The sequence below is a fragment of the Pinus tabuliformis genome, chromosome 3_2 (genome assembly GCF_031772625.1).
Source record: "Pinus tabuliformis cultivar Carrire ecotype Pingquan chromosome 3_2, CPIR1, whole genome shotgun sequence".
NCBI lineage: Eukaryota > Viridiplantae > Streptophyta > Pinopsida > Pinales > Pinaceae > Pinus > Pinus tabuliformis.
Genome location: NC_142302.1, coordinates 1236473107 through 1236617285, shown reverse-complemented (window position 1 = coordinate 1236617285; position 144179 = coordinate 1236473107). Strand labels below are relative to the sequence as shown.

General features: G+C 38.7%; 1 protein-coding gene across 5 annotated transcripts; it reads right to left on the bottom strand.

Annotated features, from left to right (window-relative positions):
• Window positions 1-24263: 24263 nt before the first annotated feature.
• On the bottom strand, window positions 24264-139914 carry LOC149185215 (uncharacterized). Of its 5 annotated transcripts, none has more exons than XM_089417821.1 (14): window positions 139574-139914; window positions 139355-139464; window positions 73368-73430; window positions 72964-73192; window positions 72668-72772; window positions 72439-72569; window positions 71664-72240; window positions 42832-42897; window positions 42324-42410; window positions 32308-32549; window positions 30857-31205; window positions 30559-30711; window positions 24906-25466; window positions 24264-24747 (listed from the first exon to the last, which is right to left on the bottom strand). In XM_089417821.1, the coding sequence occupies exons 1-14, from the start codon at window positions 139784-139786 to the stop codon at window positions 24559-24561; spliced, it is 3075 nt and encodes a 1024-aa protein (XP_089273947.1). In that variant the 5' UTR covers window positions 139787-139914; the 3' UTR covers window positions 24264-24558. The 5 variants fall into 5 exon arrangements, with proteins under 5 accessions (XP_089273947.1, XP_089273945.1, XP_089273946.1 ...); XM_089417819.1 differs by having other exon boundaries at window positions 32308-32592; window positions 42324-42400; XM_089417820.1 differs by having other exon boundaries at window positions 32308-32592; window positions 42851-42897.
• Window positions 139915-144179: the final 4265 nt, after the last annotated feature.

The window sequence follows — 144179 nt, the reverse complement described above, 5'->3', positions numbered from 1 at the left end:
TGCATATTTGGTAAACAACATAACAGTAGGTCAAGAATTGCAGGGATTGTTTGGGACCTCCTAAGAAAGCTAGAGCATAGGAAGCTCAGACCAACACTTATTTAAGGAGCAGTTGATCTACAAACCTGATGTTGCGATACCATGTCAGACCCACATGGGATGTGAACAATGATGAATGAAAGAACATTTATTTTCCTTTACTATTAACATAGATGTACATCTATAATACATTCTTGTGACTATTGGATTCATCTTCCAATGTCTCTTGGACTCCTTTAACCGTTCAACTCCCACACCTTAACCCTTGGCGGATTAGGTGTCCAACATAATGACTTACCAAGATAAAAATTGTGCCCAATTCGTTGTCCTAGCTTCTTCGTTGTCACAGGAAGACTAAAAATTAATTCTTCAAAGGGACAAAAATCTCAGAGCAAGAGCATATGTGGTGAAATGTTATGTGGTGGAGAGATGTTTTAGATCCTTTTTATAGACTTCTCATGGATAGACAAGGGATTCCATATGATAGCCATTAAAGAATCTTTAGGAAGGTAAATGTATTTCATTTTCTTTTTTTTATTTGTTAAAGTAAACCCACAACCCTTTTTGTATTAGATTATAGTTTCCTAGAAGCCAAGACCTTTTGAAAGAAATGTAAACTGATCTTTAAGGCCCTTCAAGAGATAAGTTAGTCCTTAAATTTAGGGAAGGCCCAACACCATAAATATAATTTTTTTTTATCATAATCATATCATTTTAATAAAAATAATAACTAACCCTTATTGATTATTTAAAATTTGTCTAGAAATATTTTTAATTCTACTAGAATTTGAAATCAATGATTGGCTTAGTGCATTTGGTCCTACCTGGTTGTGAAGTCAATGATTGGTTTATTGTCTTTGGTTCTTGAAGTTATTCAACTTATACATAATGATATTGCGGTGATAATCGTTATCATATATTGACAACTGTAGGTGAATAAGGTGTCATGTTACTACACCCTAGGGTTTTAGCGCACAAAACTGGGTCTCCAACTTCAAACTCAATTTTCTCTCAAACCAAGAGGAGCCATGGGGCGTACCACATATCAACAAAAACATATCTTCAAGGAGAATCTGATGACATATATTTCCAATCCAAACTCAATGGTTTGATCTTTCAAAAACCCTTAACAATGTTGGGGTAAATGCTTAGTCTATGGAACCTAAACGATAGGACTTGGGTTTTCAACCATCAAATAGTGAGCTACCAACTTGATGTAATTTGGAAATTACTAGGAGGTGTTCATTAACCATTTGACATCAATGGCTGGTGTTTTTAGTCAAAGTCAAACGCAATCAACTCCATGGGTTGACATCAATGACAACACCATCCAACAAATCATTGATAAAATAATTATGTTCATTACAAAGTTATCAATTATGTATCTATGAGTGTGGAGCATACTCAAAAAGGATAAATCTAACAAGATCCTTAGAAATGTAAGTGGGAAGGCTTCATGGTCAGGGTTTCTACTTTCATTTTCATATATTAAAATATTTCACTTGTCCATATCTTATCATTCATCAATTTTACTTTATTTTATTAACGTAAATGATGGACAACTTCAATGGAAGCTAGCATTTAATACTTTATATAATTTGAGACTTTTAGACATAGATTCACTTGCCTTTGTTAGAAAATGTAACTAGGTTCGATCTCCATAACGATCTTTGTACTTATGTCATTGTATATTTTATGTAAAAACAAAAAGAAGAGAAAGGAAACTTATTTTTCAAGCATGGGTTTCATGCTCAAGTCAAATTATTATTTTATTGAAGCATGTTCTTCATGCTCATTATTATTTGTATTGGTCAAAGTCAAAAGGCTTATTTATAGCTGAGAAAAGGAAAATTTTAAAGTTGTAATTTGAGTCAAAAACCCCGTGAGATGCCAAGTCGGTCATATCCCAAAGGACATGTCTATGTGAAACCCTCTGGACAATATAAATAGAGGGTGATTTGAGCTCATTTTGACTCATACAATTCGCATGAATTGCTCCAAAATTTCGTAGAAGAAAGGAGGGTTGAAGTGTGAAGTTGACAAGAAAAATAAGGGCTTGGATTTGTGGAAGTTTTGCCTTGACGTGTCTCTTATTGAAGGATTATTTATGATGTTTTACATGTTGTTGGTCTCTTGTTATTGATGGAATTTCTATACAGAAGGAGGGTTTGACTTAGCATCTAGAGGATTGGAGTTTTTATGTGGTTATGGGTCTTGAATATCTCACTTTGATCTGATTCTATAAGAAGATAAGTTTTTGGGGTTTCCCCTTGAAAATGTTTTTCCCTGGATTGGAGCCCATATCTTGTGTTCATTATTTTCTTGTGATCTTCATGTTGACGTTTTGGTAATTGTTTGATGAAAAAATAACATAATAAAGATTAGTAAGAAACCAACTAACCAAGCCCTAAGGGATAGCTCAATTGGTCGAGTTCCCATTGCCAAGTACCTTTCAATTGGGAGGTCACGGGGTCAAATCTCCTCGATGCCCTTGTGGTTAGGCCTGACCAAATAAGTCGACGGGTAGATCCCTTCAGGTGGATCTACCCAAATTATTACTCATGGATGTAGCAACCACTCAGTGACCGTGAATCACAGCTGAACTAGAAACAAACAAACAAAAAACCCTAACTTCACAAGCAACTATCAAAGAAGAGAAATCTACTCTATTCATAAGCCTCCATATTTCTCGTCAGCCTTTGTATGCTCTAGTAAGTGGTATTTCACCTTGTGTAACTCTGACATTTTTTGGTATACCTTCCAATGAATACAAGAGTCCACTATCAAATCACCTCCAAACATGTAGATAATATGTAGACCATTTATGTAAATTGTATATTTATTGAAATTAGTCCACAAACAATAACAAATCAACTTCGTTATTGCTCTAAATCAATTCTCTTAGCTATGTTACAAAAATCTCCAAATGTTAAATGAGAAGAGTGAAGCAAAAGACTTGAAGAGGAAATTTGCAAGAATGTTAAATAAGCCATGCATATAGATAATGTAAAATTAGAAATGCAATCTATAATTGAGGAAGAAAGAAATAAATTGATGGAAAATAGCACCATTCAATGATACAAAGAGAAGGAAGACAAGATTCAAGGAGGTCACCAGAAAATACTTAAAGAAATAGAGCTTCATCTTAAGGATGTGCATGTTAACTATGATGGTATCATCTCAGAGTCTAGAGACCAAGTAGAGAGATTAGAGGGTGCCATTGTCTTTGAAAAGAAGATGGATGACATGGGTGTGTAGAATGAAGGAAAACCATCAAATATGAAACCATATCAATACTCTCATTAGCAAGAAAGGCAAGATCAACAATGACATTATCAAGGAATATGGATTAATAAGCAATATGCATGGAACAAGGCATCACAAAACCACTATCTGACAAGATATCATCAAAGACCACTAACTACAACAAATTACAAAAGCCATAACAACTACTCATGGAATCAAATAAAAGAAAATTATGTGACACCCACCTCTCATTAATGAGGGTTGGATGGATGGATCATCATTAACGGCAACAAGAAAGCATGACTATAAGGAGATCCTATTACTTGTTTTCATCACATATAGTTTTTTAGAGGACACTATGATATGACCCTATGGAGCCTATGTATGGAGCTAAATGTATATGTAATGGCATAATTTCATATGTAGTAGGGATTGGCCTAATAAATGGCCCACATGTGCAATGAGTGAATAGATCTATATAGATGTTATGTAGCCATTATCGAGGGGACATGTGATTTGGATATATGTAAGTATTGGAGTATTTGGAGGAGGTTCTCCTATTCTTTAAGGAGTCATAATGTAACTCGTATCTCTTATCTATCTTGGAGTTGTGCTCCACGCTTACGTTTGGTGCACATAGTGTGTTTGGTTTTTTATGATTCAAGATGTTTGGTGCGTAACATTTATTCATCTTTGAATAGGCTTGGATTGGTGTTTAATAGGGTTGCACTTTTGTGAGTTCTGTTTATAATTTATTTAAATTTTCTTTTCTAGCACCAATAGTTTGGCTTGAGTGTCTAACCAACGAATTGGCATCAAACCAGTGCATGCCTAGAAAATGTCCAAAACAACCTAAACTAGTCATTATGAATTGGAACCAATGGATTTTGACTATTATGTCTACAACCACTATGGTAGTAGAAAAAATTTCCTAATCAAAACAAACACAACGTGATGCATGACAAGCGTCTCACTCCACATTTTGTCGTTTCATTCACTTGTACTTTAAGCATTATGTTGTAACTTATGTTGCTAAAGAAAATCAATATCCAATTGTTAAGCTTATCTTCTATCATTCCCCTGGGCACCATAGTAATAAACATTACATTGACGGCAAAGTGAACAAATCCCTTCGTATTAGGTTTCAATTATCATGTTATTTGTAAGGGAGTGACAATGTCTACACCAACTTTATAATGATCTATGATGAATTCATGTGGGTTTGGGGTCTTGTTATTTACCATAGCATTGGCAATGCCTTCTATTTCTTCATGTGTAGCTTGTTGTTCTAGTAGTGTAATAAGAATTACCTCGTCTTGATTTAATTGTTGAACTTTGGAGAAGATGAGCCAAGAGGCTCATAAATGAATAGCCTTGAGTTGTCCAAAGATCTTATAAACCATGATAATTTCTTCCCAAAAATCTTGATCCTATAACAAATCTATGTTTCTACTTTTTAAGGTAACGATGCATGTATTCTTCCTTTTCTATTCAACAATGCATTGGTAACACTGCATTCTTGTTAAAGTTTTTCTCCCACTTTACTCCAAAGAGTATGACAAGCAGAGTCATACTTGCAGTCATATAGACCACAAAATCATATAAAAATAAACCATATCATCTTGTAATCCAGATAATCTTTTATTGCAGCTTATACCTAATGAATAAATTATTTCCTTGGAAGTTCATTCTAACTCTATCAAGCCATTTGTTGATAAGAACAAAGTTTTACATTCTCCCCAAAACCACTACAAAATGGACATTTAATGCCTACCTTTGATAGGGAAGCAAGCATTTTAATACAGAGAGGGCACTTAACTTTGGTCAAACTATTTCATTAACAGTGAAAGCATTAGCATCAATGCATTGTAAAAGTGGCCACACTAAGACCGCTGCGTGTTTCAGGGTTTTAACCTTGAATCTCCCCAGTGTTGAATGCTTTCACTGCATTGTAAAAGTGATGGTGTGTTTTAAAGTTTTGACCTTGAATCTCCCCAATGTTGAATGATTTCACTGTTATACCACAACCTGCTTGACACTATCTCATGCAATAAGCGAAAATATGTATATAAAGGTTAATAAACTCATTATTACGTAGGCAGACTTATGATTTGGATATATAAATCTAAGTGATTCTTTGGAAATTCTTTCCTTAATATTCATTATGGTCCATTATTGTCACTTTGGACATGAAATTTACGCCTGTATGTAATATAGGTTATATATACGCATAGTTATCATGCTATTTTATATACTACGGTGATACCATTCATCCTATAACCTGCCCAGAGCTTCGAGATAAGAAAGCTTGCACAACTCAAAGTGATGTTCCTTACTCTACAAATTCACCTTTTATTAGACAATATACCTATGGGTATGAAGCGCGTCAAAACCAGTTTGACAATCTCTTATCCACAAACAATTAATTTGCCAAATTCAAAACTGGTAACCTTCTTTTGGAATGATTTCTAAAGGAAATCTAGGAGTTCTTAAAAAGATGTCGATCCATTGAGCCCTGTACGAGGTATCCCTCTTCCTCAAGCTACTACCAAATTTTTTCCTTTTGACTAACCACAAGTTTAAATAAAAATTGAACACAGTGGCATAACATTGACAGTGCACTTAGAATTCTTCACCGATACCATGTTTCGATGTTTAGCAACCCATCTAACTATAAAATGTAAATAAAAAATCAATTAAAATGACATGACATTTGACATTGCATTTAGAATCTTTGACGGATACCATTTTTTTTGATTGATCAGCTTGTAATGTTATAGGATCATACCACTCTTTGATGATCAGCTGGTAAGGTTATAAGATTGGTTTAGATTCACTTTAATTTTAAGTAAGTTTTGCGTTTGCATTCGGAAAAGAGGTTTATATTTTGAAAGAATTTTTTCTTCTCACCGTGTAAACTTCTTTTCTGAGTGCAAAACTTAAAGAAGGGTTTCCCACACATTTGATCCCTTTCTGAGTTTAATAAATCAGGGGTTAAAATGGATTTAGGCTGGCTTAATTATTAATTTTATTTTTTAGTTTTATTTTTATTTTTATATAATTTCACTGAGTCAAAATGTTTTAATTAATAATTTATTTTTTATGTAATTCTTCCAAGTCAAAATGTTTACCTAACATAAATTAACTAGACATTACAACAACTCTTCCTTACTAGAATGGAGAGTGTCCCTTGGCCCAAAAATGTAATAGAATTAAATTAAAAAAATAAATAAATAAATAAATAAATGATTATGAAATGATAATGGATTTTGGGCATGTGGTATTGATGAACCATGGTATGGTATGGTTAATAATATCCATGATAAAGCCCGGTGAGTATCCGTTGTCAAAAGTTTTGTTAATTGTAAAGTATTATTTTGATTGTGAAATGAGAGATGGTTTTTGGGTATGTGGTATTGATGAGTTATTGTATGATATGGTTAATAATATCCATGGTAAAGTGGTGGTGAATATCCATGGTTAAAAATCTTGCTATATTGTAAGTATTAAGTTTTTTTTGTGCTTATTAATGAAATTTAAATATGGTTACAAAATTATTATTTTAATTTATATGGTGAAATAGATCTTAATTTATAGCTCTTATTTATATCTTATATGTTTTCATATAATAGAGGCTTAGATATCTCTCAAAAGTAATTATAATATTTTTCTTTTAAATTTAATAAAAAAATGTTATAAAATTAAATTCAAATAAAATATTTATAAAATATTTTGAGTGTGAAATGAGAAATAGTTTTTGGGCATGTTATATTGATGAACCATGGTATTGGCCCATGGTATTGTAACAAATCTTATTTACAAGTTAATAATATCTATGGCAAAGTGGACGTGAATATCCACGATTAAACATATTGTTATATTGTAAGTTTATGTGTTTATTAATTAAATTTAAATATGGTTACATAATCATTATTCTATTTTATAAGGTAAAAATAATCTTAACTTATTATTGCTACTTATATATTTTAATGTAATATGTATATTATGTTTTTTTAATATAAAAAGGTATTCGTAATTATATCAATAAAAACAAAATTACAATGTAACAAATTTGAATTTTATTATTTTGATCACTTTTAACTATTTACAGACACTACAACATCTCCCTTGGGCTCTATGTTAATTTTAACTGACATGTAAATTTACTTATTATAAATTGGACATATTAATATAAATTCAACATATTAAGCCGACATGTACAAATGATTACAAACTTTCTTACATTACATCCATCACTACAACATCTCCCTTGGGCTCTATATTAATTTTCACTGACATGTAAATTTACTTATTGATGATGATGATGATGATGGTTAACGTCCGCTAAGACCAAACATTGGTCTATCGGACCTAAAGAAACAAATTATTTATTTTGATTTAAGATTTTATTCCTATGTTCAAAAAGCTTGGAGAGAAGCCTCCCAAGCTCACTATAATTTTGACATTGTAAAAGGCTAGGAAGGTCAATATTGTAACAAAGATTATGAAACTGAGATCTAATGTGGTTGTACGCTAGGCACTCTAAGAGGAAGTGGTTTTAATCCTCAATGTTCCTATTCTCACATATATGGCAGATCATTTCCATCCATGGCGTTTTAGGAACTGCCCAACGACCTGTTTCACTATGGAGCTCATGAGAATTCGTTCTAATTTTTGCTATATTAATTTTCTTCTTTGAGCTAGTTAAAATAGAGAGATATTTTTGATCTTCTAAGGTGAGGTTGATGACCTTCTTATAATAACTTAATTTTCTTTTAGTCGCTAAATCTTTCTCACACCACATTTTTTTTTGAACTTAGAAGTAACAATATCTTTAAGGTTATTTATGTTTTGCAATGCATCATTCTCATTGATCTCCCAATAGTTTAACCAGGCCCTTGTGTCTTTATGCCACCCCCAATTGAACCTTAGGTGGTTTTGGCTAGAATTTAAAGCTAGCTTAGGAAGTCTATGATCGTCTATGTTATTGAGTTTGTGCTTGTACAACAGAAATCTAATCATAGCTAGGCTCTCAATAGGGGAAAGACCTGCTTCTATAAGGAGAATAGGATAGGGTGTATTACTTTTAATTTTCAGGTTATAAGTTATAAAACGCTTCTGGATTTGCTCAATCTTTCTCCATTATTCTCTAGAGATGCTGCAACCCCAAACCTCACAGCCATATAAGATAACAGGAATGACTAAAGTTTCAAAGAGGAACTTCTTTTTATCCCACATTACGAGGTTTGTTGTTTTACAATTATTTTCAAGACCAAAATAAGCTTTCCACCCCCATTAATCATTTTCTCAATGCTATGGTTCCAGTTGAGCTTGTGATGAATATCAATTCCTAGGTACTTGTAAGAATACACTTCCTCCAAGTTATTATTGTCATACATAAAATTAACGCAAGTGTCCTTCTTGGATTTGATAATCATAACTTTTGTTTTTTCAGTGTTAACAGTCATACCCATGGTAGAGCAAAAATCCTTAAGAAGCCTGAGTTGCTTATCAAGATCAGATGGGCACCTTGCCAAAAGAACAATATCGTCAGCATAAAGAAGAAGGATGACGACTATCACAGCTAAGATCGTGCCATCACATCCTGCTTCCTCTAAATAGCCTTCAAGCTTATCGATATAAATGCCAAATAGGGTAGGGGAGAGGGGGCAACCTTGTTTAACTCCGATGTTACACTTAATATCTTTCGACCACCCCTCATTGCTCTTTAGCTTGGCAATTACATTCTCGTATAACCTTATAGCGGCAGCTCTCAACTCGAGAGGAACCTTTAGCTCTTCTAATCTATTCCAAAGGTTGTATCTAGGAACCGTATCGAAAGCCTTTCTAAAGTCCACAAAGCAACAAAATAAATTGGATTTATCATTACGACATTCCTCCACAATGATCCTAAGCGTAACGAGGTGCTCTGTTGTTGAGTGATGCCTTCTGAAACCTGCTTGGCCTTTAATCCGCTTACCTTCACTTTCAAGCCATATGCTTAACTTCTTTTCCAAAATACTATCATATAAATTGGCTAAGAGAGGGCTGATCATAATTGTCCGATAATTAGAGGGGTTATTTGTATCCCCACTTTTAAAAATAGGGATAATGAGGCTCTCAATCCAAGGTTTAGGGAACCTTTCATTGACTGCTTGATTGAAAAGCTTGTGGTTGTGGGGGATGAAGACAAGACCTCCAATTTTTAAGATTTCCGCCTGGTAACCTTCAATGTCCTTAGCTTTCCCATTAGCAAGGTGATTAACCCCAAACTTAATGTCTTCTAAAGAGAAAACTTCTTTTGTTGTGAGCAGGGTTTCCAAATTATCCATGACATTTGGAGATTCATAAAGCTTTTTAAGATATGAATTCCAATCGTTAAGAGCAATTGTATTATTATCTCTAGTCTTCCTAGTCAGGATCTGCCTCCAAAATTTCTTAGGAGCTACCTTAGAGAGGTGTAATAGATTCTCCTGTCTTTGACGAATGCACTGCTTCTTTTTCGTTTTAGTTAGGGCTTTGTATATTTTTATCTTGTCCATTTTAAGAGATTCATCAACAACTTCCTTAATTGCTCTCTTCGCACTTTTACAATCTTTGTCATACCATGGATCGGTTTTGCTATTTCTTTTATTATTTGAAACTTCAATTGAGAACTTGTTAATAGAATATGAGAGTGTTGTAGTAAAATTATGATAGAGATCTTCAATGTTGTCTATAATAGATAAAGGAAGCAAATTAGTTTTTAATTCATTTAGAAAGAGATCATTTTTATTTCTATCAAATATTAAGTTCTTTTGGCTGTAAGTATTATTTTCTGTGGGAACTCTATGCACGACAAAAGTGAGAGTTATAAGTAAAGGCCTATGATTAGAGTCAGGTTCGTGGTCTTTTAAGATGTCGAAATTTATTATTTCGTTGTATAATGGGATATCGGAAATAACGTAGTCTACCACGCTGCTACCAAGTCCATGGATGCAGGTCATCTTGCTGGAATTGGGCCACTTCTTTAGACCATTGCAAATTATGAGATCCTGAGCACTACAGAGCTTGACTAGCTCTGACCCAAACAAATTTTCCCCGAGGTCTTCAGAGCTCCTTTTGTACCTACTAACCAGAGTAGGGTCTTCGTCTAACCAAAGAGGATTAGGGTTGGAATGATTGCTTAGAATAATAGCTTGGTTGTTTGAAGTTCGAGCATTAAAGTCACCTATTAAAAGGATATTACCGTCATTCCTTGGGCTAGAAATATCATTCTCTAAACCATTGTAAGGGTTAGTTTTATCTAGATTCTTCTTCTTATAGAAGTTAGAATTGATGGGGGGAAAATAACATATTGCTATGTAGGACTTTTTATTATTAATGTCTCTGATCTCTATCCAACTATATTGGTTGTGAGGATCGTTTTTATAAATCCTAGCATGGGGGGAGTTGTTCTTCTTAATGTAACAAGTTATTCCCCCAAGGCCTCTACGGGAGGATCGCTTGTTCCAGGTAGACCATAGCGTAAAGCCATCTATGTTAGGGACCTTAGATTCTTCGTGCTCTCAAGTTTCAACAAGCAAAATAATATCAACATCATTTGAAATCCAACTTAGCATGGGGCCTTTGTTCCATGGGAAACCCCGATAGTTCCAAGAAAGGATCCGAAGCATGTTTAATTGCTATTGATTACTATCTTTTTGGTTTCTATCTCGAATAAAGGCTTTTCTATTTCTGATTATTGTCCATTTTCCTTCATTTCTAACTTCTTTTACCTTTTGAACCTCCTTTCTTAATTCTGCTTGATCTTCTGGAATGAGATCTTCATTTATGAATAATCTCATTCCTTTTAGACTTGAGGTTTTACTAAGTATGTCGTACTTATGATCAGTGGAGCTCACCTTTATGCGGATTAATCTTCCTTTATTCTCATTAATTTCCCCAACCTTGTTGCTTCTGGAGACACATTGTTTCAATTTGTAATCTATTATGTAATTCTGTCTGGGCTAAGGCTAAAGTATCCTCATCTACTTCCTCTTTTAAACCGAAGATTATAAAGTTCAAGGCCCTTTTGTTACGTTCGTGGTCTAATTCTATTAATTTTTTCATTTCATCTTTAATTGGTTTGATATCTAACTTATCTACCACATTATTTAGGGTCAAGCGGCTATAAACTTTTTCTTCTAGTTCTTTAATCGTGTCTTTCATTTTAAGGCTCTTTAAAGTATCAGCATCTCCTTGCTGGGATGGTTGATTAGTATCTTGGTTTTGTTTTTCTATAACCTGCGATCTAGTCTCCATTGCCTCCATTTTATTCTCCAGTAGTTCTATTTTATTTTCTATTTGTTTTTTGATCATGTCTTCAAGAGATGCAAATTTATTTTCCAGCATGGCTTCTAACTCTTTTTGTAGTTTGGCTTCTCTTTCTTCTCTACGTTTCTCTAAAGACTCTATATACTCATAAAGGCCTTGTAGAGTAACTGTGCTAGGTCTGCCCTTGGTAATCTTTGGAAACTGTGGTGAAATATTCATACTTGAAATTATATGAGCAAATATGTATTAGAAAAAAGAAAAAGATAAGGAATGTGTGCACCTGATATCAACAAACCTGACTGCAGATACCCCGTGCCCACCACAGCCCGCAGATTGAAGAATATATGCGAAGAATATATAGAGTACATTTTTAACTCTTTCATCAAACCTCAAAACTCTTTCATCGAAAAATATATGTGAAAAATATATTATGAATTGGACATATTAATATAAATTCAACATATTAAGGCGACATGTAAAAATGGTTACAAACTTTCTTACATTACATCTATACATTACCCCTATACAAGCCCAAAAACAATATCACTTGCAGCAGTGCATTAATTGTTGTATAGATTGGCATATACATTGTTGGATAGCTACAAAAGTGTATATCCCAATCTATACAACATTTAATCCACTGCTATGGGGTGTATATTAATTTACGTATTACAAATTGGACATAATAATATAAATTCAACATATTAAGCCAACATATAAAAATGGTTACAAACTTTCTTACATTACATCTACACATTACCCCTATACAGGGCCTCTCGGCCCAAAAACAATATCACCTTGCAGCGACACATTAATTGTTGTATAAATTGGCATTTATATTGTTGGATAGCTACAAAAATGTATATCCCAACCTATACAACATTTAATCCACTGCTGCGGGGTGTATATTGTTCACTGAAAGTTATATGCCAGGGAAAATTCAAACTCAAACAATGTAAACTTTGAAACGGGAACTATAAACTCAAAACGGGAACTCTGGCCCAAAAACCCCAAAAAAACATCAAAAACAGTGCTAAAAACGAAAAGTGTGTATACTGGAACGATGTTTTTTTTTTTAGGTGTCAATTTTGAACGTGTTTTAAAAATGGCGGTGACTACGAAATTTACTACGAAATTTTCGTGCAAAATATAGCTTCAAAACGAAAGTGATGCTACTGGAATAACGTTTTTTTTTTTAGGTCAATTTTCAAACTTTTTAAAAATGCTAATAAAACCAATTTTTTATGTCTCAAACAAAGTTAATTTTTAAGGAAAAAACACATTAATGTTTCTGGTAGAATATCATTTTTCTTTCCTAAGTATAAATTTAACATGTTTTCAACCACACCATGCTAGATACAAAAGAAATTGAATTTTTTTCAACTATAAAATTAAAAAACCATGACATTATGAACAAAGTATATCACTCAATGAAATCAAAAGTCTTTATTTGTATACTGAATAAAACATACATTATATCTCTAATTTGATATTGCATTGTAGATATTTAAACAATAAAATTTATCATACTTAAGACATAATCCAACAACATAAAAATGCTTCATAACTTCTCATTTAACAACATATGGAAAACATTAATTTTATTTGAAGATATGATGCATACATCAGTTATATAATCTGTCTTAAACAATTATTCAAAATCACTCATATTTTCTTGCACACCATCACAATTCACATCTTCAGATGAGTGACTGGATGCTGACGAAGATGTTCCATATTCTTCTCTTTCATCAACTAGTGCCCCATCTGAGTCCACATGCATCCCCAACATTCCAGGTTTCAAAAGTCTTCTAGATCTACGACTGGTTTCAGCAGACTCCCATGTCAACACTATTCCTTCTGGTAACAACCTTTTCAGAATCTCTATCGTCTTGAAGCGAAGAGTTCCTCTCTTTGTTAAATTGAAGTCATAAACAAGTATGTCAACATCCTCCAATTGTAATATGTCTGTGCGGCGGCGATTTATATTTGTACCCTTTCTTTTTCTTTTTCCACCATTTTTTTTGTCAACTACCATCTCTGGCTTATACACACCATTGAATGGGTGTGTATTTGTGGCATACCAATGTACTTCAACACTTGTAACATCCTCATTTTCTGTAAAGACCTTTATAACCTTAGCAACCCAAAATGGATAGCCTTTGGGATCTCCATCTGCTAGCACTGCAATCATGCAACCCTCCTTAATATCATGTACTGAACCCCTATAAAGGTCTTCCATGGCTTCACGTTGTGCACGAGACCTTCTGGAACCAATATACATCTCTCTTTCCATTGCCTGTGAAGAATTAATAATACCTTGAGTTTGTTGCTGTTCAACAATGTTTACTTCCTCTTGTTCATTCGACACATTTTGTGGCCAAATAAATGGATTTTTCAAAGGTATATCTTCATTGGTTGTTGTTGAAATGATATCACTTTGATTATTGAAAAATGACTCCCACCAAACTGAATCAGCAATGTCAAAGTACTCATATGTATATCTAATACATTTTTTAATTTCTTCTAGGCAATCAGAATAATTTATATGTCTATTCTGTCTACGTGCATTCTGAACTTCACCAACTGATTGTAATAACAATATTTTTGATGCAAATATTGGACGATCTGGAATGAACTTCAAAAATTGCAAACCTGATGATGGTGCCCATTCTGTAGTAGTTGAAAACTTCTTGCCCCATATTAGTGTTTTCCCATCAAATTTTTTTATACGAAATTGATGTTGGAAGCTAATATCATTAAGTTGTTCAATGCATTTCCCCTCACCATATGATCCTAGAATAAACCTTCGCATGTCAACAGTTTCTTCCAACACTTCAAAAGCAGACTCTGGCATGTATGATTTCTTAATACATTCAATTAGTGATGGCAAGCTCCCAACTTCCTTCCTCCTCAATGTGACTGAAAAACGACTGAACATCTGATCAATATGGTCATGAGTGTGCCCAACAAGAAGGAAACCAACCTTTACCTTTTGAAAAATTCTCAATTCAACAAGCATGTTCAGATACCCAAAAACAACCTGATTTTTGTTTTCACGGCAAGTGTTGTCCAATTGTAGATACAAAACTTCAGGAAGATTACCAGACCAATGAGAAATCACATCATGAATTATGGTTATGGTCAGATTTGCATAATTATGAATATTTGGAGCTGTGAAGTACACCCTTGGCAACATTTTCCCATTGAAGACCATACAACCGACCAAGTGAAACTGAATAAAATTTTCCTCTTGTAGATTTTTGGGTGTGCGAACAAAATGTGGTAAAAGTGTTTTCTTCTGGTCCATACCATCAATTATCAAACCCAAATATTTATTTGGATTATCATAACACTTCTTTCGATGCTTGTACAACTTCTTCCTTTCATTTGTTTGTTGTTCGCGATGCTCCTGAAGTTCTTTGACAATTAAATCTACACAACATAAAAGAAATTCATTAAGAAATATGTTTTCATAGTTGATGACTATACAATTTTGAAAGTAAAAGTTATGAACACTTACCTCTTTCTGAGCCTTCACATTTGTCCCTTTTTTATTTAAGAGAAGCACATGTACTGCAAATCCCCATCCTTGTCTTCTTAGGAATACGAACATTATTGAATTCTTTCTTCCATATCTTCACAAAATATTGATATGTAATAAATTGGCCCTGTCCCTCAGCACTTTCTGCATATTCTTTGTATAAGTTGTAGATTTCTCGTCTTGAAAAATTATCTGGAATATGTATTCTCTCTATTTGGCATACACTCTCCATGCTTTGAAAAGAAATCTTTCATCCATGACATTGCAGTATTTGATAATGGCCCAAACTGTCTTTTATAACGTACTTCTGAATAAAATGTGGGATCATTTTCCAAATTTTCTTGAATTCTCGAGAGACGAAAATTCCCAATTGAATGAAACATTTTGAAAGCTTTTCTACACAATAATAAATTCCTAATATGATAATCATAACCTGACAATGTAGATTGCATGCAGCCAGCTAAATATGAGTTTTGCATGCTTTTATTCATTGACAAATATCTCTTCCTGCTTTCTAATGCAAATGTGAAATCCATATGTTTCAAGCAATTTTTTTGGCAACATTCACTTGAAATGAGAGCACTGATAGAACTTCTTCTCGTCAGATATTCTGCTCTACCCCTTGTATAACTAGAATAGTTTGCATTGATACGAAAAGGTCTGCTCCTACTCCTCGATACAATATTTCTTGGCAACATCTCCATCATTGGATCATCACTGCTGCTCTCATCCTGTTCTTTATCACTGCTGCTCTCATAGTCCTTAGAATCAGGACTAAGAGGAGATTGTGATACTCCAATCTTTTGGAAATCGTCATCCCGCGCTTCATCACTGCTGCTCTCATAGTCCTTAGAATCAAGACTAAGAGGACATTGTGATACTCCAATCTTTTGAAAATCATCATCCCGCGCTTCATCACTGCTGCTCTCATAGTCCTTAGAATCAGGACTAAGAGGACATTGTGATACTCCAATCTTTTGAAAATCATCATCCCGCGCTTCATCACTGCTGCTCTCATAGTCCTTAGAATCAGGACTAAGAGGACATTGTGATACTCCAATCTTTTGAAAATCATCATCCCGCGCTTCATCACTGCTGCTCTCATAGTCCTTAGAATCAGGACTAACTGGACACTTTGACACTCCATTCTTTTGAAAATCATCATCCCGCGCTTCATCATCGCTGCTCTCATAGTCCTTAGAATTAGGACTAACTGGACACTTTGACACTCCATTCTTTTGAAATTCATTATCACACTCATCATCATTGCTGCTCTCATAGTCCTTAGAATCAGAACTAACTGGACACTTTGACACTCCATTTTTTTGAAAATCATCATCCCGCGCTTCATCACCGCTGCTCTCATAGTCCTTAGAATTAGGACTAAGTGGACACCGTGACACTCCATTATTTTGAAATTCGCCATCATGCACGTCAAAACTGCTGCTCTCATAGTGTTCAGAATTAGGACTGAGTGGACACCGTGACCCTCCATTCTTTTGAACTTCACCATCACGCTCTTCAAAACTGCTACTCTCATAGTCCTCAAAATTAGGACTAAGTGGACATCGTGACACTCCATTCTTTTGAACTTCACCATCATGCTCTTCATCACCACTGCTTTCATAGTCCTTAGAATCGGGACTAAGTAGAAGAATTGACTTTCTATTCATAGTGGAAGAATTCCCGCTATATTCATCAATATGAATAGAGTTGTTACGCGATGAAGATGTTGATGGTGTATAAACCGAAACTTCACCATCAGAACAATCCATCCCTTTCAAACAGAAGATGTTGAATGATACAAATGGAGTCTCCTAAGAATATTATATAGCTTAAAGAATGAAATATTCCCTCCAAAATTATTCCCTCCAAAAATTTTCGCGAAAATATTTCCCTCCAAAAAATTTCGCGAAAATATTTCCCTCCAAAAGTTTGTTAGATTTATTTACCTTTATTATTTTATTCTACAATTCATTGAAAAACATAAACTAAATTTTTTTATGAAATCAATCACTGAAATTCAAATTGTAAACTACAACTTCTATATTAATTATTATAATAGTTAAAGTATATAATATTTACTAAACAACTAATTTTTTTTTTAAATTTTTATAATATATTCTAAAACAAATTAATCCCACATTCAATCCATTGTAAAATAACTCTACAATATTCGCTCTATAATAATTTAAAACAAATTATCCCACATTAATCGTACAGAAAAACATCTTCGTAATTTCACTTATATATTAAATTTCGTTATCACTATTACTTACCTCACATCCAGGTTTTCTAAAGTTCGTTGAAAGACGTGAATTTGTGGAGCAGCTATATTGCTATCAACAACATATTCAATGAAGAATTATCGCAATTGAAAGGTAAGTTCAATTTTTTTTTTCAAAATTTTCATATTAAATTAATTTAACGTCGAAGAAGATTTTTTTTTTTAAATTAATAATTTTTCCAAGCCAAAATAACAATTATGTCAATCGTGAGCATGGTGGGCCCAATCAAACTCAATCACCCAATAACCGTGGGTAGGCCGTCGTCGTGCCGCCTTCCCCTAACCCATTACCGATCTTTCCCATTCATCCATGCCTTCTTCCCCCTTCTACCCTACCCATGCGCCAGCCCTTGCCACCCCCAACTCACCCACCCATGCACCCTTTCCCCAACTCTTCTTTCCCTACCCCACACCTCTCTTCCCCATAAGCCCACCCCCTAACTCCCATTCCCCTCCAATCTCGACTCCTCCCCCCCTTCCTTAACGCCGGCCCTATGGGCCCCACCCCCTAACTCCTTCCCCCTGCGCCCTCTCTCTCCACCCCCTTATGCCCCCCCAACCCGCACCCTACCCCCCCTTCTGCCCCTACCCCTACCCCCCCTACACCCTAAAACCCCCCCCACCCCCCCATTCCCCCTGCCCCCCCACCCCCCCCCCATTCCCCCCCCTCCCCCGGCCCCTCCCCGGCCACCTCCGCCCACCCTCCACCTCCCCCGCCCCTCCCCGGCCCCCTTCGCCCACCCCTCCGCCGCTCCCCCCCCCCCCGCCCCCCCGCCCACCCCCCCCCCCTCCCCGACCCCCTCAGCCCGTGTAGGGCCACCCCCGGGCCGCCCCGCCCCGCCCGACTGGCGGCGGGTCGATTACCCCGGGCCGCCCCGCCCCGCCCGACCGGCGGCGGGGCAGCCCGGGGGTGGCGCTATCGACCCGCCGCCGGTCGGGCGGGGCGGCCCGGGGGTGGCCCTGCGCGGGCGGAGGGGGCCGGGGGGAGGGGGCGGAGGGGTGGGGGGAGGGGCGGGGGAGGTGCGGGGGAGGGGGCGGGGGAGGCCGAGGCCGGGGAGGGCGGGGGAGGCCGAGCCGGGGTGGGCGGAGCGGGCCGGGGAGGGGCGGGGGAGGGGAGGGGTGGGCCGGGTAGGGTGTGCGGGGTGGGGAATGGGGATGGGGTGGAGAATGGGGTACGGTAGGGGGCGGGGGGGGGGGAGGGGGGGGGGGGGGGGTTAGGGTAGGGGGGGGGGGTAGGGGTAGGGCAGGGGGTGTGGGGTACGGTAGGGGACGGGGAGGGGGAATGGGGTGGGTGAATAGGGGTAGGGCGCGGGTGGGGAATAGGGGCGATGGGGTAGAGGGGTAAGGGTAGGGCGCGGGTAGGGTGTAGGGGGGGGGGGGATAAGGGTTGGGGGGTCGGGGGGCGGGGTAAGGGGTAGGGGTAGGGGTAGAAGGTGGGGGGGATGGGGAAGGGGGTAGGGCGCGTGGATGGAGGGGGGGAAGCTTAGGGGGTTGTGGGGGGCGCGTGGGTAGGGGCTCGCCCATACTTGCCTAAATGTCTACTTAGCTTCATTATCCCTCAACTGACCTCCCGCTCGCCCATCGACCCGCCTGCTCGTTAGAGGTGGCTGGGAAATTCTGATTATACAAATAAAAAAATTATGGTATATTTTTGTTATTAATTTAAGTTAATATGATTTTTTATTTACTAATTTATGTGTTTTTTTTTAGGAAAATGGCATCAAGGAAAATTTCTGTGAATCTTTCTGGACCAAAGAGTCTTAAAGGTGTATCTTCAAAACACATTGGTGAACGAACTCCACCTGAGCTCATGCCTACAAATATTTCAAGTGCTTCAAGTGATAAGAAGCTAATCTCAGGTTGGAAAAGTTCAAAAGAGGTGAAATTTCCATCAAGAGTCTGGTATGTGAAAGAAAGAGAGAGCAAAACTGTGAATATATATCTATACATTGATATATCCCATAATAATGAAAATTTGGAGGTGATGGGAAGAGTCATAGCAATGTGTTCGGTACCAAACACTGAAGTTGTTTACGTACTTACAAAAGCTCCCAAGTCACATGAAATGATTAAATACCGACTATCATATTCATTATATGACACAAGAGAGGTATCTACAAAGTTGTGTAAACAAATCGTAAATGAGATGACACAAAACATCGTAAGTATTGTTATTTGTATTTTTATTTTGCGTTTTGAAAGTGTCTCGCTATATTTTTTTAACTTTGTTTATATTAACATATGGTATTTTGTTTGGCAGAATTTTGTTGAAAGCTGTTCAATTAGGTTGGGAGGCATTCATTTCATAGAGCATGATATCATGAAAGTTGTCAGCCATTTTTACTCAGTGTCAGAAGAAGATATGGAAAACATGGAAAATGTAGTAATTGATGATGCTACAAAACTACATCCAAAGAATCAGAAAAAAAGGCCTCTGGTGGATAAATCTAGCAAGGGTAAACAAGTTACTTTTGAGGACGATGAAGTTGAAATTGACAATGAAGCATATGTTGCCATTACTGAAGATGACATTGGAACTGAAGAAGGTCGTAAAAGACCAAAAGTAACAATGCCCAAGAATAGATCTCTTGAGAATGTTATGACGAAAAAAAAGTAGAGTTGAAGATCTTGAAGTAGTCATTACCAGCAGTCAAGAACCTAGTGAAACTTCAAAAGAAAGCAGAGAAATCATTACACCAGGAGCTGATTTAGATGATGGCATAATCAAAACAAAACAAAATGCCATTCGACAGAATTTGACAAAGAGAAACTTAATTGATGGTGGTCGTACATTTCAGTTAAATGTCAGACAAACCTATAAGGCAAGTGAAGGACAATGCCAATATCAAATCAGAAAGCCACATCATCTGCATGTTCACAACTTGAAGACATTGATGAGGTACAATCCATATGCTCATGTGGTTAGTTATGTGCTTCTTGTTGATTCACTTCAAGTTCCCAACAAAGAAGCATTTGATAAGTCAAAATGTTTTGAATACAATTATTATGTGCTTGGGGGGAACCATTCTGTTGAAGCTCAAAGACAATTGATGGAGGAATATCCTAATAACCCACGTTTTGAAACAATTAAATATATCATTTATGCTGGTTTAAATGAAACAGAAGCAAAGTTAGTGGCATTGGATCATAATTCAGATAATGAATATAGGATGTCTATGACTTTGATCCAAAAGGTTAGATTTATTCATAGTGAATTCCTAGAAAAATGTGGTGGGGATAGGATAAATATTACTGCAGATTTCCGAAAGGAATGTTGTATGGAAATAGGCTATCAAATTGAAGAGAAAACCAATTCAAAAGGTGGAAAAGACAGCAGATATAGCGATTTATTCAGAGGTGTTGATAACATTTTCCAATTGGCATTTAGAACTAGAGATATTTGGAATTTGATTGATGACATTTTTAGCATGTGGGAAGACATTGGCATTAAAAACCAGAGGGTCAAAAAGTCTAAGCCATTGATATGTAGCAACAATAAATCAGCTCCTGAACTGAAGCAACTTCCAGACGATATGACCATCACGCCTTGGAGGGCGATGTAAGGAGTGAAAGATGAAAAAATTGTCAAAACAATATTATCTCGTGTGAGGTCAGGGGAATTATCATTGGAAGAAATGTCTGAAGAATTTCAAAAGTGAGTTTGCTGAATTATTTTTACTTATTTCCAGGATTATAGTTATCTTTTAAACAAAACATGTTGTTATTGGTAGTATTTGTTATACATATCATTATATTAACTTTTTCTTACTTTATCTACGCAGTCACAAAGTTTACATGAAAATTCAGGAACAAATGGTTAAACTGTTGAATGAAGATAGTTGGGATGATGTTGTACGCAACTATCCAGATTCAAGTTCTACATCAACATTAAAAGCTTTTTATCTTGCATTTAAAAAGGTAACTTGATTTATACATTCAGTTTTAATCATCTGTGTACTATTTTTAATTTAAAACTTACACATACATTTGTTTGTTTGGTAAAAGATGAGGAAAGAAGATAATGGAGCACCAGACAGTTTCAAGACTTTTATTGAAAAAATAAAGATTGAAAGACTGAGAAAGCAACGTATTAAGAATGTTGAACTTGATCCAACTCTTAATCATTTCATTTGGAATGGGTTAGACACTATTCAATATCAAGTAATACAAGGCGACTGTGAAGACATTGCTAAACTCGTACCAAAAAGGGATTATGCCCTGGTTATTGCAGATATTCCCCATGGTTTTAATATTCCAAATATTTACTATGATAGTGACCTTTATACTTATCAAGCTTTTAATAAAGTGGTGGCGGGATTTATGGAAGTGACGTCATCACCATTATGGAAATTTGTGACATTTCATTCAGACACACAATTGGCAGTGGTATTGTCAAAAGCTTCAAGGGGAAAACAAATTCAAGGATGCAGCTTACATGGTAAGATGTTTAAAGATATATTTGATTAATGTTGAAAAATTCATTTATGTACAAGTTAATTGAACTTTCACTATTTTATGTTACAGGCAAAAGTCAAATCTTCTTAACAATGAAGATCAACAATTTATAAATGACTGTGAGTTCATTCATATTGATAGTTGGGCAAAAGATGATAGCCATATGTCTATGATTTTTAATCGGGTGGACAGAAAGAGTCATAGCCAAATACTGACTTATGATGCTGTTGTGAGAAAACTAACATATGAAGACAAAGAAACGAAAGGAGAGATAGTTAACATTTATCAGAAACCACAATTATTGATTAACTATCTTATAGACATATGTTCAAATGAAGGAGATTGGGTTCTGGATTTATTTTCTGGCTCAGGTAGGTTTTGCCACATGGAATTGAATTTCAATATGTTCTTTTTTTTAATTAATATGTCATTGTACTAATTTACTTCATTATTTTTTTGTGCTTGATAATTAGGTACAACACTAGCATGCAGCCTTCAAAAAGGAAGAAATTGCATTGCAATTGAGAAAGATCCATTACAATGCAATTTCATTCAGCAAAGAATTAATGCTCTTCAATTTCTTCCAGATGCAATGCAAGAAATTGGGTTGAAGAAAGGGGACTTTAATGAATCACATGTGGCAAAAAAGGCAAATGAACCCCAACCACCATTACATGGAATGTTTGGAAAGACATATATTGGGAGATTTGCAGACATCAAAGACCCATTAGAAGAGGAAATTGCGCAAAAAGAAGCAGAAAATATTGTGGAAGATGACAATGATGAAACTCTAGAGGACGATGAGTTTGGATTATGTGACATTGTTGATTAAATTTAAGTTATACCTGGAAATCAAGCTTTGCAATGTTTTGACTCTGAGATTTCATGAAAAGAATAATCAATGAATTAAAGTTGTTATGTGTTCAATATTTGTAATTTGTGATTTTCGCATTGATTTTTAAGTTAATTATTATTTTTTGAAAAAAAAATTGTTATTATTATTTTTTTGACATGAAATTCATAAAAAAAAATTATTATTTGACCATTTTTAGTTAATATTTTTGTATAAAAATTGTGATTTTGACATGTTAATTCTAGCAAAAAAATTATCAAAACGTTTATTTTTTTGTTATATTTATGTTAAAAATGGTTATTTTTATGTCCATTGTTAAAAAATGTTGTTTTTTAGAAACAATTATTTCATGTGGATTGAAAAATTAATTAAGGACGTATAAATATGTAGATTATCTAAAATTCAAACTATCGACTTTCTAATTTAAAAACGCAAAACAATAAAAACCCCACTAAAAAAAAATAAAAAAATTAAGATAGAGAACAAGAAAATATGAATAAAATGACCACTTCAAAAACTATCAAATTTAGAAAATAATTTTTTACATTTCACACACTAGAAAATTTAAAGTTAAAAAATAGGTCTTTTAAAAAAAGGGTGTGATGCAGAATACTCACTTTTTAAAATCAGCATGAAAATCACTACCATTCTAAAACTTAATACACATGAAAAAAATTAAAGTTCCAAAAACCATGTTCTAAAAAAAACATGTGTACTCTGCATCACCACTTTTGAAAATCGGGTCATTTTTTTGCTATCTCTACGAAACGGGTAACAGTATCAGTTCCCGTTTCAAAGTTTACATTGTTCTCATCCCAAGGTGCTTTAAGTTGCTATGTTATCGCTCAATCAGTGGTGTAGTATGCAATCTTCCATATAGCTATTAACTATCCAACACTTCCAAGCATAGTACAACTTTTAAACGCTATGGGTAGAGTGCAAACTCTACATAATGTATAACCTTTGCCATGTTCAAAAATTCATCCAGAGTCATAATGACTATGCTCCTCTCGTCAAAGAAAATGACACTTCTCCCCTCACTTAGCATCTCAATGAGATAATGATCTTTAGAGTATTTATATTTTTAACCATCAAACATACAATTGGTATTATAACTTATTTAAACCAATCTAGATCTATCTTAAATTTGGATCTACCAAGCACGGAGAGGGATCAAGTCTGGAATTAAGATGCATCTAAGTTGATACTCTTGCATTCCATAATAAATTTCCTAAAGTCTTTAAATAGGCTTCATCATAACAAAATACCATAAACAAATATTAAAGATGTAAACCACCATTAATAAACCCATCAAATGACTAACCCAAATTTATATATTATTATTATTTTTTAAAAATCAACATAATATTTTACAACTATAACCTCACTGCCGTACTGTACTGTAAAGCACCTATTAACACAATTATTAAGATATGAAATAGATTGTCACTGCGGGTCATACTGGCTGTCATACTACAGGCCAATAACGCTCATTGTGTTGCCGCAAGAGAATATGCATTCTTCCACTTTTGTGCAAAACAGAGTGAAACAATGAATTATATAAAATCAATTAAAATAAATCTATGTACACATCTTTACAATAGCCCATCAATTCAACAATCGAGAGATTGCACTTCAAGCATTCCGGGCTCAGTCTTTTGGTACAGTGTTTAAAATCAAATGTCAGACATTTATAATTGCCAGATGCCAGTGCTATGATACAAGATAAATCGTAGTTCCGTATTATAATACAATGCTCCATACTGTTGAATTTAAGCAAAAGAAGAGAATGCACTGAACCACTCACTCCGTGTTTGCGCCCACTAATAGCAGCTACTTTCAAGGCTTTCTTGAAGCTGATGCTGCACCTTTTATGATAGATATGATAATCCCTAAACCTGCACCTAGAGCGGCACCGACTGTAGCTGCGAATACTGAATCTGCTTTACCATTTGAATACTCGACCGGAACTGCTATCTCAGATTTTTCCCTTGCTTCTTCAATTAATAATCTCTCTCTAGCAAGTTCCTTAACATAATCGATAAAAATAAAATATTTAGGGCCATGATGATGCAGGCATTCATGAAATTTTCTCAGAATAATGCACCACTAGCAAAGAGTATAACTAGTTTGAATATTCAATAAAAGAGGCAAATGATCACATGTCCGTGTCTTCCGGAGCTTACCTGAAAGGCAGACTCTTCATTGCTCATCAGCACATGCTGTATAATTTTCCACAAGGTATTCACACCTTCAATCGGTAAGATAACCTCTTTCTTTCGAAAAGGCATCTGGACTAGGCTTATGGGAGCTGAAATTAATCTTTGTACTGATCCTTGGATTCTGTTGTTCGCATTTAGTTCCTTGGAAGTTATTTCACCTGAGTTCCATCCATTTAATTCAGTTCCAATTCCATGAACTGCATAAGCACACGAGTTAACCACAACAAACATGTTTGAATGCACTTTATACATTTCCACGACATTTTTAGCTGTTAACTTTAGCTGATCTGCACTGACAGCAAATTTGTTTGTGATGGCAAGAACCCATGGAACACCAGCAGCATCAACTTCATCCAATAGCAATGAAAGTGCAGGACGGGAATGAGTGGCAGCTGAAGGGTAATGAAGGCGAGGTATCTTGTGTGCAAGGTTATGCACAAGAATAACGAGATCAATCTTCTTGTTCAGTTGACCTAAGCCAATTGACAGCTCTTTCTTCAAATGAGTAGCTTCTGCAGGTAAATCCTGCAGTCAACAGTGGTCATGAATTGTGAAAGTAGAATATTTCAAAAATAGAAGCACGCTACAAGTTAGTCTTTTTAAGCTTTAGGATGCTTTTAGTCTTTTTAAGCTTTAGGATGCTAACATTTTTTGTTTCAACTTTCCATCAATGACAAAATGCAACAGTAACAGAGACCAAAAAAATACAGATACCTATCCAAAGATGCAACACACATCTATGCCTATCCATTGGACAGAATAATATAAAAGTTGAAGGAAACGTTTACTGATCATTACATTTATCTGAATAATGAATTTCACCAACTTAAACCTTCATTGAAATAATTATATTGTAATTTCCGTAAGGTAATAGGATCTCTTTTGATTCTCGCTACAATCAATGGTATCAATAACCCTAGGTAGCAGGGACTTATTTTGGCAATGAATAATAGGGGAGATCGATGATGCTTCTGTTAAATTTTTGTAGTTATGGTCGGTCTTCATCATTATTATTTATTTTTGTCATTAATGTATTTGTAAAGCATATTGTCAAAAGAAGAAAATGTATGAGATGTTTTTCATGTCAGTTTTTGAAAAGAGAAAATTCAAATTTTTGAAAAATGAATTTTTTGGCTCCAAAATAGCCACTTCGGCCATCCTCCTAGTCAATTCAGCCCCAGTATAGACACACCCATTTGGATAGCCAGTCTACTATATATATGAGGCATTCCACCTCCCTCCAAGTGAACAATTCAGATCTTCTGCTCAAGCAAGCAATTCGAATCTCCTAAGGCAGCAAGATAAGGTGAGTATGAGGAAGATAGAAAGGACCTTTTCTGAGGCAATGAAGTAGCTGATCTAAGGACTGAATTTCAGAGAATTGCAGGACCAAATTTCAGAGGGTTGCAGGACGGAATTTCAGAGGCATGTTGCAGGACCAAATTTACTGAGGAAAGTACAGGAACGAATTTTCTAAATGGGCAGACTCATCACTTGACTAGGAGGCAGTGGACCAGGCTTGACCTAGCTATATGGTTGGTCTGTTTGACCTTGTATTTGAATGATGTATCCCTATTGAACTTAATGATTTCTAAGTAAAAGGTTGCTGGGTTTTTCCCCATGTGGGTTTTCCCAGGGTAAATTGTTTGTGTTCTTGATTTGGCTGTTTCTTTATGATCCTAATGTCTATGGTTGAAGATCTTGTGTGTAATTGTTTTATGACGAAATTGAATAAATGAAGAATTAAATTAAGAAATCATATAAAGTAATTATCAGATAAGAACTAGAAGATCCCTAAAAACTCAACATGGTATCAAAGCTGGGATATGAGAGCAGCCTTGAAGTAGTCAACTTGTTTATCACAGTCTAAGTTCTGAAAAGGAAGGAGTAGATCTAAAGGAGAATAAGCTTTTTTTTTGCCCTAATCCTAAGTTGATAGCAGTGCAAATTCATGAAGGTTGAGTAACTCAGAGAAGACCAATCTCAAGGCCGAAGTATAAAGGTCGAAAGTCTGTTGAAAGAGTCCTAGTAAAAGGGATCACTAAAAGAAACAGAAGCCAATCTATCTCAAGCTCTAGAATTCACATCACTATTCTGGTGAAAGAAGGGACGTAATCTAGATCTGACTTGTCATGTGTGAGCAAAAGAAGAATAGGGACAAAGCCCTAGCAGGAATCCAAGAGACCTCAATCGAAATAAGAAAAAGGAGCTACTGAAATTCTATAAGAACAAGTTATGTGCAAAACGAAATCAAGCCCTGTCAAATCTTAGATTCCATCTACTATGGAAGGCCTAAAGGCCTCAGAGGGTTCACTAAAATTATAGGTCGAAAATCTGTTATGGAAGAAGTCCTAGTTCAATAGCACTGTTTGCAAGAAGGCCAAGTCCTAAGCCTCAGTCTATCTACGTAAGGACCAAAGAAGTCTGTCAAAATTGGAAGGCCAAAGGTCAAAAATTATCTAAGCCTAGATCTTAGTCCGAATTTGGTTGCAGAAGTTGACCACATGTGACTAAAAGAAAGGTTGAAAACCTCTGAATCTGTCTCAGTGAGCCAAGAAGGACTTAGGAAGACAGAGGAACCTTAAACTAGGTTGCAGGCCTAGGTAAATCCAAACATGACCTCTGCTCCATCATTAAAAAGCCGAGAGACCTCAGACATAGCTTCAGGACATTTGAAATATCTCAGTACAAATTACATCAGATGTAATCTTAGGAAGGTCGAAAGGCCTCAGATCTAAAAAGGATCCTAAGATTTGGTACGAAGCTGAGCTAAGATCAGCCTAAGAGGAATCTGGCAACTTCAAACATCATTCGAATTCCAGGTAGGTTAATGAAGTAATCTTTTCACATAATCTTTTTATTTATGATTGATCTTCGCTCTGAAGTTCTGATGCCCTAAGCCAAGGTGAATATAACAATAACAAATTCACTAGTTTGACAAAGATCTTCTGTATTGTTTGATCTACTATGTTTGAATTGCTCAATCTTCTGTAGAATAAGTTTCAGTTGTGATCATTCACACTTGTAGATTGGAGATATGTTCTGTAGCAGATTCCAAGCATGCATGAGTATTGATTCTTACTGAGATGATATCTCTTGAATCTTTAATGAATCCACTTGTCCTGAATTATGTTTGAGATATGATCATTGTAATGTCCCCAAACACTTAAGAAGCTTACAACAGAGTCCGTTAGCCTAATGTGGTTCCCAATGCCCATAGGCTAAAGCAGGGAAAGATTTAATAAAGGGGACTTAAATTGCCTAAGGAAAACATTATAAAGTCTAAAAAGGAGAAAGGGTGACATTTCCTAGGCAAGCGAAATGTCAATTTAACTTTATAAAGTGAAATATCATAAAGTGACTTCATAAAAGTTAATTTAATAAAAGGAAGGCAAAAAGGTGACCCTAAGTTTATAAAATAAGGAAAATGAGGAGTCTCTCCTCATTCATGCATTTTGAGTTTTGGAGAGGAGCTCTTGGAGAGTTTTCTTGAAGAGAAGCTTAGGATTTTGGAACCCTAGCTGTCATAGCCAACTTCGGTGTTGAAATAAACACCCTAGTTGGATTTGATAGTTGAAATGCTTGATTCTGAACTGAACCTTTGTTGTTAAAGTCAATTTCCTCCTTTATAGTATATACTGAAGCCACAATATCACTGAGCGTGGGTGTTGGACGTATCCACCAAGAAGGGTTTGATTCATTGAAGTTTAACAGCAGCAGTGTGTCCCTTGCTGGAGATTATCAATCATTCTGGGCAGGCTGTGAATCCATTTTTCAGCTGAACAAAAGGCGTATTGAGCTGAGAACGAGTTCAGAAGAGAGCCAATTACTCCTTCAGATTTGCGTGGACCCTTTCCCACAGTCAAGGGCAGCATTGTCGTTTTATTGAGGCTGATAGTTCCGGGTCTAAGTGGCTGGTTCGAACCCTAGAAGAGGGGTTTTGCTCTGGCTGAGTGCCTACATCTTGTGTTCTCTATTGTGTTTGTGATCTTTATTGTTCGGCATTTGTCTTGATGATAAGAATATAATAATTGGAAAGAAGAACTAATAAGAAACATCACAAGAAAGTGTCAAAGTAAAAATAAATCAAATTTATAAAAACCCTAACTATGCTGCCCTATGGATTTCTCAACACCTTCAACCACTAGAGATATACATTCGACTTCCCTCACTTGAAGGAATTCGGATCATCTTATACACATCTATTCTTCTATTCACACATGGAAGAAGCTGAGGAAAGAGACCGAGTTTTCTGTGAATGATAATCTTCTGTGGCAGCCGAGTTTATTTTACATTTGACCAGCATTGACCAGCAGGCTAGCTCGCATGTGTGGCTGCAGAGTTTGACTGTTTGACTGAGATTTTCTGGGCAGTTCTTCTGAGCAGTTGATCACAGGTTGACCGAATTTTGAAGGAGCTGCAGGAGGCCGAAATTCAGCCCTGTTGACCAGGGTTGACCAAATTTATGAGTCAGCAGCAGGAAGGCCGAAAATTTGGTCTGTTTGACCAGGTTTGACTGACTTGTTTCTGTGGTCAATTTGACCTAGATTGACTGGAAAATCAGATTGTATCTCTTGTTGAATTGGACAATTTCTCCTAATAAAATGTTCCTAGGTTTTTCCCTAGTTATGGTTTTCCCAAAGTAATATTTCTTGTGTTTCTGTTCATTGTTATTCTACTGTGATCTCTACTGTCCTACTGCATTTATGGTTTAATTTTCTGAAGTATAATTGCTTCATGATAGACTGGAATGTGCTAAAGTAAAATCAATATCATTGGAAGTAATTATCAGTTTCAAAAAATTGTGTTTGTCTCTATTGCACTTGAAAAATCAACAATTTCTCCCTCTAGGTTGAGATTATCCATGTCATAATGTGCTTCTTCTTGGGTTTATATCTCCACATACCACTTATGTAGCATTATTGTATTTGAATTTTCAACTCCTTCCTCTACCAAGCAAGCTTTTTCAGCTACGCCTCAGTTGTTGACCCTAATGTTATCACGATCTGAAACAAACCAGAACCATTTTTTTCAAAAAATTCAAATCATACCAGAACCAGAGCAGAAGCGGCCAAAGAGCCTAGCCGATGTTTGCCGATTTTTAAAGATATTTTTATGGTATCTTAATTTTGCCGATGTTTGCCAATTTTTACCAATATGTTCCCGATTTTTACGATTTTTTTGTTTTTCAGACCCTTGTCGATTTTATCCCAATGCCGATGTTCGCAACATTGAAATAGATAATACACCATTAGTAGCATCCCCAGAATCTAGTCACATAAAGTTGGTTTCCACCATAGTATATCTTTCTCACAAGACATGACATTTGTATCTCATTTTACATATTTAATAATACAATCAATATTTTCTTCACTCTGCAACTTGCACAATATTGTGTGCACACATGTTTGATAAGCAGGGCACTATCAAGCCTAACTGCTGCAAATTTGGTAAATTTGGAAAGAGAATTTTATATGGTATAGTATATCCATGAAATGGAACTACAGAAAATGTGCATGTGCACATACATCTGAGTCCTGCTGATCATCACAAGCAAGAAAAATGGGACAAAAGATACAAAATGTCCACTGCCTTGTATCATAAATATCTTTTGTACCTGTAAGTTCACACCTGCAGGATCAATGAAGCAGATTCCTCTAGCAACCCCTTCTTGCCAATCATTATCTGGTAGTATCCTCTCACATCTAGAATTGTGGATCCCTCTAGCCTGTCCTAACAATGCAGAGAACAAAGAAGTCTTACCAGCACCCTGCAGAGTCAATGAATCAAAAGTTTACATTCCCATTACCAATGAGTAATGTGTAAAAAGAATGTGGTGTTAACTCCTGATTCGTGACAGATATATCCAAGATATTTGAAGTAATTTCTTATTTAGCAAAGGGATCGCATTATACCTCCAATCCCACTAGTCGAATACGACGAGTTCTCATATAAACTTTCCTGGATGCTGCCACAAAATCGCTGGTACAATGAATAATCACCTCATTAGTACATTCATGTTGACAATCTGCAGCTTCATTGGAAATCTCATCTTGATGACTTGCCATTGATTTTGTAGCATTTATGCCCTGATCAGGTAAATCTTCTGATACAGTTGCACTTGAATCTATATGTGTTGCATAGTACTTCTTCACTGGTGCTTGTTTAAGAGGAGCACCAATTTGGATACGCATTCTCTGTAACTTTTTGTGTGCATAATTACCAGATAGTGGCAACGGTAATGTTTCCACCGTAGCTGAACACCTAGAATACCATGACCAATGCATAATAGAACAAGTTAAGGAAAACAGAGGTTGTAGGACTAAGTATAATGCCCACTCCATAAACTTCATACCACATGAAAATGAATACCTGAATGGACACTGCCAAAATGAAACAAACTGATACCAGATGTTGAAAATACAATTATACAGCATGCTGCTAAAAGTTCATCAGGAAGCTTATAAGATCAGATACAGTACATTCTGGAAATCAAATAAAAAGTAACATTTTTCAATGGTTGCAACTACCTTACATTAACTATCTGATTTCTTGTTTCCCTTCATAGAGGCTTTCTGTATGAGTGAAATCTTTAAAACGACCCACAAACAAAAACAAATTAGTAGTTTAAATTTTGCATGACCCACTGCCTACAATATTGCGGTTGATTCTTTAAGGAGTACAAATTAATAACGGGGAACCAAACTTCCACCTACGGAGAATTAATAAACTCTTTCCAGCATCTCCCTAACAGGCATATTCCTAGTTCTTGATCATCAATACAACAGAGATAAATTTCCAGTGATACTGTAGGGTGCCTATCACAATGTATTTCTTCACATTCCATTTGTATTCCAGAAGGCAGCAACGAGAAACATGTCTACGAACTTCACCATATGCCTGTTCTTTTAGATAATATTTGCCAAACTAAAGAATAAACCAAGCAATTCAGAAAAGTGGATCTGTGTGTTCATCTTTAGCAATACATATTGGTAATGCTAGTTTATTTGTCTGCCAACTAATTGAGAATTGAGCATATGAAGAGCATCAATGCAAGACACTTACAGAAATCAAGTTAAAATGCACAATTTCTTCACAAGGTACAAATTACCAACCATAGACGAAAAGATAATGCATCCATCACATTTCAGAACCATATGAATGGGGAGGAAAAGATGCTTGACTTTCAATCAGAAGGCTTCAATTGTATCAAACCAAACTAATGGAGATCAAGCATGACAATCTTTATAAGCAATTTTAAAGAAAATATTTTCTGGAGGAAATTCACTGTAAATTTAAATTCTAAGCCCACCAAAAAGATTGGCACACTGATTAAACCACCATGAAAAGGACTCATGCAGCTTACCAGAATCCATTCACTTGTGCTTGAAATAGAGTACACATATGCAAACTGTAGCCATGCACGTCAACTCTCAATGGTTCAGAGCTATTCTTCTCACCAGGAACTCCACTCCAACCAAGTGGGACAATAGAAGTTGCTGTTCGAATAACATGTGGCTCTGCAATATTTCCAATTTCTACAGCATCAGCACCTGTAAATTCTAGCCGTTTTTGCAGATGAGGCTGTTGTGGATGGTGGTCTATGCCCTGTATGGGAACAGAATCATGGTTCATACAAAGCTCATAGATCCTGCAGAGTAAATCCAATATTAGGTTGTATAAATCTACTAAAGCAACATGGAAAGTTACTGGTGTAAATACCCAACATACATCTGCTATGAATACTGTAACTCAATAGACTCTGACTTTCCTTTCAGAGATGAGCCATTCAAAATACTGACCCAGTTTACAAGCGGATCTGAAACTAGGCTAAAGATTGCCATAAACAGTTTTAGACAGATAGTTGAATGGGAGGACACTTCTATTGCAAAACTCAAAGCATCCATATGTAGTAAATACTAAAAATACATATCAGCATGCCTCCAAAAAGTTGTATATTTATTTTTAAAAATATAAGTGGCCTGTATAATAATATTTTTCACTTTTTATTCCGGATAGCATTCTTTCTCCATAATACCTGATGTTTTAGATCAATTGATAAATAATTCTTTTCTGTTCAAACCTGTTGCAAACATAACCTTTAAAAAGTACTCCAAATAAAAATTAAATAGTAAACTCAAGTTTAAATAATAATAGAACAATGTTAAAATAGCAATGATATTTGTCAACGCTTTCTCTCCAAAAGAAGGAAACCCAGCCACCAGAAATTGAAGGGTGAATTATAGGTAGCTGTACAAGCTGAGAGTGGGCAGATTGCAGGCTGTGCAAGATTTTTGGACAGTCACACTGTACAGCAGCAGACCTCGCCGTACAATAGGGTCACGCACCATACAGTAGCAGCGGGCAGCCAAAAAGAGGCTGTGGGCTGTATAGCAGCCACGGCCAACACGAAAAGGGCGTGAGCAGAGTCACAGGCAGGCCATCCCAGTGTGTGCATTTTATTCTGTGAGCTGTATTAAATTTAATTTCTTGCAAGGAATTCACAAGGAAATAATTTGTCAAATTCTGGCGTTAGAAAAATTAACATGCCAAGGTAGTTGCTCCAATGCTTCCCTTAGCAAATGCTCTCCTATATCCACAACCAACCTCGATAAAGTGTGCTCTCAAACTGCACTTTTCAGCCAACCAAGCTCCTTGGGATGTGTGCCAATAAATGCTACTGCCCAGATTTGCTGAAATGTTTTCTTGCTGCTCTCCTTCACTTCCTCACTGCTCATAAATTTTCTCCTTGCTCTCTCTTCTCTCTCTCAAATACTCATGAAAGAATGAATTGATCTTTTCCTCTTCTCTTTTCCTTTTATTTTCTAAATGACCTTTTGGGTTACCCTAAGATCTAATGGCTGAGATTCATTTAGATCTAGGGATGAGAATAAATGTGCATTTAATTCTCACTTTCTATTTTTTAACTCACCCACTTAAATAAAGACCCACTTAGCCTTTTATTTCCATAGTCACTTTTTCACTTTCTAATTCTTCATTGACTTTAATAAAGTCACCTTTAAATTAGAATGTAACTTTACCACTTATAAAGTCACTATTAAATTAGAATGTAACTTTACCACTTAAAAGTCACTTTTAAATTAAATTGACTTTACCACTTATAAAGTCATTTTAGGAGAAAAGTAAAAAATAAATTTGGACACTTTTCCCTAGGCCAAAGATCAAAGCCTTAGGGAACCACTTGTCCTCTGGTACCCAAATTTTAACACTCTCTCTTCCCGAGGAAAGTGTTCCTCACCACTCCCATCTTGTCTCTGAAGTAGACATGCTTGCCCCGTGGTAAGGCTTTGGTGAAAATGTCCGCTACCTAATCATTTGTGGAAGTGTACTCAAGCTTGACAGCTCCCTTTTGGACATAGTCTCTAATGAAGTGATACTTGATCTCAATATGCTTTGACCTATCATGAAAAACTGGATTCTCCGTGAGTTTTATGCAACTCTGATTATCACAGCAAATTATTGAAGGTCTCAATGCCTGACCACATAAACCAAACAACATCTTGCGAAGCCATATGACCTCACAACTAGCCAAACTAGCAGCCATATACTATGCCTCAGCTAAGCTCAATGCAACTGACTGTTGTTTCCGGCTGATCCATGACACAACTGCCGAACCCAACCCAAAACAGCACCCGAAAGTACTCTTCCTATCTGAAGCACAACCTGCCCAATCTGAATCCGTGTACCCTGCCAGTCTCACTCCATCACCCTGTCTATAATCCAGACCAAAATCCACAGCCCCCTGCAAGTAACGAAGAATGTGTTTTGCAGCCACCCAGTGCACTCTCCTGGGCTCACACATGAACTGACTCATAGTGTTAACTGCAAAACATATATCTGGTCGAGTGTTGACCAAATACATCAAACAACAAATCAATTGTTTGTATAGAGTAGGATCCACCAACTCGGAATCAGAAGCGTGAAGCTTCTTCCAGTTAATGAACATAGGTGTAGACATGGGTTTGCAGTCCTCCATGTGAAATCTGCTAAGAATATCCACAATGTACTTCCCTTGTCCCAAGAAGAAATGCCCCTCCTCCTGCCACACCTCCAATCCCAAAAAATAATGCATCAAGCCGATATCCTTCATCTCAAACTCTAAAGCAAGATCTCTCTTGCAGGCCTCAATGAGTCTCTATGCACCAGTGATGATCAAGTCATCAACATACAACACTAGAATGAGAGGCTCCTCACCCACCACAATGAAGTATAGGTTCGGAACAACCATACTCTTTGTGAAACCCAACTGCTGCAAGTATGTATCAATCCTCATGTACCAAGCTCTGGGAGCTTGCTTCAGGCCATAGAGTGCCTTTTTCAATCTGCTTACATGGGACTCCTTCCCATGCACCTCAAAGCCCTGCGGCTGCTCAATATAAACCTCCTCCTGAATGAAGCCATTGAGAAATGCGATCTTCACATCCATCTGGTGGATCTTCCAACCCATCTCTACTGCAATCAATATAATGGAGCGATAGATGTATACCGAGCTACGGGAGCGAAGGTATCCTCATAATCAACTCCCTCTACCTATGAGAACCCTCTCGCCACAAATCGAGCCTTGAACTTCTTGATGCTGCCATCTGCAGCGTGCTTTATCTTGTAGAACCATCTAGAAGTAACAATTGATTTACCTTCAGGCCTCAGCACTACCTCCCAAACATCGTTCTTCATAATAGAAGAATACTCCTCCATCATGGCCTCTCTCCAGACTTGCTGGCAGGCTGCCTCCTCATAACTAGAAGGCTCATAGTCAACAATGCTTATTACCAATGCCATGTAACTATAGAACCGCTCAGGTGGTTTACTCTCTCTAACCTGTCTCTTTGGCCCAGCAGGATGTGGCCTCGCGCAAGGTATCTTGAAGCCACTTGGGCTTCCTCTTCCCTAAGCATACTTCTCCCACAGGAGTGAAAGAATCCTCATCATCATCAGAAGCCTGAACTCCTGAAGGCCTGCCAACTGACCTCATCACTGAATCTGTGCCTGTAAATGCTGAAGTACCATGTGTCCATTAGTGGACTACCCTGTGAACTACTCTGCGGACTGCCCTGCATGCTGCCCGAAGAACCACCCACCTGACTCTAAGAGCCACTGCTCACTGATGGACCTAATGTTGAAGTTTCTAACTCTACCAGTTAGAAACCTTCCATGCACTTTACTGATTTATTCCTACCTACTTGTTCTACTACGTAACAAGTTATTTACAATGTAGATACTGAAAATAAACACTAGGGAATGCTCAACATATTACAGATCAACAACTGAAAGAAACAATCACACCCAATGACACCGTTATTTTTGGACCAATGTCCTCAGAAAACCCAATGCGAGAAGACAGGTGCAGCGATCTGAGGGTTTTCTTATTTAGCAATTTAGAGTACAATCTGGGTGCCAAATCCAGCTTACACAACAGAGAATTCCCTTGGCAGTAGTACCTCTCAGTCTGAGAGAAATGTCCCAGTTGAAACCTCGGATAAACCTTCTGGCAGCTCCTCAACTCCAATCTGCCCCAGAAACCCCAACGTCTGCCTTTCTGGACTGCGTCAGCCTCTCTCGGCCCAGCGCTAGCCCTGCGTCACCCTGAATGGGCCTGTGTCAGCCTCAAGAGGCCCTGCGTCAGCCTTTTGGCCCTCTGTGTTAGCAACACTGGCCTCTCTGAAGCACTGCATAGCTCCCCACTGCCTCTACGTGGCCCTACGTGAGCCCTGGCTGCTACTGCGTCACTCTCTCTGGCTCCTGCGCTGCTCTCCCGACACTATCTCTGTCTCTCTGTACTCAATGCCCCTCAGTTGCAACTCCGGTCACTAATTCTATCTCTCTTAGCAAACCCCGCTTTAGAGAATAGAATGACTGATCACTCTAGTGTACTCTCCAAGTGACCCTCAAGCCTCCTCTTATACTTTTCTCGTTGACATATCAACAGCCGAGATTAAGTCCCTAATCAACGACTAAGATTAGATCTGGCTTGATCCATGTCTTTTGGACCATTCTAACACAGTTTCATATTAATTCACATTAATATTTTAATTTCCCTAAGTTTAGACTTAGGGACTCCATTAAAAATATTAATTATTTTAATATCTCCTGAACTGTTTAGAATCTGCCCAAACCCTTTCTGGGTATTGGAGATCTCATGTGCCCCAACCTCTCCACCAAATTTCGTGGCTAGAGCACATCCGATGCTACCCCAAATCAACACCTAACACTGTAATCGATGTACCTCCTAATCCCTGACCACTGGATCCCTGTGACTGACTCAGCTGCTCCTGAGGGTCTGGTGACTCTGGATACTCTAACTCCCGTGACCTCCTGAAAGCTCTCTCCTCCTCGAACTTCACATCCCGCCTGACAACCACTTTCCTCTGTGCAGGAATATAAATTCGATAAGCTTTCGAGGTCTCGCTATAACCTACAAAGATGCCCTTGTCTGCACTGGGCTCTAACTTGGTCCTGTTCTCCTTGGAGACATAGGAATATGTAAGGCACCCAAAGATACAAAAGTGCCCAACATTAGGCTTCTTCCCAGAAAAAGCCTCCTCCGGAGTCACATTCCCCAAGGCATGATGTGGACTCCTATTATGCAAGTACACAGCAGTTTGCAGGCCTCTACCCACAAAAATAAAGGTAAACCCTAATCATGAAGCATGGCTTTGGCAGCCCCTACAATGGATTTGTTCTTCCTCTCTGCAACCCCATTCTGCTGGGGGTAGTAAGGAACTGTGAACTCCCTCCTAATGCCTACCTCAGCGCAAAAATCAACAAACTCACCAACGGTATACTCCCCTCCATTGTCTGACCTGAGGACCTTGATCTTCCTACCTGTCTGGGCCTCCACAAGAGTTTTGAACTCTTGAAACCGCTTGAAGACCTCACTCTTGGTCTTCAAGAAATAAATCCAGGTCTTCCTGGAGTGGTCATCAATGAATAAAGCATAGTACTCCTAGCCACTCAAGGATACATGAGACATCCGACCACTCACATCGGTATGAATCAAGTCAAGGATCCTGGTCGCTCTGCTGTCACTTCTGGGAAAAGGGGATCTGGCAAACTTCCCCATAGCACATCTTCTGCATACATCAAGGTGATCAAAACTGAAATCTAGCACACTAGTGGTGATATCCCGGAATGTACTCAAGGCCCCATGATACATGTGCCCCATCCTGCAGTGCCAAATCTCACACAACTCTGAACTGCTAGATCTGCTGCCGGCCCTGTCTCAGGTGCTGCTACTCAATGCCATCAGGGGCTGGAATGAGAACTTGTACACCTTGGCATGGTGCACACCAATCTCTCTAGCTGAAGAAGTTGGAGTTCCCCTAGGATATATAAGCACCTGCCCTCTCCTGAACAACACATCATACCCTCTGTCCTCAAGTGCTGAAACAGATATCAGGTTCTTCTTCATTCCAAGCACATATAGAACATCTAACACTTTCAAGGGAGGTTTGGGTCCCCTATCAAATGTCAATGTCCCCACACCAACTTCTCTAACAATGCTATCATCACCAAGTACTGCCTCCATATCAATATCACCATCTAAAAGCTCTGAGAAGTACTCTCTGACTACTATCATGTGGCGGGAAGCGCCACTGTCAACATACCAAATGCTAGAAGATGCTTTGCTAGTAGCGGGGAATGCACACTCCCTCTGAACCTGTATGGCAGGTGATCCTGCACTAGTGGCCTCACAAGCTATGAACCCAAACTCCCGATCAAAGCTCTCTGAGAAGCTCTCTATCTCTGCAGACGCTGCCATGGGTTTGTCTTTCTCTTTCTTGTTCTTCTTCTCCGGACACACAACATAGTTTCCCAACTTTTGACATTTCCAACATTTGACTTTGGAATAGTTCTTCTCCTTGTTCTGCTGCTTGCATTTACCTTTGCCTCCACTGTTGGAAGCTTACTTCATTGCTCTGCCCTTCTTGCCTCTTGCTAACAATGCCACATTGTCATCCTCCTCCACCTATTTGGCTGCCCCAAGATGGTTCTTTCTTATCTCATTCTGAATGAAATCATCCCACAACCTCTCCCAATCGGGAAGGTTTTCCCATGCAACAATGCCATCCACAAAATTCTCCCAAGTCTTGGGAATACCATTCAAAGCAATCCTCACCAACTCAATGGGTGCAATGATCTCACCTACGGCTGCCAACTCATCTCTCACTGAAATGATCTTTGTGAGGTATGTTGGAGCACTGTCAATCTTAGCCATTTTAATGGCCTTCAATTTCTCCTTGAGGACCATTTTTCTGTTTCCATTTGAGCTCTGGTAAACGCTGGTCAAGGCTATCCACATCTCATGTGCATAAGTCTTTCCTCTCACATGAGGAATGACATGGTCTTTGATTCCTTCCAGAATCAATCTTTTTGCCTTAGCATTCTTTTTGTTAAACTCTACCAATTGTACATGGTCAGCAGGTACTACTACTAGGTTTTGTGTGGTATTTATCATAGTGCCCCAGACTTCTGCTTCCTCAAAGATGCTCTGGATTCTCTCCTTCCATGCACTGTAGCTGTTATGCCCATCCAACCTGTCTTCCACTCTCAAACCCAAAAACATGTTTCACTGTCCTACCAAACTGAAATTTTCAAATTTGTGTTAAAGGTTTCTATTTTCTATGTCAAAATCAGCTTGCTGTAATTTTCACTTTGTTGTCCCAAACTGCACTTTTCAGCCAACCAAGCTCCGATACCATGAAAAAATTTCAACCCCCACTCCGGTTATCAGTTTTCCTTATCACTCCATGCATTTTAGTTTTAAATCCAAGCATGATAAAAATTCTAAAATCTAGAAATGACAAGATTTTTCTGAAAACACAAATTTAGAGATTTCACCACTGCTGAAAACGCAGAAATAAAATACAGCAAAATTATGACAGCCACACACAGAAAATAACATAGTGATTTTTTGTCAATGTGACCTTGGAAAAACCCCCTACAACTCTTGGGGAAAACCAGTTTGAGAGCTCTTCTTTATTTCTGAAAATGTTTTTACAGAGAAACTGAAATACACAGTAAAAATCCCAGCAACCACAAATTACAACTTATATCGATTTCTGTGCTTGCACTTCGCCTCGAAAATCGTGCCAATCAAGAAATAGTAAAAAATTATCAGTTTTCAATCCCCACTCCGGTTATCAGTTTTCCCTATTACTCCATGCATTTAGTTTTAAATCCAAGCATGATAAAAATTCTAAAATCTGGAAATGACAATATTTTTCTGAAAACACAAATTTAGAGATTTCACAACTGCTGAAATTGCAGAAATAAAACACAGCAAAATTATGACAGCCACACACAGAAAATAACACAGTGATTTTTTGTCAATGTGACCCTGGAAAAACCCCCTACGACTCTTGGGGAAAACCAGTTTGAGAGCTCTTCTCTATTTATGAAAATGTTTTTACAGAGAAACTGAAATACACAGTAAAAATTCTAGCAACCACAAATTACAACTTATATCGATTTTCGTGCTTCCACTCTGCCTCGAAAATCGTGCCAATCAAGAAACAGCCAAAACAAAAAATTTCCAACGATAAAACAACATTAAATGATGTACGGCCAGCCTCGAAAAATGTGCCTAAAACAAACCGTACGGATTTCAATGGTACAGTTGCCTCGAAAATCATGCCCAAATCTGCCTCGAAATTCGTGCCCTTGATGTTGTCCCTCTTCCTCTATTTCTGTGCCTTTCTCTTGTTGTATGATTTTGCCTTAGGATGCGTGCCAATAAACGTTGCTGCCCAGATTTGCTGAAATGTCTTCTTGCTCTTCTCCTTCACTTCCTCACTGCTCAAAAATTTTCTCCTTGCTCTCTCTTCTGTTTCTCTCAAATGCTCATGAAAAAATGAATTGATCTTTTCCTCTTCTCCTCCTTTTATTCTCTAAATGACCTTTTGGGTTACCCTAAGATCTAATGGCTAAGATTCATTGAGATCTAGGGATGAGAATAAATGTGCATTTAATTCTCACTTCTATTTTTTAACTCACCCACTTAAATAAAGACCCACTTAGCCTTTTGTTTCCATAGTCACTTTTTCACTTTCTAATTCTTCATTGACTTTAATAAAGTCACCTTTAAATTAGAATGTAACTTTACCACTTATAAAGTCACTTTTAAATTAGAATGTAACTTTACCACTTATAAAGTCACTTTTAAATTAAATTGACTTTACCACTTATAAAGTCACTTTAGGACAAAAGTAAAAAAAAAAAATTGGACACTTTTTCTTAGGCCAAAGATCAAAGCCTTAGGGAACCACTTGTCCTCTGGTACCCAAATTTTAACACCCTCCTCCCAAGTGCTTAGTGTTCATCCTCCAAGGTAGGTCCACCTCCCATGCAAGCAACGAACATCCTCACTGTGTGCACCAATGAGGAAGATAACCATGCCATATAAGATAACAACCTCCTAAGAAAAGTGTGCCATGCTAGCATTTTATCCAAAGTCAAGCAACCACTCATTTGAGTTGTTTAACCATGCCATATAAGATAACAACCTCCTAAGAAAGTGTGCCATGCTAGCATTTTATCCAAAGTCAAGCAACCATTCATTTGAGTTGTCCTTGTGTTAACCAAGCATAACCAAGGGACTAGGAGACCAAGCACTCTCCTAGCTTGGTGAAAAAAACCTTTGGAGCAACCCAAAAGTTAACGATACCTTCAACATTCTTGTAGGAAACTAATTAAACCTAGGGCACAAAAAGAATGGAAATGAACACAAAATAATGCTACAAATTAAAAACCACACCAAGAAAAGCATTAAGTCTCCCATTAAAAATCAAGAGGAGGAAAATATATTGAACATTGCAAACCCTATCCTAAATCACAAAAAACTAACAAAATGCAAGAATATTTTTTTATGCATGCTTAGGAATATAGAAACAAAAGATCAGAATCAATCCACCCTCTATAATAGCTTCACTAATGATGATGAAAACACTTAATTTCCCTTGATCTTGATGGAAAATGATGAGAAAGTCCTCTACTCTCAATCCTCTGACTCTGTTTTTCAAACTGGATCTTAAAGGGCAGTTAACACTGACCTGACAATATATTCAATCAGCTCACATTATTGTAAAAATTGTGATATTTGAATCCATAATATCATGGCCTTGCAACTCTTACAAGTTACAATATATCATGATATTTTGACAACACTTGCAACATTGCTTTAGTGACCAACAGGATCACAAGTCAAGAAAACAATAAGTGCACATTGTAGTGCATTAAACACAACAATAGCCTTAGCATGCTGAGGAAAACACTTGTCAAAAACCAAATATCACATGCCAAGCAATAACAAGAAATTAAGGAACAAGTAAAATGCGGATTAAAAACTAGGACATGAGAAATTACTTGTGGAAACGAGATCTGTAGGACTTCATTGAATGTGACTGAAACCCCTCCTTCAATACCATAACGACAGACTGTACCTGCAAATGCCTTTGCCAAGAACAAGCAACTAAGGTGACAGCATTCACATTTAAAAATGCCTTAAACAATTGCAACAACATTCTGTATAATCACTCCACTTATGCTACCTCAGATATCTGAACTTCTTGGAACATATGTCACAACTCCCAATTTGTAATTTTGTACCACTGAGATTGTACATTTTTTCTAGCTCCGTTGACCTACTTTTGTGGTCATTTATTGGACATTAATAGAATTATTTTATATTATCTTATCAGCTTGAGAAAAGTAGTATTGACCTTGAACATCATAATTAAAAAAATCCGAACTGTTTTCCGAGAAAACGCAATTCTAGTAACTGGTGAATAGTGATTTTGGACTTGAGAATTTGCAGATTAACAGTAAAGTCTGAGCAAAAACCCAGTATTAAGAATATGAATTTTGTTCATACCGAAGTTCGAGTAGCATACTCTGAAGCAGATAATGGTTCAACTGATAACTTTTCCAACAAGTGCAGCTGAAAGATTCAACACTGATCAAGCGTCATCAAAACGTTACCAAAAAATATTTACTAATAACATAAAAATGAGTCAAACGAAAGAAGAATATCAACAAAGCACAAACTACATAAACATTTATAATTGTTGCATTTAGACATGAAACTGTACTTGCAGAGAAAGTTATACATAGGCTTCGGATATATTTAGAAATACCCCAGCACAAACTATATAGTCATTTATAATTGTTGCATTTAAATTTTAGACACCAAACTGTACTTGCAGAGAGAGCTATTCATAGGCTTGAGATATAATTAGAAATACCCTGACCATGAACAAAAGAAAGCAATCTCACGTGAAACTCAGTTTTTTCAACATAGGATCAGATTACACTATCAGCCTGGGCATAAACTTTCTATGTATCTACCTTGAGTGACATAAAAAATATCCCATGGAGACTAATATTCATCGTGATTCATTTTCATTGTCACATTATTGTGTTGGAATATTCAAAGTCATCTCTTCAGTGTGCACTTTTATAACCGTGGGTATGTTTTGTTGATGCCCTTTAGTAATGAATTGTGTCAAGGTTATAAGATCTTTGTATTTTTTTTCGATCTCATTATCTTGGCATTTCACCATTATTATTATCTTATGAGTCTCCCCAGCATGTTTTTCAAGGAGGGCCTCATGATTAGATGGATTATATGTTTGTTCTACAGTGATTCTCATGTTAATTTATTTATCATTTGATGTCCTTTGAGACCTACAGAAAGCAGGTCTATCCTTTCAGCAACTAGTTTTTGGCCTTGTGCAAATTCTGCTGTTAAAATGTAAATGCCATTTTTCTGCGTTTAATTATCTTCTCTGGTACTCTTCTGAAAAACGCTTTTCAAATTACATGTACACACACCCTCTGTCTCAATGTTTTTCTATCGTATAAGTGAATGTGAATAGTCATGGCTATCCTGCCATTATCTACTTTTGTCATCATCTTTCCTTCTGGTCACCATCATTACAACAGAAATATCCATCAACCCCATTCTGTCATAACATGTGATATACCCATATGTTATTGTTGGAGCAAATGCTAGACATATTATATAGAAAATGAATATTTACATAAAGACGAGTAGCTATCTTATTGCAGCCAGAACTGGAATAAGGTCCAAACAGGCACTCATAAGGGCAGCACATTGCTCTTGCAAATAAGCGATAGAAACTCAACAACTGAAGAAGATCATCATATATTAAAGTGTTATGAGAGAATTTGGGGCATAAAAAGATGAAGCTTCTTGCTATTAAGTAAATATTGGGTTTATCATAAGCCCAGTGCCAGTGACAACAATGGGGACCTGTAAGGGTTTGTTCATTTTGGGGAAATCCTCATCCACTATAAACTTTAAAGTCTTGCAGTAGTGCTCACAAAGCCCTCTAACAGAGAACAACAAAGTTTTAAAACAAGCCATGTGATTTATTACTGATGAGGTTTATGACTGCTAAAAGTTTGTTGATCTTGACTTGTCAATATCATGTTTCATAAAATCTCATTATTTGACCAATGAAACTCCTCGTGGCATTGTGGTTAAAGACCCAATCCTATTCCTGTTTTCTAGATCCTTTCTAGATATTGTCAATGTTGAGCACACACTTATACTGAGAGGTAGGGGTGAATCAGTATAAGACAATTTTTACTTATTTAACATTCATGAACCATAATAAAACATTCACATATGGCATCTGTCATGTCCCCAATAAATAATTTTTCTAAGTAGAATTCCCAATTTTGCAATTTTGGTGATTAATAAATATTTTGGCATATGAAGCTTGGGAAAAAGTGGATCTTGGAGGCACCACTTAATTTTGAAGAGAAGAGGAGGCTAAACTTAGGAAAAAAAGATAAATTAAACCAGAACTAGAGTTTGCTTGTGCTGCTTAGCCAGGTCAACCAGTGCTGCTTAGCACAAGGAATTTCCAAGCGGAAATTCCAACTCTTCTTCGGTGAACTTCGAGTGTCACCCTAGGAGAGAAATTGGGAGCCGATTCCAGGTGATTTGGAGAGTCATTTTGCAGTAAACCTTCAGCTAGTGCGAGCTCTTTCAAGGACGCAGGAGAAAAGTTGTGGTATTGAGGGCCAACAAACGACGTAATTATTGTAGGAGAAATTGCAGAGATTTTCCCTTGAGGAAGACGAGCGTAACCTTAGAGGTTTGCAGGGTTGGAAGTACTGTTAATTGCGAGGTCGACTTTGTCTTTACTAAGGCCTATGCAAGGGTTCTTGTCCATCTTCTGCGCAGTGTTTGAGCAGCAGCTTCTAGGAGTTGGATAAGGAGAAAATAAGGGGAATTGGAGTAGCATTTTTGTAGCATATTTGAAGGGTGAATTTTCAGGAGTATTTTGAGGGCATATTTCATCAATTCTTCTTCCCACATTCTTCAGCCAGTCAGTTATAGCCAAACGCACTACTTGCGGTCACTGACTCACTATGGATTCAACCCAAACCCTTTTTGGGTTTTCGTGGGTTTTATTAAGAGAGACTCCAATTAATTTGGTCGAATTTTCTAAGCACTTTTGATGGCTAAAACACAAGGTTGATGCCAGCTAGCAATAGTAATATTTCCAAAGCAGGGTGCAGTTATTTGGAGGGAGCCATTATACCACTTGGGTCCGTGAGATTTTTTTGGGTTTTGTTGGGTCTCCGGCAAGGAGGCCACCCGCGAAATTTCAGCTTATTTTGAGCACTCTTCAGGGCAGACATTCCACTTTCATTCAGCAGCTAGCAACAGAATTATTGAGTGCAGTGCGCAATTCCAAATTGGGCCTGTATTTCTTCTGGATCAAAGTTGTACCACCTGGGGTTTGCATAGCTTGCATAGCAAGCCCAAGTTCCATTGTTCCTACCCACTTATGTACTATGGTTTATAATTATTAATAAAATAGATCAACTACTCAGCTCTATTTTCTTGGTGTTTTGATGTGTATTTGTGGTGTTTCATTTATGGTTATTGTTTGCTTGTATATATCTTTGTTTATTGTTGAAATTTCCGTTTGGGACATTACAAGATCTATCAGTTGTAAAACATGGAACACAAGATTTACATGGAAACCCTTTCCGGAGAAAACCACAAAACTTCTTTTTATAATTCTTTGTAGGCACCAACCTACTAGAGATACCAATCCCCACTATTGCAAATATTCATAGACACTAACCTACTGGAGACACCAATCCCTATTGCTGCAAATATTCGTTGGCACCAACCTAGTTCATTGAGTTTGCTTGCTACTTATGTCTTTACCAAGTATGCTCATTGCTCTTGCCTTCACCTGGTCTACTTGTTGCTTCTGCCCTCACCAAGTTTTCTTCTCCCAAAACTTGTTATTTTTTACCTTGTTGCCACACAATCTAGCAGGGATCCTAGGAGAGGTACCTAAGGGACAACTACTAGACCAAATGACAACAATGGGACAAAGACCCATTGTCACCTCAGTTAGTGTTCCCTGCTCTTTACGGAATTTCACCGATGGGAGGAGTCTCAGTATGAGGGAAATCACTAATAATGATGGGATCAATGACAAGGTATGATGTGATTTCTGAGGCCCATTCAAAGAGAGGCTCAATTAGGGCTCAATGCTTCAAGAGAAGCTAAAGGCTCTCCAAGAAAGACCTAAGAGGAGAGTCAAGACCTAGGGTTTAGGAATGTTCAATAATGATGAGTATGTCTATGGTCAAGACCCTCAATATGATATAGGACCTCTCAAGAAGCTTTGAAAGATGATTATATACCTTCAAGTAGGCTTTTGCTATTCTTGAGAAACCTAGTTAGGGCTTACACTAGACCTAGGGTTTTTAGGATAATCGTGGGAGGAAATTCCCTCCAAAGCACTTTCTAGGTCAAGGTAAGACAGAGGAAAGGGGTTCTTATGATTTATTCAAATGAATACTAGGCTCATACTACCCTCAAGAAAGCCACCTTGTCAAAGGACTACTTAGGTTACCTTTTTAGGGCAACCACTAGGGCATCAAATATCTTGAGATTCCACTGTGAGAATTGCTTCAAAATTTGAGATCCTCTAGAGAAAACATCAGCGCAAATCCCTATCCAGACGGATTTGAAAAATATGCCCTCCAAAGGATTTCGCAGGGTGCCCTAGCTAGTCTTCTAGGAAAAAGGGGCCGAAATTTTGAGAAGAGAAAAAGAAAGGGAAAGGAGAGGGTGATCACCAAATTTCTTGGATCAATGCCTAGTCCTTGGGCTATGGAGTCTATGTGATTCGAAATTTGGCCAAATTTGTCTTCAAGGAGGCTAAAAAGTGATGCCCTAGCACCCACTCTTTAATATTTTCCCACCCAAGATCTATGGACTTTTAAGGAAGAAAGACAAGTTTCAATCCACTAGGAACATTCATCTACTTGTTATTCAATGAGTAACATGTGCAATTCCACAATCTAACATTCTTTACAATGATTTTCAATAAATTAGGGCATAAAAAAACTAGCTAGTTGCAATAATTCCATACATTAGTCATTTTCATAAAAAATCTTCAACAATAGCACTTACAAGTTAACAAGAGATACATCCAATCCAAGATCAAGACAGCAGCTCCAAGAAGGAACGAGATTTCAGCTTCCAAATATATCGAAATGCATCAAAAGAGCTCCAATAGACATCCAAAGAGAAGTGTAAAATTCTCAAAAGAGATGGATCCCAAGTGTGATGATGATCTTTGCTACAAATGAGGCTTAACTTTATTTATATGAGTCTCTAAGAGTTCAAATTAGCCTAAAATGCCCCTAAATATATTTTAATGTGCAAAATAACATCACTTTGGTGACAAGCCCACCAAATAGCTCATAAAGTGTAAAATAAGCCATCCAAAATGAAGCTGAAATGATGTAACAATGGTGTAGGAGGGTCATTGGAAGGCCTAATCGAGTCCTCAAGGTGCCATGACGAAGAAGAGGGCTCCATGAATGATGGTCAAGGGGGTGGCTCCATGAATAATGGTCATGTGGTGCTCCAAAGTGGCTCTGGGGCACAAGTAATGGTCCCATGGGTCTCCTGATGAAGAATAAGCTTGTAGACTGCTCCATATGAGGGCACGGAAGATGGTGTTTTCCCTCCCATGTCTCAAGGCTGAGACAACTCTCCTCTGGGCCTTGAATCAGCTACCAAACCCTATATACAATGTTAAGTCGGTTGGGGGCACTGCTAGTCCAACTGCATCATCTTGCATATAATGTGGGGCAATGAACAACTTGTTGAAGGTGTTGAGGTTGCCCATGTCATGAGATAATGCTCCATCACATGATGGAAACCCATGGCTCTCAACGCTTCCCCTACAAGTGTCAATATGATCCTCTGGTGCGCTTGGGCCTTAGTTAAGTTGCCCATGCCATGATGAAACCACCAGCCAATCTTGTAGAAGATCCAAAGTGTCTCTTCACCTTTAAATACAATAATTCATTAGCGCAATTAAGTGAATCAGCTCGTTAATCAAGGGCAAAAATGGAGAGTTCATATTGGGTTTCCCTTCCAGAATTGGGGCTTTGAGCATGTAATGGTGTTACCTCCCTAGGTAGATGGTTAATAAACAACCCTATTAGGTCTTCCTAACCCCTAAAGGGAAGGACATGTCCAAAGTACATCCTTCAAGTGGTAGGTGTCATGTTAACAATGATGAAGTGGATTGGGACACAAGGGTCTCAAGGCCAACTGACATGGGCTCAAGGGTGATAATGATGAGGAATGTCCACATATTTGGGTGTATAAATGTAGGAGCAATGTTGCACGAAGCGGGAGCGAAGCGGAAGCACGGAAGCAGAAGCGGGAGCACGGAAGCAGAAGCGGGAGTGCGGAAGCGTCATTTTCCAAAAATCTAGGAAGCGAAGCGTCCGCGGAAGCGTCTGCTATATATATATATATATATTTTATATTTTTTTGCATTTATACTCAAAACAAACATCCCAAATACCAAATTAATTGTAGAAGACATGAAAACATGCATATTTTTTGCATAAATCAAGATAGATATGGCATCCATGATTCCATTGTAGTTACTAGTATGTACAACAATCATCTATATTCTAGCTATTACAAACATACATCAAATTTTTAAGCATATTATAAAACATAAAACATAGAGCATATTATGATTTATCTAGCAAGTGAGCAACTGTCAACATTTGTCATGTCCAAAATTCAAATAATAATGTTTACAAAATATGTCACTTGGTCACCGCCAAGCCAAAAAGGTTCAAAATTCAAATTCACAAGTCTACAAGTCTAATGAGTAATCTATGACAAAAAGTAGTAGATTGTGAATATATCTACTAATCTCTCCTCCTTCCACCACGAATAGAACGTGATGGCGGGCCTCCACGTGGTGGCAATGAAGAAGATGGTCCCTGTGTAAGTCGTGGCACTGAAATTGATGAAGAAAAACCCCCTGCTGTTGGTGTTGAACCATGGAACCTAGGAACCAAGGGACCAGATGGGGGTGGGGGTGGTGGCATATCAACACGGTCATCATCATCCTAGAATCGCTCAAAAAATTCATGCAAAAAAAAAACACTAGTTAACAAAAAAATTAAAAACATGAATTAGAGAAATGCTTTATAAGGGAAAATTGGAAAATTCATACCACAATGGACATACCTGGATAAGAGCATCCTCTAATTGCTCTAGTCGCAACACTCCATCCTCCAAATTGGGCTCCTCTGGATTCTTGTCCCAAATCAACAAGTCTTTATTAGACTTTGCATCTTCACAGTAATGGGACAACAATCGCAAGTTGTAATGAACATAAACCAAGCTCTCTGCCCGGTCTAAATTCAACCTGTTCCTTTTAACACTGTGGATGAAAGAATAAGAGCTCCAACACCTCTCTGCAGAAGAAGTGTTTACCACCTGTGATAGCACCCGCAATGCCAAACTCTGTAGAAGTGGAGTACCCCCTCCATGCATGTTCCACCACTCAAGAGCAGAAAAAGTCTCTCGATCTTGAATTGCATGCATGCTCCCAAATGGACCAGTGTTGAGCGTATAGTTGCTCACCTGTCTCCGTACCAATGCAGCCTCCTCCTCATCAGGGATTAATTTACTCAATGCAGCCATATATTTTTCGTGAACCTCTCTATCTTGGTGTGGTTTTTTCCTGCTTCCCCCCCAGGTGCTGGTGTTGAAAGCCATGATGGATGATAGTATTTAGGTGTCAAAACATATGCTAATGCATGCAATGGAATATTTAGCATTTCCCATCGGTTTTGCACCTCTACACGAATATAATTGTACAAGGTGGTATCTCTAGGCTCAACAATGTCTTTAATCTGCCCCAACATGCTATCCATTTGCTCATACACCTCCCCAATTACTGGTCGATCTGAATCTGCAAACTTGATCATGTAATAAATTGGTTTGGTGAATTGCAAAACATATTTAACCTGTGACCAAAAGTAACTGTCAAGAACAGTGTCCTTGACTGCATTAGCACCATCTGAGTCAGTGTTAATTTCATCCCATGAATCAGCACACACCAGATTAGTTAAAGCTTGTCTCACCCTCACTAGCCGCCTAAAGGTGAGGTAATAACTAGCAAATCTTGTCTTTGCAATTTTAAGCAATTGCAACTTGGAGTAAGTGCCATAGAAGTAGTTTACCCTTGTATGCCCTGTGATGAATTTAATGAGCTCCTTCCCTTTCCTGTAAACCTCAGCAATCCACCCACAATCTTTGTGTTTCACAATATCATGCATCAAAAGGTTCAATGTGTGAACCAGGCACCCAGACCAAAAGATGTGTGGATGAGTACGCTCAATAATTTTTCCTGCTGCCTTACAATTTGCTGCATTATCTGTGATCACTTGAACCACATTATTCGGACCAACATCTTTGATTGATTTCAATAGGAGATCTGCAATGTTTTGTGCAGTTGCACTGATGGAGGAGGAGTCATGACATGCAATAAATACTGCACCACTAGAAGAAACACCAAGAACATTTATCAAATGTTGGTTTCTAATATTTGTCCGCCCATCTGATACAATGGATACCCCAGAATCCACCCACTCATGTGTAAAACGTGTCAAAGCTCTTTGAACCTTAGCTTTTTCTCTTTCTAATAACACTGTTCTAGCTTTCTCATAGTTGGGGGCCTTGTATCCTTTTGGGGCTTCATTGATGGCCTTTACCATGTCATGCCAATAGGGAGAGCGAAGCACATTGAATGGTACACCGCAAGAACAAAGAAAACGGACTATCTTTCCATCCACATCATCCCTCCCAGCAACATTAAGGAAATCCCCTATTGTTCTTCTACCTCCAGAGGTTGCAGAAGTACCATGAGGAGATGGGCAACTACCAAATTTAGAGGTTGCACTTGATTCAGAATGAGTTTTTTGTTTCTTGTTTTTTTGTTGTGCAGCCATCTCTATTTGGATGTATTTTCTTCTTTCTTCAGTTGAAATGTTTGGGCAAATTTGTACCCCCACAGAACCCTTTTTTTCATCACTGTCCAGCACCCCACAAAGATGCCTCCTCAGACGGGTATATGAACCCGTATATGGTTTTCCTCCATGACAACCATGAGGGCACACAAATTTGTAAGATCCACCACCCTTTCCCCCATCAAGTTTGGTCACATAGTTCCACAAGGGTGTTGATGTACCTTTCCCATCTTGTGCTTCAGTGTCCCCTTCAAGTTCATCCCCTTCCTCTTCAAACCCTTCCTCCTCATCATACATTGGGTCACTACTATTAGGACCAAGTTCATCCCCTTCCTCTTCCCCTCTATTCCTCACCCTTGCCATCATTAAAACCAAGAGTGGAATGATACATAGAAGCCAAAAGAACACCATCTTGGAATATGGATATAGGTGGTGGACAACCTGTAAATAAAGGAGCAAGTAGAAACAATGGGAAAGAGTAGGAGAGGGAGGAGAAAAATACAATTTTTTTTTCAAAAAAACAAGGGAGTTTGGGGTTTGAACTTACCTCTTTAGCTCTTGTAGATGAAGTCCTCCAAGCTCTTGCTCCAAGCTCCTCCTCCTTCTCCTAGCTCCTCCTTCTTCACTCCTCCAAGCTCTCCTCTCTTCTCCTCTCCTTTCCTCTCTTCTCTTCTCCTCTCCTCTCTTCTCTTCTCCAACTCTCATAAACTCAAAGTGAGAAAATGAGGAATGAATGGGAGCTTTATGCTTTTCATTCCTCACCTAAACTCACCCTAACCCACCCCCTCATGCTAAGTTAAGTTAACTTTTAAAAGAAATTAAAAAAAATTTAAGTTTCATTGGTTGCCCACGCGGAAATTTCCGGAAGCGCTCCGAAGCGCTCGGGAAGCGTGCGCTTCCGGGCCCGAAGCGTGGCGCTTCCGGATGCCCGAAGCGCCCTCCGAAGCGCGGATCCGGGGCAACGCAACCCAATTTCCAGGAATCGTTTTAAAAAACCGGAATCGCGCTTCATGAAAACCGGAATCGCGCTTCGCCTGGAGGTTCCGGAACGCTTCCGTACGGGACGCGATTCCGGCTTAGGATCCGGGGGGGGGGCGATTCCTGCAACTATGTGTAGGAGGGAACAATCATGGTACATGAGTTACCTCAGCCTTTGTTTTTCCACCGGTCTTCATTTGCCTTTTATTGATTTTTCTTTTATTTTACTACTCGGGGCTCCAGGGGATGATAACATGATTCGTATGATATAGCAGTGAATACACCCTTGAGGGGCAGTTCATTGCCCACCAGGGGTTGGAACATACATGGGTTCCTTAATGATACAAGGGGCACTCATAGGGGCCCTAGGAACCAAGGTGATGGCCATAATGATAACGGGTAGAGCTCATTTTTGGCTTTTTCCCACGTGCTAAATTTCATTGTCCCGACCATCTTTTGCATTTTGTGGTACTTTTCCTTTTGTATGTCGCCCTGATATGCTTTTTTTTTTAGCTGCATCAACCTTTGGGGTATCGTTCCAGGCCCGACCGCCCGACCCAAACATGTGGACAAGGGGAGGGGGAGTGCCAAAGCCCTGTGGACATAGTGGTCATGTCGACCCAGAGAAGGAAGATGATGAAAAAGGGCATGTAATGTGCGGACGGGAGTGAAAAATGTGGAAAGAGATAATGGGACCACGCTACCAAAATCTGGTTTTCCAAAGTAGTGCCCATCCTAAGGCTGTAAGCCAATAGGGGAGATCCCACGAGACTAGGGTTGAGGACTAACCCCCCAGTTAAGGTAAGTGAACAAGACTACAGCCAAAACCCTTCCTCCTTCCAAGTCACCCAATAATCCATTCCCAAGTGTGCCCAAGAAAAACAAGCATAAACACTTGATTACATAATGAAAAACCATACCTTTAGGATTGGATGGCCCACCTTCAAACATACGATCTCGATAGATGGGCGAGGGAAAATACAATAGGCTCAAAGAGTGGAGACATTTGGCACAACATCAGCTACACTGGTGGTTGTCAAAGGTTGTTGATTGTCGACGGAAGACAAATCTAGGAGAAAGTTTCTCCTATGCGGTCACCCACAGGTGGTGAGTAACAGGCCTCTTCCCAAGAAAAAACTTATATAACATGCCACATCCAATTTTGCAAATCTGATACTAAAATTTTTACCCAAGGCACTTTTGTATGTGTCCTCGGATATTTGATATTTCACAGCCTGAGTCATCCCAAAAAAAATTACCACTATTGCTCCCTCCTACATTCATATTGTTAATCAAGGTTGTCATTGATGTCAATATGGCATTGGCCAAGATGGAAAATATTCTTGAGATGCCTGGTTCCAGATGATGATGTCATGACTCTTGTTTGACAAGGATGCCATCAATTAATATGTCAAGCCACTAATGAAGAAGTCTTAAGAAGTGCCAAGTGCCAAATGCCAATCATGTGCCTTATTTGATGATCTAGACCTTAACCCTTGATGACATATGGAGGACTACACTTGATGAATGACCACACTTGATGAGGTCTTGATAACATGGTTGGAAGACTAGATGATGACGTGGAAGATCTCATTTGATGGTTGGAAGACTACCTTGGAACTTTCCTAATGATACTGCCTATGACATATCACTACACCATTATATGATTACACGGGTTGATACACTCATTGCTGGATACTATCATGATGACATGGATGTTCTACATGATCCTATGATGATGAAGAAGCCAAACATTCCTCATGCTGTCCCAAACATTTTATGCATAAAATTTAAGAACAGTCACAAAGAAAAATTATTTTTGCCACCTTAGAGGCATCTTTTCTCAGTGGGACTTAGACCATCTTAAAGAGGATTTTTTCCTGTTTTTAATGAGCCCTTACTTGCACCGAAACTCCCAGTGGTTGCTGAGAAAACGAATTTTTAAGTTGAGAAATATATATTTTATTGCAAGCCGACCTGCACTCACTCATGCAAATCGGCCACTGAATCAGGGACGTGTCCCTTCATTTGGAAGACGAAATCACTATTAATACAAGTCTTAACGCTCATTTCATGCAAGAAATTTCGGTGAAAGACACAGAGATTAAAAAAGGTAATTTGGTCAAACAAGGGAGATAATATTCAGATCTGAGGTTTCTTAATATATTAGTGTGGGTTCTGGGATTATATCTGAATAAGATATTGGACCTTTAGAGCTGACGTTTTAGGGCAGAATCCACAGATCTTTGAATACTGAAATTTCGGCCTGAGATAGACCTCAGAACAGTCCTCAAATCTCTATAATTTCGGCCTCTCTGTGGCCAGCAAAAATCAGACCTGTGATAGCAGCCCTGTGGAGACTGAATTTCAGTCCTGAAGAAAGTCTCTATTGCACAGATAATTTCAGACCTGTGTTGGACTTCGATTGCAGATTTAGTGACATCTGGACAGAGCAATTTTTGAGCAGCAGACCTAGAATTTTGGGCTTGAACCTCGAAGTTTTTTTTAGTGCAGAGCAAACCTCAGAGCAGCAGACCTGTAGCACTACAGTAAAACTAGACCGAGTTGAAGGAAAATTGTGGAGTTACCTTACAGTGTTTAAGATATACCTTGAAGTTCTTTTGGAAGTTGCAGACCTTAGTTGAAAGGTTAAAACAAGTGTTTAAGCAGTTCCCTTTTGAGAAACATCTCTTGAAGAATATTTGTGGAGCAGCCTTAGAGCAGGCAATCTTGAGGATTGTATTGAGAGTGCCTTAGAGCAGCTTTGAAGGCACCTTGGAGCTCTTAGGATGACATCTTAAAGCAGTATTGAAGTACTGGGATAGCCCTTAGAAGATCTCTTGTGCAGATTTAAAACCTTGTTAGTGCAGACTTGAGAGCAGCTTCTTGTATCAAATCTTGGAGAGTACCTTGGAGCAGCTGAAACATGACTTTGGAAGACCTTCTTTAAGCATTGTTTGAAGACTTGTGTTGAAGCATTATCTTGAAGACTATTTTGGAACCTTGTAGATCTTGAAGAGCAGTTGGAGCTGATCTTGAGCATACCTTGAAGAGTCATCTAGAAGCTTATTGAAGACATCTTGTTGAGAAGCTTTAGCTGATCCTGAAGATTCTTGGAGATCATGATGCATTGCTGAAGTCATCATGAAGTGACCTTGGAGATTTTGTTTGGGTACTATGAAGGACAACGGAGACACCTTCATGTGAAGAGATCAAGGTTGTCATTGATGACATAACGTGGAGACTACAGTGAAGACAAAAATAGAAAGGGCTCATTGAAGGAGACATTGGGAGCCGTGAAGTATAACCAAATACATCTTGAGAAGTGAAGCTAAGGGTTGGAGCCTCGAAAAGACAAGGTTGGTGCCTTGGAAGATAAGATTGGAGCCCTAGAGTATCAGAGTGCTCAAGAAACCAGGTTGGAGCATGAACCGGATATAGGGTTGGAGCCCTTGGGGTTGGTACCTCAAAATTGACAAGGTTGGAGCCTTGGAAGTCCAAGTTGGTGCTTGGCAAATACAGGATGGAGCCTAGGAGATTGAAGATCGGTGTCTTCATCTAGGGTTGGAGCCCTACATATATTGTACTTGATTTATTGTAAAGAATAAATTAATAAAAGCATTTATTCTTATTGTTCATTTTATGTTCTAAATATAAGTGATCTAACTCGTAAAAGTAACAATTGAAAAAAAAATACAGATTCACCCCCCCCTCAGTATTTACTATTTCCAACACATACACCCAAGGTGTGGGCCTTCCTCATCATATCTACCCTTGTAACATGGCATGTGGCTTAGAGCTTCCCCTGTTGCCCCCACTTCGTTCCATCACTATTTCACATGACACCTACCATTTGATGGGTGTATCATGGACTTGTCATTCCCTTACAAGTTGAAACCACCTAATAAGGTCCTTTATTAACCTCTCTTGCCAAGGAAGGAAACATTTGGGTATGTCTAAATCCTATTTGGATGGGCATGCCACTATAAAGTGTCCACTTTTGCCCTTGATTAGTGTTATGAATAAAATATAAATATATAAATAATAATAAGGAATAGTTAATTAAATAATAATTAGTTAATCAAGAGGCATGTCCCTAAAGACATGACCACTCATGAAAGGGTACCTGGCTAGGTATATAAAATAGAGCCTCATTTGTAACATCATCATCTCACTTGTATTCAAATATTCTCATATAATATTATTGTCCTATCATGGATGTATATATATTTGAAATCTTCTGAAGTAGTCTGCTATGTATACGAACTTTGTTTGTTACATTGTTATTAGAGCATTCCTTTGAGTATAAGAACTTTGTTCGTTACATTGGTATTAGAGCATTCCTCTAAGTATACGAACGTTATTCATTACATTGGTACCAGAGCATTCCTATAAGTATACAAACGTTGTTTGTTACATTGGTATCAAAGCATTCCTCTGAGTATACAAATGTTTCTCATTACAATTAGCAAGCTTGTTTACTCAATTGCACTAATGAGTTATCGTATTGGAAGGTGAGGAGACGTATTGGATCTTATACAAGAATGATGGTCAGTTTTCGTCTTGGACTTGGCCTCCCTATATGGGATCCAAGCCCTCCAGAAGGTCATAATGGCACATGTAGGGTAGACGTTGAGAGCCATGGGCCTCTAGCCTTGGAGAGCATTGATTGCCACACCATGGGCTTCTTCAGCACCACCACATTGTTTGCTTGTGCCCCATTTGAACAGAGATGATGGTGCACTTTGACCACGTTGCCCAGCCGGCTACACATTGCACCCGACACTTGGCAGTTGATCTAAGGCCCAGAGGATATTTTGTCCTTCCCAGGGAGACATGGGAGGGCATGTGTCATCTTCTAGCCCTCATTGATGGAGCATCAACTTGATCTTGAGCCATTTGGAGACCCATTTGGAGCCCACAGAGCCCAAATTGGGGTTTAGAGATGTTTTGCAACATTTGGAGGGCATCCCCCTCTTATTCATCACTTTTGAGGTGCTCACCCTCATCCTCGACACATGAGGCCTCAACGCTAGCATTGGAGAGCAATTCACATTGATGACATGAGCTAAAGGAGAATTAAAATAATGATTAATGTGAAAGCTATCTTGGTTGGCTTGTAACCAAGGGTTTTGTTACCTTATTTGACACTTTAGGGGCTTACTCTTTAAGAATTCAAACTCATAGGTCTTGTATAAATAAGAGAGTATATCCCTCATTTGAAACTCATCATCACTTAGATTTTCAGCTAGCTGAATTAGAGATTTTCTGCCTGCAATTTTGTGGAGTAATTTGGACAAATTAAATGCATTTTGATGTTTGGAAAATTTTTGCTATCTCTCTTGGAGCTTCCTTTGGCATTTTTGTTGATGGATATACTCTTCATTGTCTTGTAAATGCATTTCAATGCTATATTTCTGATCTAATGAATGTCTAATGCATGGAATCTTGTCTTATGGTCTTTAATGTGCCCTAATTAATGAAATTTAGATAGAACATTGAAGCTATTTGAAATTTTGCGTGTTATTCATGGATAATGAATGACTGAATGTTCCTAGAGGTTCTTTTGGAATCGCATCCTTGAAACTCAATTAATTATTGCCAATGAAGTATAAATTTCTAAAATAACCATGTAGTTGCCTCCTTTAGGGCTAGCAAAGTTGCTTCTAGGTCTCCTAGAAGAGTGAAATTCCCAAATCAAGATCATTTTGACTCCAATTCTCCCAATAGCTAGGCACTGGTTCTAAATCCTTGGTGATCACCTTTAAATCAACGAATCATCCTTTTTTTCACCTCTTCCTCTCTTATTTTCCTCATCCCCTTAAGGATAAGGAGGCCTCCCTAGGGCTTGATGTGAATTGCATTAGAGAGGAGCTTTTGCTAAACCGTTTGGACAGCCTTCTGCGATGGTGTTTCCTCTAGCTCTCCAAATTTGAGGCATGTCTCACAATGGATTCTCCAAAAATTTGATGCCCTAGCCATTGCATCAAGAGGGAGCCTTAGGTGCTAATCCTTCAACTTGGGGTTTTTTTGAAGGTTTGTACTTTAGTACTTGTTGAAGTATATCATTCATAGCCTTTTCTCTTGCCCACTTTGACTTTGGATATGCCTATATATCGTCATATATCTCAACCCTAGGTCTCGTGTAGGATTTTTTTCAAGTGGTTTTTATTGGAAAGTCTTCCTAACTTCTCCCAAACCTCGCATTTTTATCGCACCTTTCCATTGAATGGACCACCTTGCCTCACTTGTCTCACAATGGGCATTTGTCCCAGGATGTTGATGTGCCCTCTAGCTTTGACCTCTCTACAAGGCCTGCTAGTTTGTGCAGCGACATTTTTGGCGTTGTTGTCGGGGACACAAGACGTATGTCTCGTTCCTATATGACACTATTGATATATCCTTTTGGCGACTCCATTGGAAGAACAAAGCTCTAGTTCTTCATTGAACTTCAAGGTCAATGCTTGTAGGGTGAAGCAAGCATCTCTCATGGCAAACTTAAATTCACCTTGACAACTCCTACATAAGTGATATGTATGATGTCTTGCATTCATGAAGACCCTCCTCCCAGCATTAAAGGACTCTATGATGAATGTCGTGAACAAAGAGATCAAGATGGTACTAATTATCACAGGTCTACTTCATTCAAACCATTGAACTTTGATGCATACCCTGATCCCATCTGTTATCACAAAATCATGCCCCTGATAGGCTGTTGATCAGGAAGACTTTGAGTAACTATTTCAAACCAAACTTTTGGCTGAGGCTTAGCCTCCTCAGCCTGAGAGGGCTCTCTCAAAGGGTTAAAGATTTTGATTAAAGAATAAGATAGATGGCTAACTCTATAGTTTGTGATTGTATATGTTTATAGGTTGAAAGATGAAGGTTGGCTACCATTGGGCTATGGAGTCAAAGTATGTTCAGTACCACAGCAAGATCAGCTTTAACATGAAGTCAGGGCATAGAGAGTTTTTATACATCAACAAAACAAAGATACAATGCAAGGAAACACAGTTTATAAATACATGAAGGAGGTTAGAGCATCATTGATGAATTCTAAGTAACATGTATTCATACCACTGCAAGTAAGTGAAAGAGGAAAGCCATGAGACAATAGGACATTAAAAACCCTCTTTGAATCCTGAGTAGTGAAGCCAAAACATTCTACCTAGCATGGAAGTCAAGGCATTATAGAGTTCAAGTGCAGAAATGCAAATATAAAACAGTGAAACACAATTAGTTTATCTATGAAGGAAGTCAGAGCATCATTGATGAATTCTGAGTATCATAAGTAAACCTCACTGCAATGTAAGTATTGGAAGATGCCATCAAAACAAGAACATACAAGAACTCTTCATGAATCTTGAGTTGTCTAAGTAGAAATTCTGCATTAGGTTAAAAATATACACAGTCTGCACATAGAGCAGCAATTGAGCCAAAAAGTCTCCAACCCTTTGCTAATTCGACCTCTTGCTCTATATAAAGCATTTACAATTAGGATTCCATCATCCCTCCTCAAGAGAATTCGAATTTGCCATCAGTGACACCTATTCTAACCATAAAACAAACCATTAAATGTATTTGACACCTAACTAGTAGTCCTAGAGACCTAATACAACTAGGAGTGTAACTCCTTATTATGATTACAACAAACTTATCTAAACATTTAAAGCATTCTTTGACACCTAATACTCCATGAGGTCGAATTTGATGAAGCCTCCCACGTGGTCACCCAACTGCTGATGAGAAACCCTAGAATTTAGGGAACATGTTTCCCTGTTCTTAGGGTTAGATCCTTGAAAATTGCAGAGCCTTTATCTCTTCATCCATGACACATTTTACGAAACTGAAGGAGGTTTTTGTAGCCCATGATGTCTAGAACAAAAACCTCTCCTGGTTTTTTAAAATATTTCTCCAGCTATCCAGAACCTGTCCTTGAAAAACACGTGGCAAACAGGGAAAAATCCGTTTTCTGAAATTAGGGTCTCAATGAAAGCTTCTTATCTCCCAACTGAAAACACATACGAATAAAGTGAGATAGGTTATTGTAGTTGGACATGTTATGAAGAGAAACCTCCTTCAGAATTCCAAGATAGCCTTTCATGTGACCAGAAACTGATTTTGAAAAACACAATCTAAAACCAGTAGACAAAGCTTGACTTTCTGCAGTTTCGTAGCGCAAGTTTAACCATAAATTACTCCCACCTTAGAACGAATTTGAAGAAACGGAAAGAGGTTTTTGTAGTGCAGCATGTTAGGAAGAAAAGCCTCTTTCAGTTTGCAAAATTAAGTTCTCAGCTGCTCAGGAAAGCTTTTAGAAATTGACTAGTAAAAGCAGAAAACAGAGTTTCTTCAGCTGAAACAGGCTGCTACAGGGGTTTCGTAGCGCAAAACAGGATTTTTACACTGTCTGCGCTACGAAAATGTGGATTCGTAGCTAGTTTCAAAATTTCTCCTTATCCTTCTCAAAGCTCTGTCTTTCTTCTTGACTGCTGGCTGCCTTGTTTCTGTCATTCTTGTACATTGGTGATGGTTGTACTGATGATGATATTTTCCTTTCTTTTGACATTTTCTCCTTTGAAATTTCTTTAGACAAAACAACTTGGAAGAAAATACCTTGCTTAATTGAGGAGCTGCCTTGCTTGAATTTGATGAAGATTTCTGCTCTCCTTTTCCTTTGAAATATTTTCAGTGATAACACCATCTACCAATTGCCTAAGAAGTACCTAGAGTGGTTACCTAAGTTTGATGGAAGTGATGTTGTTGATGCCCTAGACCATGTGCATAGTTTTGTATACGAAATCACTTTAATGTTCTAGAATGAGCTTCTTGTATACAAAGAAGACATAGAAGATATTATTATGATTCTCTTTACATTAACATTAAAAGCAAATGCTTGGAATTGGTATAGTGAATTACATCTAGGAAGCATTTTCAACTTTGATCAATTTGAAAATATTTTTATAAAGCGATGGACTAATCACCAAGACGAGAAAGGTGGCACTAGTAATGTTCAAGAAAATGAGGAAAAGGAAGCCCCCTTTCCAAATCATCCAGATGAGATTAGCAGTAAAGGTAATAAAGAAGAAGAAAGCCAAGAAAAGCCTTTCCTACCTGATCCACATGAAGCGAGTAATGAGGACAATGACTTCGAAAGGGGACTTGATGAGGATGTTGATCTTACTCAAGGTGTTTCCCTCTCATTATGCATGACAAAGACCTTGAGAAGGATGCTCCAACCAAGCCCTTAGATGATGACATTTGTGACTATTTATATGTTGAAAAAGGGAAATGGGAGGTTAGTGGTCATCCTTATGATGAGGACACTTTCTATGACACTGATGATGACATCAAGAGGGGCCCTATCTTCCCTTTCCTTCCTTATGATCCTAGGGATATATCTAAGTCCTTAGTGGATCCCTTCCTCACCCCTTTTCACATGATCACTAATGATTATGAGCTTTTTCCCCCTTCTAAGAATAGCCTTGACGAAAAGCAATTCATTAGATGTATCACTTCTTCCCAACCAAGCTCTGAAAATAATGAGCACACGGTGGTTGCCTGCCTTACATCTAATCATCTTATTGAGCAATATGCCCGTTGTGTCTCTCCATATCATCAATCCCCTTTTCCTTCCCATCATGACCTTATGGTAAACATGTTGTGAGGGGCCATGATAAGGATGATATGCATGAGGTTGCCCTTCATCGAAGATTTATGAGCTTAATTGTCGACAACTCTATCTTTTGGCTAAGAGAGAGGATCCAATGGAGTAGGTTGGATCCCTTTCTTTCTTCTTCATCCATGATCTTCCATATGTGGCAACCTTATTTTCCCACCTCCCGCCCTTGGGACCTTCCATGTGATTGTTCTTGTCCTTGCTATTGGATTTATTGCATGAATAATCATAGGGGCAAATATTTTTATATTGATATCATGATATGTTGGTTACAATGGTTATATGAGTACACTTAGCATTCACATAATGTAGTCGTGCATGTTAGAGTAGGATGCATATTGACTTAGCATTAGAATTTAATATCATATCATGTTCTCATATTAGATTAGATGCATTTAGATTAGACTTGCATTTTAGAGTAGATTTATTCCCTTTTGATTTTATTGGCTAACAAAAGCATGGGCGATCAAAGTACGCCATCAACACATGTTGCCCCGTTACCTTTGTCGGTGATGTGTACTTAACAGGTCTATGGTCCCACGAGATTGTTAATGTTCTCATGACTTCCCCATTCGAGTACATGGTTCGTGCACTCTACTAAGAGCTCGTGTCCCAGTTGGAGCCAGATGTTACCCACCATCAGTGGTGACCCCTATAGGAGAAATTTTCTCCTATATTGGTCTTTAGTTGGTAGCGACATAATAGCTCAATGTGATTATCTATTTTCAATGTGCTACTATTCTCCACCAGCCATTATGTGCCCTTGCTCATCTTTCATGATCGTATGTTTGAAGGTGGGCCATCCAACCCCAAAAGGTATGATTTTTCATTATTTAATTGGGTGTTTATGCTTGTTTTTCTTGGGCACATTTGGGCATGGATTAGTGGGGCAATTTGGCGGAAAGAAAGGGCTTTGGTTGTACTCTTGTTTCCTTGCCTCAACCTTGGGGGTTAGTCTTGTATCCTACTCCCGTGAGATCTCCTCTAGTTTCCATTAGCTTTAGGAGAGGCACTACATGGGAAACCCTAATTTTGGTCATGTGGTCCCGCTTCCCGATACCATCTAAGGTCTTTTTCACAAACATTCATCTGTAGTATTCACTGTCATAATGTGCCCTCCCTCTCAATTGGGGGGATATACCCTTTCTTCTATCCAGACTCCCTCTTAACTTAGGGAGATCAAATATTTTCTTTTTCTATAACATCGGAGAAGCTTCAACCATTCACGACTTCATTAAGGTCATCATCATCCTTATAGCTTTCTTCATCATGCTTATATGGACATCTTCATTATCTTGAAGATTGTGTACCTGCAAAACTTTAATAGCAAGTACAACCAAATACATATATAGAAGCATGAATTTAACTATATTATAATCATGTTAATACAATAATGGAAGCATTACACTTTAGACATCAAATACCTAAACCTAGTTAGGTTCATAATTAGCAAGAGACACATACTTCTAAACTTCAACTTCTTGCTAGGGTTTTGTTACAAACCCTAGACTATAACATAAGGAAACTTAATCAAGAAATCAGTCTCATTCTATCTAGAGCCTTAATATAGATATATATGATAGATTCTACTATTACAAACCCTAGATTCCATCTTAGAGACACAAATCCTTAGATATCAGCAATTCAATCAAATAACAATTCTACTATACAATTTAGACTCTACTAGGGTTTGTTACAAACCCTAGATTTAATCATCATATCGGAAACAATATCATCATATCCTAGAATATCAAACTTCTACTAGGGCTTAGTTACAAACCCTAGAATTTACAAACTATGAGCATCAACAATTAGGTTAGCATATATACATATCTAGGATTTCATAATCATGCACAAGCATATCACAACAATATCTACTAGGCAAACCCAAGACACAAATATCAATACATTAAAGTTAGACATACAACAATTTTGACCAAGCTAGGGTTTTGATCAGACAGACGAACATACACCTAGGGCTTCATTCCTAGGATCTTACTATAGATATTATAAGGGTTTTGCTCATAAACCTTAATTCATCAAACCCTAAAGATCTAGGGATTCAATACATAACTTTAGATAGAAAACCCTAAAGGACTAGGGATTTTATCATAACAATACCAAAACATCAAAAGAATAGGAATTCTAGATTTCATCAACCCTAAGTAGACTAGGGTTTCCATATTAGCATCGACATACCCTTAGGTTAGGGTTTTACGGTGAACCTTTTTAGGGTTCCACAAGAATGATAATATAATGAGGGTAGATTCAATCTAATGATTAATCACCCTAACAAGAATCTTTGTGATTCAAAACCCTAGACATAATGATGTTAGTAATGTAAAGCAAATTTTAAAAGAAAGAATGACCGTACCTTTTGTATGAAGAGAACTTTATAACAAAGCTTATAGTTTAAGACATACCTCGAGTTGTTCCTTAACAAACCTTGTATGACATCAATTCTTGAAGGGCAGAACTTCTTCCATGCTTCAAGTCTATCCTTTGAAGTCTCCTCCATAACCCTTGAGTATTTAGCAAGCTTTCCTAACACGGAAAATATAAAAGGTTATTAGCATATAATCCAAACACATCTTGATAAGAGAGGAAACCAAACATAAAATATAATACATGGAGTAAGATACTTATCTTTGGTAAAATGGTGAGGGCTCCCTCTTAATCCAATCTTGAGGGATACCTATAACTTTATCAAAACAATTCAAAAATGTTCTAACAAGGCATGTTAGACCTACAAGTTCTAGAAATCAAAACATAAAAGAAAAATAATTCAAAACTTAAATAAAAGACTAAGAGGGATAAGAGAGAGAGGACTTAGTAGTGTAAGTCCTTGACTTCTGATTCTTCAGTCTTGCTCTTCTTAGGTGGTGCTTCATCGACAATATTTGCTTGATCCCTATCTCTCCTTTTATTCCTTGGACTCTCTAGACAATGATTTTTGTAGTGACCCATCTTGTGACAATTGTAACATTCGATCTTTGATAGGTCTACTTTCTTCTTTGGTCCTTTGTACTTTTTGAAGGTTCCCTTTTTCTTGTGATGAGCGAAATAGGCATTTGAGATGTTCTCCTCTTCATTCTCCTTTTTGTTGCTTACTAACAATATTCTGGCTTCTTCTTGACTACATGCATTCCACATTTGTTCGAATGTTGGAGTATCCTTCCAACTGTTGATTCCTGATGCAGAGGCACTCCACCATGTTGGTAATCCTAGAAGGGCAATAATCACGAGCTCTTTTTCTAGTACAATTTCATCTATTGCCTGGAGTTCATCTCTGATTCTAGATATCCTTATAAAGAAGGATGCCAAGGTATCGTCTTTCGTCATCTTCATAGTTCTTAATTCATTCTTGAGGCTTGCAATTTGACCAATGTTCTTGATTGTGAATAATTTGGATAGAGCCTCATACATTTCTTGAGCGGAATCTATGTTGGATATATATGGAATGAGGTTGTCCTTTACTCCATCCACTATTAGGTTCTTTGTCGATATTTCAGTTTCTATGAACTTTGCCTCTCTGCTTCACTTGATTCATCAGTAGGATTCTTGATATTTCCTCAAACTAGATCCAAAATTTTATTCTTCTCGAGGATGAGATCTATCCTCTTTTTCCATGCCCTGTAGTTGGAGGCTCCTTCTAGTTTGTTTTCTCCCTTCATTGAGTTAGACATAGTTCTTGTAGATAGTAGGCTTATCCCCTTATATGATCCCTTTTCTTGATGACCCTTATTCAACTTCTTAAGACTCCTTATTCTCCTTATTCTCCGTTCAGTAGAATTTCAGGCTGTCTTTTTCGTCCTTCTTCACCTTAGCTCTAAAACCGTGTTGGAAAATCAAAAAGGCAGAAAGATGTTCTCTTGTTGATAATTACTTGTGATTTCTTTGAGTTATTATTATCTTTCTTATGTTCTTTTATCTTAGTTCATCAAGCAATTACCCAAACCAAAAACATGGAGATCAAGGACACCAAATGTAGGCGCACAACTAGGGAAAAACCCCTATATAGGGGAAAACCTAGTCAAGAAATCTTCTTTCAGTAGATTCATATGACAGTGAGACAACCAAGACCTTAACTAAGAGACCTTTCTCCTCCAGCAAGTCAGTGTTTCAATGAGATACAGCAACCTTCCGTAGTCTCTTCTTTTCCAGTAGCTTCACGCGTGTGGGAAAAAGAGAGAGAATTTCGACTTCTTATGCTTGTGAGAGACCTCCTTCTCCTTTTCTATCCTTCTTCCTCTTCTTCCTTGAAATTCACACTTTTTCTAGCCCCAGAAGTTGCAGATCGAACTTGTTGTGAATGAGAGACAAATGAGATCGAGTTGTTGCCTTTATATAGTGATTTTGTTGCCTAGTGTAGGCCGACTTGTCTAGTTTGAGGTCGACTTGGTGTAGGAGGCCTAATTGACTTATTTTACAATAAAATAATTTTCTTATTTGACAAATAAATCCCAAGAAGGGTTCTTTACAATATGACATGGACAAGGACACTTGACATTAACCCTAGAAGTCTTCAATGGAGACTTTGACCTAAGAACAATTAACCCAAGCATGAAACCCATGCTTTAATAAGTCAATTTATTTAATAATAATAATAATAAAATCTTTTTTGATATATATCAAATACAATTATGAAGACCGACACTAGTTACATTCTTCAACAAGGACGTACTCAGAAGCTACAGTTCAAACAACAGAGACTTTAAGTGAAGATCTCGCAATTAATCAAGTGACCTTTGTACCTGAAAGAAATCAGATACCTCCAATAAACCAAGAAATCACCACAAACAGATTAAGGCAAGATCAAATCACAAGAACTCCTTATTGACATCCAAATCACAAGAGTAGACATCTCAATCGGTCTACATATTTGTATCACTCATAACAAAAACAATAGACTTATGTTCCAAAGATTATTGATCTCTAGACAATCCATTGTTACGATAACAATTCATCACAAGTTTCCCGTAACCACAAGATTCCACAGAAGATTGATTTATGATGGTCAGATCCCTTTTCATTTCAACAATTTTATTTATCACTTAAAGGTTCTTATCATCTTGTAAAGATGACAACTCGAATAACTCTGAAAGATACAAATAGATTACAAGACAAAGAAACAGATGCTACGTTGTATCAGCAATAAGCTTTGAAGAGAAAGCTTTTCTAAAGGGGAAGGCAATGTTATGAATAAAATAAATATAAATAATATAAATAGCAATAATGATTAATTTAATAGTAATTAGTTATGAACAGGCATGTCCCTAAGGACATGACCGTTCATAAAGGGGCACCTGCCTAGCTATATAAGCGGGCCCTCATTTGTAACAATTGAATCATCATCTCATATCTTCTCTACACTTCTATCTAAATATGTTTGTCCTATCATGGAAATTTAAATATTTCAGACCTTAGGAGTATCTTGTTGCTTGTTTGGCGAGTTGTGAAGCGGTGTGGCTTCGAAAGTTACTCACGAGATTGTTTGATCTTGTGTTGGAAGTTGGAACTAATCGTTATATATTGTGACAATCAAAGTTGTATGAAGCTCCCTGAGAACCCAATTTTCCATGACAGGTCGAAGCACATCAAGATCAAGTACCACTACATCTGGAGCATTATTCAAAAAGGAGCGGTGAGGCTCCAACACATCTCTACTGATGAGCAGGTTGCTAATATTCTTACAAATCCTTTGCCCCGGATGAAGTTCATTTACTTCAGGGATAGGCTTGGAGTTGTTGAGAATCCCTCCCTTGGTGAAAGGGAGTGTTGATGTTGTAACATCTATGGTCTTAGATTGCTCCCTTACGTCATGGGGTTTGACCTCGAAGCCATGGAGTTTGGATGAGGAGATTGGCTCTATAAGCATTAAAGCCTGCATTGTTGCCTTGGTCATGGGGTTTGACCTAGAAGCCATAAATTTTGGTTGGGGAGATGGGCTCATTAAGCATCAAGGCCTAGATTGTTCCCTCGATTATGGAATTATGACCTTATTGCCATGGGGTTTGGCTAGTGGGTTGAACTTGTGCCTTATAGCATTGGGCAAGTATTTACCATTCATGACATGTAACGACATGTGGGAATGGTATATGGGCCACATGTTCACCTTGGGTTAGGTGGGGTTCCTGACATGTCACCAAGTGACGACTTATTGAGATGGTGATCGTAGGATTAGTGGGTGACAAGTTCCTCTATTGGATGCTGATGTTTTCGATCTTTCAATCTTTCAACCTTTTCCTGGAATGGAAAAATTTTATTCATCATATGTACATCTGTGGAATTCAGGGAGAAATACCTCCCTGACTAAGAGGGAGTGTTGAAAATATGTAGTTGTGGTTGGTATTTTTGTCAACAAAGTCAAGGAAAAATTATAATTATTATCTTGTTCAAGTCAACCCCCGTTTGATAGGTCAGCCACCTTTGGTCAAAACCCACCTACTTGGACATGTATAAATTGACAAGTGATCCTCCTCATTTGGCATCCATCACAACAATAATTTGGACCTGTTCTAAGAGTCGTATGTTCACACGTGCAAAGGAGAGAGGGAAGTTTACCAACAAAGTTTGATGAAGTCTTTTCTCTGTTTGACTAGAGTTAACCTTAACCTTGTGGAGTTGTGGAGTTGTGGACCTAGAGTGTCTTGCAAAGGTTCGACCAGTTCAAGCCCTAACTCTTTATATCCAGACCTTGTTGGGTACATATAAAGAAAAACAGAGAAAGAAAAGACACTCTGATACCACTGATCCGGATTTAAACAGGAACGCAACAAATTAGAGATATAACCATAAATATAGAGATGCAGCAAAAATAAAACTTCATTTCATTAATGTAAAATACTAAAATATGCTTACAGACATAAATGGGAATAAACCAACTAGGGCGATGGTAGCTTATCTCTAAGAAGAGTTGTGGCGACTACATGCCTCTGAATTGTGTTACAATGAGGCTCAAAGGCCTATTTATTGTTGAGAAACAATGGAAAACCCTAAACATCCCAAAAACCTAACCCTAGGAGATGAAGCGCCAGACTATGGGCCCCGTTTTGGGTAAATTGGTACATCAACTTCCCGGGGTCATAACTTTGGCATACAATCTTCGTTTGACGCGCACAGTACCTTGTTAGAAAGATATGTCCGAGGACTACAACTTTGGGCTCCCAATTTTCCCAAAAAACGTCATTTAAGGCCTCAAAACGGCTCCAGAAGTACAAGACCCGAAAAACTGCCAAAAATAGTAAATTGTGCTACAAATAAGGAAACTGAAAGAGAGTTGTGGGGGTCCAAGTGGGATAGGTGGGTGACCACCAACATCCACCTGGATCAAAACCCTTGATCAATTCTTCTTATATGTTTTTCAATAGTTTAGCACAAAGAGAGAGAGAAAGATAATACATATACAACAGAAGTCAACACTTTGACTTATCTAAATAAGAGCATAGCTCATCTCTAAGAAGATGATACATGAGGTAGCTGAACTCAGTTGAAGACATGTTGCTTCCACTGATTCTCCAAGGTGACTCCTTCACCTATCATTGTGCTACATCTTGTCATCATGTTGCACCTCACCGTGTTGCACCATGCTGCATCGATCATCACTATGTTGGACCTCATGACCATGCTACACAGATCATATTGTTGCACCTTATGCTGCGACTGCTATCCCATTTGCCATTGTTGCACCATGCTACCACAGTTGTTCCATGTGCCATAGTTGGCACCATGCTAGCTACTGCTGTCCCATGTGGCATACAGCTGTCCCACTGTTAGTGACATTGCCATTCCATGTTTGACATATTGCTGTCCCATTTGCTATGCTCCAACAAGCACCATTGCCTGGCTGTCCCATTTGGCATGTTGTACCTTGCTGTTGTCCTAATGAGTTTGCAGCACTATGATATTATTGCTGCTGTCCCATTGTAGCCTTGTTGCCAACACACCATACAAATGTTGCTCCAAATATGTTTGTATACTGCTGTTCGTGGCTGTTCTAGTTAGGGCACTAGGGCAGCCCTAAACTCTTCTAACAATCCACAAACAGCCCTCAAAAACTACGGCTCACCTTCATGAGACACCTCCCCTAGCACGCTGCTATTTTGGGAGCCCTCAACCTTTCCACATTGTCCCTGTTTTGAGGTGGTTAGGACTGCGGCCTACCACAGTGCCACGTTGTCACCTACAGCCCACCCAAAACAGGCTTCCCTTAGCTTTTTGCTGCCCCAAACAGAGTTGTGATCACCCTTCTTCAACTCGGCCTCCAAGATCAGCTCCTCGGCCCTCTAACAGTAGCTCGGTTAGCCTTGAACCAGACCTTAACTCCCTCGCTGCCTTGGCCTCTTCTTGTAGCATCATACGCTGCCCTTTCTTGCACCCAAGACACCTCAATAGACCTGCGTCTAGGGCTTGAACAGACCTGTGGTTAGGGCAGATTTAGGACAGCGTTAGGGCTGCTTTAGGACTACGGCTAGGGCTTGTTAAGGCCTCCTCCATAGCTGTGTTAAACTTCTTCCATGAGCTCCTTTAGGTCAACGTAGATCCCTTCCATAGCTTCGCTGGCTTGTCTTCTTTGCTGCGGCTAGGGCAGCCTTCTTTCCTCCAACGTCTAGGGCTACTTCCTCCTAGATTTTTCTCACACTAAAACCCAAGAGAAGTGGAGAGAAATCAAGAGAGAAGTGTGTGAAATGACTCTCAAGTCATCTTCTTTTATACGAAAACGTTGAACACATGTGGGGGTTATTTGGTTGCTGGCCGACCTTGACGAATTGTCTTATAACACAAATAAATTCATAACCCCATGAATACTTATCGGAATCGGATGATCTTTAGATCAATCCTACACCTCTCGTTGAGAGGGATCCAAGAAAAATATCAGCTGCCATAAATAAGATGACCCACATGGAGTTTGGCCCTAGTTGCCAATTTTAACACCATGCAACTGCTAAGTTGCAGCAGAGTGTGGTGGTACCCTGTAAGCCCTGATTATTGGAATGATATTCTGGTTTGAAAGGGAAAATTGCCATGCATGTTTGTTATTTAGTTATTTCTTCAGTTGTTCATTTTTCCAGCCATATGTATGATTGCTGCACGTTCAGAAGTATGCATTTCTGTGATTAAATAAGTTCAGATCTGATTTATTTAACTAAGAAAAGCATAGGACAGCAGTCATCTAGGGCCTTTGGAAAATTTGACAATTGTTAAACAGAACATTGGGTATTTCTAAGTGATTGATGTTGTGGAAGATACTGCTTCCTCGCAGACTTTACCTCACAATCTTGTCTTACAGATGCTAACAAATCTTGCAATCTTCCTTTTATTTTTTCATGCACTATTTAATAATTATTTTATGTATTGGAAGTAACCTAGGGCACTCATACAACTTTGTATCACTGATTGTACTTCATAGCCCCATTGACATATCTTATTTTAGAAGATTAAGAATTATTGATATATTCACTACTAATATGCACTGACTAACATTAAATGATAACACAACTAATATCAATATGCACAAGTAACATGTAACGTCAATACGATGTTTACACAGATTATCCTAATATATTTATCAAAAAATGTTTATAGCAGACTAGAACTGAAACCTAAACAGTATGTTCAATCAATACAGATCAACTATGATACATAGAACTCACTACAAGTTTGGAAGATAAAAGGTTTGCTCTTACCTGACCAAAAGGAACATATGCAGGTAAATTGGGCACTTTGTACCATTGTATATATTCTGCTTTTCTTGATTCCTTGCTTTCGTTTGATTTCGTCTTGGTAACCTCAGAGGAGATTTTATTTGCATCGAGAGATGGTCTGAAGGTTATTCCATCTGCCCCTTCATGGATTTCAAGAGCTTGTAGCGATGATGTTTCTTTTAAAGTCAAATCAGAATCATCCTCTTTCAAAGAAGCATTTGCATCTTCCCTTCGTCGTCTGAACCAATCAAACTGTTTCTGGACACCTAAGAGGGGCACCAATCTAGAGAGTCTATGAAAAGAGTTTTGAACAGGACCTAGACCCAGTACCAATTGTTCACCTTCATTTGGCATTGCCTTTTGCAACCTTGGTTCCTCCACATTTGATCTATTAGCAGCATGTGCTGAAGAGGAATTAAAGGCAGTACTTGGAGAATCACCTTCTGCTAGTTGTTCAATATAATGCTGAAAATAAGCTGGCGATAAAATTCGAGGTACTACATCTTCTGGAATACAGTATGTCCTAAAATGCTGTTGCCACCCACGCCTATGAACATATCTGAAACCTAACAGAATAACTTAGCACAAATGCATGCATTCATTTTTTCAAAAAATATCTTCATGAAAATACGAGAAAAGAATAGTAGTTGCAAATCTTCTAAATTCTAAAATCTTATTATCAGTAAAAATGCACATAGCACCCAAAAATGGTACAAAAGTGGAGAGAACCATTTTTGCATTGCATCAGACCACATACTCTCTCAAAGCAGCATTTCCAACTGGAGGCTGTGAAAATGTAACGCACTTGACCTGAATACCATCCCCACCTTTTGCTAATGAAGCTGACGGAATGGCCCTCAAAATAGCAAGTGTTGCAAGCACTGCAACCTGAAAAGATAGAATATAATGAGGAACAGATTACACAGAATAAACCCATCTCAGATGTCAAAAAGTTAGACCTTAGAACCAAAAGCATTTGTACTTACCGCACCACCCAGGGAATGCCCACAAAGTACAAGTTTTAGACCACGTTTCTGTGCAAGTTTATAGAGCTCCACTGCAGGTATACGCTTAGCACGGGCAAGAAATCCCTGCCAGAAAATTCTGGCTAAGTATGCAGCGAAGCATGAAGAATTTTACTTGAGGTGAAGATTTAAGCTACTTCCTAATTACTTAAGTTGCATATCTCATACAGTATAATTGCACATATACTTAATAAGGCTCAAATGGCAAATGCATCTAAAAATGTTTTATGACTTTAAACACTTTGTAGACAACATGCCTGATGTGCAGCAGGTTTAAATCCACGTTCCAATGAGTTAGTTTGTGAAAGGGGTTTGTCAGAAGTTGATCCTAACTGACTGCCCTCATATGATGTCCCTCTCAACTTACTAGTACTAGCGTCTGGCCTTTCTTTACTTGATTCACTTTCATCACTTGGTAAATTATCTTCACTGGTGTCTTCATCAAAGACAGCTCCTTGGAATATGTTTGCATTTGCTATGAAATCCCTGTATAGACAAAAGCCTCAATTAACATAGAATACAATAGTAATACATTTAATTCACAACGAGCTTGAAGAAACATGGAGGCAGCATCAGTCTGCCATGGGATTTCAATTACAGACATCAAATACAAACTGGTTCAATCAGACTCGTTATGAGTATGTAGATTGTGAGAATTTACCTGTACTGCTTTGTTCCAATAAATGAAGTGAAAAGAGTGTCACCTGAATCTGCCAATAAATACCTGAAAATAACAATGGTTAAATCCACTGCATTTGTTAATCATCATAACAAATATATAGCATACCATTCTGCAAGATTTTATATAATTGTTCATCTGTAAAACACCTATTGGATTATCCAATATCATGAATAAAATATGTCTGACATCCTAATAAAAATGGCAAGATCGCTACTTGGTTGGTATCCATGTTGACAAGGAAAAAGGTATTCACAAATTCATTGACAGAAATGCACAACAATGCCATCAATGAAAAAAGGGAGGGACAGGACAAGAGAGAGAGAGAAGAAAATAGCCATTGATGGATTAAGCTTGGGAACTGTACAAAGTCTGGCGATCCCTCTTGGGACTTCCAAGGACAATAATCTCCTTTACTCAATGCAAAGTCTTCATACCTTTTACAAGAAAGAAACCTAGTGATACAAGATTGGTTCCTTAAAGAGTGAAGAGGAGGCAACTCAACCATGAGGAGAAAAGGATCTCCTCAAAGACTACTAGTCACAGGTTGTGGGGAGGTCTGTGGTCTTGTCAACCTAGTATCTAATGTATCCTAGATATTTGCATATTTCTTGTTGTTACCAACCCTATGAAGAAGTGATCAACCTAATGGGGTCCATCCTGTGAGGTCCCTATAAGATTTGTCTCCTGTGTCCTAGAACTTCCTTCATAAAAAGGGTTAGGCATCTTTGGTCTGGATAGCAAAAGAAGGTAGTGAGGAAAGCACTAGAAGTAGAGTCCTAGTCAACACAATAGAACCTCCCTCTAATTTCATAATAAATGGGAAATCCAAAGATGAGGTGCTCCTCTAACTTAATCTCATTGCCCTTCATTCAACAATTGTATACAACACTCACTTAACTATTACTTCTCTTCTCTTTTCTTACTTAGCACTAGATTATTTGACTAGGTCATTATCTTATTTGTTTCCTTTCATGTCTTCAAACAATCTCTCAAATTGTTTTAAAGTTTTTTCCAAGCCATTACTTATAGAACTTCTACCATCTACACATATACCTTGGTGAGCAGACTGAACCACTACTAAATCTCTAGGATAAAGATTAATTACAAGGTCCTCGTTTGATTATGGTATAAGAACTTCATATTAACATATCACTATGACCTATCTCCTCATACAACATTTCTTCAATGAACAAAGGAGTTAAAATTAGTTCTTTTTGCAATTACATATTTTATTTTTGACCTTTGAAGTTTGAAACACTTCTCAATTAATCCCACAGAGGAGATGTGAATTGCATGCTTCCCTTCTCCATACTCCAAGAACTTCAGTGCACCATCTTCCCCCACCACTCCCCTCTCTCACTAGATCTTGATCCAGATTCCATTTTCTCCCATACCTCCCCCTTGTATGATGTGTCCCTAGGCAGGGCTCAATTTAGGCTACCTCTCCCCCCTCTTCCTGTTATTTATTCTCATACCAAGATATTTGGGAGGCTATTTGGGTGATGAGTATCAGTGAAGCAACGAATGAAGAAGGGTTCCAAGTAGAGTTCTTCAACCATGGTCTTCATGCACTGGATTACCACTTGGTCGACCTATTTAAAATTTTAACCATGTTAATGTTAATTTTTAGGGCTAGATTGTTCTCTGCTATAGATAATTGCATTTTCAAACTTTTTCAACATATAACATTCACCCCATAACATCATTTCATCATTATTAGCAATTATATAGAGAGAACAATAACATCAACAATGCAACAGAACAGTAAGGACAATACAATTAAAGCATACACGATAGAGGCACCAGGATTTAGGTCAGAGACCAAGGCAAAATCCCACAAGGGGGAAAACCCAACCAGATTCTTCTTATATTAGATTTTTATCAAATGTTCAGCTGAGATACAAAGTACAATGAGAATGAGATACATCAATCACATCATGGCTCCTAGGGCCAACACAAGTCAATTCACAACTTCGTTTGTGAACTGAACGATCTAACCTCCAATAATCAAATCATATTACTATCTTAAATAGCATCATCCTTGTCACAGGAATAAGTGTCATCATCACTGTCAAGTGTCATCATTACTGTCACTATCATCATGTCTAATAAGAGCAAGGTCTCAGTCATCATCAAGTATCATAATACCATATCACTGCCACATCATTAAAGTCACAGTTATATCAACAAGGTCATCACCATATAGGTCATTGCCATCAAGGTCACTGCCATCAAGTTCACTGCCATCAGGGCCATTGTCATGTCATATCTGGGTCTCTGCAATTTCAAGGTTGCTACCACCATGTAATATACATTTTGTCACATCTCTGTGAAAGCCATACCTCATTGTCTAGGACATACATCCCTACCATACTAGGCCATTGCCATATCCAAGGTTAGCTGCCATACAAGGTTAACCCCATATCAATTGTCATTGTGTCATATTCATATATCAGTCACTGTTATGTATCCAAATTACAGTCATATCAAGAGTTACTGTAATATTGAAGTCATTGCCATACATATGCGAGACATACAAACATAAGCCACAAAACATTGCAAATCACGGAGTCATAGATAAGTCATACAATAGTAATGTGATCAATTAATAAAGCGAACTAAATGCAACCCAATGTGTATTAAATGCAGGTTACAGAGCATGAGAGTGAACTGACTGACGAAGATAAGGAGCGAGCCACTGCTATACAAAGCGTGGCTACAAAAAATCAATGTGAACCATAGAGATTTAAGATCAATCCACAGAGACACATTTACGTGCCACAGAGATCAAAGCGAGCAAGCCAGAGATTAATATTGATCCTTAGAAATATAATCCAAACCAAAAACTGTGAGCCACATAGAAATCATTTCTCTAAATGATGTGATGTGATGCCTTTGCAATGTATAGAGAATGAGCCAATGTGAGTTGTGATGCGAGTTGTACATTGTAAACACTGTCAATGTAACGTGATGCTAAACAGGGTATAATAGAGCGATGCCACTGCCAATGTAATACGATGCCAGAAATACAAGCCTCAGAGTATAACAAAAAAATGTGATCCACTGGTGTAATGATCCAATCCGCAAAGTATAATGAAATGTGAGGCACAAGGTATAATGATTTGAGGCTCATAATGCACGTAGAGATGTGATGCCACATATGGAGATGTGATGCCACTTTAATATAGACATATGCGATCCACAGATGATGTGAGTCCAGAATTGTGATCCACAGAAACATAATAGATATGCGAGCCACCAAGTGTGTCTGAAATGAGCCATCCAATGTTCTTAATATATAGTCATCCGATGGGTGAAAGAGATCCTTTAAAAAGTGACGCCAACTTGACCTTGCCAATGTACCCCTTTAATTTCGACTTTAATTATATTAAATATATTTTCTTAAATAATTGTTTGCCCAAATGGTTTTGTCATCTCAATTAATAATAATATTTCTTTACCCAATTTGAATTTCTCTTTGGGGGAAGATGGGTTTTCCTTGGGGTAGTTGGGTTTGCCTTTGGGGATTCATCCCAAAGCTGCCCAAATTTCAACAGTTAAACGTATAGGTTTTCCATAGGCTTAATCGCACCACACTATTTACCTAATCCATAAATTGGGCCCCACTGTAGATCCAAACAACTAAGGAATGGTCTTGATGGGCCACGCCTTTTCCAAGTTGTGTGTTATTGTCCTTCATACGAATCTCTTTAGGGAGCTTGAGGAGAGACTCCTTAGAGCTCGGGGATAAGGAGGGTTCCATTCTACACATGAAACCATTGATCCCATCCTTACACTTTGAGCCATTATTGAGGAGGCACAACATCACTCTTCAAAAGTTGACTACTATTTTGTAGAATTTCGGAAAGAATTCAACTCTATTCCCTATGAGGCCCTATTCTAGAGGCTCATAGGCATTGACACTCTTGAAACACTCGTGACCACCATCATGCACCTATACAAGTTGATCCTTTGTCGACTCCACAATACACATGGGATGTCTGATTTTATCAAGATTACCATTGGGGTAAAACAAGGATGCCCCATAGCCCTCACCCTTTTAGTATCTACATAGATAAGATTGAGTTCTTTTTGCATGACCATATCCAGGATGGTGATGTTGAATTTTTCTACAAGAGCAAAGTAGAATACTATTTTCTACAAAATTATTATTACCTAACGATTTTCATATTGTATTCTTATGCCATTGATACCAATGTTGCACGAAGCGGGGACGAAACAAGGACATTTTTTGGAAGCGGGGACGCGGAAGCGTCATTTTCCAAAAATCTAGGAAGCGAAGCGTCTGCTATATATATATATATATATATTTATATTTTTTTGCATTTATACTCGAAACAAACATCCCAAATACCAAATTAGTTGTAGAAGACATGAAAACATGCATATTTTTGCATAAATCAAGATAGATATAGCATCCATTGTACATTAATGATTAATCATTCGAGCATCAACCATTTAGATGCATCAACCATCTAGAATCTAGATTCTTCTCCTCTTGTCTAGCCTTTGCCTCTACCTCGATTGTCTAGGGATATTAGTCAACATTGCCCAATTTTGATCAAACTACCTAATCCAAGACTTAAAATATCGTAGAAAAAGCTTCACATGCTTGATCGATGATTTTGACTTGATTGAAAGGTAATTTTTTGCTAAGGGCGTGACAAAGGAGTTCAATAATTAACACCACCAACACTAGGGTACATATAGGGCTTGGTGCTCTTGATTAAATGTTAATCGCATTCCTTCATACTTGATATAATCTAACGAAATGCCACAATCCCATTGATCCTAAATTCCTGAAAACTATTAAGTTTGCTGAATTTTGAATAGGATATGAAATTTTATTTTCTCCATATGAAGTCCAATGAGGCTGGAACCACTCTCAAACATCCCGAGTCATTTCATGGTAATGTTAAAAATTTAAGTAAAAGGATGAAAATGAAAAATAAAGGAGAATGTCACTTTTAATTTAAGAATTTAACATTACCATGAGGGAGCATCTGCTATATTTATATTTTTTTTGCTATATATATATTTACTTTTTTATAATTTTTTTCGGAAGCTTGACGCTTCGTACGGCCGAAGCACTGTTCGAAACGCGTTTCAGAAAAACCAAAACGCGGTTCGGAAAAAACCAAAACGCGGTTCGGAAAAACCAAAACGCGTTTCGGGCAGACGCTTCCTGAAATTTCCAGGAAGCGCCAAAACATGTTTCAGTTTTTCTGAAGCGCGTTTCGGGAGGCGCTTCCCCACGCATCCGTACGGACCGCGTTTTGGGGGTTAGATCTAGGGGGGGGACGTTTCCTGTAACATTGACTGATACCATTGAGCAATTACACTTAAAAAAATATCAAGAATAAATGCAGCGAAAACAGTACAGATCAGAGAAAGACAACCATGCACAATAGAAACAATATTTTTACCTTGGGAAACCCAACAACTTTTCTTAGGATAAGTTATTCTTTAGCAAGGTTTACAAATCAACAATTTGTCTAGAAATTTGTGATGAGAGCCATTTAGTATAATATAAACCATTGAAAACATGAATATACCAAACCTCTGTATAGTATGAGAGACACTGTAATCCATTCAAAAATATTGTGTGCGAGCCATGAACCATACACACTACAAAAATATACTATGCATGCCTTGAGCCATATGAATCACCAAATTACACGATGTCATTGTTGATGCCTCAGAGCATGTAGCGAGACCCATCAGAAATAATGCGAGATATAGAGAAGACAAATTTGAGCCAGATATAGATGCATGCCTCAAGAACTCTCGTGATACTTCAAATAATATAAGCGATGCCCCAAATAATATATGTGATGCTTTAAGGCACTAGATGTGGTGTGGTACCTTAACAGATGAGATGCAGAAAATAGCAAACGAACCATACAGATCAATGAACCATCAGAGATACAATCACAGAGAATGTAAACCCTAATAGCAAAGAGCCACAAGAAGCCAATGCGAATTACAGAGAGCCTCTTTCAATTTGATTGATGCCATATTGAGATCATGCAAGCTGTTTTACGTGAGTCTTAACACAGGGATGAGTGAGCCAATATGTGAATCATAAAGTGGGGCACAGAGATCGAATTGAACTTGCCACAGAGCCATATGAAACCATATGAATTGTCATAAATACAATACGAGCTTTTTTCCATACAGAAATCCGAAGTTCCATATCCAATGAGTAGGAGCCAATATATAGATATTTGACCATGTGAAAAAGTCACGTCTGAGGGTGAGTCGACATGATCTTAATTGAGGTCCACATGCGCCTTTTGAATTTTAATATTGGAGGGAATTCATTTTAATAATCTTTGTAGGTATCCACATATTTAAATATATCTTGCCACATAATAATCTTTTGACCACTTCGAATATTGCTTAGGGTATTAGGGAAATTCATCTCGAAGCTACCCAATTTTAACACTCCCTCTCAGCTAGGGAGGAATTTCCATTTTCATCACAAGACTCATCTCGGATGTGTATGTCACAATATAAGAAGGCAAGCAATTGCATTATCATTACATCTCAACTTGTCTAATAGAAGAATAATGCATAATCAAAGGTAGGGTAGATCAATCCTCAAACCGTACTAGTCTCCAAGTCAAATCTCATTACTTTTATCTCAACTATATCAACAAGACATTCATCTCATCACATATCGTCTCAACTTGACTCCTTTGAAAATCAGCGGAACAATGATGTCTCAATCTAAAGAAGAAGAATCATCATAGGGGAGCTCCGGCAACCACTCTATATCCATAGACAATAGGAGGGGTACCACTTACCATGAGAGGTAAGGATCACGCCTATCCTAATGTCTGGTGACAATAGGCAAGATACACTTACCACAAAGGGTAAGGATCACACTTTATCTTATTACTCATGCAACTCAAAGTTCTACAAGTACATCATAGGGGAAGCTCACTTCACATATATCTAAGGCATCACGCAATAGGAGCTAGGATAGCCTTCTTTCTATAAAAATTTCTCATTTCCCACCTCGGTTTTCAATTTCACCTTATTTCTCCCATATAGTTAAATGCCCTTTCCCATATCCATACATTCAACAACTGAAAAAATTAATATTTGCTGAAAACACAAATTCTGGAAATTTTACAGAATGCTGGAAAATGCAGAAATAAAAAAAATCAGCAGGTACAAACAGCCATTTAACACATTTGAACACAGTGATTTTTTGTCAATGTGACCCTGGAAAAACCCCCTACAACTCTTGGGGAAAACCAGTTCGAGAGCTCTTTCTTATTTCTGAAAATGCCTTTTACAGTGAGAAATATTCAGCAAAAAATTCAGCAAGCAAACTTTACAACTTATCTCGTTTTCCGTGCCTCACAGCCAACTGGAAAATACTAGCAAACAGCAAAACAGGACAGCAATAAATGTTGTACGGCCTCCTCGATTTTCGTGCCCACTTTCAGCCTTAAATGTTGTTGTACGGCCTACAATAAATGCACTGTACGGACCTCGATTTGCGTACAGAAAAACAGCAATACGTTGTACGAATTTCCTTGGAAAATGTGCCAGCAAACTGCTCCTCGATTTCTGTGCAAACAGCTGTACGGATTTCTAGAAAATCGTGCCAAAATCTGCCTTTCACTGTGTGCTAACTCAGCTATACGGATTTGCTAAACTGCTGCCTTGGAATGTGTGCCAAGCTGCTGTCTCTTTCTCTTCCCTGTCCAGAAATGTCCCTTGCTCTCTTGCTCTCCTTCTCTCAATCTGCTCATGAAAGAATGAATGACCTTTTCTTTCTTTTCCTCCTTTAATCTAACCCTAAATGACTTTTGGGTGATCCCTAAATCCAATGGCTGAAATAGATTGAGATCTAGGGCTGAGATTAAATGCGCATTTAAATCTCACTTTCTATTTTTTAATTCACCCCACTTTAATAAAGACCCACTTAGTCATTTATTTCCAAAGTCACTTTTCCTTTCTAATTTTACATTGACTTTAATAAAGTCACTTTAAAATTAGACTTTAGTAACTTTATCACTTAAAGTCACTTTTAAATTAGATTTGACTTTATAAAAATTATAACGTCACTTTAGGAGAAAAATTAAATTCTTTTGGACACTTTTCCCTATGCCAAAGATCAAAGCCTTAGGGAACCACCTGTCCTCCAGTACCAAATTTCAACACTCCCTCTTACCGAGGAAGGTGTTCCTCACCACACCCATCTTGTCTCTGAAGTAGTCATGCTTGCCCCGTGGTAAGGCTTTGGTAAGAATATCTGCAACCTGCTCATCAATGGGAATATACTCAAGCTTCACAGCGTCCTTCTGATCACAGTCTCTGATGAAATGATATTTGATCCCGATATGCTTTGACCTATCATGAAATACTAGATTCTCCGCGAGTTTAATGCAACTCTGATTATCACAGTAAATCACTGAAGGTCTCAACGGCTGACCAAATAAGCCAAACAACATCTTGCGAAGCCAGATGGCCTCACAACTAGCTAGACTGGCTGCCATATACTCTGTTTCCGCTGAACTCAATGCCACTGATTGCTGCTTCCGGCTGAACCATGACACTGCTGCTGAACCCAACCCAAAACAGCACCCTGAAGTGCTCTTCCTATCAGAAGCACAACCTGCCCAATCAGAATCAGTATAACTTGCCAGTCTCACTCCATCCCCCTGCGTGTAGTCCAGACCATAATCCACTGTCCCCTGCAAGTACCGCAAAATGTGTTTTGCAACCACCCAGTGAACCTTCCTAGGCTCACACATAAACTGACTCATCGTGTTGACTGCAAAACAAATATCTGGTCTAGTGTTGACCAAATACATCAAGGAACCAATCAGCTGCCTGTACAATGTGGGATCCACCAACTCGGAATCCGAAGCATGAAGCTTCTTCCAGTTGGTGATCATCGGTGTCGACAAGGGTCTACAATCCTCCATGTGGAATCTACCAAGGATGTCCACAATATACTTCCCCTGCCCCAGGAAGAAATGCCCCTCCTCCTGCCACACCTCCAAACCCAAAAAGTAATGCATCAAGCCAATGTCCTTCATCTCAAACTCCACCGCAAGATCTCTCTTGCAGTGCTCTATGAGTCTCTCTGCACCTGTAATGATCAAGTCATCCACATACAGCACCAGAATGAGAGGCTCCTCACCAGGGTTGCAGGAATCGCCCCCCCCCCGCCGGATCCAAACCCGGAACCGCGGATCGAAGCGAAGCGTCCCGGAATCCAAGTCGGAAGCGCGGATCGGAGGAGGAGGTGGCGCGGATCCGAATTAAAATTTCGATTCCTGGAATTTTGGTTGCGGCCGCCCGGAACCGCGGATCGGAGGGCGGTTCGGGCACTTGGTTGCGCCACGATTCCGGCCCGGAACCGCACGCCACCCGAGCGCTTCCCGGGCGCTTCCGAACGCAACCCCGCGGCCGGATTTTGTTAACTTTGTTTTTTTTAAATTTGTTTTAACTTGTGACTAAACTAGCATGAGGGGGTGGGTTAGGTTAGTTTAGGGTGAGTCTAGGGTGACTTTAGAAAAGAATAAAGCCCCCATTCTCTTCTCATTTTCTCACTTTGAGTTTATGAGAGTTGGAGAAGAGAAGAGAGGAGAGGAGAAGAGAAGAGAGGAAAGGAGAGGAGAAGAGAGGAGAAGAGAGGAGAGCTTGGAGGAGTGAAGAAGGAGGAGCTAGGAGAAGGAGGAGGAGCTTGGAGCAAGAGCTTGGAGGACTTCATCTACAAGAGCTAAAGAGGTAAGTTCAAACCCCAAACTCCCTTGTTTTTTTGAAAAAAAAATTGTATTTTTCTCCTCCCTCTCCTACTCTTTCCCATTGTTTCTACTTGCTCCTTTATTTACAGGTTGTCCACCACCTATATCCATATTCCAAGATGGTGTTCTTTTGGCTTCTATGTATCATTCCACTCTTGGTTTTAATGATGGCAAGGGTGAGGAATAGAGGGGAAGAGGAAGGGGATGAACTTGGTCCTAATAGTAGTGACCCAATGTATGATGAGGAGGAAGGGTTTGAAGAGGAAGGGGATGAACTTGAAGAGGACACTGAAGCACAAGATGGGAAAGGTACATCAAATCCCTTGTGGAACTATGTGACCAAACTTGAAGGGGAAAGGGTGGTGGATCTTACAAATGGATGTGCCCTCATGATTGTCATGGAGGAAAACCATATACGGGTTCATATACCCGTCTGAGGAGGCATTTTTGTGGGGTGCTAGAGAGTGATGAAAAAAAGGGTTCTGTGGGGGTAGCCATTTGCCCAAAAATTTCAAGTGAACAAAGACAAAAATACATCAAAATAGAGATGGCTGCACAACAAAAAAACAAGAAACAAAAAACTCATTCAGAATCAAGTGCAACCTCTAAATTTGGTAGTTGCCCATCTCCTTATGGTACTTCTGCAACCTCTGGAGGTAGAAAAACAATAGCGGATTTCCTTAATGTTACTGGGAGGGATGATGTGGATGGAAAGGTAGTCCGTTTTCTTTGTGCTTGCGGTGTACCATTCAATGTGCTTCGCTCTCCCTATTGGCATGACATGGTAAAGGCCATCAATGAAGCCCCAAAAGGATACAAGGCCCCCAACTATGAGAAAGCTAGAACAGTGTTATTAGAAAGAGAAAAAGCTAAGGTTCAAAGAGCTTTGACACGTTTTACACATGAGTGGGTGGATTATGGGGTATCCATTGTATCAGATGGGTGGACAAATATTAGAAACCAACATTTGATAAATGTTCTTGGTGTTTCTTCTAAGGGTGCAGTATTTATTGCATGTCATGACTCCTCCTCCATCAGTGCAACTGCACAAAACATTGCAGATCTCCTATTGAAATCAATCAAAGATGTTGGTCCGAATAATGTGGTTCAAGTGATCACAGATAATGCAGCAAATTGTAAGGCAGCAGGAAAAATTATTGAGCGTACTCATCCACACATCTTTTGGTCTGGGTGCCTGGTTCACACATTGAACCTTTTGATGCATGATATTGTGAAACACAAAGAATGTGGGTGGATTGCTGAGGTTTACAGGAAAGGGAAGCAGCTCATTAAATTCATCACAGGGCATACAAGGGTAAACTACTTCTATGGCACTTACTCCAAGTTGCAATTGCTTAAAATTGCAAAGACAAGATTTGCTAGTTATTACCTCACCTTTAGGCGGCTAGTGAAGGTGAGACAAGCTTTAACTAATCTGGTGTGTGCTGAAACATGGGATGAAATTAACCAGTGTACAGATGGTGCTACTGCTAATGTAGTCAAGGACACTGTTCTTGACACTTACTTTTGGTCACAGGTTAAATATGTTTTGCAATTCACCAAACCAATTTATTACATGATCAAGTTTGCAGATTCAGATCGACCAGTAATTGGGGAGGTGTATGAGCAAATGGATAGCATGTTGGGGCAGATTAAAGACATTGTTGAGCCTAGAGATACCACCTTGTACAATTATATTCGTGAAGAGGTGGAAAAGCGATGGGATATGCTAAATGTTCCATTGCATGCATTAGCATATGTTTTGACACCTAGGTACTATCATCCATCATGGCTTTCAAAACCAGCACCTGGGGGGGGAAGCAGGAAAAAACCACACCAAGATAAAGAGGTTCACGAAAAATATATGGCTGCATTGAGTAGATTAATCCCTGATAATGAGGAGGCTGCATTGGTACGGAGACAGGTGAGCAACTATACGCTCAACACTGGTCCATTTGGGAGCATGCATTCAATTGAAGATCGAGAGCATTTTTCTGCTCTTGAGTGGTGGAACATGCATGGAGGGCCTACTCCACTTCTACAGAGTTTGGCATTGCGGGTGCTATCACAGGTGGTAAACACTTCTTCTGCAGAGAGGTGTTGGAGCTCTTATTCTTTCATCCACAGTGTTAAAAGGAACAGGTTGAGTTTAGACCGGGCAGAGAGCTTGGTTTATGTTCATTACAACTTGCGATTGTTGTCCCATTACTGTGAAGATGCAAAGTCTAATAAAGACTTGGTGACTTGGGACAAGCATCCAGAGGAGTCCAATTTGGAGGATGGAGTGTTGCAACTAGAGCAATTAGAGGATGCTCTCCTGGTATGTCCATTGTGGTATGAATTTTCCAATTTTCCCTTATAAAGCATTTCTCTAATTCATGTTTTTAATTTTTTTGTTAACTAGTGTTTTTTTTTTTTTGCATGAATTTTTTGAGCGATTCTAGGATGATGATGACCGTGTTGATATGCCACCACCCCCACCCCCATCTGGTCCTAGGTTCCATGGTTCAACACCAACAGCAGGGGGTTCTTCTTCATCAGTTCCAGTGCCACGACTTACACAGGGACCATCTTCTTCATTGCCACCACGTGGAGGCACGCCATCACGTTCTATTCGTGGTGGAAGGAGGAGAGATTAGTAGATATATTCACAATCTACTTCTTTTTGTCATAGTCTATAGATTACTCATTAGACTTGTAGACTTGTGAATTTGAATTTTGAACCTTTTTGGCTTGGCGGTGACCAAGTGACATATTTTGTAAACATTATTATTTGAATTTTGGACATGACAAATGTTGACAGTTGCTCACTTGCTAGATAAATCATAATATGCTCTATGTTTTATGTTTTATAATATGCTTAAATGTTTTATGTTTTATAATATGCTTAAAAATTTGATGTATGTTTGTAATAGCTAGAATATAGATGATTGTTGTACATACTAGTAACTACAATGGAATCATGGATGCCATATCTATCTTGATTTATGCAAAAATATGCATGTTTTCATGTCTTCTACAATTAATTTGGTATTTGGGATGTTTGTTTTGAGTATAAATGCAAAAAAATATATAAAAATATATATATATATAGCAGACGCTTCCGCGGACGCTTCGCTCCCTAGATTTTTGGAAAATGACGCTTCCGCGCTTCGCGCTTCCGCTTCGCTCCCGCTTCGTGCAACATTGCTCCTCACCAATCACAATAAAGTAAAGGTTCGGATCTGCCTCACTCTTTGTGAAACCCATCCCCTGCAAGTATGTATATATCCTGGAGTACCAAGCTCTGAGAGCTTGCTTCAGGCCATAAAGGGCCTTCTTCAGTCTGCACACATGGGACTCCTTCCCATGCACCTCAAAGCCCTGTGGCTGCTCAATGTACACCTCCTCCTGTATGAAGCCATTGAGAAATGCAGTCTTCACATCCATCTGGTGGATCTTCCAACCCATCTCTGCTGCTATCGATATAATGGAGCGGATCGAAGTATATCGAGCCACGGGAGTGAAGGTCTCCTCATAATCAACTCCCTCTACCTGGGAGAACCCTCTAGCCACAAACCTCACTTTGAATTTCTCAATGTTGCCATCTGCAGCATGCTTTACCTTGTAAAGCCATCTGGAAGTAACCACGGATTTGCCCTCAGGCCTCGGCACCACCTCCCAAACATCATTCTTCATGATAGAAGAATACTCCTCCTGCATGGCCTCTCTCCAGACCTGTTGGCTAGCTGCCTCCTCATAGCTAGAAGGCTCAGAGTTAAGGATGCTGGTAGCCATTGCCATATAGCTACAAAACCTCTCAGGTGGTCTACTCTCTCTGACCGGCCTCTTAGGCTCAGCAATAGATGTGGCATCTCTCGAGGTGTCTTGAAGCCACTTGGGCTTCCTCTCCCTGAGCGCACTTCTCCCATAGGAAAATGAAACTCCTCCTCCTCATCATCATCAGGAGCCTGAACTCCTGACTGTCTATCTGTTGTCCTCCTGCCTGCACCTGAACCTGTAGAAGCTGAGGTACCGTGTGAACTGTCCATCAGTGGACTCCCTAGTGAACTGCTATATGAACTGCTCTACATGCTGCCCGGAGCACCACCCCTCTGGCTCGACGAGCCACTGCTCACTGACGGACCTGACATCCTCATAGATGTACCTTCGGATCCTCCTGATCCCTGCCCACTGGATCCCTGCGACTGACTCAACTGCTGCTAAGGGTCTGGCTGATCTAGATACTCTAACTCCCGTGACCTCTTGAAGGCCCTGTCCTCCTCGAACCCAGTGTTTTACAAAACGGACTCGGATTCGGACTCGGCCGAGGATCGACTCGGACTCGGACTCGGAAACGGCAATGACTCGGCCGGCTCGATTTCAATGACTCGGTCGTTGTAAAAAATACATTAAATATTTATTTTTTTTATAAAAAAACATAATTTTAAACATAATTTTAAAGATTTTCATTCAAGTTTTCAAACACACAACATTATAATATACATGGAAGACAACATATGATCAAAGTAGGCTCATGAACCAATCCATTATATCAAAATGGTACGGTGTACCCAATGGCAATAGTAAATACATAGTCAACTGTAGTCTGGACTCTGGACTCTGTCATACATGATCAAAGACTCATCTTTATGTTCCGCTTCATTATTGCTTGACCATCTTTATTGGATTCTCCTCGTCATTACGATTCTAAGGATATATAGCACGCTGCGAGACTCCTTACTGTTTGAAAGATATGTCCAACTTAAGTTGGTGCACCCACTATGTGGTCACAAGCCCCAAATAAGTTGATAATATGGAAGCATATTAAAAGGCTAAATAATTGTTGAAAATGCCAAATTGAAGTTTGAACCTTCTAATATCTTGCTGGACCAAAAGGTTGTCAAAAGATTAAGGTAATTCGGACATCCTTTCTCCAAAAGAGATAAGATAATTCGGACATCCTTTGATCTGTAACAGCATTGAACTTGTATAAGGGTTTGTGGTTTATAGTTCTGGGATTCCCTGGGTTCGTTCAACATATATTTTGCAGGTTTTAGTCATTTTGTTCTGAGGGCATAATCGTTGGTTTTATGAAATTGTTTTGACAGTGATTCACAACTCTATGATTATGATACGGTTCTGATCCTTTACTATTCGCCTCTAGAACAGAGGTATACATTAAAGAATATTCTGTTTAGTGCAAAAGCATTGCGTGGCAGCTAAATGTGATGTATGATACAGATATACCCCAATGTCCCTGTGTGTAGTCTACAATAGCTGTTGAATTTTACCAGACCTTTGACACTTAGAAACAAAGCTAGATCTTACATCTTAAAATTACCTCTTTCATTTGAAAATGGGAGGATCCTTATCTGATGGACATACATCATCAAAACATTACATCTCCCTCTGAATCCTTGGCAAAAATCAGCAAAAAAGTCATTTATTTTTGGTTATTACGCTGCCCCAGCCGCACTTGAACGAAGCGGCCGAGTCATGACAGGACCCGGCCGGGTTGACCGGGTCAGCTATGACTCGGCCGAGTCATTGGCTGACTCGGCCGAGTCATAGCTGACTCGGCCAGCCGAGCCGGGTCAAAGGCCGGGTCAGGAATGTAAATCCGAAAGGCTTTTGAGGTCTCACTGTAGCCCACAAAGATGCCCTTCTCTGCGGTGGGCTCTAGTTTGGTCCTCTTCTCCTTGGGTATGTAGGAGTATGTAATGCATCCAAAGATACGAAGATGACCAATATCAGGCTTCTTCCCAGAAAAAGCCTCCTCCGGAGTCATGTGCCCCAAGGCACGATGTGGACTCCTGTTCTGCAAATAAACAGCTGTGTTGCAGGCCCCTGCCCACAAAAACAATGGCAACCCCTGATCATGTAACATGGCTTTGGCAGCCCTTACGATGGATCTGTTTTTCCTCTCCGCAACCCCGTTCTGCTGGGGGTTGTAAGGAACAGTGAACTCCCTCCTAATGCCTGCCTCCGCACAATAGTCAACAAACTCTCCAAGGGTGTACTCTCCTCCATTGTCCGACCTCAGAGACTTGATCTTCCGACCTGTCTGTGTCTCCACAAGAGCTCTAAACTCCTAAAACCGCTTGAAGACCTCACTCTTGGTCTTCAAGAAATAAATCCAGGTCCTCCTGGAGTGATCATCAATGAATAAAACATAGTACTCATATCCACTCAAGGAAACATGAGACATCCGACCGCTCACATCGGAATGAATCAAATCAAGTATCCCAGTCGCTCTGCTGTCACTGCTGGGAAAAGGGGATTTGGCAAACTTGCCCATCACACATCCTCTGCAAGTATCAAAGTGATCAGCACTGAAATCTGGCACACCTGTAGTGATCTCCCGTAAGGTCCTCAAGGCTCCATGATACATATGCCCCATCCTGCGGTGCCAAATCTCACACAGCTCAGAACTGCTAGCTCTGCTGTCGGTACTACTGCTCAATGCCAAAAGGGACTGGAATGCAAACCTGTACACCTTTGCATGGCGTACACCTATCACTCTAGCTGAATCAGCTGGAGTGCCCCTGGGATACATCAACACCTGTCCTCCCCTGAACAGTACCTCATATCCTCTGTCCTCCAAGGCTGAGACGGATATGAGGTTCTTCCTCATCCCTGGCACATAAAGAACATCTGACACCTTCAAGGGAGGTTTGGACTGCCTTTGAAATGTCAGTGTCCCCACACCGACTGCTCTAACAACTCTGTCATCACCGAGTACTACCTCTATATCAGTGCCACTCTCTGAAAGCTCTAAGAAGTACTCACAGACTACTGTCATGTGACGTGAAGCCCCACTGTCCACATGCCAGATACTCGAAGATGCTCCGCTAATTGAGGGAAAAGCATGCTCCCTCTGAACCTGTGGCAAGTGATCCTGCACTAGAGGACTCATACGCAGTGAACCCAAACTCCCGGTCAAAACGAACTGCAAAGTCCTCAACCTCTGCTGAAGCTGCCACGCTCTGGTTCTTCCCCTTCTTCTTCTTCTTCTCCGGACACACAACTGCATAGTGTCCCATCTTTTGACAATTCCAACACTTCACCTTGGAATAGTCCTTCTGTGTGTTACCCTGTTTACCTTTACCTTTGCCTTTGCCCCCACCATTGCTTGTGGAAGCCTGCTTCTTCCCTTTGCCTTTCTTGCCTCCTGCCGACAGTGCTACATCCTCATCCTGCTCAACTGGCTTGGCTGCCCCAAGCTGACCTTTCCTGATCTCTGTCTGAATGCAATCATCCCAAAACCTCTCCCATGTGGGAAGGGTCTCACGTGCACAAACCCCATCAACAAAGTTCATCCATGAACGGGGGAGGCCATTCACTGCAATCCGCACCAACTCAGTGGGTGGAATGTCCTCTCCAACTGCTGCCAACTCATCTCTCACATTAGTAATCTTTGTGAGATATCCAGCTGCACTATCATTACCCATCTTAATAGTCTTCAGCTTCTCCTTCAGGACCATTTTCTGGTTCTCATTGGTACTCTGGTAGAGATTGGACAATGTTGTCCATATCTCATGGGCATTTCTCTTTCCTCTCACATGAGGAATGCAATGGTCTTTGACTCCGTCTAGAATCAGTGTCTTACCCTTGTTGTTCTTTTTATTATACTCAGCCAACTGAGTAGCATTAGTAGGCACAACAACAAAGTTCTGTGTGGTATGCACCATGATGTCCCAGACTTCTGCCTCCTCAAAGATACTCTGCATTCTCTCCTTCCAAATGCTGTAGTTTGTATGCCCATCCAACCTATCCTCCACCCTCAATCCCAATGACATCCTACTGTCCTAAAACTGAAAAATAGCACTGCTATAGTAAAGATAAAACTGTTGTTTGTGAAAAATCAGCTTGCTGGAATTTTCTGAGTGAAAAATCAGCAGACTGTAATTTTCCTCCTTGTTGTCCCAGCTTCAGCACTCAAGCTCTAATACCATGTAAAAATTTCTCATTTCCCACCCCGATTTTCAGTTTCACCTTATTTTTCCCATATAGTTAAATGCCCTTTCCCATATCCATACATTCAACAACTGAAAAAATAAATTTTGTTGAAAACACAAATTCTGGAAATTTTACAGAATGCTGGAAAATGCAGAAATAAAGAAATCAGTAGGTACAAACAGCCATTTAACACATTTGAACACGGTGATTTTTGGTCAATGTGACCCTGGAAAAAACCCCTACAACTCTTGGGGAAAACTAGTTCAAGAGCTCTTTCTTATTTCTGAAAATGCCTTTTACAGTGAAAAATATTTAGCAAAAAATTCAGCAAGCAAACTTTACAACTTATCTTGTTTTCCGTGCCTCACAGCCAACTGGAAAATACTAGCAAACAGCAAAACAAGACAACAATAAATGTTGTACGGCCGCCTCGATTTTCGTGCCCACTTTCAGCCTTAAATACTGTTGTACGGCCTACAATAAATGCGCTGTATGGACCTCGATTTGTGTGCAGAAAAACAGCAATATGTTGTACGGATTTCCTTGGAAAATGTGCCAGCAAACTGCTCCTCGATTTCTGTGCAAACTGCTCCTCGATTTCTGTGCAAACTGCTGTACGGATTTCTAGAAAATCATGCCAAAATCTACCTTTCACTATGTGCTAACTCAGCTGTACGGATTTGCTAAACTGCTGCCTTGGAATGTGTGCCAAGCTGCTGTCTCCTTCTCCTCCCTGTCCAGAAATCTCCCTTGCTCTCTTGCTCTCCTTCTCTCAATCTACTCATGAAAGAATGAATGACCTTTTCCTCCTTTTCCTCCTTTAATCTAACCCTAAGTGACTTTTGGGTGATCCCTAAATCCAATGGCTAAAATAGATTGAGATCTAGGGCTGAGATTAAATGCTCATTTAAATCTCACTTTCTATTTTTTAATTCACCCCACTTTAATAAAGACCCACTTAGTCATTTATTTCCAAAGTCACTTTTCCTTTCTAATTTTACATTGACTTTAATAAAGTCACTTTAAAATTAGACTTTAGTAACTTTATCACTTAAAGTCACTTTTAAATTAGATTTGACTTTATAAAAATTATAAAGTCACTTTAGGAGAAAAATTAAATTCTTTTGGACACTTTTCCCTAGGCCAAAGATCAAAGCCTTAGGGAACCACCTGTCCTCCGGTACCAAATTTCAACACTTTCTTTGAGAGCATATTTCTTATCATAGTTTGAACCATACAGTAGAAGGATCAGACACTGCTACATCTCAGATATCAAGAATATTCCTTTCATGAAGGACATATCACTCAACATCATATCATATTGTTGCCCTCAATCTACTCCCTCTGAATAGGAAGCTTCTTCAATCAACCAGTGAGACTACAATCCTTCCTCTAAGGTCTTGAGCTCTTGTCCATTTCATAAGTCATGGGATGGCTCTACATCATCCTCAATCTTTGATATAGAGGGCTTGATCCTCACATTCATCAGATGTACCTGTGACCATAGAACAAGAGCAAGAGTAACAATAGCCAAATAAATAATCATAATGAAAGTGTACCTGGTGATGAGACATGATTGTCTTTCTTCTTTAGAAATGAGAGTGGCTTCTTCATTATCCTACTCCAACTCCCTCTAAAGTTTTATGCACCAACTCCCTCTAGGAGCTTGCTCTTCCTGTACTACTATGCATCTTGATTATCCTCAAGATGGATCACATCCTTCTCCAAGAAGTTAGTGAAACAAATAAAATACTCGTGCGGGAAGAATCACCAGTAATCAAAAATAGTAAATTCACAAGAATAAAGAAATGGCATAAGTCTTGAAAGTACTTATCTTTAATGTAGACTATAGGAGGCTTACAACGCCCTCTTGATCCTGTCTCCCTCTTAAGTAGGAGGCATCACTGTCCATTGATCATATGTCAATATCATCTTCTTATGAATACCACCTGTATCATTTATCTTCTTTGACCGTTGAATCTGCAGCATAACCTTCTCCTAGGGTTTCTTTGAATCCATTTAAGGCTTCTCACTGATCATGTCATACTAGGGTTTTCTCTAAATCTATCAGGTACTTGAATAACTAAATGGCATCTTATAATTCATATCATATCATCAAAAATTCTTAATCATACCAAGCCTTTTTCCTATGAAGGCCACTCCTATGGTTTCTCCCAAACCCTAGCTTGTACTTGCAAGAGCAAAAAGTTTCCCTAGGGTTTCCTTCAAACCCTAGCATTCTTTTAGGTCTCAGCCATCTTCATTTGCTTCCATCATCGGTGTCTTCAAAGGGGTGTTCTCAATGACTTTTCTTCAACCCAACTCTGATACCATGTTAATTTTTCTTAGGGCTACATTGTTCTTTGTTGTAGATAATTGCATTTAAACAATTTCAATATTTGCTTATTACATTCACCCCATAACATCATTATCAACATTAGCAATTATGTAGAGAGAACAATAAATAGCGGAACAGAAAAGATCAACAGAAGAAAAGCATGCACAATAGAGACACCGAGATTTGGTCAAAGACCAAGGCAAAACCCAATGAGGGGAAAAACCGAAATTCAATTCTTCTTCTTCTATTACATATTCATCAATTCCTCAGCTGAGATACAAAGTACAATGAGAATGAGATACAATAATCATATCAAGCCTCCTAGGGCCAACCCAAGTCATTTCATAACTTCATTTGTGAATTGAACGATCTAATCACAACTATCAAGACATCATCAAAGAAACACACCATACATCAAAGGTGCACTGCCATATATCAGAGAATGATTACCATCAAAGTTACTTTCATCTTGTCTCATAGTTACCATCATCAAAGTTCTTGTCATTTCAAAATCAAAGCCATGCCATGTGGGAGGGATCATCTAGGTCACTGCCATGTGTGAGTTCCTTTCATGCCATACATATGTATATGTGTTCAAGTCAAGATTAATTCACAGGCATGTAAATCATTGCCATGCCTCCTCGTTGTTATCGTCATACAAATCCAAGACACTATCCAAGTATATCCAGGTCACTGTCCAAGTCAATGTTATATATATATCCAATCATTGTTCAAGTCAAAGCATAGTTTTAAAAACTGGAACCGATGACCAGACCGGTCTGCCTAATAAATCGGGTTTCAAACCGAGACTAGTTAGATCTCAATGAACCGGTTTTAAAAAAAACACATAAAATAATTAATTTTTAATGAAAAAAAAAACTATTTTTAAGATTTAAAACCATGATTCCAAACCAATAGATACAAAATATGCAAAGTTTGCTCATATATATACCATGTAAAGGTGAATATATCAAAATGGCACCAAGTGCAATACATATCAGCAACAAAATATATAATCAATGAGGCTCTAAATGGCCTCTAGAGTCCAAAAACAAAGCCTACAAGCTATGGGGCCACTGGCCTACTACAAGTCTACATATATGATATTAGTGATCAACATTATCACTTGAAAGTTGAAACTTCTCATCATGATCAAACTCAGTTGGTTGAGTCTCAACTCCCAAACTTTGCAACTGCTTGAGTCACAAACTTCTTTGTTGGTTCAGTGACTTGAGTCTCAAACTTTTGAACGTATTCTGCCCTGAAAAGCCATATTACTTCATTTGGTGCTCCACATGGTTTTATATGGGCTCCTATCCATGCCAAGTGTTGCTTGAACCCGTTAATACCCCCTCCTTCAATAGATTTTTGGCAATATTTGCAGATCATTTTGCCATCAATCATATCACAATGAGCCCATGTAGTATCCTTGGCTTTTGGAGGCATGGTGGCTACTACTTAGCTCAAACTCTTTGTTGTTCCACTACTCCAACAAAAACTCAACACTCTCCAAGCTCACAATAAAGCTCACAAAAACTCTAAATGAGATGTGTGAAGCAAATGAGAGGGGGGACCTCCTTTTATTGGATTGGAGGGGTTGATTTTGGAGGGAAACAACCCTTATTTTCCCTCTGAACCACCTCACAAGCCTCCAAGAATGCCTCTGGTGGGTCCACAGTCGATCTGGCAAAAAATCGGCGAATTTATGACTAAATTGACTGGTTTAAGGGAAAATCGGTTGGTTCCCTCATAAATCGGCGAGTTTATGCCCGGTTTATCTAAAAAAAGGGCGAATGAGGCTATTGACCGGGTTTTTTGACCAGTTCGGTTGGTTTGGCCAATGAACCAGCTGATTTGACCGATTTCTGATTCAGACCGGCCGGTTTTTAGAACTACAAGTCATAGTCTAGATCATTGTCTAAGTCCATGTTGTATATATCACAGTTCAAGTCAATGTCATATATATACAGATCAATGTCCAAGTCAATGATATATGTAATCAAGTCACTAGTCAAGTCAATATCATATATAGGCATATCATTGTTCAAGTCAATGATATATATATTCAAGTCACAGGTCAAGTCAATATGTAGTGGCTATAGAGATGTAATTTTGGACCAATATAGCAAGCCAATGTGAGCCATTTAGTATAATATAAACAACTGAAAACATGAATATAACAAACCTTTGTATAGTACGAGAGACATTGCAATCCACTCAGAAATATTGTGTGCGAGCCATGAACCATACACACTACAGAAATATATTACGTGTCCCATAAGTCATATGAATCACCAAAATCCACGATGTCATTGTTGATGCCTCAGAGCATGTAACGAGACCCATCAAAAATAATGCGAAATATAGATAAGACAAATTCGAGCCAAATAAAGATGTGTAACAAGAACTATTGTGATACTTCACATAATATAAGTGATGCCCAAAAAAATATATGTGATGCTTTACAACACCAATTGTGATGCGGTACCTTAACAAATGTGATGCTTCAGATGAGATGCCAAACATAGCAAACGAACCATATGGATGTATAATCAACGAACAATCAGAGATATAATCACAGAGAATGTAAACCCTAATAACACGAAGCCACAAAAAGCCCATACGAATTAAAGAGAGCCTCTTTCAACTTGATCGAGGCTATATTGAGATCATGCGAGACGTTTTATGTGAGTCTTAACACAGAGATGAGCGAGCCAATATGTGAATCATAAATTGAGCCACAGACATCGAATTGAACTTGCCACAGAGCCATAAGAATCCATATGAATTATCATAAATACAATACGAAGTTTTTGCCATACAGAAATCCGAAGTTCCATATCTAATGAGGATGAGTAGGAGCCAATATATAGATATTTGACCATGTGAAAAAGTCACGTCTGAGGCTAAGTTGATGTGATCTTAATTGAGGCCCACATGTACCTTTGAATTTTAATCTTGGAGTGAATATGTTTTAATAATCTTTGTAAGTATCCACATATTTAAATATATCTTACCACACGATAATATTTTGACCACTTCGAATCCTACTTAGGGTATTAGGGAAATTCATCCCAAAGTTGCCCAATCTTAACACATCCTCCTATCAAACCTCCAACCCTAGAAAATAATGCATTAGTCCTATATTAGTCATCTCAAACTCTGAAGCAAGGTCTTTCTTACAGTGCTCAATGAGTCTCTCCTCTCCTATAATAAATAACTCATCTACATATGGTACAAGAATGAGTGGATCCTCACCAACCACAATGTAATATAGGTTTGGATCTACATCAATCTTCTGGTACCCATATGTTGCAAGTAGGAATCAATCCTCTTGTACCATGCTCTCAGTGCCTGCTTCAAACCATATAAGACTTTCTTAAGCCTACAAACATGAGACTCTCTCCCATGCACCTCAAAGCCTTGTGGTTGTTCAATATAAACTTCCCCTTGAATGACCCCATTGAGATAGGTGGTCTTTATGAAATTTCCTTAATTGCAGTTACCAAAATTTTCTTCTATCTTATGTAGATTATTTGTCTTTAGAAATTATTTATGGCAAATAACAAATAAATCACTACTGCAATTTTCACAAATAATAATAGGAACTGAGAAATAATGCACACACAAAATAGTGAACAGCAGTATTTTTGGACAAATTGTCGTTGGAAAAAACCCTAGTGTGGGGAAAACCAGTTCTACAGATGAGGATTTTATTATTAATCTTCAGCGAAAATTGAGAATCACAATCTGCTTGCCTCTCACACGCAATGTTATAGCAAATTATCTTCTCTTAGCCAAATTAACCTAGAAACCACAAAGTCTCCCTCTGTAGAAAGTCTTGGCCTCCCTGTGCAATTTGCACTCCTCCCAGCAATTCGCATCGGCTGCTCCAGAAATTCACATTGCCTCTGGGAAAGTGATCCTACAAGTAAATCTGCCTCCAGCAACTCATCTGACCAAATTGCGCTCCCTCGAGGAACCTGATCTAGCAACTGGAAGCTAAATCGAGCTCTTCTCCTATTAATGAATTCAACCTCCTGTAACTGGAAACTGGAAATCGTCTGAGAAAATTCCTCCAAAAATCTTCTCCCCAATCTTTTATGCTAAAACCCCTTTGTCGGCGTCTTCCTTGCTCAAATTGCACCCTTGCTCTCACTGAATCTTGGTAATTCGAACTCCCTTATGTGTCTCCAAAGACCCCATCGATTTGCTCTTCTAATCTCTTGTTGAGCAATCAATGGCCACGATCTAATCACAATCGATGGCTAAGATCATCTTGACCGCTCAAATGACTTTTCTAGAGGTCACTAGAGAAAAATTGATTTACCTCAATTAATCTGATTTAATTAACCAATTTTCCTACGTTAGACATAGGAAAATATTTAACAATTGGCTAATTAATCTAATTAAGGCATTTTCCTTGGAAACTTTTTCTGAGCCTTGGAGACAATTATTCTCTTGTGTTTCTTAGCCTCTTAGATGTTGAAGAATCTAGGGCCATTAGAGTTAAAGTGATCCTTCTTAGCATGATAACTATTTGTGAGGTATTTTAACTTTTTCTTATTAGCACAATCTTCTCTTGATATCATTAGTGTGTGTATTTCTTACTTCATCAAACAGTTACCAAAATACAAGAGACAAGAACACAAGATGTTGGTTTTTTGCCAGGGCCAAAACCTCTCCCTCTTGGAGAGAAAAACCCACACAAAATTCCTCTTATAGAGATTCCAATTGACGAATACCAAGATCATGACCCTTGACCTCCAAGAACAAGACACCAATCCTCTCCTTTGTCACTGTTAAGATCATCATCATTGCTGCATCACTAAGGCCATCACTACTACACCACCGAGATCTTCATTACTGTTGCACCATGACTCCACCTTCACTAATATTTTTCATCAACGAGATCTCCATATATATATGAATGAGATCTGCACCTAGGTCCACCGAGATCATGATTGTTTTTACCATAGTTACACCTTCACTAAAGACATAACCTTGTGACTGCGTCTCTTTTAAGATAGAGACCATATCACTGAAAACCTTCTCCTCATAATTATGTCGAGACTGTAACTTCATTTAGAGAGTAGGCCGACACGGAGAGTGTCACTTCATAGTCTTCCTCTTTACAAATATGTCGTGACTGTAATGTTACTTCTGTGATCACTGAGACAGGGAGGAGGCCGAGATTATATTCATTATGAGGCTAAAAACATAATGGACAAACCTCCTGAGTGTTATCTGAAATCCCGTCTGCAACTTCCCTCTGAAACATAAGAAGTATCTGAGTTCTTTGCTCTTGCAATGCAGATTGCAGACCCCTATAATCATCTGAGGTTCCTGTACCCACTGTGCCATCCGAAGTTGCAGAGGTATGTCCGAAAATCTCAGAGATGTCCGAGTTCTATTTTTTCTTCTGCGAAGTTCAGCGGGGTATATATAGTGTTTATGCCTCCATAAATAAGCCGACATAAGTGTGAACCGTTGTGTCTTTAATTAAGCCGACATAACTGTCCTTTTAATTCATTTGTAGGCCGACATGACTTAGATTTACATCGTTTAGCTTGTTGATGTCTTCGGGAAGATTGTGCTTGTCTTGGAGGGCCTTTTAGACTAGTATACATTTACATATAGGCTCAAAAAGAGCTCCTTATACATGACTTTGACTATTTGACTTTCGTAGACCTACGAAATGAGCAAGAAACTCATTCTTATAATTTACAAAAATAATATTTATTTTTCTTGACAAGTACAAAGATCAAAATTACATTTGTAAATATCGAGCCTAGTTACACTTTCTTCAACGCTCCCTCTTAACTAGGGAGTTATTTAAAATGGTACTTGGTCATTCTCAATCTGAAAAATTTCTCATAAGAAGAATCGGATTGGTAACCCATCTGTATAGCATCATAGTAACCAACATTGTTTCCACAGCAAGGCCTTGACTGACAGCTCTATCTCTCATCAGATCAGAGCACATTGTTGGCGAGACCAATGACTACAGACACCTTCATCATTGCCTCTCAAGGTACATACCCACCCAGGTGTTCACTAAGTAAGACCTTCTAGGACTATTCTTATCTTGGGTTCCCAACCCTCAAAGAATAACGGTCCTCTTGCCCACTCGTCTTGGATGCCCTACACATCCTCAAAGAGCATCGGATGCCAGATGATTACCCAATCCTCCATTCTTTCTCCCAAAGTGAAGACAAGAATGTTGTGTCTATCTCTCCCTCTCAACTAGGGAGGATATCATGTGTTTACATTTCTTTTCATGGCCTTCACCTAGACTTATGGTTGCTAGCCCTGGTCTAGTGCATGACACACGAAATAGAAAACACAATTGTCACTCCTTTTTAATCAAGGGTGATCCAATCCAAGCTCCCTCTTGATCAGGGACCTGTCAAAGCTTCCTCTTAGCTAAGGACTCTTCTATACATCAGCAACTTCTTCTTTGTGGGTCCTTCAACTGCTTGATCAACTTCTCTCCTTGATGTCATGAAATTAGTCGTGCTTCTTCCTTGTAGAGCATCAGCCATCGATCACTTTCATTCTTGGCTCGTCATGTCATTCCTTTCTTCATGGAAAGTGGCCTTCTTGATACATATCTGGAACCTTCATCATATAGCTAGTTCTTTCCCATCATGCTTCTTTTAGGAATTTCCATCCACCACATGAATGCCAGTTGTACTTGTACTTACAACTCTTGTTCCAGTAGCCCTGCATGCACTCATCCAGATATTATTCAAGAAATCAAAACATAACATCAAATCAAATTGTACCTTACTAGATGGCTATTCATCATGACATCTTCCTGTAGGTATCAGCATCCTACATTCATGTTGACACATCTCCCAAAGATATCCATTGTCAAGGGTCTCCATCTTTTTCAGACTTTCATTAGAGTCTTCATATCCTTCTGGGAGATTTCCTAGTCAAATCTTCTTGGTCATTTGGATGTTGATTGCCTTCATCAGGGTTGCATATCTCACGATCTCTTCCTTCCTCACACATTCCATTTCCAGTAGCTTTTAATCAGAGTTTCTTAATTGTAGTCAACCACCTCATACTTCATATGACGACATATTATGTTGATTTCATCTTAGTGTGACTTTATGCCTTCCTGCGTCCTTTTAGAGGAGGAGATCCTTTTTCCCTTTATCATGCTTCTCAAGATAGAAGTAATGATCCATGTTACCTGCAACCATACGACATGACATTACAATATTAAATACAAATATACATACTTCATTTTACCTTTAGGTCATCTAGGCTTCTTCCAGCAGCTTCCTTGATTGAAAAGATCTTCAATCCCTTGATCTGCTTCATTTCTCATGTCATCACACCATCATCTCATGAATTCCATAAGTTGGATTTCCTAATGAAACACTTGCTTCCTTTCTAGATCAGTGAACCCTTCAATGAGGGTTCCATCAGAGAATCTTGAGGATCTTGTATATCCCCATCTGGCAGATGTTTCCTTTCTGACTTGATGATGAGCCTTGTCCTGGATGACTTCTTCCTTTTCTTCAATGAGTTTCCCAAGAGCTATATCCTTCATGTTTGACTGCCATGGATTTTTGTTCTTCATGATCCCCAGGTAATGTCACGAGCTCTTGTTTCTAATGCTTCCACGATGCCAAGATGCATCTTATTATCATTGTCATATGTTATAACAGAAGCTTATGATAGGACCCTTTTGTGAGGATACTATCTCAATCATAGTAGAGATCTGCGACTCCCTCTTTTCTTGGCCCTTTTCTTCAGCTTCCTCCATCTATCCGGTGATACGAGCTTCCATAATCTTTCCACAGCATTGAATCTTAGCTATACTATTTCTTTGAGGACCAAACTTTCATTTCCTTTTTGCCCTTGTTCGAGTCCTTTATCCTTCAATACTTTTGTCATCAACTTGTCTTTTTCTATCTAGCATAGAAACCATAAGTTGTTGAATGAGGTAACTTCCTTGTCTATGGACATTTGTTACCTTGCTTATTAGTTAGTGTATCAATGATGATCATCTTCTTATCATCTCTCCCAGATCTCCTAATTGATATCTTATGAAGATATTCCTTCATTCTTTGATACCTTCAATCAGGTCTAAGTGATATGACCACCTTCACTGCATTTCAGAGAGTATGTCTTCTAGCATTTCATATCTCTCTTTTATGTCACCTCTCCTACTACATAGGTATGAGAGGACCTAGGACTGATTTCATATGACTTCTCTTCCGAGCACTATATCTATCCTCCTTTCTTATGCAAGGAATCTTGATGACCCAACCGATTTATAGATCTCCTTTCAAACACGAAATCATTTAACCAAACTTGATTATAAAATGAAAGATACTTATTTGAGTTGTGAAGATAAAATCTTCACCTTGATCATGTTGGAAGTGGTTGAAGCAGATGCATTAGAGCTTCCTCTTGAATGATCTTCTTTCAAATGAGAAAGCATTTCCTCAATAGAAAAGGTTACTCCTTTTGATGATGATGATTTGTTGCTTCCTCAAATGATCTTCTTCTAGGGTAAGGAGATGATTCTTTCTTGAAGATGACCATGCCTTATTGCCTTCAATATATTTTGCCTTCTTTTGTAGTGTGGATCAGCACTGCTTCTAGGGTTTCAACCTTAACAACGTAAACTTTGAAACGGAAACTGATACTGTTACTCGTTTAGTAGAGATAGCAAATAAGTGACCCGATTTTGAAAAGGGGCGATGCAGAACACATATTTTTTTAGAGCATAGTTTTTGGCACTTTCAATAGCCGATACGATTACCCGTTTCGTAAAGGTAGCAAAAAAGTGACCCGATTTTGAAAAGTGGTGACGCAGAATACACTTCTTTTTTTTCGGAGCATATTTTTGACACTTTAAATTTTCTTACGTATCAAATATAAATATTTGTTTTTAAATGTCAGTAATTTTCATGCTGATTTTCAAACGTGTTGATGCAGCATACCTTTTTTTTAGAGGGTTTATTTTTCACACTTTAAAATTTATTATGTCCAATTTTTTTTGAAATCACGATTACTTAACGAATTTTCAAGTTGTTCTATTTTTTTTTTAAATGTTGATTACTTAAAAAAACAAATATAAAAATATATATATATCAAAAAAAAAAAAAAGATGATGTCATAAACCATAAAAGATTTTGGCAAAAAAAACTATAAAATTAAGTGAAAATAGAAAAATTTAAGAACAAATAAACAAAAAAAAAATAACAAAAAAAATTAAAAAACTAGTAAAATTAAGATTAAAAACATTTAAAAATAAACTAAAAAAACAAAAATAAACTCAAATTAAAAAAAAAAAAAAAATATATATATATATATATATATATACAGAATCAGCTGGACCTACCTCCGGATGCTGTTAACACATCTGGGATTTAAAATTGACTTTATCAATTGGATTATGGGATGTATCACCAGTGTCAGTTATGTGGTCCTTATTAATGGAGCAGCCTCTCCCTTCTTCAAAGGACAAAGAGAGTTAAGACAAGGATGCCCTTTGTCCCCACTGCTCTTCCTTCTGGTAGCAGAAGGGCTGAGTCAACTAATTCTAAAAGCCAAAAGGGAAGGAACTTTAAAAGGGTTGGAGGTTGCAGTCAACTTATTCATTTCGCACCTTCTCTTTGTCGATGATATTTTACTCTTCAGCAATGGGAACCAGTCTGAAATAAAGGAGATTAAGAAGATTCTTGAGCTTTTTATGAAAGCTACCGGGATGCAAGTGAATCATAGGAAATCTCAGCTCATTCTGGAAGGCTTTAACAGACAGGAGACAAGCCAAATTACCTCAGTTCTTCCTTTTGATGTTTATAAGCTCGAAGATCCTTTCAAATATCTGGGGTTTTGGCTAAAACCGGATAATTATAGGAAACAGGACTGGAATTGGTTGGTAGCGAAGATTGAAACCAGAATCTCTCATTGGAGCTTCAGGTGGCTTTCCAGAGCAGGAAGGCTAACTTTAATTAAATCAGTCCTTCTAGCAATTCCAGTTTACTGGGTTGCGCTGACCTGGGTTCCTAAAGGTATTTTGGAAAAGATAAGAAGAATCTGTAGTAGATTTCTATGGGCTGGATCAAAGGAGGATTCAGTGCTTCCCTGGGTTGCCTGGGAGAAAGTGGCAAGACCGAAAGAATGGGGAGGGTGGGGTATAAAAGACCTCACTGCTTTCAGAACCTCCCTGGCGGCAAAATCAGGGTGGAGAATCATCAATATGGAAAATCTCTGGACGAAAGTGGTAAAACGGAAATACATTGACCCCACCCCTCTTGAAGATTGGATAAGGAACCCAGAAAAGAAAGGAGGAAATGTGTCGGTAGTCTGGAGGGCGACTATAGATGCCTTCAAGATTATTGAACAAGGCTTGTCCTGGCAGATTGGAAATGGTGAAAATATTCGAATTGGTAGGGACCCCTGGGTGGGGTGTAACGAAAATTTTGCTCTGCCCCCAGGCCTGATTAGGCATCTAGAGTCAAAAGGATTTCTTTTCCTTAATCAGGTAGAGAAAATTGGTCATTCATCCATATGGGGACAAGCATGGAAATCAGGAGAGGAATTGGACCTTCATCCCCATTGGTGGAACGATTGGAAGGTCTACATTCAAGAACTTTCCAGATCTAATGTAAGGTTAAAAGACAAACCGGATCAGCTGGTGTGGGCTCACACTGATTCTGGATCCTACTCCCCAAAATTTGGATACAAGTTCCTCATGACTAAGAAAAGGGAGATCCGGAACGGTGGGCAAAGTCATTATCGAAGCTAAAGTGCCCTACTAAAGCCAAGCTTTTCTTCTAGTGTATTCTAAAAGGAAAAGTCCCTACATGGGACATTCTCCAATCCAGGTTTAAGTCAGGGCCGGGAAGATGCCCTATGTGCAAAAATGACTCTGAAACTATAGCATACATTTTTATTGGTTGTCCTATAGTTAAAAAAGTATGGGTGGAGGTTGAGAAGCTTATTCAATTACCGGCAGCCTGGGAACAGGGAAATATCCCTGAAGCATGGCATAAATGGTGGCGCTTATATTCAAATGGGAAATTGCAAATCTGCCTCCTATTATCTCTTGGGGTATCTGGATTGCAAGAAACAGAACCATCTTTCTAGACAAGGAAACCCCTGTTGAATCAATCGCCATTCAATGTACATCTATTTACTCAAACATACCTGATTCAGAGGAAGAAAGGATGCCTAGACAGGTTAGAGAAGAACAAATCAAGGAAGAAGTGCCATGGGCTTATTTTGATGGAGCATCTCAAAATAACAGAGCTGGAGCAGGATTAATCATCCATAATAACGAAAGACAATCTCTAAAAGCTTCCGTGGGCTTAGGCAGTGGCTCAAATAATTTTGCAGAATTCTCTGCTCTAAAGTTGCTCCTATGTTGGCTTATACACAGGAACATCTTCACAGTTCAAATTTTTGGGGATTCATTAAATGTTATCAAATGGGCAAATGATCAAAGCAGATGTCAAAATTATATCTTGTATCCTTTATTAGAAGAAATTCAGCATTTAAAATTATCTTTTAATGTTTTCTCTATTCATCACATTAACAGGGAGCGCAACGATTCAACAGACAGGCTTTCAAAAGAAAGTTTACAACAAGCTATGGGCAGTTGGAGAATAGTGGAGGAAAACAATGGAGAAATCCATGTCTCAGACTAGCCTCCTTATGTATAGATGCATGCTTCTGAAGACTTAGCAGACTGGTTTATATAGTTTCTTTTTGTATACAGCTGAGAGTTTCTTTTTTGAAAATCTAGACTTGGACATCCTTTCTCAACTTGGGTTGGTGTCCTCGATAGAGGAGACCCGGGGGAAAGATGCTTGCTACTGTTTTTTATTACCATGGATGCTAAATATATGGAAAATTGTTGATACTTTTTGATGGTGCTGAGGAAGGGAGCTGTTTTCCTCTGTAGAGGAGGCTCTTGTTATGCTCAGTATGCTCCACCTCTCTTTTGCTGAAGGAAGGCAGAATAGTCTTCATACAGATCTTTATGATGATCCATCATACAGTCAAAGGAATGCTTCAGCATATGATATGTAACTTTTTATCATAATTATAAAAAGTTCGTTTTTTTCTTTGGAAAAATATATATATATATATATATATAAGAAAAAAAAAAATTAACTATAGTTAATTTATACACATTTTTTTATTTTTTTAATAAACTTATTAAAAATATATATATATATATATATATATAATTGATTCTACGCCCTCCGCCCAGGGCCGCACCACCACAAGTGGTGGCGGGGCGATTCCTGGAATCGCCCTGTCGCCGCCTAGCCACCCATGGTGGCGCAGCCCTAGGCGAAGGAGGCTGCCTGTGGTGGCGCGGCCTTGGGCGGAGGAGGCTGCCCGTGGTGGCGCGGCCCTGGGCGGAGGAGGCTGCATACCCTGGGAGGAGAAGGCTGCATGCAGCCACCTCTGCCCAGGGCCGCGCCACCACGAGCAGCCGGGAGAGTCAATTTAAAAAAATAAATAAATTGTTTAAAAAAAATTAAAGTTTATTTAAAAAATAGGGTTAATAATTTATTTATTTTGTTTTAAATAAAAAAATATTTGTTTTTAAAATTGTTTTGAAATTGTTTTTTTAAATAAAAAATTTAAATGTTTTTTTTTTTTAAATTGAAAATAGATATATATTTTTTACTTTTTAATTCTTTTTTGTTTTTTTTTTAAATTTGAGTATATTTTTGTTTTTTAAAGTTTTTCTTAAAAGTTTTTTAATCTTAATTTTAGTAGTTTTTTTTTGTTAATTTTATTTTTTTTTAAATCTAGTTTGTTTTTAATTTTCATTTTTTGTTAATTTATTTTTATTTTTTTTTCTATTTTTACTTACTTAATTTTATAGTTTATTTTAATTTTTATATTTTTTTCCAATTTTTTTTTCCAAATTTTTTTATGGTTTACAAGATTAAACCAAAAAAAAAAATAATTTACATTTTTTTTAAATATGTTTTTCTTACTATTTATTTGTTTATAATTTTTAAGCTTTTTTTTAGTTTTTTAATTCTTATCTTTTATAGGTTAATTTTGTTTTTTTTTTAACATTTTTATGATTGATTTTTTTTGTTAATTTTTTTTAATGTTTGATTTTTTTTTGTCTTTTTTTATATATTTGATTTTTTTAATATATATTTTAATTTATGTTTTGTTATTTTTTTTAACTTCTTTTTGTTTTGTGTTTTTTTATTGTTTTAATTTTTTTTATTTTATATTTTCATTATTCTTTTGAAATTTTAATGTTTTTCGGAGTCATGATAAAATCTTTTACGCCATTATTTCGAAATGTTGAAAATTTGCCCTTGAAAAAAGAAGTGTTATTCCACCGTCAACGCTTTTCGTTTTGAGGGTGTTTTTTGCACAAAATTTACCATTCAAGGAAAAAATAATAATAATAATAATAATAATAAAATTGTTATTCGAACATCAACACTTGTCGTTTTGAGAGTGTTTTTTGCACAAAATTTACCATTGAAAAAAAAAAGTGTTATTCAAACATCAACACTTTTAGTTTTGAGGGTGTTTTTTGCACAAAATTTACCATTGAAAAAAAAAGTGTTATTCGAACATCAACACTTTTCGTTTTGAGGGTGTTTTTTGGACAATTTTTGCACAAAAAATTGGTTTTCACCGCCATTTTTAAAACATGTTGAAAATTTAGCCTAAAAAAAATGGTGTTATTCCAGCATCAACACTTTTCGTTTTTAGCACTGTTTTTGATGTTTTTACGGGGGTTTTTTGCCAGAGTTCCCGTTCTGAGTTTATAGTTCCCATTTCAAAGTTTACATTGTTCCTTTTTCAAGATGATGGGATCTCCGATTTTGAGGTCCTTTGAGCTTCATTGCTTTGTAGACATCTTGATGAGAGTCTTGGTAGCCTTTTGATGATGACTATGGACATGAAAGCTCTTGTTGTTGTAAACTGTCTTCTTGATTGCATAGACAAAAAAACCCTCGCCTTTGTAGACTGTTGATGTAGATTGTTCCTTCAATTTTGACATAGCCCTTCTTGAAGTTGATCCTTGAATGCCTCTTTTTGCTTCCTTTCCTTTGACTTCAGCACCTTAGCGCCGATACCATGTTGAAGAATCTAGGGCCATTAGAGTTAATGTGATTCTTCTTAGCATGATAACTATTTGTGAGGTATTTTAACTTTTTCTTATTAGCACAATCTTCTCTTGATATCATTAGTGTGTGTATTTCTTACTTCATCAAACAGTTACCAAAATACAAGAGACAAGAACACAAGATGTTGGCTTTCTGCCAGGGCCAAAACCTCTCCCTCTTGGAGAGGAAAACCCGCACAAAATTCTTCTTATAGAGATTCCAATTGACGAATACCAAGACCATGACCCTTGACCTATTTAGCCACTCCAAGACCAAGACACCAATCCTCTTCTTTGTCACTGTTAAGATCATCATCATTGTTGCATCACTGAGGCCATCACTACTGCACCACCGAGATCTTCATTACTGTTGCACCATGACTGCACCTTCACCGATATTTTCATCAACGAGATCTCCATATATATATGAATGAGATCTGCACCTAGGTCCACCAAGATCATGACTGTTTTTACCATAGTTGCACCTTCACTGAAGACATAACCTTGTGACTGTGTCTCCTTTAAGATAGAGACCATATCACTGAAAACCTTCTCCTCATAATTATGCCGAGACTGTAACTTCATTTAGAGAGTAGGCCGAGACAGAGAGTGTCACTTCATAGTCTTCCTCTTTACAAATATGTCGGGACTGTAATGTTACTTTTGTGATCACTAAGACAAGGAGGAGGTCGAGATTATCTTCATCATGAGGCTGAAAACATAATAGACAGACCTCCTGAGTGTTATCCGAAATCATGTCTGCAACTTCCCTTTGAAACATAAGAAGTATCCGAGTTCTCTACTCCTCCTGCAATGCAGATTGCAGAACCCTATAATCATCTAAGGTTCTTATACCCACAGTGCCATCCAAAGTTGCAGAGGTATGTCCAAAAATCTCACAGATGTTCGAAGTTCGGCGAGGTATATATAGTGGTTATGCCTCCATAAATAAGCCGACATAAGTGTGAACCATTCTGTCTTTAATTAAGCCGACATGATTGTCCTTTTAATTCATTTGTAGGCCAACATGACTTCCCTTTTAATTCATTTGTAGGCCGACATGACTGACATTTACATTGTTTAGCTTGTTGATGTCTTCAAGAGGATTGTGCTTGTCTTGGAGGGCCTTTTAGACTAGTAGACATTTACACACAAGCTCAAAAAGAGATCCTTATACATGACTTTGACTCTGACTCTTTGACTTTCCTAGACCTATGAAATGAGCAAGAAACTCATTCTTATAATTTACAAAAATAATATTTATTTTTCTTTACAAGTACAAAGATCAAAATTACATTTGTAAATACCGAACCTAGTTACACTTTCTTCAACATTAGACACCAATGGAGACTAGAACACCTATCCGAGCAACTCAAGAACTAATAGTCTTCACATCCATCTGGTGAATCTTCTAACCCATCTCTGTTGTTATGGAATCACTACTCTAATCGAGGTGTATCGAGCCACTAATGCGAAGGTCTCCTCATAATCAACTCCCTCTACCTGTGAGAACCTCCATGCCACAAATCGAGCTTTGAAGATCCCCATGCTGCCATCCGTAGTATGTTTGATCTTGTAAAGCCATCTGAAAGTCACCATTGACTTCCCCTCAAGTCTAGGCACTATCTCCCAAACATCATTCTTCATGATGGAAGCATACTCTTCCACCATGGCATCCCTCCAGATCTGTTGACTCGCAGCCTCCTCGTCCCAAGATGGTTCCGTCTCCACAACACTAACCACAAAACCTCCAAGCCGCTTTTGGTGATTTTCTCTCCCTAACTGACCACTTGGGTCTTCCCACTGACTCATGTGCTTCCTTCAAGGTCTCATAAAGCCATCTCGGCTTCCTCTTCCCTAAAGTAGCCTCCTAAACTGGAGTGGGAACATCCTCCCCTAGAACCTGAAATCTTGATAAGGATGCCCCTGTGGCCGGTGGTGAACCTGTAGTCTAGGAATCTGTGCTCTATGATCCCCAAACCTGAGAACCTGTCACCCCAAAAGTCAATGATCCTCCTAACCCTTGTGAACCTGAACCTGATGATCCTGAAACGTGTGGTATACTCACCTGCTGAGGAGCCTACTGCTCTACATGGTCATCCTCCTGTGACCTCCTCAAGGCCCTCTCCTCCTCAAACATCACATCCCGCCTCAAGACAACTTTCCTCTTTACAGGAATATATATGTGATAGGCCTTGGATGTCACACCGTAACCCACAAAGATGCCCTTCTCTGTAGTGGGTTCCAGCTTTGTCCTCTTCTCCTCAAGGACATGTGAATAAGTAAGGCACCCAAAAATCCTAAAGTGCCAAATCTCAGGCTTCTTCCCAGAAAAATCCTCCTCAAGAGTCTTACTCCCCAACACTTTGTGTGGACTCCTGTTCTACAAATATATTGTAGTGTTACAAGCCTCAACCCATAAACTCTCCTCCTCAAGAACATGTGAATAAGTAAGGCACCCAAAAATCCTAAAGTGCCAAATCTCTGGCTTCTTCCTAGAAAAATCCTCCTCAATAGTCTTATTCCCCAACACTTAGTGTGGACTCCTGTTCTACAAATATATTGTACTGTTACAAGCCTCAACCCATAAAAAGAAATGTAGCCTCTGATCATGTAGCTTGGCTCTCGCTACCCCTACTATGGCCAGTTCTTCCTCTCTACCAACCCATTCTGTTGGGGGTTATATGGCATTGTGAACTTTCTATTGATGCCTACTCTCACACAAAACTCCATCTCATTGGAGGTATACTCGCCCCCATTGTCTGTCCTCAAGAACTTGATCTTCTTCCCTGTTTGGTTCTCCACGAGAGCATTAAACTCTTGGAACCTCTTTAAGACTTGATCATTGGTCTTCATAAAGAAAATCCAAGTCTTCCTAGAGTAGTCATCAATGAAAGTCACATAGTAAGAAAATCCACTCAAGGAGACGAAAGATATAGGACCACACACATCGGAGTGAATCAAATCAAGAACACCTGCTACCCTATTGTCACTGCTCGAGAAAGGAGTCTTGGTGTACTTTCCCAAAGCACACCTCCTACACACATCATGATGCTCAATACTGAAATATGGTCAACCAATAACTATTTCCCTCAGTGCCCCGAATGCTCCATGGTGCAAATGGGCCATCCTCCTGTGCCATAACTTAGACAAATCACTATTGTTGGTCATCGACACTAAGGCTCTAATAGGCTAAAACATGAACCTATATAGTCTCTCATGATGGACTCCAATCACTCTAGCAGAAGTGATATTGGATCCCCTGGGATACATGAGTACCTGTTTATCTCAGAACACCACCACATATCCCCTATCATTTATACAGGAAACTGAAATCAGGTTCTTCTGCAACCCTGAAACATATAGGACCTATGTTGTTGAATGGTGTTGTCATTGATGTTAACATCTGTTATTGAACGCTCTTAATATTTGCATCAAGTTGGAAGCTCCAATGGAAGGATGGTTGGAACCCTGGCTCTAGGGTTTAGATTCCTTAGACGATGGACATACCCCGCACTTGTTGGAGGTTTTTGAAGAAGCGAATCACTGAATTCACCTTCGAGATCCTCATCATTGGATTCTCCTCGTCAAGCTAATTTCGTTGGTAAGTGGCACACCACGAGAAGCCTCAATTTGTGAGATGCTTATTTGAAGATGAAGAACCCAATTTGTGGGTAAAAACCCCAAAAGGGTGTTGATGTGGCAGCTCCTCTTTATTCAAATCAAATGGTCAAGGATTGTGGCAATTCTCCATCAAATAAAAACTGCAAATCATTATTCTTGAGGGCTTTCAAACCTATTTTAAATCTAAAGAAAGGGTTTGTGGTCTAAAAGGTATTTTAAAGTCCAATATATTAAAAACCCACAAAGGAGTTTCTCCTTCGAAAATTGAATGTAAAATCATGTATTTCCCTCCACAATGTGCATACATCAGACTCTTTGGAAGCCCCTCCAACCTTTATAAATTAGAGCTACATCCTACCTCCAAGATATGATTTGAACAATTATCTTTGAATCATTTTGTGCTCTAAAATCAACCTCGGCCCTGTGGTATAGATTCAAATAAGGCAAGAGGCTTAGAAGGAGATTTTTTGGTCGGGTTTTGCACTTGATTTTTCTATGGTTTGGGATTCACTTTTGTCTATTGCAGGTGGAGTGACCAAGTTCTGAAGGAATGCTTGATTAAGGGTTATCGTTTGTGTGTATGGGTTGAGGCCTCTCTAAGCAGCAAAGATCTATTTGCACAAGCTGATGGTCTAAAGAAGTCATTCTTTTCATATCTGTAATTTCGACCCTTATTAGATTCTGAGGCTATACATCAAGTCGGCAAATGTTTCTTTGGGTCCTCTTCTACAGTGAAGGCAAAGTCAATTATTATGGACGAGACTGAGATTTGAGAAAGGATCATTGCCTCAACTCTATGTATTGTGGATCTATGGAATATCTGGGCATTGTATGATTTCCTTGTCTAAACTCTGAGAGGAATTGTCCAGGACAAATGAAGTATAGCAGTTCTCTTTGTTTCGGCTCTATTATCTACACAAGATATCAAGGATATTTGTGCTTGAAGCTCCTGGAATATTTGTGGCCTGTTGAATGAGATAAGGACGACTTGAAAGCATATTAATCTCTGAATTTTGATAATCAGCGTAAGGGCATTACAATATGGACTGCATTTTATCTTCAGAACAGTGACAAAGACAACATGCAAGTCGATATTATTATCTTGACTCTTCTCAATGATAATTTGCATATCTTTGGGTTAATCTCTAACGTTAGATCAAGTGAATAGTTCAGACATTTATTAAGGAATCTTGAAGTTTTAGTAACCTTAAGACATCTGCGGCCTTTTTATCTCCATTGAACAAGAAATATCAAAATGAGGGTGAATCAGTATTTCCAACATTCGTCACTTTCAAGGGAGGTTGTGACCCCCTCTGAAAGGATATAGTCCCCACACTTGCTATTCTGACTCTAGAATCATCTCCAAGCACCAAATCCAAATCTAAATCAGTCTCATTAAGACTTGTAAAGTGCTCTTTGAATCCTATCATATGGCAACAAGCCCCACTGTCTACATACCAGACACAAGGAGATGTAACACTAGTGGCAATACTCACCACTAAAGAAAACTCTGTGTCAAATCTATTGGCAAACTCATCCACCTAAGCTAATGTTGGAACACCCTTCTTCTTTCCCTTCTTATTGGGACTCTGAAAGGCATAGTGACCCATCTTCTAACAAACAAAGTATCTCACTTTCCTCATGTCCTTCTCTTGTATTTTTTGTTTCCCCTTCTACTGGTTAGTCCCACTAGAGGACCCCTTTTTGGGTTTCTTCTTTCCCTTAGATGCAAGGGTAACATTCTCTTCCTCATTAACCCCACCATGTTGGTTGCCACTCTTGACACTCCTCCAAGTCTCCTCTTAGATGAAATCGTCCCACATCCTCCTCCAATTTGGAAGATGCTCTCTGGCAACAATGCCATTAATGAGTCCATCCCACTTCTAAGGAAAACCACTCAATGTTGTCCTGACCAATTGGTCATCAAGGATAGCCTCTCCCACTGCAACCAACTCATCTCTCACCTATGTGATCTTGGTAAGGTATGAGGTCACTATGTCAGTCTTGGTCATCTTGGTGTTTCTTAGTTTCTCACGTAACACCATCTTCCTATTCTCATTGGTGCTCTAGTAAAGTGTTATCAAGGACTCCCACATCTCATAGGCAAACTTCTTCCCTGATACATGAGGTATAAGGTGGTCTTTAATTGCATCAAGAAGGATCCTCTTAGCCTTCACATTGTGCTTGTTGAATTCTGCCAACTAAATAGGATCAGTACCTGGTACGATTGCACTCTCGACTATATCCCACAACTCAAACTCCTCAAGCAACAAGACTATCCTCTCTTTTCATGGACCAAAATATTCAGCCCCACTCAACTTATCCTCCACACCCTCAAACCAGTAGCCATCTAACCCTCTCAACCAACACAACTTCTCAACACTAAAAATGAGCAAACACTCTCCCTCTCAACCACAAATATCTGGGTATATAGGTTGTTTTATGCTTGCTATTCACACTTTATCAGTTGTAGATTCACTTGTGTTCTAATACCATGTAGAAAGTTTAGGTCATGTAGCACCACACGGTTTCAATTTGTTTTGCTCATCAAGTTCAATGCCCAAACCCTATGTTCATTTAACTTGAATATAAATTGCAATTGAAACAGTAGAAGCTACCACTACTTTTTCACTTTCAGCTGATAAAAAAATATCACAAGCATGAACAATTTAGACACTTGATTTTTGGTCAACATGCCTTGGAAAACCCCCGAAGGGAAAACAAGTAGGAAGAGGATTTTATTTGTTTTTCTCAAAGATATTTTACAGCAAATACAACACAGGGGTACTTATCTCCCTACCTGGAATTTAGGCTGGCTCCTAGGAAATCATGTTACTGTCTGGAAATTCATGCCGCATTCCAGCAATCTCTACCTTGGATTTCATGCCACTGTCCAGACCTTTCCTTCCTTGAATTTCGTGCTACAAGTCAGACTTTGACCCCTCGAAATTTGTGCCACAAGCTAACGTCACAGCCCTTCAAATTCGTGCCACGGGGTCACTATTCATCTCCTAAAATTCGTGCCACAAGCTACCCTTTTCTGCCTCAAAAAAACTGTTATCAAACCTGCACTTCTACCTCAAATTTTGCGCATGTCAAACTACCTTTACTGCCTCAAAATTCGCACTAGAAACCTTTGCCTTCTCATCAATTTTCAAGCTTGCCAAAACTATTGTACTCGTACCTTCTCAATATGCATGCCTCTCTTCCAGCGATTTAACTCGGCCTCCTGATGGTCTCTCCTTGCTGCAAAACTTGTTATCTCAACCTTCTCCTTACTTATCCTCTCCTCTCCTCTTCTCCAAAAGCTACTCGTGAAGAATGAGTCTCCTCTTGCCTTTTCCCCCCTTCTTAGTCTCTCTAATGATGAGAAGACATATCCCTAAGATCAAGGGCTAAGATTAGATCTCGGCTTCTCTTGATCAAGGGTGGAAATCTAATTTCACATTGACCCCCTCACATGTCTCCCCCTTCATTAATGACCCCCTCTAGTCACTTTAATAACTCATTGTACCATGTACCTTTTGCCTCATAAAGTCACTTTAAGATTATGAAGTACAATGTACTTTTAGAACTCGTAAAATGACTAAAATGTCATGACTTTAATAATCACATAAAGTCACACTAAAAAGACGGGTTCACATGTTTTCCTAGGCTTCGGCAAAAAGCACTTGGAAACACCTCCTTGATACCTTTTTCAACATGTACATTTTTGTGCTAAGTCAATTTATTTGTTATTTGTTTCATTATCCCTTGTTGAGCTAAGCCCTTCCTCCAAGTATTCGAGGAATAGACATAGGTTTTCCTTTCCCTTAATCATCCAAAAAAATGAAAACCTAAATTGTATGCCCAGGGGTAAGTAGATTTATTTTCCCTAATTTTTTCTGAATTTAGAATCATTCCAAAAAAACTCTAGAAAAAATTGTATCCAAGACTCCAATTGCCCCAAATTGGGAAGGCACTAATCTCTCATGTGTGGGATTCCTTTAAAACCCTAAACTCATTTTTCCTTTTATTTTATGATAAATTAGAGTTAAATTATGGCAAAATCTTGTGTTTCTAGCGTTTAATGACTTGTTTACGTACGCCATAGTGTTAAGTTTTGTTTATAAGTGCATTGGAGAAACTAATTCAAAGCTTTTCATGCATTTTTCAACCATTTTCTAAGGCTAGCGTCATACTTTACTTGTTGTTATATGCTTTATCAAATGCTAAAATTTTGGAGTGGCAGGAGGGGGGGGGATTCTCACTAATCCTGAAGGAATCATTGAATTTAGATATGCTTGGGGGCTTGGATGGAAGACCAACAACCAAGCAAAAGCGTACGGCTTGTTCCTGGGCCTTACCTTGGATCAAAAGAAGGGCATAAAACAATACAAGTTTTAGGGTATTCCATGATAATTATCAAGCATATGATCTATGCTACAAAAGCTAAAAACACTACCTTGAACCAAATTATCAAGAGATCACAAGGATTGCTCCCCTTTTTCGATTTGGTGTCCTTCTACCATATTCTTAGAAGAAATAACCAAGAAGCAGACAAACAGGCTAATCATGCATGCCAGTTGAGAGAAGAAAGATGCATATTGAATGAGGTCGAGAGCACGACTAACATCCCATAAGTAAATTGATGGGATATAATTTTTGGATAGTGAGAGAGGCTCGAAGCATTGCAAGGAAATTAATATATTCAGGGATTAGACACATTGTTTTCATGTTGTCTAAGGCGGTAAATTGGCCCCTCCATGATCTGATATTCACCCTATGAATAACATCAGTTAAAGATTTATTAAACTAAGGTATTACAGACTCATGTGCTGGTGTGTGTGTGTTCTGTGTTATTGAAGCAACGGATCGATCAGATTGCCAATACACAGACAATAAAATGGAAAGATAGCAGAGAAATACAGTAAGCAAACATAAAGACACAAGCAATTTTAATAAGGAGTTCACCCTATTCTCCAGGGCTACGTCTCCGGTCCAGCTTTCAGTGGTGGCCTTGTTTTATTGTGTCTTCAAGTAGAGAAAATACAATACAGGGACTCAATATGAGTTCTCCTGAAGCAGATTTAGCTTGGCAGGGTGGTTCTTGGATTCCCCAAGCCACTTGGAGTACACAAACTCTTCTTCTTCCTACCAGCTCTGTGACCTTTTGGTCTACAATGGAAAGAGCCGAATGTGATGCTCAGTCCAGACAAATTCCTCTATGGGATGACTTGAATCCTCAAGCTCTCTGGTGCTCGATGTTGTTGTTGATCAACTCGGCCCTCTGTCTCTTTTGCTTTGCTTTACTGTTCTCTGTGTCCAGTCCTCCTCTCAGGGTTCACTGTTCCACTTCGTCTCTCGACTTTTGTCTCTCGGTGTCTTACTGACTACTCAATTCTGACTGATTCGACTGTCTTTGTTCATGGCTTTAGCCATTCGATCCCTATGCCTGTTCGGTTCCTCTTTTGCCTGTGTCGATTCACCTTCGACAGCTGTGCTTGGAGCTCCCTGTGTTCAGCATCATCATGAATGCTCAGGGAGTGGCCACTTGTCCTCCTCTAAATGGCGCCAGCAATGCTTCATCGATTCGTTTCTTCAGTTACGCTGTGGATGTGTTCTTCCTCCACCGTGGCGGTCAAACGGATTCCAAATCTCTTCAAATGCGGCTTAATTCCCTGTCGATACCGCTTCTTTCCATCGAGCGCGATCTCAATCGTCTGATCTGGGCCCTCCAAATCCAACGCCATACGCACGTTTCGCGCGGTTGACTTGCTCGATCGATAGCGCACGATCAACGGCGGTTTTCTCTCACCTCCGCCTGCCACGCGTCAATCGGTGTATGGAATCGCTCCGCTCCTGTCCAAAACCTCTTACCATTCAAGGGCGCCCCGATCAAAACCACCGGTTTCCAAAGCGCGGGTCCCGCCATGTATGTTTAGCGCTTTTTCCTTTTTCCGCCCACGGTCCTCCGGTTCCCCCACGCGACCGAGTGCTCGGGCTTTTCCCATTATGGCCCTGTTCGCCTAGCGATGCGTGATTAGCGCTAATCGCGCATCAAAAACCTCTTCCTTTTCCCATTCCGGGGCTCCCAAGGGCTACTTTGGCCTCCCGTGCGGTCTCCATGGGCCTCAGTCAGCGTGCTTTGACCGAGGTCCTTGTTGTTCCACGTTGGCTGCCATTGCCACTGGTTCAGGGTGTTTTTTATCGTTGTTTTGGATTTCTTTAGAGATTTGTTCGACCTGATTCAGTCATGGTTCTTTGACAGTCTTCTATGGATCCAATTCGGATCACGGCCTTCCCACTGAAAAAGCTTTTGGACCACCAAAAGTTGGTTTTCAAGCATCGACTAAGTGAGGATACTGTTTCTTCACTTGTCCAATCTCAATCCACTTTGCACTGCTCGGCTTTAAACCTTTGAGTCCAATCCTGAAGTACTCAACATCTCCCCTGCGCGTTGTCTTCACCTTCCTGTCCAACACTGTGTCTTCCTGCAACTCATTGAGGTATTCAGGTAGTAGGTCATCAATAGAAGGCAATTGACTTTGCTCTTCAGGGTCCTCAATCATTGAAGGTTCAAACAATCTCAAGCAATCGGCATTTACAACTGAGTAGATGTGCATGTAAGCTGGTAGATCAAAGCGAAAAACATTTTCACCAATCTTCTCAAGTATCCTAAAAGGTCCATACCTGATAGTTTTTAGCTTTTTACCTTCACCTTGCATCCTGTCCTTGCTGATATACAGCCAGACTTGGTCTCCAACTTGAAAACTATGCTCCATCCGATGCTCATCATGCCTATCCTTACACTTGGCCTGGCTCTTTTCCAGCTATTCCTGTACTGCCTGGTGGATCTCCTGGATCTGTTCAATGAATCTAGTTGCCTTGTCCACATCACTGTGTCCATCAACCATGGTATCTTTACCAAAGACAAAATCCGAAGGGGACGTTGGTGTGAAACCAAAACAAGTCTCAAAAGGAGATCTCTGTGTATAAGAGTGTTTAGCTCTGTTGTAATCATGCAGCACATAACACAAGTGTTCATCCCAAAGCTTAGAATGTTTACTGCAATAACCTCTCAGTAACTAGATCACTGTCCTGTTTACTACTTCTGTCTAGCCATCTGTTTGTGGATGAAAAGTTGTGCTTTTCTTCAACTTGGTGTCCATCAGTTCCCACAGACTAGACCAAAACTTCCCCACAAATCGGGTGTCTCGATCAGATACAATGGAAGTGGGTAATCCAAAATGAACCCATACATGTTCAAAGAACAATTTTGCAGTTTGTTCAGCTGTGATCTGTTTACTACAAGGTATCAAAATACACATTTTGTTGAACCTATCCACAACAACATATAGATAATCATGACCTTTCCTAGATTTAGGCAGTCCTCCAACAAAATCCATGGAAACACTTTCCCAAGGGTGAGAAGGAACTGGCAATGGAGTGTACAAGCCTAGTTTTCTATTGTTGGGCTTGCTTTTAGCACACATGGCACACCCTCTTACATATCTAGAAACTGTCTCATTCATTTTCGACCAATAGCAGAATCTTTGCAGTTGTGCAACTGTTTTACTTACCCCAAAGTGACCCGATATCAGAGAAGTATGTGCTTCCCTAATTATCTTTATCCCCTCAGTTTGTGGAATGCAAAGTTTCCAACTTTCCCCCAATGGTATAAGAGTAGGTCCTTTATATGATAGTCCAATTCTTCTACTCTTTTGCCTTGACTCAAAGTTGCATATACATCTTTAAAATCCATATCCTGAGCATATTGTTCAATGTAGCTTTCATGTAGTACTGAATTATGCTCAAGTATGGTAGATGCATTTATACTGGGTCTAGATAACATATCTAGCAACCTTGTTGTGTATGCCTTTTTTATATTTGATGACTAAGTGAAACTGTTGTAGAAAACCCATCCACCTATAATGTCTTGATCGCTGCAACTTAGTTTGGGAGTGTAGATATTGAAGTGGTTGATGATCAATATGTATTACTGTCTCTTTGCCCATTAAATAATGTTTCCACTTTTTCACACTCTGAACTAATGCATACAATTCTTTATCATATGTAAGATAGTTAACTACTGCAGAATTAAAAGTCTCAGAATGGTAACATATGGGTTTACCGTGCTGTGTAAACACTGCTCCCATGGCATAGTCACTGGCATCAGTTTGGATCTCAAATGGTCTTTGTAAATCAAGCAGTGCTAGTACAGGTGTTGTACTAATTTTCTCTTTCAAGGTGTCGAAGGCTTTCTGATGTTTGTCTCCCCACTGAAACACCTTATTCAATCCTGTTAAAGCATGTAAGGGAGCTGCAATCGAGGAGAAGTTAGAAATGAACTTCCTCCAATATTGTGTTTCTCCTAAGAAGCTTCTCAATTCTGTAGCAGACCTGGGTTTAGGCCAGTTCACAATCACTGCCACTTTAGAGGAATCTATTTTCAATGCACCTCCCCCTACTATATGACCCAAGTAGTTTAGATATGTTTTGCCAAATTCACATTTCGAGAGTTTAACATAAAGTTTTTCTCTTTTCAAAACATCCAATGTCTGCTTAACATGCTTTAAATATTCTTCCCATGTTTTACTAAAATCAGAATGTCATCCAGATACACAATAACAAAATCATCAAGAAAAGGTCTGAGTACATCATTCATTAATCTCATGAAAGTAGCAGGAGCATTAGTTAAACCAAAAGGCATAACCAACCATTCATACAATCCCTGCTTTGTTTTGAAAGCAGTCTTCGATGCATCTTGCTCTGCAACTCTAACCTGATGGTATCCACTGTGTAAATCCAGCTTGGTGAAATAAACAGCTTCTTTCAATTGATCTAAAAGATCATCTATGCGAGGAAGGGGATAACGATTCTTGATCGTTATCTTATTCAGTGGTCAGTAATCAATGCACATTCTCCAAGAGCCATCTTTCTTTCTCACCAAAACGATTGGTGACCCACATGGTGATGTGCTAGGCCTGATGAAGCCCTTCTCGAGCAACTCCTGCACCTACTTCTTGATTTCAGCATTCTCTAAAGCAGACAACCTATACATCCCAACGTTAGGCAATGGAACATCATGCTGCAAAATAACATCATGTACTATTCCCCTTTTGGGTGGCAGACCTTTAGGTTCTTGAAACAAGACATCATACTCTGAAACAACCTTTTCTATATCAGCTTGTTGGTCAGCATTATAGCCCTCAAATACATTGGTTTTATCAGGCTTCTTTTCCTTTACAACCATTAATAAGAATTGTTTGCATGAATTAATCATTCTTTTCATCTGTCCTGAGTTTATGAGAGTATAATTATTCTTGAGCTTATGAGCTCTTACAAAGTATTTGATTCCATCTTTAACCAGTAGATACTTGTTCTCAGCTCTATAGAAAATAGTCTTTCTATCATACAAGTAAGGACTTCCTAAAACAATTCCACATATATCCAAAGGAATTATGTCTAACTCAACCTCATCTACAAATGCTGACCCAAAAGAAAACTTGAGTTTGCACTGTCTAGTCACTTGTAGTTGTGTTTTATCATTCAACCATCCTAATGGGTATGGTTTCTTGTGAGGTGTAGTTGCTAATCCCAATTTCTTTACAATTGCTTCAGAAATCAAATTTACTTGTGAGCCACTATCAAACAAAGTATCAATCTTTTGATTTTTGGAAATAACTCGAATATGGAAAAGCTCATGTCTTTTTCTCTCATTTTCTTCATCAATAACAGATTGAGCAGAATTACTAGTAGATGCTTCGGAATTCTTACCTTTTATACCTGCGGCTGCTATAGTTGTTTCATCTCCCGAGTCTGACCCCAAATCTCTCTGAATAGCTGCAGCTGTCTTCTTCTTCTTCTTGCCCTCGGACTTCTTAGGTCTCAGCTCTGGATGCAGAATCTAACAATGCTCATTATCATGCCCCTCCTTTTTACAGTGAGTGCATGAATCTTTGGCTTTCTGTGCAGTGTTAGCCTTCCTTGCTTTCCACTTCTGTTTTATTTTCTCCTTGCTCTTGCTTACAGTGGGTTGGGATGGTCCCCCAACTTCTAGATTACCATTCTTTCCTCTAGCTTCTAGATGAGTAGCTTGTACAGATACCTCATTTATACTAGTGGGATTAAACATGAGGATGGTATACCTCATGTAGCTGTGTAGACCACCAATGTACTTCAGAAGAGTCTCTGGTGAGTCTAATGAGATACCCAATGTCAATTCTCTCTTTCTGAACTCTTGAGTATACCCTTGCACACTTTGCCCTTTCAATTGTCTAAGAGTTTGCCAACTCATCATGGCTTGTTGCATGTAGGCCAATGGATAGAACTGTTTTTTATTGCAGAAATAAAGTCACTCCAGACAGAGATGGTCTTACCATGTTTTTTCATATCAGCTTGGGTTCTACCTTCCCACCAAACCAAGGCAGTGCCTCCTAGGCGTAGGCTTGCCAGCTGAATCTTGCTCTTGTCTAAGTTTATGTTCTGTACCCTGCAATACACATTAATTTGTCTAATCCAATTGTCCAATTTTTCAGCATTTAGCTCTCCATCATATATAGGCAAATCAAATTTAACATCTAACTTAATCAAAGATGCTTTCTTATTATGCACAGGGCTATTAGGAGGTGTGAGAAAGTTTTCCTCTTTCCCCTTTCCTTTGGAGTTGTCATGGAAGTGAGACTCATCTTCTTCTTTCTCTTGCTTAGAGCCTGATGCTTCTTCCACCTTTTGCTTTCTAAAGTCTCTATACATTTCTTCAACCATAGACTTTATAGCTACGAAACTCTCTATGAATTGAGGGTCTGGCCCTACAGAACTTTCTTCTGACATTGTCTTTCGAGAATAGACTCTCCCAATTTCAGGATTAGTTTCCACCAACTCTCCCTCTCCTAATTTGAGCTTTGATCTTGTGAGCATTCATAGTTAAACCAACACAAGCTTGTCTAACCTTACAGCCTAGAGCTCTGATACCACTTGATCTAATATTCACCCTATGAATGACATCAGTTAAAGATTTATTAAACTAAGGTATTACAGACTCATGTGCTGGTGTGTGTGTGTTCTGTGTTATCGAAGCAACGGATCGATCAGATTGCCAATACATAGACAATAAAATGGAAAGACAGCAGAGAAATACAGTAAGCAAACATAAAGACACAAGCAATTTTAATAAGGAGTTCGCCCTATTCTCCAGGGCTACGTCTCCAGTCCAGCTTTCAGTGGTGGCCTTGTTTTATTGTGTCACAGGGACTCAATATGAGTTCTCCTAAAGCAGATTTAGCTTGGCAGGGTGGTTCTTGGATTCCCCAAGCCACTTGGAGTACACAGACTCTTCTTCTTCCTACCAGCTCTGTGACCTTTTGGTCTACAATGGAAAGAGCCAAATGTGATGCTCAGTCCAGATAGATTCCTCTATGGGATGGCTTGAATCCTCAAGCTCTCTGGTGCTCGATGTTGCTGCTGAGCAGCTCGGCCCTCTGTCTCTTCTGCTTTGCTTTACTATTCTCTGTGTCCAGTCATCCTCTCAGGGTTCACTATTCCACTTCTATCTCTCGGTGTCTTACTGACTACTCAATTCTGACTGATTCGACTGTCTCTGTTCATGGCTTTAGCCATTCGATACCTATGCCTGTTCGGTTCCTCTTCCGCCTATGTCGATTCACCTTCGCAGCTGCGCTTGGAGTTCCCTGTGTTCAGCGTCATCATGAACGCTCAGGGAGTGGCCACTTATCCTCTTCTAAATGGCGCCAACAATGCTTCGTTGGTTCGTTTCTTCAGTTACGCCATGGATGCGTTCTTCCTCCACCATGGCGGTCAAGCAGATTCCAAATCTCTTCAAATGCGGCTTAATTCCATGTCGATTCCGCTTCTTTCCATTGGGCGCGATCTCAGCCGTCTGATCTGGGCCCTCCAAATCCGACGCCATACGCACGTTTCGCATGGTTGACTTGCTCGACCGATAGCGCGCAATCAACGGCGGTTTTCTCTCACCTCCGCCTGCCACACGTCAATCGATGTATGGAATTGCTCCGCTCCTGTCCAAAACCTCTTACCATTCAAGGGCGCCCCGATCAAAACCACCGGTTTCTAGAGCGCGGGTCCCGCCGTGTACATTTAGCGCTTTTTCCTTTTTCCGCTCGCAGTCCTCCGGTTCCCCCACGCGACCGCGTGCTCGGGCTTTTCCCATTATGGCCCTGTTCGCCTAGCGATGCGCGATTAGTGCTAATCGCACATCAAAAACCTCTTCCTTCCATTCCGGGGCTCCCAGGGGCTACTTTGGCCTCCCGCATGATCTCCATGGGCCTCAGTCAGCGCGCTTTGACCGAGATCCTCATTGTTCCACATTGGCTGCCATTGCCACTGGTTCAGGGTGTTTTTGATCGCTGTTTTGGATTTCTTTAGAGATTTGTTCGACCTGATTCAGTCATGGTTCTTTGATAGTCTTCTATGGATCCAATTCGGATCACTCCACCCTCCCCTTTGTCTCCCCCACTCCCATGCACCCCCTCCCCTACCCTCTGCTTCCCCTCCTCCTTATTTATCCCCCCCCACTCCTTCCCTCCTTCATTCTCCTTTCCTTTTCCCCGTAGCCTCCCTCACCCATCCGCTTCTCCACACCATGATCTCCACCCCAACCCACCTCATCCCCTCAGCCCTTGGGCCCTGTTGCATCATATCATGCGAGCTCTGGTCTGCCATGGAGCCTCGTGGTAGGATCGTCCTATACCTTCATTTTCGACGTGTCGGAGTCCGTCATCCTGGTACTACACCTATTTTCGAAAGGGACCTCGGCGTGCGTCTTCAGTTCCCACGCCCTGGTTCATGGGGTAAAGGGCGGCGCATCTCCTCGGGAGATTGCAAGAGTATGGGATTTTCGGAGCAAAATTTAATTCTGGTTCACAGAGAAGCCCTGTTCACTCATGGGAGGATAAGAAGAATGGATCAGGAGCAGTGTGGGGAATTAATGGAGGATGGCAAGGAAATAATGGAGACTTATCGGGATCTCAACTGCATCAGCTTCTTCACTCAACATAACGTCATTGTTCAATCCGGCAGCGGCTATAAAGGGAATAACAGTATGTTATGTTTATATGATTTAAGGATATATGTTGCTAAGGTGGCCTCTGCAAAGGCCTGGCGGCTGAAGTTGAGGTCGTTGATTATCTGTTATTGAGCTTGGGTTGATGGGCTGAAATTCAAGGAGGGCCTAAGTGCAACTGAGGGTCTGAGTGCAATTGAGGGTCTGAGGGCATTTGAGAGTCTGTATGTTGATACTAGGTTGGACGTCGTTATTTTACTGAAGTGGGCAGAGGTTCGGGTCCAGAATCTAGGAGCAAATTTGTTAGTTGAACAATGGAGGGAGGTCTGGTTGAACACGGCTGTGGGTGAGAAGGACTATAATCCTTGGGTCTGTGAGGGTGCCCTAGAGGACAGCGAGGAGGAAAGGGTCAAGCACACTCTAGATTTGAGTGGGAGTGACAAAAAGTTCTACAACATTTTGGACAGCCGAAAAATGGATTCTAGTGTGCAAAGAGCATAGGCCAATTCCTAGCCGAGGTCAAGAGGGCCGCGGGTGGGAACTTCTCTAGAGGGAAGGAGAAATCGGCCATCCTGCATCAACTGCGTGCAAGACCACTTGGAGTTGAGAGAAGACCTGACTGAATTGCAACGCAGCATACATCAGCAACTACAAGAGAACCTGTCGATGCAGGAGAGAGAGTTGGAGAAACGAGAGCGTATATGTCAGTTGGAAGATGAAGTTGATGCACTGAGGCATCAAATTGAGCAGCTGAAGCTCAAAGTGGACGAGAGCAACAAGGAAAATGAGGAGGACTCGACCGAGCAGGACCAGAATAAAGGCTCTAAAGATATCTCAATTGCCCTGGACCTTAACAGTCCAATGCCAATGGATATCTAGCTTTCATATGTTTTTTCTCACAGTTTCTAAATGATGCATTGTAAATGTAAATATCTTCTGTTTCAATTTTGTCGAATTTATAGTTGTAAAAGCTCCGGAATGGGGAATTTTGGTGGGCAGATCAAATACAGCCTAAACAGTAGGTTTGCAGAACAAATGAAACATTATCAGCTCTTTGAAGGCTTGGAAAAATCTATGTAAAATCCCGGTTTTGTTTGTGAACGGGCGCGTTATATTTTATATAAAGATCTACTCATTCTGGTTTTAAAAACTGCTAAAATTTGTTGTAATTTTGTTCTTAATTTATCCTTCATTCCAAATTATTTTTACATATTTTTACCAGCTAAATTTGTCGCTATTATAAATTATTGTTTTGCTGCAATTTGCTAGCCTAAAACCCTAGTTTATAGTAGCTTTGAGTTTTCTTGATTCGGTGTGTTCAGAATCCAGATAACCTATTTGAGACTCATTAGGCTAACCCTAACCTTTAAATTGACCCATAGGCCCCTTGAACTCAAGTCTTGAGCTTTACTTTTTCATCCACAGCAAACACTAACTTGTCATATCATTGTTCGATGGATTTTTGTTGTAGGATCCTTAAGGGGCATTTAGCTTAACATCCTTGGATTACTTGATCCCTAAGCCCTACCAAGGAAGCCTCCCTTGTGTTGGCTTGTGTCTTTCACTAAAGAGAGGAGAGTAGTAGTTGAGGTGACAATGGTAAGTTGGTAACACTCCCATGTGTTGGACATTGTCTAGGTTGCCTAGTAAGGCTTTGCACTAGGTGCTAGATTTTGTTATAACATATGTCAATTGGGTCTAGCTCAAGTGGTTAAGAGGATGAGTGTTATCCTCCCCATATAGGTTCAATTCCCCCAAGTGAAATGTTGAGCTCTTGCAAAGTATTTTAATGTAGAGAATTTGAACCCTATTATCACACAAATTTGTGTCCACAAACCATTGTGACACTTTTAGATAGTCAATCCTGTCACAATTGAAAGTCTCTTCATTCGAACTGGTGTTTTCAAGTCTCAAGGAGTGTTCCTAGATGATGTATGATGCTATCCACTTAATATTCCAACATAGAACTTCAATTTGACTAGCATATGATAAAGTTTCAAGAGTGAAGCAATTCTTGAAATGAAATTTGTAATGGAAAGTAATAGTAGCAACAAAATTGAAAGTGATGCAAGAAATGAATATGCACCTCAAATGAAACAATTCAAAACAAGTGCACTTCAATATACCATCACAATGCATAGCAATTTATTCAATGGTCTCCAATACATTAAAAAAGTTAGAATCAAACATAATTGAATAAAATAACAGATTACCCAAGAAGTTGGTTGCATCATAATGAGCAGTAGATGACAGACATCCATGAATTCATTCACTTACGTTGGAGGTAGTGGTCTGAGAGACTAGAGCATGGAAAAGTGAGATCTCCGCTGCTACCAAAGCATCTAAGAAAAAGTGTCCAACCCTTGTACCGCTGCTCTGAAATGCCTATATAGAAAATTGTTTCCTCCCTCAAGACTTAGTCAACCTGCTTGTTCAAGGGGAGAAAGAAAGCCAAGAAAGGCCAAAAAAAATGTTTGTACAGAGTTAGCTTTCTTGCTTTTGGGATGTTTTGTCTTTGGCTAGGTTTCTTTTTCCATTATGACTGCTGGCCAAAAGATGTTTCCACCTTTATAACTAGCCTTTTTCTTGTTGTTTACTCTTCATGCTTTACTCAATGGCTGGTTTTTGTTTTTAAGAACGGAATTACCTCCTAATGACCCCTTTTTCACCATGAAAAATATATCCTTTAGCTGTTTGCTTTGTCCAATTTTGACCCATTCAATTTGCAACCTTAGAGGGAGGTTGTCGAACTGCTATTTTATAGCCTTTTCCCTTCAAGAAAAAGAGTTATATTGTTGTTTATTCTTACCAATTTTTGTTTCAACAAGCCTTTTTTTCTTTGTATATCATATAAAACAAGTGGACTCAAGTTTTAAATGTCTTCATTTAGGAACAGCAATATCTCATTCCTCTTAAATTCATATCAATTCCTCTAGTCTGTTGCCCCTTTGTACATCATGAGCAATCTCCAAACTTTCAACTACACAATAATGATCTCCTGCCTAGACTATCTTGGAATTAGTGCCCAACATGCTGTTAAGGGGTAGATGTAATGCTCCCTCATCTCTGGCTGGACTGATATCTTCTCATATGCCACAAATACCTCAAGGGGTCACTCAAGGTGGGCTTAAAGGCATGGGAAATACCAGTGAGTATGTCCTTCTGTCCTCATAATGGATACAAGCTACAGGAAACTCGCTCAGATTAGGTTCCTTCTTGCTACAATTTGTCAACATTCGTTATGCATTGACTACAATCTTGGAATCAGTACCATAGCATTTTGGTTATTCACCTTGCAAAATTTTAACAGCTTCGTTAATCAAGCTACCTCAATACTCTTCCTCACATGTGGGAAAAACTCATGCTATTCATAACTTCCAGATCACCTTTGTATGTTTAACTAAAGGTCTTTTATTTCAATGTAGTAGCTAAGAGCTAACTTGATTACAAGAAGTAAAATCCCGAACATTTGTATTCGACAAGAGAGAACAAACTCTCACCTATTTCCCCTCCGACATAGAGCCATGGCTACTGGTACCATGTCAAAATAACAAAGTGTGCCAGTTAGAAGGGACATTCCATCCGCTAACCCAGTTCTGAAGGTTTTTTTACAAGACTAATAAGATGTCCTCGGGTATGAGCATAACAAGCTGGAAGAATGATGACCCATACAACAGCAACCATAATGCTCAATATATCTCACAAACTGTTTGAATTTTACGATGTCTTGCTTCCGAGAGAATAAGGGTTGTCTATTCATCAATTTCATTGAAAATACAGACCATTGACCATACATTAATGGCTGCAATATAATCTGATGAGTTAAATAACAATTCTGGAGCTTTATAGTATATACCATCTAATAACCACATTTTGTGGTGAAATTGGTTTCAGACAAATTTAGAAGATTGCTCAGCTTCAAGTCCCTAAGGCTCGGATCCCTGGGTGGATAATGTGTATGATGCTGCCTTCTATCTGCGCCTAAGTTGCACGATACGGAGAAACGGGTACGAGCTTCCGAAACGGGCACGGGTACGAAATGTGACCCCCCAAATTTTGGAAATGGGGAAACGCGATATATATATATATATATATATAGATATATATATATATAGAGATATATATATATATATATATATATTAGAATTTAGGACATTTAAGAAATGTTATGTGCAATCATAAAGCATACATGATACATTATAATTTATTACATTTAAAGTTTAAACATTATGATTAAATTTACATCACATTTACTCATGAATGATCACATAATGAAAATAGCAATATCGGAATATCCAAAATCAACCTTTATTATATATCCAAATCTCAAAATCAACCTTTATTATATATATGAGGCTGCAAGTACAATAAAGACTATGAGGCTGCAAGAACTATAAAGACAAAAGACCATTGCTCTCTTCCTCTTTTCTCCTTTGCTAAAATCGTCTGTCTCCAAGAGAAATGACTTGCTCAATTGTGTGATGAGGGAATGAGGCAAGAGTCTTTTTATAACTTGAGAGAGGCATCTAGAAGCATCCACAAGATATTTTATTTGCCCAAACAAAAATTAGAACCGAAGAAATAAATAAATAAACAAACAAACAAACAAAAAATCGCAATATGAAGTGGAAACTTCGTCGTATGGCCTGGAAACTCATTTCCAGCCGTACTGGCCACGTTTCCCAGCATGAAATGTGCCAATACAGCCAGAAACTCGTTTCCAGGCCGTACGATATGCGTTTCCGTTTCGTTTCCTCGCTGAAACGGACCGGGGGCAACATTTCCTGCAACATAGTGCACCCTTGGTTTTATTGCTATTGCATGACTCAAACACGGTCTGTGTCCCCCTTTGTTGTGCCTTGCTCTCCTCCCTTGACTCCCATAAATTCACTTGATAAATGAATAATGAAAATCTCAATGAATGAGACCGAATGGGCCTTTTAGCTTAATCATTTTGGCAAAAATACAAAATCTACTTTCTTTTGTTCACTTAAGGAATGGAAACATCAACAAAATCCACTTTTCCTATCTTCTCCATGAAATGCAAAGATCTCACTATTCTCTAGCTTTACTCATGGAGACATTTAGTAAAAGCTCCCACTCTCTCATTAAAACTATTCGAACCCTTTTCCATGTAATTAAATAATTAAATGGAAATTTAATAAATTCACAATTTATGACTTTGAAGTCATAATCCTTCAAAAATTATCCTCAAGTATGATTTAGATCCATGCCGAATGTCAACTTAAGACATAAGCCAATGACAATGATTCTACTCAACTCCTCGCTTTTCCATGCAAAGGAAGCTCAAACCACCCCTCAGTTGCCAGTTAAGAACCATAAACAACACTTGCACCTGCCAAATATATGAACTTACAATTATTTACATGCCTAAAAAAGGCAAGCTTGCCAAGGCCAAATGAAATATGGGTCATAATTACGAACAAGCAGAAAAGCAGAAAATAACTGCCATTTCAGCTTTGAGTGAAAATAGTCCCATTTGACTCACTTTTTCACAAGGCTCAAGAAGTAGTAGTCAAATACAATGTGATGGTTGTTATCTCAGCAAACCACAATGTTGTTATAGGATGAACAGCAAATCTTTACTATCACAGCAAACTACAATGCTTTTACCAGCTCTCACAACAAACTACAGTGTTGTTACAGGCTCTCACAGCAAACTACAGTGTTGTTACAATACTCTCACAGCAAACTACGATGTTGTTACAGGAGGAACACATTGTTTTTTTTTCCAATCACGTAGTCTGTAAAAACACAGTTTAAAGATCCCTTCGTAACTCCCAAACGAAAGATCTTTTTGGGAAATTGCTCGTGTGTTACCAAATAGACCCTGCTCTAAACAAAACCCAGATGCCAGAATTTTGAAATTCGTCTTCCTTTGATCAGAAATCGACCCGCAAAATTGGTGACGGTTTTCCTTTACGAATTTTCTTTCTTCTGTTTGTTGGATACAGAGTGCTCTGTATTCTCAAATCTGAAATGTAAAATAACTCTTTCCAATACACAATCTTGGATGTACAAGTACTGGATTAAAAGATTAACTGAAAGATGATTCTCTAGGTTCTCATTTAAATGTAAATAACAAAGAAAATACAATGCAAAAATTCCTTATTTAACACAACAATTTAAAGACCAAATCAATTTCAATCTCTAGATATTAATATTATGGTTCATAAACCTGACAAGCACATATGCAAATAACTGTCTCACGCACACTTATAGATTCGATTTGTTGATACAAAAAAAACACTAGTCTAAGAAATGTTGTTCAATTAACTTCAATCTCACACCAAAACTTCCAACACCCAAAAATGTTCCTCCTCTCTCCTTCCAAACTAAAAGCCACTGTCCAAGAAATGAGTTCATGGATGTAAACCAATTTCTCTTAGCCCTAACTACCTACTAACTAGAAATTCCTAACTATATCAAGAACTTTTTTCAAAAATAAACTTTCAAATGTTCTAGCCTTGACATGTGATCAATCCATCACATTGCTAGGCTCTTGGTCTAACTTTAATAACTTATCATTTTTATGTGCTCGACCTAATGCACCTGCATCAGACTCCCCAAGAAAGAAAATTTTATGAGCTCCTGCTCATAAGATCTTCTATAGAATGACCTGCTTTCTGTAGTGCTGCTTCATCCATCCAAGTAGAATCCTCCATCGGACGGTCTTTCCACTTCACAAGATATTCCAAGTATTCTTTCCTTCTAGTCTTCTTGGCAACACGTGTATCCAAACTCTGTTCAGCCTCCAAAGTCTTTCCTAAGGGCATTTGCTTCAGCCATTGTTGTTCCTTTCCTTCATCCTGGTCAAGATTCCCAGAAGCTTGATCCGCATCACCAACTGTGTAGGGATACAAATCTGCTACATTAAAAATGGGTGAAATGCCAATTTCTGGAGGTAACTCCAGCTCATAAGCATTCGCTGAAAACTTGTGGAGGATCTTACAAGGTCCTATCTTCTTCATTTTCAATTTGTTATATTCTCCCCTTGGAAACCTCTCTTTTCTTAGGTGAGCTAGGACCATATCTCCCACTTCAAAGTTTACCTCTTTCCTGTGTACATTTGCTCGTTGCTTGTAGTTGTTGCTTGTATCTTGTAATCTTTGTTTTACTTGCTTGTGTAACTCACTCATGGCTGTTGCAAAATCCTCTCCATCAGCACTTCTATGCTCAAGCTTTCCCAAGTCTCTTAGCTCACAAATTCCCCTCGGATGCATGTCATACAAGATCTAAAATGGACTCTTTCTCGTGCTCCTATTTGGTGAGTCATTATATGCAAACTCAGCCTAGGCTAGCACATGATCCCACTGCTTTGGTCGGTCACCTACTAAACTCCTCAACAAATTACCCAAACTCCTGTTTACAACCTCTATTTTCCCATCAGACTGTGGATGATAGGCTGAGCTAAAATTTAGCTTAGTGCCAAGTTTCTTCCACAAGGTTCTCCAGAAATGTCCGGTGAATCTTGTGTCCCTGTCAGAGATTATACTTTTTGGCAAACCATGCAACCGAACAATCTCATCAAAAAATAAATTAGCCACATGGGTAGCATCACTAGTTTTGAAACACGGAATAAAATGAGCCATCTTAGTAAATCTATCCACAACTACAAGGATTGAATCATTACCTCGTTGAGTTCTCGGTAAACCCAGAACAAAGTCCATACTCACCGAATCCCAAGGTTTGTTGGGAATGGGTAATGGCATGTATAGTCCAGCATTCTGACTTCTCCCTTTTGCATGTTGACATACCCTGCACTTACTCATGTACCTTTGTACATCTGCCTTCATCTTAGGCCAAAAATAGAAGTGACTCAACTGCCCAAGTGTTTTCTCAACACCAAAGTGTCCAGCCAACCCGCCATTATGCTTTTCTTGGACCAAGTTTTCCCGCATTGAGCAATTGGGAATACATAGTTGATTGTTCTTGAACAATAGCCCATCCTGCAACATAAACTCTTTCCATGGACTGCTGTCCCTATTGCCTGGATTTTTACATGTTGCAAAAGCTTCTTAAAATCAACATCAATTTCATATAAGTCCTTCAAATAATAAAAGCCTAAAATTTGTATTTGACTTTCCTGCATGATTAAGCATCTCCTACTCAAGGGATTGGCAACCTTATTTGCCTTCCCACTAACGTGCTTCAAAACAAAAGCGAAACTTTGAAAGAACTCCACACACTTTGCATGTTTATGATTTAACTTATGTTGCTGCATAATGTATTGTAAGGCAGAATTATCCGTGTATAGAAACAAACTCGTCAGGCATCAAGTAATGGCCTCCAATGCTTCAAAGCTTGAACCACTGCATAAAAAATTTTGTCGTAGGAAGAGTATTTCTGTTTTGACTCATTTAACTTCTCGCTAAAATATGCAACGGGCTTATCTTCTTGGTTCAGTACAGCTCCAATGGTTGTCCCACTAGCATCACATCTCACTTGAAAGGGCTGATTGAAGTTTGGCAACTTCAACACCGGCTTCTCAATGATCTTCTTCTTCAATAGTTGAAAAAAAAATTCTGCTATTGTTGTCCAATAAAATGGTTGCCTATTCTTCTTGATGGTGTCAATGATAGGTGCACAAATGCCACTAAAATTCTTGATAAATTTTTTGTAGAAGCTGGCTAAACCATGAAAACTTCTCACCTCAAAAATATTCTTAGGTGAGGGCCAATTTACAATTGCCTCTATCTTTTCCGGATCCATTTTCAAGCCATCCTTAGAAATGACAAAACCCAAGTATACAAGTTCACTCTTCATAAAAGAACACTTCTTCATGTTAATCAATAGCTTTTCTTGCTGCAATCTCTCTAAAACATACTTCAAATGTCTTAAGTGCTCTTCTTTAGTTTGACTGAAAATTAAAATGTCATCCAAGTAAACAATGACAAACTTACCAATGAACTCCTTCAAGACTTCATTCATCAGCCGCATAAAGGTACTGGGTGCATTTGACAAGCCAAATGGCATGACCATCCACTCGTACAAGCCTTCATTGGTCTTGAAAGTTGTCTTCCACTCGTCTCCTTCTCTGATCCGAATTTGATGATAACCACTTTTCAAGTCAAGCTTTGAGAAGTAAGTTGCCCCACCCAAGCAATCCATCATATCATCCATCCGTGGCAATGGAAACTTGTAACGAATGGTGATCTTGTTGATTGCTCTAGAGTCAGTGCACATTCTCCATTCTCCACCCTTCTTTGGACTTAATACTGTAGGTACGACACATGGACTCAAACTTTCTCTTATTAGTCCTTTGTCCAACAATTCTTGGACTTGCTTCCTCACTTCCTCATTCTCTTTGGGTGTCATCCGATATGTAGCCTTGTTCGGAAGACTTGCTCCCAGTATCAAGTCTATGTGATGACTGATGCTTCTTTTGGGTGGCAACTCACTTGGCAATTCATCAACTACAATATCATGAAACTCATGCAACAACTCCTGAACTTCAAGAGGTAAATCTACAATTTCAGTGTGCAGAAGTACTACCTTTGGCTTGCAAATCACTGCATAGCTTACCTCTTCTTCTTCCATCTGTTGTAGAAATTCCTTTCCACTAAGTAGCAGTGCTTTTGGGCTGCTTGTTTCAACTGTACCTTCCTCTTTCAATGGTACAAGAGTGTGCTTGATGCCATCCTTTTCGAACTTATAACAATTGCTCTCTCCATCATGTGTCACCTTCCTATCAAACTGCCATGGGTGACCCAAAAGAATGTGACAAGCATCCATTGGCATTACGTCACAGAGCACCTTGTCTTTATACTTGCCTATCTGAAACTCAACTTCACTTTGTTCATGCACCAACAATTGGTGTCCTTTTTGCAACCACGATACCTTATAAGGTGTGGGGTGCTTAATCTTTTTCAATCCCAATTTTTCCACCATTTCTTGGGAAACTAGATTGTCTGTACTTCCGCTGTCAATCACCAATTTGCAGCATTTTCCTTTTGCCTTACACATTGTCTTGAATAAGGATTTCCTTTGGACTGGTTCAGCAGTCTCCTTTGTTGGTTTTAACAAGACTTTGTGCATCATCAACACCTCTCCAGTCTCTGGCACATTCTCTACCTCAGGTACTTGTGCCTCTACTGCTTCGGTTTGAGCTATGTATGCACCTCGTTGTCCTGTATTGTCATTCTCAGGACATTCAAAAGATCGGTGACCCAATTTATTACATTTGTAACACCGGTAGGCAGTCTCTCTGCCTCTTCCTCTACCTCTACCTCTCTGGTAAGGTCTTCCTCCTCTGCTGCCACCTTCTTTCTTTGACTACCCTTGCTGATTTGAGTTGCCTTCATCATTATTTTGTGCATGAAACTTTCCTCTTCCATTTGTCTATCCTTTCCCTTTGGAAAAACCACGTCCTTTGCCAGAGCTTTGCTTCCTAGCTATCTTTTCTTCTGCCTCCGAAGCGCACTAGTATGCTTCCTCTATTGTCCTTAGAGAAAGTATGCTAATTTCATCTTGAATATCTAGCCTCAAACCATTGATATACCTTGTTGTCTTTTCCAGGGTATCTTCTACATAGCCTGCTCTCAAATTCACCTTGTAAAACTCTTCAGTGTATTCTCTCACTGTCATTATCTTTTGTTTAAGATTTTGCACATGTTTGTAAGGAGTTAGTTGTAATCCTTTGGCAAGAACTTACTCTTCATCTTTGCCACCATTCTATCCCAGCTCTTGATCAATGGTTTGTCCTTCTTCCTTCTTTCAGCCTGTACATTGTCCCACCATAGTGCAGCATGGCCTTTCAACCTTGTCACAGCAAACTTGACTCTCTTATCCTCATACTCAAAATACTTGTCCATCTCACTGATCCAATCTAGTAGATTCTCATCTTTCAAACTGCCATCATAAATAGAGATTTCAGGCTTTGGCCTTGAACTTGAGCCCAATACTGCTCTCAACAACTTAATCTCAATAGCTTCTTCAACAGGTGTTGCTCCTTCTTCTTCAAGTTCCTCTTCAACCTCACTAACATCTCCACCTTCAGGATCTCGTTGTCTCCCTACTTCCATGGCTTCTAACTGAATTTGCAGTCTGCTTATCTCTTCCCAAAGTTCTGCATTTCCCGTGGGTTTGCCTCCTCGACTTTGTGCCCTTCCTACACACCTATTCATCTCTCTATACTGTAGAGACCAACAATGTTAAGGCTCTGATACCACAAATTGATGGCTGCTATCTCAGCAAACCACAATGTTGTTATAGGATGAACAGCAAATCTTTACTCTCACAGCAAACTACAATGTTGTTACATGCTCTCACAGCAAACTACAGTGTTGTTACAGGCTCTCACAGCAAACTACGGTGTTGTTACCATTGTTTTACAACCCGGCCGAGTCAACTCCGAAACGGCCGTTTCGAACCGAGCCATTACCAAAATCTTTGACCCGGCCAGCAACCCGGCTCGGTTGACCGAGTCAACTATGACTCGGCCGAGTCATCCAATGACTCGGCCGAGTCATAGTTGACTCGGTCAACCCGGCCGGGTCATGTATTGACTCGGCCGAGTCAATGAAACTACAGCTGGGCAAAATCCAATAATGAACTGAAGGAAAATGATATTTCTGTTTGGGCATAAAAACTCGGATTACAAGGCAGTAACTTTTGAAGGGCTCAGATCATAATTGAATAGTTTTTCTGAATTCGCACAGTGAACAGACTTGCCTGGATCTCAGACTAAGTGAAGAAACATTGATCCAAGCTCAGTGTTGCAGACTTCGGTCTCTTGTTGGAGGCTCAAAACCTGTGGAATTGCGGATCTGTGGAAAATTACTAACTTGCAAAGGAGCTCAGACTATATTACAATCACCTGAAGTCTGTCTACCTGTAGCAGCTCAGACTACAAAAGAACTGTCACCTACACTTCGGACCTGTGGAGTCTGGAGACATTTCAGAACTGTGACAAAAATTTCATTTTGGACTTACGAACCTGTTTAGCATTTGTATTGCAAATTGAGTTCTGAGAAATATTGCAGACTTGTTGTAACAATAGTTCTTCTCTTTGGATTCTTTGAGGGCAGTGAAAATCATAGTGACCTTTGATTGGACCGTGGATCTATCAAGACTAACATATCTATCAGAAAGGTAGTTTGAAGAATATTGTGAGTCCGTTGAAGGAATCTCAGTGCCCTGTTGCAGTGTATTTTGAAGTGACTTTGTTCCAGTTTGAAAAACTATTTGAAGAAATTGTTTAAAAAAGCAATCTGTGATCCAAAGTCCACTTGCAGACCTATACAGTGAATGCGGAACTAAAATTGCAGACTTGTGCATGACTTAATCTGTGGAAGAACCTTATAGAATTGTGCAGACTTGTGAAGACATTGTGAAAGCATTTGAAGGGGCTCTTGGACCTTGGTGCAGATCTTTGGACTTGAAGAAATATTTGGGACTAACCTTGGACCAGATTTGAAGAAGGTGCAGAACTATTATTAGAGCTGGTGCAGTTCATTGAAGACACATTAAAGTCTTGTATTGAAGATCATAATGCAGTGTTGATGTCATCATGAGGTAACTTGAAGAAATTGATCCCCTTCCTGCTTGCTGCTTGCCCAGCACCAGAATAATTGTCCATCCCCATCAATATTTAAAATTATGTTTTTTTTATAAAAAAAATAAATATTTAATGTATTTTTTACAACGACCGAGTCATTGAAATCGAGCCGGCCGAGTCATTACCGAGTCCGAGTCCGAGTCGATCCTCGGCCGAGTCCGAGTCCGAGTCCGAGTTGTAAAACATTGGTTGTTACAGGCTCTCACAGCAAACTACGGTGCTGTTACAGGACTCTCACAACAAACTACGGTGTTGTTACAGGACTCTCACAGCAAACTATGATGTTGTTACAGGAGGAACACATTTTTTTTTCCAATCATGCAGTCTGTAAAAACACAGTTTAAAGATCCCTTCGTAACTCCCAAACGAAGGATCTTTTTGGGAAATCGCTCGTGCATTACCAAATAGACCCTGCTCTGAACAAAACACAAATGCCAGAATTTCGAAATTCGTCTTCCTTTGATTAAAAATCGACCCGCAAAATTGGTGACGATTTTCCTTTACGAATTTTCTTTCTTCTATTTGTTGGATACAGGGTGCTCTGTATTCTCGAATCTGAAATGTAAAATAACTCTTTCTAATACACAATCTTGGATGTACAAGTACTGGATTAAAAGATTAACTGAAAGATGATTCTCCAAGTTCTCATTTAAATGTAAATAACAGAGAAAATACAGTGCAAGAATTCCTCATTTAACACAACAATTTAAAGACCAAATAAATTTCAATCTCCAGATATTAATATTATGGTTCATAAACCTGACAAACACATATGCAAATAACTATCTCACACACACTTACAGATTCGATTTGCTGATACAAAAAAAACACTGGTCTAAGAAATGTTGTTCAATTAACTTCAATCTCACACCAAAACTTCTAGCACCCAAAAATGTTCCTCCTATCTCCTTCCAAACTAAAAGCCACTGTCGAAGAAATGAGTTCATGGATGTGAACCAATTTCTCTTAGCCCTAACTACCTACTAACTATAAAATAATTTCTTTTAACTAGATATTCCTAACTAATCTTAACTGAATATCAAAAACTTTTTTCAAAAATAAACTTTAAAATGTTCTAGCCTTGACATGTGATCAATCCATCACATTGTTAGGCTCTTGGTCTGACTTTAATAAGTCATCATTTTTATGTGCTCGGCCTAATGCACCTACATCACAATGTGTGGGACCTTGATGGTCTGAATATCGAAAAAGTAAAACTTCCCAACATAGCACTTTCTCAAAGACTGAAGAAACTTGATATAAAAGGTCCTCTGATCGGTAATTATGCCATGAAGCGTTTGGAAATGGACCTACCTTAAACCTTCAAGAAGTGCTACTAGGGTTAAGATTCAAGAAGCACAACTGGTGACTTGGCATGTACCCTAGATTCTTTAGGGTTCACAGTGGATACCATCCTCGGAATGAGACGAAGTTCCTAACAGTTTTCCTCAAAATATGTTACTTGGAAAAAGAAAGATTGTTGAATAGAGCTTATATGATCATAAATCCAAGTATTATTTTGAAAAAAAGTCAACTACGTTGATAAGTAGTTGTCTTTGTTCAAAAGAAGGTCGATACGTTGATTGATAATAACAACAACTCTGGCAATTAATATGATGATAAGGTTTTATTGAAATATTATTTTTCTTGATCTCCACCTTAGGATACCCCTAAATAACCTTAAGTCGTAAATAAATATCCCCATCATATTACTTGGTTGAGTTGCCAGTTGATAAAATTTTACTCGATGACTCTCTGAATTTTTAATTTCAAATGAGTCAGTCGATGTTTCTTTGTTTCCAACTTATATTTCGATTTTTGAAAACATATTTAATTCAATTAACTCAATGGTTCTGTATTCGTAGACAAATTACTTGAAACAGAATATATAGAGAGACATTCGCCTTATGTCAATTGTTGAAGATTAAATCCCCAGATTCATGTACACAATTCCAAAATAAGAGAATTTTAATAAATATTTATAATATAATATCTACGATAAAGGCATAATTAAAAAGTTTAACCTGCTCAAACTTTTATGTCGCAGTAATATGAATGAATTGCGTATGTTTTTTTACTCGAGAGAAGTATTACAACCAGCCCAAAGGCATCATAATTGACCCAAAGAGGTCAGCACCAATAGTAGTCTGCTTGTGCAGGCAAAATATTGAGAGGTAAACGAATGATCACAAGCACTTTCATTCGGCTAAGCCACTGCAGCAACCCCAACTGCTTATTTGTGTCTCTAAGGGAATTCAACCATGTTGGGTGTCCTGAAATGCCGTCAAAGTCACCGCTGAACCACGACCCCGCTGACAATCGCATCCACTTAATTCTCTTTACCAAACTTAGATAATGATTACTACTATTTTCCCCTGGTGAATTTTTCCCTGGCCTTCATTGTGGCCGAATTCAATCACAAACACAATCACGAACACAAACCCAAGTGACTTGTATATAACGAATGTATGTATAATTTTAAAGTAAGGACGTGACATTTTGCAAGAATGTCAGGCATAAAAGAATAGAACCTGTGAGGCACGTGATCCAGACAAGGTTGAACCCGTTTTAGCTTTATAAGCTGCCCTCCAAAATCTTTCTTGAATTCATTCACCGCGTTGATCATCTCTGCCGTATCTTTCTGCCATTCATATGCATCATTTCGAGAAGTTATTTAGGGTATTCTTAACCTCGGACAATTGATACTATATAAAGGATATTTTAACTAAATGAAATCAAATCAAATTAACCTTGTAAACGCATTCTGAGAGGATCATGGCACAGAGAATTTGCTGCAGATCATGAATATCGTCGGCCCTGATCGCTTTGCAGAGGCCTTGGACCTGGTTCAGCCATCTATCGTATTCTTCCTGCAATTTCCGCATCTGTTGTCTTTGCTGATCATTGTTTGGAGGATTCAACTTCAATTTCTGCCGAAGCCATGATAGCGCGGGGGTTTCCATCGTCAAATGCAGTGTCTAAATGCAAATAATTGACGACTGGAACCCAAAATTATCACTGTTACCAACGAGGGTTCCTGATCTTGTCGGGGCTTGGCTCACTGGCCTATGTTGAATAATAAAAAATAATAATCTTACGAAAGGAGTTGTCTATAACGCGACTTTTTGAAAGTCTTTCCGGCGGATTTTTCCGGTCGAAATCCGGCAGGAATTATTGGAATCACAAGTTTGATAGCTAGTTTCTGCACAATGAAAGCGTCCAGGGGATTTTCAGGGTGCAGAATCTAAATATGCAGTTAAAAAACCATTTTAACTGCAAAAAATCCAGATTTGATCTCAATTTCTTCGCCGGATTCCGTCACCAGAATCTTCAAAAAGTCGCATTATAGACAACTCCCTTACGAAATACCACTGGTCCACCTTTCATGTCGTTAGTATTTTCGGTTTTTTTTCTTAATAATTAAATTCCTTTCCCGGGAATAAAATTAAACCATTCTACAGCATTTTGTGGATGGTGTAATAAAAATTTCTTATTTAAAAACTTCTTTTCATTTTTCTTAGATCCAAACAGATATGAAAGGTGTTGTTATCTCTTAAATCCAAATGGATATGAAATGCATCGTTCATCTAAATAAAAATGAAATGTAAAAAGATGGGCTGTTTTCTTAAACTTTTGAAGATTAATTTAAAATTTGTGCAAATTATTTGGATATCATATGAGTTTTGAAATAAGGAAAATAAAATATTGATGTTATTAAAAATGTTAATCTATATATCTATATATATTATAAATGGGTTATTAATTTTAATTTAAAAGGGATGAGAGGTGTGGGGTATTCATATATTTGGGAATCTAAAACAAACACTTTTTTCTTGGGTACTTGAACAAGTAACAAATAATTAAGAAAGGTATATGCTCTCTACCCCGGATTTTGTAAAGCTTATGCTTTTAACCTTCATAACTTGATAATAATTGGGGATTGTCGTTTAATGATTTGAATCTATAGAACCTATCCCATGAATAACAAACTCAAAAATATTTTTAAGAGAACTTTCTATGTCTTGAAGTTCATTTCAGTACATTCAATCCACTGTGTGCTAAGGCAAAACAACTAGAAAGCAAATCTCCTTGTAAATCGAGGCTCCTCTCTATAAACTGGAATTGTTTTAGTCGATGGAAAAACAGGGCTTTTGACTATTCCTTAATTATCCTTGATCAACTAATAGAGTGTTTAAATGACAATGGAAGTGGCCTCAACTTGGACTTAACCAAGCTAAGCCACATGGGTGTCTCATTCAAGAGGTTATCGACATCAAGTGCTCTCATCTCTCACATGCGCCTGCGCTGGAAGGCCATGTTCATTATGTATTATTTTCTACCTCTAGTTTTAATTATGCTCACGTTAGATTTGATGGATAATCATTTAGGATATTATAGAAAGGGATGAGTGCAAGGTCAATTCTCAACAAGGGAATGACACATACTTAAAGTGTTACATCCCCCCCCCCCCACCCACGATGAAGTTGCAGGCCCTAACTAGAGGAATCAGATGTAGAGTTTAATGCAAATTTATGTACTCTTTAGAGGAGGTGGCATCCTTCACCAAATACCACCACATTTTAACTATCAAGAGAGTATGTGGTATATTGTAATTATGATTTAGAGAGGAGGTAGATCCCAGTGCATGAATTAGCTCCAAGAATGTCAATTTATATCGGCTTCTTCTCACTTCAATTTTGCCATTCACCCTCTTAGTGAAGATTTGTGGTAATCATATTCATCATTCTAGTATTTGGATTTTTATTGGTCTTCTTGGCGGGTGGCCCCAAGTAGTCCCTTGGATTTTAGTATGTTGTGAGGTGAGTAAGGCAGCAAGAACTTGGATGAATTTGAGAATAGTTAATTTGCAATCTTTGGGGGACCTGCCTCCTCTAGTCCTTCAATTTCAGGTGGTCTATTGTAAGTATAAGAGACTAAACATGATGTCCAACTCTTCATGTGTGGAAAGATTAGAGCAAGCGCTTCAAGTCATCCAAGAAGAGATGATATAGGTTCAACTTATAAGTAATCAAATGGCCTCCACTCTTTCTGCCTTCATGGATCTCCTTATTGAATTAAAGTTAAAGTTTCATCAAACTGAGGATGAGATTAGCCACCCTAGTCAAAGAATCAATATTTCAATTGGAGGATGCTCAACAAAGGATCAACATTGGCTCTCATTCTTCTAATAATTTGGGTAATTTAGTTTCTTTTAGTCCTTCGCTTGTCTCAAACCTAAATGTAATGGTCCCTCCTTTGGAGCCTAATCCCATGCCCAAGGAGGTGATCCCTAATATGTAAATTTTGTATTGTTGTGTCATTTTTGCTTGATATTGGATTAGTTTTTGTGAATTTATAAGTTAACTAGTTTCAAGGTAGCACACATTTGGTTTTGTTATGTCTTGGACATCAAATGGATGAGGAATATGGATACTTTTAACTTCATCTCTTTCTTTTTGTCTTTGCCATGTATTGTTTTGATTAGGTGCCAATTTTATAATAAATATATAAGTTATTATATATAAAATACATTATACTATATATATATATATATATATATATATATATAATGCATTTTATATTATAATTAATATAGAGGGAAAAAATAATATTATTAAAATATGAATGAACCTTCATGAACTTTACACTAACGAATCCTAAAACACTATGGGATAAAAGAATTTGTCATCTTTGTGATTAGAAGAAGGTAATGATGAAAAACACTTTCTCTTAGAATGTCACATGTATGACACTATTAGATCTTGTTTTCATAGAGATTGTAACAATACTAACTTTCTTAACAACTCACTAAAGTTATGGAAATTTACAAAAGCTTATGTGACAACCCTTTCATTTTCCTTAACTTTTCAATGTGATATTAATCCCAGTGTGGGCAAGGAGCCATGGTTGGCTGACACAATGTGTTTTAAACATTAAATCTAATTCTTATCATTATCAAATGAAGGAGAGGACAACCTTTGGGATTCCAATGTCTGACGGAGTTTGCTTGTTTGGAAAACCATGAAACGAGCCTTGAACTTAAATGTTGAAGTCAATGAGCCATTAGTTGCAGTCCTGGGAAAGCTACTTACTGAAAGTCAATTTATAAGATTTGATTTAAGGTGATGGAAGAAAGGATGGTGCTCATACCCCTAGCGCATCAAGGAGACAAACTGATGACCTCTCGAACACAAAAAGGGATGCTAGGAAGAATTATACAAAGACACATCTAAAGAGAAAAGGGGGTTCACTAGTTAGTTGGTTAGTTGTTATTTGGTCAATTCTCATGGGCTCTCACTGATGATCATAGAAGAGAGAGTGGTGTTTAAGTTGGTATGTAGAACCCTATGCGTGAATTAAATCCTTGTGAATTTTGGGTGAATTCCTTGTGAACAGTGTGTCATCCCACTAAATTGTGTTGTCTAAGCCTGTGGGGTCAATGGGAGGCTTGGTGGATCTTTGAATCATTATGGCGCTTGTTGTATAGATGATAAACCACCTAAATAGAGAATTTTAGGTCACTATGGTGCTTGTTGAGTATCGATAAACCACTTAGACAGTGGACATCAAACCCTTGTAGTGCTTCCTATAAAAAGACAATTAATAAACCAGCTGGACAATGGATTCCAACTCCTATGACTGAGTAATACCCCATTTGAACCTTGGGTGAATCCTCGTGAATGAACTCGGAGGAAAGAGTGAGTCATTATTACTACTAAGAACAACTGATAAACCACCCTGGTGCTTCTTGTAGGTACAACTGATGAACCACTTTGGTGTTTGTGGTTAGAGGGCAGTTGATAAACCACTTAGACAATGAGCTCCATACTTTGAGTGTTAAACCAAACCTTTGGCGTGAATTCCCTTAGCACGCACTCCTCGGACATTGGATCTGTCTCGGGGGTATTCTACTGCAAGAAATCCATGGTGTAGGTAGCTTATGGTTCGATGGAGAGTGGAAGTTTGTCCTTTAGTTGTCAACTAGTTTAAGATATACAAATAAGTATATTATAATTGCATATTTGAATCATGAACTATGATGTTCAATGATATTCTTGTGACTAGTATGAGATCCTGTGTATCTATGAATTTTAATGAATGTTTGGACCTTGTTGAGATCATGTGTGTCTATGAGTTTTAATGAATGTATGGACCATATTGAGATCTTGTGTATCTATGGATTTTAATGAATGTATGGATGGTGTTACTCAATATTATGTTCATGATTGATATGAGAAATTGTATGTTTATGCTCTCTTAATTAACAACAATGGCTTATGAATGAAGTAGCTCAACTTGTTCAAGAGATTAGCAATGTTTGATAGATGGATAACAACTCTTCTTGTATAGTTATGA

What these genes read in the sequence shown, in the direction of transcription:
- LOC149185215 (XM_089417819.1), bottom strand. Translation starts at nt 139,786, where the DNA reads ATGGAAACCCCCGCGCTATCATGGCTTCGGCAGAAATTGAAGTTGAAT. An exon ending in CTGGATCACGTGCCTCACAG is followed by an intron (nt 73,431 to 139,354) that starts GTTCTATTCTTT and finishes TGTTATTTTCAG; the next exon opens with GTATTTATTGGCAGATTCAG. An exon ending in TACAGATCTCGTTTCCACAA is followed by an intron (nt 32,593 to 42,323) that starts GTAATTTCTCAT and finishes TTTACTCTGCAG; the next exon opens with GATCTATGAGCTTTGTATGA.